Source organism: Bombus huntii, chromosome 5 (assembly GCF_024542735.1).
Source record: "Bombus huntii isolate Logan2020A chromosome 5, iyBomHunt1.1, whole genome shotgun sequence".
NCBI classification, from domain to species: Eukaryota; Metazoa; Arthropoda; class Insecta; order Hymenoptera; family Apidae; genus Bombus; species Bombus huntii.
In genome coordinates, this window is record NC_066242.1 from 11,625,147 (window position 1) to 11,769,325 (window position 144,179).

Below are 144,179 nucleotides of genomic sequence, written 5' to 3' on the forward strand. Positions count from 1 at the left end.
TATCCTCAAGAGAAATTCTTCGTGGCAATATCATATCGGTACATCCGTCAAAATTTCAATTAATTTCCTCGAAATAATCGCGCTGGCATTAAACTTCATTAGCATAAACAACAGTCGATACGTAATAACGTGGAACGATCTTGTTCGAGCTCTAAATGAAGTAGTATTTTAGTTATTCAAATGTTTATCGATATAAATGAAAAATAAAGAAAGTGAACGAAAATACATCTATTTCGCAAGAAATTGTTTATTACGTAATGGAAGATGAAAAATTAATGGAAAGTTATGTAAGAATTTATTTAATAATATCGTGAGATAATGATAAAGGCACCAGAAGACCTAATGTATCAGAAATCTGCAACCATTATCTGTGAGATTTTTTCTTATCGACTTACAAAGACAGAAAGAGAATCGTTTGTTTGCCTTGTTTTGCAATTTATTTGCATTCTTTATATCGAGTTTTCTTTCGTATCAGATCGAAATCGAAGATCATTTTGCAAACAATATTTCATTGCTTGAGCAAAGTATTAACCTCGATTCACGTAAGATACTAAAGTTCGAAATATTGAACGCTGATAGGGATATATTGCTGAAAACAGCGTCGATATGAAAGCTGTTGACAAAACGACGTTGACGAAGAAAATTTTGCAATGTCACCGAACTTATCCACAAGCAGTAAGATTATCACGGCAATTACTGCATTTTGATAATGTTAACCCCAATAATTGAATTTCATCATGGCGATAAATAAATGAAATTTCGAAATAGATCTGGAAATTCTCAAACAAAAAATCTATTCATCTCGATAAATTAATAGTTTCATGTTTCGAAATTATTCTCCAAGCACGAGTCAGTGTAGATTACTGGAGAACTCTTTGTTTTCTTGTAAATCAAGAGGCTTTCTTCATTAAACAATGTCTTTCATCGACGTGAAGAAGAACTTCGCAGTCAGTGGCCTGAAATTAGCGATTCATTTGTTGGGTTAATCACGTTTGATAAGACAGGCCAGTTGTTCTCGTTGGTCGATTAGCCTTGGCATTTAAGAATCTGAAACAAAATAAATTCGTAACAAACATTCAATTAAAGCTGATAGTGCACTGAAGGAAAAAGCAAAACGAAAAAAGATGAAAGTTCGTTTAAACCTTTAACCAGACTTCCCCTTGCTACTGCTTAATCACCCAATTAAGACTCGTGCATCGTTCAACATCATGTTTGCTTAATAAAGTTAAAATCTTTTTATTTTCTTGTTTTATTTATTTCCTTTTTTACGTCTGTTAATACAATAAGTACTCCCCCTTCAATTAAAATGTAGACAGAATAGAAGCGTACAAATGTCACTGAAAACAGGACTTCCTTTCAAAGAAAGTAACTTTTTTATCGTGATGTTACTTAAATATTAATTAACGTTAAAATTTTTCAAATAAACTTTGTATTAAAACACGAATTAATTTAAACAATTCCTTGGTGAAATTAAAAAATGATCATTCTCCTGAAACTATATATATAAATCTTGTCTGTGATCACGTTTGTTCGATGTAAATAAATATTTCTATAGCTTTATTTTCTTACATATCTTTCTTCTTTCTTCGAAAGTAAATTATCCTCGGAGATGGAAGACGAATGACCCCGTCAAATCTTTCGTGAATTCGAGTCCTCGACCCAGTCCTCGTCTTATCACCACTTAATTAACCAATTAGGAATGAAAAATACAATTACAGAAATAACTAATCGTTGCTAACGAAAAATAGATATTTATATGTTTCTCGCATCGTTCGCAATACAGAAGATGAATACGAGAGTTAAACCTACGGAAAATAGTATCTTCTTCGAGCCTTCAATCAGATTTCATCTTATTACCATTTAATTATCCAATTACTCGATCGTTACTCGCTAACAATAAAAGTAAGTACACAGTATTTTTCTCCGACTTTTTCCCTCTTATTATCCCTCCATTAATCCGAGTATAAAAGATGAATGACAGAGTTGAAGCTTTCACGAAGACCAAAGTGCGAGTTCGATCGTCGATCGCCTTAGGGTTCCTAACGCCTTCGTGTAATCCACGTATTACGTAAAGGTAAAATCGAGAGTTAATGTAATTCATTCGGACACGCCGGGTTATAAATTATAATCGTAGTTGATTTGATGTTGCGATATCTAAAAAACGATACGCGGCCGATTATGTAATTACTTGGCTGTGTTGAGGGTTATTTCGTGTACGAGCGTATCGTGTACAGTGTACACGCACCGTGGTTGATTATCGTGCTCGTTCTCGCGTGTGTCCCGTGGAATGTAGGAAATGCAAAACGACGGTAAAATATCGGCAAATATTTGTCTCTGTCAACGGCAACGTATTTACGAACAAATTAGTAACGAAATGAGAAAACAAGTTTAAACGAAAAACGATGCCGATTACGACGATGCGATTTATCATTGGAAAGCGAATAGACGCTTATTTTTAGATTTCAGAATGAATTGTTAAGTAGTGACAATTGGTATGCTTGTTAGAGGAAATTTCTTAGTCTTGCGGTAGCATTGGTCAAGTCGCTATTATAGAAAGTCAGTAACACGTATTGTAATATTTTTGAAAGCAGAGAATGGCGATACTTTTGAATCTACTACGAAACGTGTTTACAGCGTAATGAAAGAGATTACTCCATCGATATTATAATAAACGTTCCGAGACAGATCAAACTTTAACGAGCAAAATAAATTCACCTCTACGGTTTTTATCCGAGTTATTCAATCTTAAGATCGATATCGAAATATCTCGTGATTAATTTACTAAAATTCGACCGAAAGATGTTAGCGTGATTTATCGATCGATTCTATGATCAGGTGATTGTTTTTAATAATAAATTGTAACCGATGAAATGGACACGATGAAAATAAATTCTCACATAGGAAACTAATTACACACGAGTACAAACACGACATTAATTAGCCAAGACTCAGCCGATTTTACGTTAATTCCAGTGGAACTTGACAAAATTATCTTTTATTTTGACAAGTTTTGTGAATATCGTTGAAAGTGTCGAAACGAATCGCGCAAATTGATTGTCCTCGCGGGAAGTTCACCGATTTGGCTACCATAAAGCGTTATCTTTTCTGTTTAAAAGAGTATCGTACGATTTTATATTATTTCATTGCACAAGTTGTTCTCCTTTTCTCTCTTTCTCTGTTAATTTATTCAATCTTTATTCGTTCGATTCACCCGATAATTTGTTATGATAAAATTATATTTTTATATTGCTACTGATCTCTAAAATTAGCTAAAATTAGCCTATGGACACTTAAGGAACAGTACTTGACTACTAGAGAATAATATTTGGTAAGCATCATTAATGTAGCTGATTAAACATCGAAACTTGTTTGTCTTCGCCAGCTGCGCAAATAAAGGAAGAATAAAATTGGACATTCACGAGTCAAAACTATAAAACTCCATTAAAACGAGATTCTACTACATATATCGTAAGTAGTTCGATATATTTGGCTGTTATTGAATATGCAAGAAACATGCAAATATCGTATTTTATAGATTATGTTTTATTCAGAATACGTATCAATGCGTTACGTTACATTCCAGAGTAAAATATAGCCAATAGGATGGACTTTTTTATGCATTTTATATATCCTACACATGTACATTGTAATAAAACAAATTGCCTTCGTTTCAAATAAAAATGAAATATTAGCATAATGTGTAATATTATGGTAGACTAACGTTCCAATTTAAACTCTCTAATTCGTCGATAAAGAACAATAACACAAAAAAATGGAATTTCTGATTTAGTGCAGCTATATTACTCTACTAATCTATATTATTATATCTATGCAGCGATCTAGTAAAAAGAAAAGAAAATATGTCGTATACTACGTACGTTATGACAAACAAAATCTCTGTGTCCGTGTTAAATAGACCGTGGCTTTACATGCGTTTATCAGAAACTTAAAAAAATATAGAGAATGCATATAATAAATAAAAACATAGAAAATATCCAAGGCACAGTTACAAGCTTTACAATACTTAGCAAAATGAATGAAGTCTCTGCTTATTTGCATATTTAATAGATTCATAAAAATTTAACACGCGATAAAAATTAGCAATCTGGCGATAAAAAAAAAAAAAAAGAACGACAGAAATAAAACGAGGAACTATAAATTTATAAATTTCTCGTATCTATGATAATTCGAAAAAGTTACAAAATCTGAAACATAGTGTCCTGCACCGATTTCGCAACAGAGATTCAACCGGTTCCAGCTGGCAGTGATTCACAAGAGCAATCGGAGCCGTGTGGCAGATTTCTATTCGAAAAGCGACACGAGACGTCGATGTAGAAACGCGCGCTAATCCGAAGAGGCATGAGAACGTGCATGTAATTTCACCGCAGTCGCACGTGCGTGCATGTCATTCCCTCGGCCGTTCGAACGCATAAAGAGATCCTATTAATAGGTCGCATGCTCGATTGACGGAGCTCCCGTGTAATTTATACGCTGCACCGTGACAGTTATTAGGAACCGGCCTGGTGCAATAAGGAAACCGATCGAGCCGATAGCTACCGCTCGAAATTCCTCTACATCGAACGCACCCCCTTGTGAACTCGTACTCTTACGTAGTTACACACTTTAATTTTATTCTTCTGAAATTCGAGATTCTTTTGGAGAAGATAGAATATATAACGATATTGGAAGAAACGCGACTCTTTTATGAATTTTATACTCTACCTTCTTTCGTTGAAAATTTGCGATTCTTTAAAAAAGAAAAAAAAAGGATAGAATGCTTAACGGTATGAAAAAACGCAACTGTATGTTCTATGTAAACTGTATATTAAAAAATCCGCGATTCTTTTGGAGAGACGATATTTCACTGCATTTATCGAAAACCCAATCCCTTCGTAGTTTTCATACGTCGCTCTCTTGCGAAAATTTGCAATTTTCTTAGAGAAGATGGCACATTCTGTAGTACTGAAAGCACAACACCTGTGTCGATTTCATAGTGTTTCTTTTTCATCGAAAATTCCTGATATTTTGAACAAGGCAGGTAGATTCGCATTTTGGGAGAAATAGAAATTAAGGATTTCGATATCTTAGTATCATTAAATAGAGAAGAGCAGATAAGAGAAAATACGGGATGAATTTATTAAAAAATCGTTACAATTAAATATTGTTAAAAATGTTGTACTATCGAATTGAAAAACGAGGAACCTTTGCAAGTGGCGCAATAAGTAATTTAAAGGAAGAAGAAAAAAAGGAGGATGGAAATTTTCACACGAATCTCACTTTGTTTCCGTTAGGATTTGCTTTTGTGCTTTCACGTTTTGTTTACACTCGATTTTCACTTTATCGTGAGTTTAAGTCTCGTACGTGACGAAAATCGAGCAACTTTGTTAAACCTGATCGCGTTGTTGCCAGTAACTACATACTTTGAAAATATAGCACTAGGATCAGAAAATAGCAAAATTGAGAGAGATAAATTTAGGAACCTGATCGTTTTCTCTGATCGTAAATAATTTTGTCTGTAAAATGTAGATGTAATGCTGAAAAAAATGTTCAGTTTGCACCACGTGATCCATAAATAAAATTTCAATTTTATTCGAAGAAACACCCGAAATATTTCAGAACATATATATATTTTAGAAAAAATGTTTTAACGTCATCGAATAATTTAAATTGTTCTATATGATCGTTTCATGTAATTCTGGTACTAATAATAATACTAAAAAGTGCACACAATGAAAGGGTAAAACTAATAAAGACAAACCAGAAGCAACGATATCTCGATACATTGCATGCCTACCAACAGAATTCCGTTCTTCATTCCATCGAGATATAGATAGTACTATACTCGAATAAGAGCTTCGATCGGATTTGATCGATAACGATTGATAAATGATTTGTACCGATGCATGTAGCCTTTGACAGGCGATATGCATAATATATCATAGCTCATGAATCGCGTGCGTATATCGCGTGTGGTCTAATCGGCATTCGAATTCCTAGCTTTGCAAATTCGATTTCGGTCATTCGCCTGTGAGCCTCGCGAATCTAGTTTTATTTTACGTTCTGTTGGAAAAGGTCCTCCTTTTCTCTGCGAAAAATTATCCCAAGACTGCCAAAAAATGTTCAATACCGTCAATAAAAAGCTAACAAAATAATTTATGCTGATTGCACCAAAATATTTGAATAAAAGATTACTTGCTAAGACTAGCTTTTCTATCATTTAACATTTTGTTTATCAGTGCGTAACTTCTAAACTTAATAATACATACAAATATAACGTATATAGCAAGTTAGATTAATCATCTCGCGTTCTCTGTCCAACTACTCGTGTCATTTTCGTACGAAGAATCCTTCATGATTTATAATACACGAAACAAAGGTGGAAGGCCTTAACAAAACGCTAGTGCTTCCAAACTTACATCTCAGTAAATCGATAATGCATTAAAACACAATGTGCGCGATAAATATAATAATAATATCTATATCACACGATATTCATCCCATCCATCCCACATTCGTAAAAAAGAATCAAATAAAAAATCTGTGAAAACAATTATTCCAATTATTCCATTAAACCAACAATTTATCTTACGCGAAAAAGATATAAAAGACGCGTGAAAAAGGCTAATGTCCTCACACCTGACTCAATAACGCATCCAAACTCGAACACAATAAAAATACGACAATAATAGCAATGATAAACAATGTCTCATTTGCTTTCTAACTATCCAGCGCACGCTGCAGAAAACAAATAAAGAATGGGAAAAATAAATCTGAACTTGATCCAGTACGTTATAATCCCAACCGCAGGACTGCCGGTTCCTCCCTGCAGCCTCTTACATTACTTCAAACAACCATACCACGTGGATCAGCATACACGCGATCAAAGGTTGCGCTGCTCGAACAGCCAACTCGTGTCGTCGACGATATTAACGACCGTATGAATACGATTCAACCGTACATGCGACGAGCTCACGCAAAGAACATTCCAAACGAACCATCCACACCATAAAGACGGGATACTCCCTTAACGTGTACGCAGCCGTACCAAAGAAAAGCGTGGAAGAACAGAACGAGTCGTTTCACGATGACCTTTTCGATTCTTCTTCTTCTTTGTCTGTTTTCTTCTTTTTTATTTTTTTTTTTTTTTTTTTTTTTGTCTACCTTCGATTCTCGTAGATTTCAATATTGACGATCGGCTACAGTCCCTGCAACTATGAATCGCCGTATGGCGTAATGATCGTCGCACGATGTCACTGGCACGTCAATTATACTTGACCCACGTCCGACAATTTTTCTCGCGGTCGTATCTAACGCGAAATTACCGTGGAACGTGTCAACCGAGCTTCTTTCGCAATCCTCGTTCTCATTATGCGTTTACCTTTTACGGAGGAAAGTCTCGCCGCGTTCCTTTCTAAGGGATCTCTTCGTCCGTTTTCTCTCAGCTTCTTTTTGTTCTCCGGCCAGCTGAGAGCTGCGCGTCGTTTCTACGGGCTAGATAATGGGTGCACGGATACGGAGAGGCGTACGAGGTCGCGATCCTTTGAAGCGCTATTCTTTTTCCCTTTCCTCTGTTGCTCTCTCGCGGTTGCATAGCTGAAGCACGCAGATATTGCCAGCTGGCTTGTTATTCTTTTGTTGGAAAATCGCGTGGGGATTTTCTCGAGTGTGAAGTACGTAGGCGTCGAGTGAATTTCTCAAGTGGTAATCTTTCAGTGTGTCGACCACGGGAATATGGTATTAATTTGAACGATTGTTCGTTTGATCGTTTCCTTTCATTGGAAAATCGAGGAAATCGTCGATCATAGAAACATGGTATTCGATGAAATAAATCGTTACGTTGAGCAAGTATAGAGATATTATTGTTTCGTTGGAAACTTGGGAAAATTATGAGTTAGTCAACAGTCAGACAAAATAGTTAATGTTCGTTTCAAAAGATATGACGATATTCATTGATGTAATGGCTAGTTCTTTTTTCACTTCATAAGCGAATCTAAATGAAGAAGAAAAAGTAGTTGATATTTTGTTTCTGAAGAAAGGATAATATGTTACTTTATAACATCATTCAAGGGTGCATCTTTAAAAGCATTTTGTAATTCAATGACCAACGTTCGTCGTCAAGTGGCGCTATTCGCACATCTCTGACAGGCAATTGATTTGATCCCGATGAAAAAAGTCGATCAGACCAATACGCATGTTCCATTCTCGAGTCGTTTGATCGACTTGTTCTACATAAAGAGACTTCAGCTACAAAAGGTAGAGCAACTGGTCCATCGGGATCGTATTTCTTTTCTCTATAAGAAGAACTAATCAACTACTTGTTGCCAGATGTACAATGTTGCAAAAGTGTACATTATTGGAAACTGATTTTTTCATTTTTTTTTACAGAAATAACACGATTAAGAAATGTACATTTTTTAGAAAATCGATCTCAGAATTCGACCATTTAACAATTAATTTTTCTTCTTCTACGATTGTCTGTGCATTTCAGAGATGTTTAACAAAATATTGTCTATATCTGTACGTGTATAATATAAAGAAAATAATATAATTTTATCTAATTTCTTAAAAAAAAATCTACTTTCAAAGCGATTTTTCTGTATATCACAAGATTGGCAATTTTTTAAATATGTTTGCTTCTAGCAAATCGACGATACGAGTTTTCCAAAGTCTCACCGAGTATCTAATTTAACGATCTACCGTATTCCACGATCCCAAAATCATTTGCTTGCGACAAATTGCCAAATCTATCGATCGATCAAAAATTAAGATATACGCCACGCGAGACAAATCAAGATTCTAATTCGTAGTACTTGTTCTAATGCGTCTCTCGATCGACGATTTCCTTCTAATTCGCTCGGTATGCAGAGCAAAGCGCGTAGGCGGTGAATTCATCGCGAATCGGTCAATGCGTGTTAACACGCGACGCGACGAATAATTTCCAGTATCTAAGAAACTCGTTAGGCCGCCTAGAGAATATTTAACATGTCCCGTGCTCGTTCCAGCGAGGAAAATTGAAATCCTGAGAGCTGTTGGGTGACAGAGACTGGTGCTCGCGATTAGGTGAATCCGTGAGACCGAGAGCCATGTATCAAGCGTGGCGAGTAATTCGTAAATTTTAGCGAAGGAGAAATTTAATCGCGAGAAGGGAACTTTATGTACTTTAATTTTCTTGTTTATTTGCTCGATCGCCTATTACAGCGTTAAATTGTGAGACGTTGGAGCATTGAATCTTCACGATATCGACTATTCAGACACCACTATTTAGGTTTAAAGGATACTCTAATACCCTGTATCCTAGTTTGAAAGTTATTTGTTATCGGGGAATTTAATTCTTAAGATGTTAACTTGGAACATCGTTATTGCAACAATCCATTATGTAAGAACACAAAGTCCATTATACTTTAAAACATCACTCCATTCTTTTATATTTAACACTAACCTTATCAGGCCTGGTCGAATGACCGGTTCCAAAATTTCATTTAAAATTGCACGTTCATTGTTATTTCTTTTGTTCGTCTAACTTTAGGTAGATTCTTATATTAACAACAATTGAGAAATTGATTATTCAGACACTGTCTAAGAATTTACATAAAGTTAGAAACAGCGGAAACACTCTGGCCTGGTTATAATTCAGATCATAGGAAAGTAACGAATATCCACAGAATAAAACTTTCCAATCTTCTTATTTCTACCAAGTTACACTTAAAAATCATTGCATTCTAAAGTTTCACCTCCTACATTCTTCCCATCCCCTTCGCCGTGTCCCAATTATACTTCGAATTATGAGTCACTGCGACGTTAAATCCTCGCAATATGAACTCAGGACATCGCTATTCGCGTTAAGCTATAATTGACACGCTCGAACCCTAACACTCCACCCTAGAGTCAATTTTCAAACAATCGCAAGAGCTACAAACATACCTATATTTAAAACACCATTGGGTACGCGAGTTCCCTTTTTGGAGGCAATAAAAACCTACGAAAAGGCTCGCCGGGGTTCGAACGAACAATTACTTATTAATTCTGACGCACGAATAAGGGGAAGCGATGGTATGCAATCGTTTCGTATGAGTCGATGCACACACTATAACAATCAAGGTCCCGGACAGGCAAACGTCTAATTGCGAGAGCATAGTCCAACGTTAACCAGGAATGGAACTCGACCCGATCGGCAGGGCTGCCCAAGTGGACTCGAATAATTACCTCGTTGATTGCGAACTCGTGTTTACTGGCGATGTGGCAACTTCGATCGAGATAATCGCCACTTTCCGTTCGACAATGATTAAACGCATTAGAATTTCAAAAACTCACTTGCCTCGAATATTCTTGCCCGGACAGTGGATTAACTCTGCTGCGGTCCTCCAATATTTTATGTCTCCATATCGTTTTAGCTACGTGGGAAGAAATGTTTAAATGTTGCAAAGAAATAATTACAATATTCGATCGAGACGAGAAATCGTATACATCGAAATAGAATAGAAATTCCGTATTTTCTATGTAAGACATTTTTTAACGATAGAGGGTGCAGCAAGGTTGCGTGCAAGTTGAATAAAATTGGTCTTCGAACAAGTCTTTTGTATCTGGATTTTAATGGAAAGATGAAATTTTTATTGCACAGATTCTACCCATCGAATTAGGAGCAAAATTTTCAACATTTTTCTATGTTTCACGAGGCTTATTAATTATGAAAGTGATATACATATATGTACAGGTTTCATCGCTTTGTCTAGAAATTGTAGCTCGTACTCTTTCCAATATAATCAGTATCATGGATAATTTGTCAAATATCTCTGATCACCATATATAAAGGTAAAAGTTGAAACACTTATCATATGCTTAAGATGCTTATTCATGCTGTATGTTCATATTCTATTCAATACATATTCGCAGTAAATATCTTGCAATTTTTATATGAATTTTCATATTGCTTTTCAATTTTATCAATATCGTGTCTCGTTATAACCCTAATGAGATTTAAAAATATTTGATATAACAAACACACAATATATACGTACAAGATTCTTATGGTAAATATTAAAACACTTTTAACCACCGTATATTCACCTATATTATTAAAAACAAAAAAAATATATATATAAAATCGCGGTATATCAAGAAATTTATTCTCCCTTTTTACTTTACTTCTTGCAAGTATTCGTCCATTGCCCATTCAGTTATTCTCTATTTTTACTTAAGTTATTAATACGCTAAGACAGTTTCAATATATATCTACTGACCCATCCATTTCCTACAGCCCAAAAATATTTTACTTTACGTCAGTTTACGTAATGCTTTTCCTCCAGAAAGAATCGTAAATTCCAACCGGTCGAACGAAACAGCCTTTTCATCAGAAATCCACTAATCTACTAATCGCTTTCGACACGATTAACATCGCGTACACATCACGAATCACATCGCTCTATAATTTTTCCCTCCAGGGTCATTGTGAAACGCCTTCGAGGCGAATAACACGAAAAGAAACGTATCACGTTGGACCATGCGAGGCTTCGTTCATAAAAATGCGTATATACTGTATCCCAAGCAGATCGGCCGGTTTGGTTGGAGGTCGTCGCCATGCAGTCTACCCGTGTAAATACCATCGTTCAGATATCTCGAATCATTTGCATTTACTTCACTTTCCAACATCTCTCCTTTCATTTCTTTTTTTTTTCTTCTTCTTCTTCTTCTTCCCGCGTTTTCTCCCACGTCCATTCACGGAAACCAGTGTTCGAGGACAGGTGTTGTTTGATGAGGTTTATCGCGAAGACAAGCAATTACTCCAAGTATGGAAAAAGGGATAAGCGAAGTATTTTCAGAAGATGAGATGTTAATCGAGACTGTTTGATTTTTTGAAAGTTGCTTTTTAATTTTCTTCGAGAACGTCGTTGCTACATGGAACACTCCGCGTGAATTACTTTTTATTCGAACTGTTACTAGGTAGATGTTATTTCGAATCTCTTTCTATTACGAATGATTTTATAATTTGATAAATTTTTGTACGATTTTGTTCATATATATTATCATAGTTTTTCTATCGATAATTTAATAATTTGACAATTTCACAAATGATCCTCCACGTAAATATTATTTTGGTTTACTTGCCGATGACCTGTTTTTGTAGAAATTGAATCGAATCAAAGGGAAACGAACATACAGAAAAAAGCAAACGCGATGGAAAAAAAGTGTCGAACAAGGTGGTGTGCTCTGTTAAACATGTGATATCCGTATAAGCTAGCGTCCGCAGAAATACGAAACGTCACGTACGCACTTCTCGCGTGGTTCGCCCTCGTCAACATCGTCCACGAGGACATCGTTCGCCACGTGTGGTCGTCTCGTTTTTTCCGATTAACTTTCGTAATTTGGCCCAACAAGTAACTGTGGCTTTAGTTCGCTTTACAATAAAGCATTTTTTAAATAATTAACTGACTGACATTTATCACGCGAAGTTACGGAAGCTCGTAAAAATTGCTTGACATGTTTTGTGTCACAGCTATTGACGCACGAAGTTTATTACACAACGAACAGAATACCGATATTCAAATGTTAATTAATCTTGAACTAAATGTGAATTTTAACCAAATCCATTTAATTATCAATTTTATAATAAATAGATCTTTCTACGCGCTACTTTTATCATAACACTTTCTACGTTGATTTTATCCAAAGAAAATCGTAACTTTCAATCTACAGATATCAAGATATTAATCAACGATTCCAAAATATTTCACGCGGATTCTGGTTTGGCTTATCCCCTGTAAAGAACTTGGAATCGACCTAGACACCAGGATGTAAACGGACCAATTAATTTGCTAATCAAATCACGAGAAATGCGATACTTGATTCCTGTTTCAGCGAGAAAACAACACGATCCACAGATTTCGCTACTATGCAGCGAAGAAATTTAAATATTTCGTAATCAAGCGTTCCATTCAAATTACCTTTCATGGTTTGCTTCATTTGCATATCGGACAAGATTTTGAAATAGCTGGACAAGAGAATATTTTTAGAATCGCTTTGAAATCTGTATCAACTGCTGTAACAACCTGTAAACAACCCGATTATGAATAATACGAATCAGAGAATACAAATCTGTTGACAAATAATTTTTCTAAAGTGGAGAGTAAAGAAAGATTAATTTTGTGTTTGGCAATATAGATATATTATTTTAAAATAGTCATCTCGTTCGGAACAGATCGGTAGAATCTCCATTTTCCACGCCTGTTTACAGTATCGTTTGCAGTAAAAACGAAAAGTCATCGATTTATCATAAAATCGCGTAGCTATTTTCTTACTAGGCAAGGTCCATCTGACACGCTGAGTATGCACGCGTGGCTACGTGTAGCGAGGAACGTTCCTACAACGTTACACGCCTTCGTGCAAGCGTGCTTACACGCGCTGATGTGCAGTGCATTATGCACAAAAACTTGCACGTAGCACTAGAGATAATTCTGGAGACACCAACGGCATACTGTGCTGAAAAGCACTGTCTCTTCGTCAGCACTTAGGTGGCTAATTATCTGGAGACGGTAACGACGCGACCGCGACGACAGTTCGTTTAACGATAAGAGAATTTTAGGTGGGGAAACTTAAGTGCATCTGAGAAATATTGTATATTTAGCGATATACTAAGTCTTTCTTTTTTTTTCATTTAACGATAAAAGTGTTGGAGAATCAGAATATCGACAATGGTGGTTCGAATTTAATAACGAGATATTTGGTTTAGAATGCCAGTGACACGATTACTGAATAATTATAGCAACCGTTTAATCAGATAGATTATTATACAGATAGCTAATAGCTAGAGAACTAGAGTATTAAAAATTAGAATATTGGATTGACAAGTATTCGAAAGACAATGATACATTTAATGAGAACACTTCTTGTTTAGAATGTTACGTGAATGGCAATTTGAGAAGGTAATTTCATATTTAACGAAGGAAATTATTAATTCATAATAACAAATAAATGATTGCTAAATGTGGTTATCGATAAAAATTGAGAAATCGATAGTAGATAAATAATCATCTGTGTAATGGCGATAATTTGAAATTCTGAATATTAAATTATATTTAATGTACCATTTGTATTAATTTACAGAGTTTAAGCGAAACCTTTTAGGTTCGTGATACATACTAATCGAAGGCTATGAAAATAATAAAAATTTAACGAGTTCGTACAAAAAGAATTTAATTTTTTAATTCTAAACGCATTAACGCTTCTTTTCCATTTTTATTTTAATTTCAAGAGAAAGATTTCATATGCAAATCATTGATTATACTAAAAACTGTGTTTCTTCGCATCAGTATTTGATTATATCGCGTTTATACGAATACATATAATTTTACCGAATGAAAATCCGCAAACTACATATCTAAATTTGTAACTAATTGTTTATTGACTATAATAGCTAACTGAAGAACAAGTGGATCTTTGCTTCTGTGCATAGTGATTCAGCTGAAATTGTAGATGTCTGATGATCGATACAACTGACTCACCTGGCAGTATAAATCCTTGGTTATTGACTATAATGAATGACTCGAAACTAGCAGATCTACAGGTAGTGAATATATTGATCAAACGCGAAGACATAGCCTTGACTACTGGATAAAATTGTCCATGTAACAAGTGTAGACCTTGGTTACTAGATTTAGCGATACATCGTAAGATTACGGACCTAGAGTATACTATACACAATCGTAAGTTTCCAGCTAGTTGTTCTAAACCTCGACTTATTCGAAGAATAAAAATTTCTACATTTCAATAAACTATAAGTTGAATAGGAAATACCATACTCAGAGAAAAGTATATAATACTTACGTCGTACATAAATATTGTATGTGATATATACTTATGGTAAATAGACTACGGAAGTGTTTATGGATTTATAAGAAATTCCAACATAGAGAATACATATACACGATATGTGAAAATATGAGATAAGACCAAAGTACATGGTTACGTAAATATTTAGGGAGTAAAACAAATTTCATCCAGCTTCGTCAAATTAGCTTGCATCTTTTTTATTCGTGTTCGTAAAAATGTGAATTGATACGAATACTCGTAGTACGATAATAAATATAATGCAACGATGTATTGAAAATGTCGAGTTTAATGTACTTAAGAATCGAACGTACTTCGAATTTGCAAGAGCGAAAATTTGTATTATTTCTTACAATTGTTAAACTCAAGCGTTACAAACTCCAAATTATATTTGAAATTTTCCATCGATATATTTGTATCACGGCAACTAAATTATAATAAAAATGCAACATCGTAACGAAAATTCGGAACCTAACGAGTCTTCAAAATCGTCGATGGTGCAAGAAACGAATGGAAATTTCTATTTCTCCTTACCTTGATTATACGAATGAACAAATTTAAGACTCTCTAAACTCTGAGTAAACCATGTAATACTTCTGTATCGACCAAAAGAAAAAGAAAAAGAAAGAAAAGAAGGAAAACAGAGTCATGGAACACGCCCTCGTGTTGCGATTCCCGGCCAATTTTACGTTACCCTTACGTCACATTGCGTGCACGTGCTTTCTTTAAATAAATCCAGAGCGACGAATATGCAAATACAAGAGTCGACGAGTCAACGCTCGGCTTTCAGATCGTACCGGAAAGATATCATGCCAGAGTCCCGCTATCTCTAGTCATTAAACTCTTATCTGACGAATTAAAAGCAAGACACCAGCGAAGGATCGATAGCTACGAGCGGAGGAAATGGAAATGAAAATTGAAATGAAAACGAGAATTTTCACGAATCTTTTGATGCTGACGAGTTACGAGAAACGATTGCACGTATGCTATTTATAGGTCCGACTTTAACCTTAGAAATCCTGGAATATCTTTATTAAAAAAGAAAGAAGCTTCCTGATATTTCACCTTGTAGACTCGAAAGATCAAATAAAAACTTCTTTATTTATTTTAAGATTATCGGTACCTGTTCCCCTTTTCTGTACTTTTAACTTGTTTGAAATATGTTCAACAGACATACGAAGATTCTATCACCAGATGATACCTTTCGATTATCGTGTTGTAATGTAATCGTCGTCTTGAGGCAAAGGTAGGAAGCGACGTGCTTACATCGTAAATATTCAAACATCCGTGGTCTTATCTTACCGAGTTATCGCTGTGATTGTAAGTTCGTCTAGCCCGTGACGTCAAATCAGGTTATAGGAGCCTAAATACAACGGTCAATTTATCTGGCATGTGATTTCTTGCCACCTTAGAAGAAAAGTCGTGATTCTTCCAGCGTACATACACAGTTGCTTATAGAATCCTCTTATGAATATATTACGTGTGTTATATACGAAACATCTTGAAATTTCATTAGCACTGCGATGGGACTCGTCTAGCATAATCATGATATACGTAATCATATTCGTACGCGTATGACATAAATATTATAATCATATTGGTCCAATATTGGCCCAAATCATATTGGTATAATCATATAGTTAGAGTTCAATCTTATTGGTCTAGTTTAATATCAGAATAATACGTTCTTAAAAAGTTTCTATAAATATCGATATATCTCACGATCGATTATTCGTTGTTCATCCGACGAATACTTACGATTAGTAAAATTACTATTAAAATATTAGGTTGTCTGAAAAGTGTCCTTCTTTTACAACGACGCGTTTTTATACAAATATGAAACCCAATCCGTCGAACGTTGTGATCTTTATTTTGATAGAACAAAATTCGAAAAAATAATATAAAACGGAAAATGTGCATCCATTATTTCCTTATAGAAGAAAAGAAACTTTTCGGGCGACCTAATATTAATTAGCAAAATTACTGGATAAAAGACGCTCTGGCCCTTACGATAAATATTATTTAAATAACTTCCAAGTAAATACGGTAAAATTTCTCACAAAATAAACGAACTGCATGGTGATTCGTAACGTAAAGTCGTTCAAAACTTCCTGTATACCTGGACACAGCTCGTTTATCGAATTAACACGAGCCCTTTCGTTACTCATCCCGAAGGGACAATTTCACGCGTTTGATCCCGGCAGCAAGATGCGAAAGAAGCGTCGGGCAATCTCCTCGGCGCGGATCGTTTCGCGCTCGGGCATTAATTTCCGTTTCAATTAAGCGAGATACCGATCTCACGGGCGTAAATTACGATTCTCTGTTATCGTTCGCGATCGAAGATCAAGCGAACGCGGCGTTACCAACGAAGAAACCAATGACCAAGAACGAATACAGAAGACGAGAAGGAAGAAGACGAAGAAGAAGAAGAAAAGGATGAAAAGGAAGAAAGGCGCATCAAGTCGAAGAACGACACAGACAAATCGACAAGAGGGAAACCGAGAGGGTCGCGAAATAATCCATGGTCGGCGCAATTAGCGCTCGTTAATGATGGGTAGAGAACCCGACCTAGATCGGGACTCGGTGAAGAGATGCGGCGAGATAGCAGGCATCAGAGAAACTAATAAACTGCACGAAATTAGTGTTATACGCGGGGATCTGGTGGAACGATCGGCAATGAAGGTGTAGGCGAACGTTATGCTGCTTGCCGCTATCTGGCGAACCCGCGGGAATAATTATGCGTCTATACATGGGGATAGAGTCGTCGTTGGATCGTGTACATTCGTTACAGAACCACTTCGAAGATCTTCCATTCCTTTACCTGGGCTAGTGTAATGTGTATGTACGTTTTTAACTATGCCATCTATCGTGATTGTTTTTAGTACGGTGAACTTTTAAGGATCGATGGAATTCATAGTTAATTGAAAAGAGGTACACGCTGTAGGTTACAGTTACAAGTATTAGGTAGAAACTTTTAAGAAGAAGTAGTCTTCCCATAACGAAATTACTAAAAGAATTCTCACACTTCTATCTCCTGCAGCTACAAAATCATCAGCAAAGCCTAAACCATCAGTATTAAGAACCTTACCTGATCACTCTTCTCAAACACAAATCAAAGCTTCCAATTCATTTGAAACACGCGTCATCAGGCCATTCCACGTACAAAAATACTTGCCTGGAAACCTAGCAGTTCCTAGAATCGCGGCCGGTCACGTAAAAATATGAAATAAAAACACGCGAGAAAGAATGTTAAAAATCTCCTTTGCCACGAACTACAACATCCAATTAATTCCAAACTCGTATCATCAGACAATTCCACGTATAAAAATCTCTTCTGTCTTCTACGAAGCCTATAATTCCTCGAATATTTGCCATCGAAAGTGAGGAAAAGAAAGAAAGAAAAAAAGAAAAGGCGGGGAAAGAATCTCGAAAATCGCTCTTTAATAGAGTGACCTGGGAGGGGCGGGTGATCCTGATCTCTTTGGTGATTTTTCAATGGGTCTACCAGGAATGCTGACCACGATTCGCCGTAGTACCATCAGGTGCACGAAGCAAGCGAGATTCGAGCCAAGCGACTCGGTAAGTACTTAGGATGTAGGTGCAGGTTGGGTAGGAATATGAGTACGTACAAGCGGCTAACGCGAATAAAGGTTCATACTCGCAGCACGAGAGGATACAAGCACGTGTGTGGGTGTTGGTGTAGGTGTGGGTGCTTTGGAGCAGCGGCCTTACAAGGACGTCTGGACGTTCTAGCTTTCCCTGAGAGCCTCTGTTGCACACCTTGACTGAGACTAAACGTGTTAACGGATCTTTCACAACTCTGCCGTTTCTGCGTGACGATACGTCGAATTACGACTTGCACCGGTGTGCTCGTACGTCCATCGGGCTCGCTTCGATCCGACATCGATCCCCGCTCAAGCGTGTACAAACCGTATCCAATTTGTCACCGATAGCTACGTACAGATTTTACTGCTATTTTCTTACGAGCAGTTTCTTGGAATTGGTTTCACGTACGTTAATGAATCACGGTGTTACCTGTCCACTAATGCTATGTCTATTAATTATCTACTATCGAAGTGTTATATGTTATATTATATGTCATGGATGTTTTATTAGACTTTTGATATATAGGCTGTCAATAAGTGTAACTTGTTCCAACATGAAACTTCGTAATCCATTGGATTTTCTTCGTTTTATACTTATTGGCGAGTTACGGTGTTATCCGTCTACCGTTGATTTATGTACTGTATGTTCGATTAAATTTTTCTACAATAAATGTCGTTTTCAAAATAGACGGTTATTTTCTGAGGAATGTTTTAAAAACTATTTTTAATTGTACGTGGTGAATACGAAGCGGTGAGAGAAGTAACCTTCTAACTTGGAACTTTCGAATTAGTCCTAACGTGTATGCATACGTCTATCAGAATATTTATATCACTTCCACAAACACGTCATTACTTTATGAATATAATATTTCTTATCGTTTAGAAAAATTCCTGTCGATATTATAGACAGATTAATTGTCACACATCATAAGTGACACGCCATTCATCAATCAGTCCATTGCAAAACGACTGACCTTTCGAAGATCGATCGTACGCAAGCGTCGCAGTAAAAACTGAACATGACTCATTTAGTAACATGTTTCGTATTGAAAGAAATGTAAACGGTCTAGCAATAGTACATTAACCCTTTATAAATTACTTCTTCTTACACATCGTAACATTATACCAGCATCGAACTATTCATTTGTAGCTGTTGCTATTTCTTGAAATTAAAGTAAACAGGAAGAGATTGCAATATTTTTTCTCGGTAAAAAGTATTCTTATTATAAAGTGTAAGACAATTTTCAAGTAGAAAAGTTATATTAGAATATTTCATCCTTCGAGCGTGAAGGACTTACTGTTACAGAGTAATTATTTTTTTGTCTTCCAAGTTTTTTAGTCGATAAATATGAATAATTAGACGTATGTACAATGATATCAAAGATGCAATAATATAGCGTAAGTTGTGTTAACCTGCTAACTAGAGATCGCTTCTCGATGAAACTTCCTTTTGATCAGAAAAAAAAACAAACGAAGGTTCAACAAGAAGAAAACTGATTCCGAGTAGACCTTGCAAGTGTAAAAAAGCAGAAGTCCATAATCGTTGGTAATATACGTTTGAAAGGTAAAAACCGGAAATCTCAACAAATTAATCCATGGTAAACCTTGCAAACATAAACAGACCGAGGATCTCTAGAAATTTATTCATAGTAAACGTTACGAGTACAAGAAACGAACATACTTATAAACTGATTCATAGTAACGTATCAACGTAAAAACCTAAAGATCCTTTTACAATCAAATACTCTATGCCAGTTAACACAACAGAGTAACCCAAGCAAACAAACAGCTCCTACCTTCGTTGTTGAAGCTCTCGTCATCGAACACGATCTTGACAGTGGTCGAAGAAGAAGAAGACGAAGAAGAGGAAGAGGACTCGTTCGATCGTTCCACTAGGAAGCTCAAAGTCTTCTCCACAGTATCGAGGCTTCCATGTACATTTCTCTCTATCGTCTCTTGTTTCACTGTGCGCACACCAGTCCATAATATCACCAGAAATAGCACCAGAAACACGATGCTGATCACCGCGACGATGGTCGAGGTGCGATTCGAGATCCGCGACATATCTGCGGCTCCTCTGCCAGCCAGGCACATTTAACTTGCTTTATTATTCGCTATTCCTCGGCTCGTTAACCACCGAAAGATCCAAGTCAGAAGAAGTGAACTAAAGAGAGAGAGAGAGAGAGACAGAGAGAGATGCAGAGGGATAGAGAGAGAGAGAGAGAAAGGGAGGAAGGGAGAGAAAGAGAGAGAGAGGTAAGAAAAAGGATCCTGGCCCGATCCGTCCGGTTACACGCCAGCCGGTCGAGCAGTCAGTCGATCATTTTCGTGGCTTCGAGCTACGTGAAGACGAAGACGGAGGAGAAAGGAGGGATTATCGCGGCGGCACCAGGTCATTCGCCACTCTGCGCCACCCTCGAGCGCCCATAGAGTCCTTCCTCGCAGCCGGTGATCTCAAGGTTTCCCTTCGTTTCGCCTTCCTCCTCTCTTCGATCCTGTTTTTCCCTCGCGGAGAACCAGCCGGCTAAATCCAACCGGGATCCAACCGCGGAATGCCCATTAAGAGGCTCGACGATCTTCGATTCGCCGTGCACCGCCAGCTATCTACCACGACGTCGTTATCTTCCTCCTCGGATACTTCCTCGCTGGTTTACGCGCCAGGATCACGTCCTTGCCTTCGACATATGACCTGGTGAAACGAATTCCGGATCGTTAAGAAACGAGCATAGTAGAGGAGGAGATGGTTTCTCTAAGGGGTAATTTTTCCGATGGAGCTCTCGGAGAAGTGGTTGATGCGATGGATAGCGCGGCTTTATGGTCGCTCGCAGTCAGTGAGGGTCCGTGGGCAGTTCCGGTTTCATTCTGAGCTGAAAACAGAAGGAGTGACGATTTTAGATTTCGCTAGTGATAATTTTGTGTTATACGTGTGTGTGTGTTTTTTCATCGTTAAAGTGTCTGCTAAGACAGGTTTATTAGGGAGAAAGAGATGTAATTCGTTCTTTGCGTAGTTAGATTTCTTAAGGAGAGAATTCATTTGTAATATAATGCACCGTCGAGTTGTGACACGTGAAATATCCAATTTGCTAAATTTTTACATTGCTCGATATAATTCGTTAAAGAAAATCGGACAGATCATATGTTACAACTTAATATTTTCAACATATACATAATAACGAATTTCATTAATTCTGTCATTTCTTCCGAACTGAACGATTTGACTACACAGCTTTGTTTCAATTTATATGAAACAGAAACGATTACGATTTATTTTAACCTTCCTTACTCTGCGAGTAAGTAATATACGATATTATTTTACTTGAACTGGAAAATTAACAAATATACATTGCTTCAACAATAGATATCGCAGGATCGAAGAAACACACGCGGCTCGTTCAACGGTCAGTTAAATTGCAAGCCAGGTGATTAACTAACTAGAGGATAAAAGGGGAAACAAAAGAAAAGCACAAAGAAGAAAATCGCCTGGACATGGTGAAGACGAGAATGATTTCCATGATGAGGTCACCGGCACAGGAGATGATTTCTCCGTGTCGGGCAATTTAACCGTGCGAATCACCGTGAAACCGATTCGTGTCGCGTTAAACATTTACGACGCGCTGCGTCGTTTTCTTATCGCGCGACACGGAGACCACCGCGCAAATAAATTTCCGATCGTATCTTCGAGAAAGGAAGGGAAGCGAGAGAAGGATCAGCGATTAATCGACGCGTCGCTGATTGGATCGAGCAGCCGCGTTAATTCGGAAATAATTGACTCAAGCCACGCTTGATTGAGCTGAAAATCACCTCTCTTAGCTCTCTTTCAGACGATCAAACCGAGAAGGAATGGATTAAAGATTATTTGTCGTTTTGTCTGTGTCGAGTTAACGCCGTGAATGCGTATTCTGATTGTACGAAATTACAGGGAATAACTGCAAATCATATAAGTGGAAAGAAAAATGTTATTTTTGTTGTTTGCTCGAGGTGTGTGGCATATGAGGGAACAGAGAATGCGCGGGGAAATAGGATTTGGTGAAACCGAGAGAAAGCTCGGGAATTTCTTGAAAAATTTGCAGACTAGAAATATCGGGAGATTTTACGTTTAAGAGCTGGAAAGTGCGAGAGGCGAAGATTGTAGACGCGGACGACTAGAAAACTTGGAAATTGATAAACTAGAGAGTCTGGAGATGGAAAATTCGGAAATTTCAAAGTACGTGATCGTCGGGAAATTCGAGGGAAAGTTTGCGAATTATAAATTCTAGACGTGGAAAACTCGAAAGTAGAAAATTTGAAACGTTGAAGATTTCGCAGCCAGGAAATGCGAAAATTGAGGGACAACAAATTTTCAAGTAAATGAAAATTTGGGAATCTAAGAATTTGAGGTTTAGAATATACAAGAATCGAATATACAGAAGTTCAAATTTCGAGAGTTTGATAATCTAAAACTTACAAGATTCGAGAATTTGCAGATTCGAAAGTTGGAAAACTCCAAAATTTACAGAATTCGAGAATTGGAAAGTTGGAAAATTTATTAACTCGAAGGTCTAGAGATACAAAAATAAAACCTGGATATACCAAGGAAAACTTTTACTTTCTCATTCTACTATACCTAATGATATAAAACTTTTTCGCTCAAATGTGTCTACTGGAAGCAAGTTTTTTCCAAAACACTTTCCTCGTAAATCACATCGAAACGTTTCCGTGATTCGCTCTACATAATCATCCTGACCATTCGGGTAACGTAATCACCAGCATTAACACACTGTCACGTCCCGCGCTGCGCATGTACCGCAACGTAGACTAAAACTACCAATAGCGCGAGTGAGCGTTCCAATTTGAAATTTAAATAAATTTTAACAATTTGTATAGAAACCAAATTCGAGCCTCACAACCCCCACGGAATAATCCGTCACATGACGACCCCTCCACGGTAGACCTAAATATAAATAAGCCTAGCAACATAGAAGATAGAGATATAATTCCTTAGTACGGAGTAGTTAATTCCTCAGTTCTGTGTGATTAGTTCCTCAGTTCTTGGTGATTAATTCCTTGGTTCTTGGCGACCAGTTCCCCAATTCTTGGCAAGTAATTTCCTTGTTCATAGCGATTAATTGTCAATTTCTTTAGCTCTTAATTTCTCAGTTCCTTTGCCTTTTAATTCTTTAGTTCCTTAGTTTTTTCAGCTCTTAGTTCCTTTAGCTCTTAGTTTTTGTTCTCAGTTTTTAAGTTCTTTGGTTCTTTAGTTCTTTAGCTTTTAGTTCTTTGTTTCATTAGTTCCCAGTTCTTGTTAGTCTTGTTAATCGACGTGTTTGTATTTGTCAATTTGTAAATTATTGAAAATCTATCAAATTAAAATCTTGTAATTAATAAGAGTGAAAACGTATTGCGAACGATTGTAACTTCGAGTATTCGAAATTTCAACGACAATTCTGTCAATATCCAATTAAAATACGAATAAACATTTTTTTTGTGAAGAATATTTGTCTAATAATATAATAGGATTAAGCGAACATTTATTTTCACCAACTTTGATTCTCTCCCGTGCCAGTACTCCTGCGCGTAGCAGGTTAGCCGAAACGTGGAGTTTAATTGCCAATCGCATTAAACAACTGACAACACTACAATTTAATCTGAATTAAAAAATTAACGGCAACACAACCAAAACGAGCCAAACAAAACGTAACAACACAAACGGGTGTAACATCATTCAGCATAATGCTGCTGCCATAACTTCCTCACTTGAATCTACAAACACGTAACGGGAGCCTAAAATTCTAATTCCTCTTTTAGCTTTCAAAACCACAAGAAAGTGTTTGGTAAAAATAACGTCAAAATTATTTCTCACTTGGTGCGCGAACGAGGTCGTTTTCCGTTGAATCGCGATTGGCGGTACGGTTTCAAACGTGGTAGCCCTTGAGCTTTAATTTACGACGAGCAGCCACGAGGATCGCAGAAGCGAGCAGAGAAAAAAGGATCAAGCAATGAGAAACAGAGAAACAAAGATCTTACTCTGGCAAATTACCGATTTCAACCAACCCGAATTAAAAGTTTGAGGTTTTCATGATATACATATGGCTATGAAAAGTATTTGTAAAACATTGCATTTATTGTTACACTTCTATGCCGATTAATTAGATCTCATTGTAATATATTTCGTATCGTTCAGTGATAGTTTGATACTATCTATACTTTGTTTGATTTGATACTATACTTGAAAATTTGATACTATCGCAGTGAAATATAGAACTTAAGGGGGTGTCCTGAATTAGAATGTTCTAAAACAGCGTCTTTTTGTGATTTTTTTTAGAAGGGAAAGAAAGAAATGAAGTTATTGAATTTTGAGGTATGGTTTTATATATATTTAACGAATACAAAACAATTTTTTTTAAAGTAAAAGAAAATTATAACAGATTTCTAAGCCTATTTCATAGGCTGCAGTTTTCAATCGGCGGGAAAGATCCATCTCGTAACCCTTGACCGAAACAAAAAACCAAAAAAGGATTAAATTATCATATGTTTTTCTTCTCGATGAACTAAAATAAAAGGCAGAAAATAGTGTGAAATTAAAAATTTTGGCGAGTTTAAAGAAGAAATGTGTTTTATACAAAGAGAAAATAAACTTTAAGGTGCTACAACAATTATTTAAATAAACTTTTTGACGAACTTTTTTAGTTCTGTTTTAGAAATTCTAATTCAGGACACGCCCTTAATAAAAAAGAGTTTCGTTAAAAAATACTGTATTTGGTATTTACAAATATTTTTTTATTCTGACGGTTGAAATCTTCAAACTCCTATTCCTAATTCTAATTGTTCATCTGAATATTTAATTTAAATCCATTCTAATACACTTGTAGAATTCTCATTCAAAAATGAGATCTCGTTTTTCTTTTTTTTTTTTTTTCATTTCTTCGATGTTTATATCATGCAGTTGAATTAGACTTCTCGCAGTCTATCGGAAGCTAAGCGAGGATTTAGTTTGGTCTGTCGACGACCGGAAGCGAGTATCGGTAATTAGACCAAGTCAGACGGGGTATAAATAGCGCTCAACGATTTCTTTCATGCGTTTCATCGAACGGTTGTCCAAATCTACTGCTCGGCTCTGCTTAATTGTAAAACGGTCTGGTTTTTGTTTCTCGAGGATTTTAGTATTCGTCGATGGATTTGTAGGCTTGTCGCGATAAATTACTTTAGAATTCTAGAGTGTGATGGATTAATGTTTCGTATGACTTTATAGTCTAATTTCGTTCGTGGAAGAAGAAAGAATCGTATTTCGTACGTAGCGTTTGATTTACGAAACGTATCCACATAGAAGAAGATATTCATAAAAATCACAAACTCACAAAGAATATGAAATTTTCGAAGAAAAAGCATTTAAAAAAGCGTTCGAGAATCTTGCAGACTTAATTGTTTATAAGTTAAACAATCGGCGTATTTCGACAGAAAATTGTAATAAACGAGAATTGTTCGACTACAATTATTAAGATGTTCCATAAAATTACGTGAATCAAAAGTGAATTATAGTTTCGAGAAAATTAATGCGCGCATTAATCGCTATATCTATGTTTTATATAATTAACAAACTCTGAATTATATCCTACATAAATTAATGCATTAAATTGCAAAATATCAAGTAATTATCAATATATATGTGTGTGTGTGTGTGTGTGTATGTACTTCAGTACTTAGAAAATAATGTTACTCGTTAGCAAACACAATACCTTGAAACACAATATAGTCAGAACGTCGAACTTCCAATGAAACATAAGTTTTCACAGTACACACGGAGAATTAATAAATCTTGCGAGCATTCATTAGCATTTATCGTTCAAAGAAAACACCATCGATCAAGGATCCAAGAACGGATTATTCAAAGACGAACCGTGGACAGACCTAACAATCGCCAACTTAAAGCTTCAAGGACCTTTTCGTCGTGCCTCTAACTCAGGCCAATTCTACGCGATTCTAACGAACCTTCACAAACCAACCGACCACAGAGTTCCCTTTGCTGTGGTAGAAAATCGAACAACAACGAACGGTATAATAGCAATGAAAAGTGTATACTTCTGCGGTCTGCGTGCAACATAGTGGCTAACTACACTACCATTTAAAAGTATACAAAAGGCATTTGCATATATCTGATAAGATTTATTTCAATTGGAAAATTACAGATAAATCAAACTGCAATGATTTTATTATTTATGTGCGGTAGAATATCGTGACGCGATTAAATTGGTTTTTAAAAGACAATATATGGTAATAAAGCTGGTATACGCGACTATCAAACCTCCAGGGACTGCAGTTTTATTTCATTTTCTATTTAATTAATTCAACGTAATTAATTCAATTTCTGAGTTATTAATTAAATGAACATATCGAAGGTCAAGCAGTGAAACGGTGCGTAAAAATTAGGTAAAATGTAACATTGTTGGTCATTTTTTCTTCAAGATGCAAGCTACGTATTGGAGAATACGTTAAAAAAGTACACTACAGAAATCGAAGGTATGGAAAAAAGTGTCATAATTCAGAAGAAAAATAAAAACTAAACGAAACGAAGAAAACAAATCGAAGAACAAGGAAGAACGAAAATGTTGAGAAATTCGTGAATGTTCCACAAAGAATTTACGTTAAGGTACTTCATTTTACCGGCGATTTCGAAATAATCAGAAAAATATGAAAATTATGTATCTAATCTTACAATCGAACAAGATTATCTAAAACAGAGCAAACAGTACAATTTTGGTAACACAGAATTAATTAACGTCCCAATAAATTTTAAAAATTCCCTTTACATCCGATATGTAAAACGAACCATAATATTGTTCCCTGATAAAAAGATTGAAAATATGCTTTATCGTGTGTGTCTGCTGTAATTTTCTATTATTAATTCATCATTAATTTGCATAGTTTTTCGATGAAATTTAAATACTGTTGCGTACAAATGGATCAAAATGTCAAGATATTTGTAAAAGGTAGTTGACCACAGTCTGGTATCTTGGAGCAACATAAACGCGCACCACGGTAATGAAAGCTAGAGAGAAGCATTACAGAGGCGGTGTGCCGAGTCTGCGGCCAAGAGGAACGACGACGACGTCGCCGAGTGAAATATAAAAGCGGCGCTCGACGTCGGCTGCTGACCTCGCCAGTCACTTAAGGTCTGGGTCAAACTATTCTTGTCGCGTACCTTTCCTAGTCCGATCCATCGATCGATCAATCTTTGTCTGCGAATTTCTGTCTGCTGGCTAACGTGCTGACACATGAGTTAGTTTCTCGCGAACGCGTGCACGAGTCTCGATTAATATCGGATATTATACTTGCGAAATGTTTCACGCTAATTTTGTGGCTTTTTGGGATAATCGTGTTTTACATCTTGTTAGGTTTTTTCGCATTTTGAATCGGAGAAAAGAGAAGAAGATACGTTCGTGAACGTAAACGCGTGTCTATTTATGGCATTATGGTTAGTTAGAAATTATTATGATTATCCTGGAAGTAAAGTGAGCTTGAAATTATTCAAATAGTTTTCAAGTGATGTAGACAAGTTTAATGTGCAATGCAGATAAAATTAAGCACGAACGTAAGAAAATTTGAAGATTTGGTGGTGGTAGGAAAATGCGAGAATTTGGGAAGATTGGAAATTCAAAATATGGAACTCCTCGGAGTTGGGAAACTGCAAGGTAGGGAAGATCCAAAGTTAAAATATTTCTGGATCGAACAATTCGAATCTTAGAATTAAAGAATTGAGAAATTTGAAAGAAGAATGGAGACTTTGGCAATTCTGAAATGAAAATTCGTCAGCTTGAAAATTTCAAAGCTAGAAAATTCGATACAGAGCTAAATATCTTCGAACTTTCCCTAATTTAACTCTCGCTACGATAGTGACATAAAACAATAACGTAAAAATGAAAATCATTCATAACATATCGCAGAAATTAAGTAACAAATCCAATAATTTAATAGTTAAGAATTTTCTCTCAACTTCCCTTGTAATTTAAACGTATTCTTCTTCAAATGAAACTGATGACTTTTCATTGTTGTTAAAGTTCCTATTATTCGCGATCGATTCTGACAAGATATGAAAATTAGTAGAAAATATGAGACGAATATAGTTTCCTTATCGATTGAAAGATTGACCACATTCGGCGTATACCATTCGTATTCTCTTAACTGGAATTTACATAAAGGAATGTAGTGGAAGAATTTATGAGGATGTATCTGATGCCTGTAGTATTTTCAGTCAATCACTTATCCGCTTGTAACGCGATGCTTCTGCAATTTGCGCCAACTTGTATCGAGTCGTTGGACTTTCAAAGTTTATTCTTCAAAGTTCCGCATAACAGACACTGTTTCTTCCTTTATAAACTCGTCTGGAAGCGATCGCAATCGTTTATAGAATGTATTATTAGTTGTACATATCTGATCTTCATTAATATTCAACTAACAACTTCGATTTATGACTGTGACTTAATCAGCTTCCATCGATTATTGCCTGTGTATCGAGAATTATCGACACTTTGCATATGAGGATTTTATTGCGTGTACTTTCAATCATTCCACAAGATAATAGAAATTCTGTATGTTACACGATGCATGAACGTTTTTTTTTTTTTTTTCTTTTAAATAGTCTGACTACTGTATTCGAGAACTTGCGTTATTTGATTTAAAAAATTCGTATGTTCTCGTATTTTAATTTTTAACACACGAATATATCTGTACATATAAATTTTCTAGAACAATTTATGATGCAAATTTAGATTTTTACGAGCACAACTAAAAAAAAAAAAAAAGAAAGGAAGGCTCAAGGTAAATATTTGTTTTATTTACTAAATATTATGATAATCGTTACAATTTAAATATTTTACCTACTTTTGCACATTCTACGCATTCTGTGCATTATCGCATCTTTCAATTCCCCATAAATGTATAAAAATCCGCATTCCACTGATTTCATCGATAAAATACAAATTTCTTCCTCGGTCCGAATAAAATTCGATTCAGGAAGATGTTAATGGTTCGTGTAACAGTAGCAGCATCAAATACTGAGATTGAAAACGACTCGCTCGTTTATAATAGCTGTTTGCACGCCCATTTCTAAACGAAGCATAAGAAAATCGCTTAGGCAAATTCGCGAGTGAAGCGAGCCTCATAAATATCGGCGTCGCGCGAACACGCGCACACGTCACAACTTAAATCTTACACGCGCGGTCCACGGGCTTTCTTTTCGCGATCCGCTCGAGTATCATTCAATGTTCCCCAAACGACAGGCGTTCATTAAATTTCAATTCGCATGCCGTCGCCACGAATAAAATTCGAACGTGCCACGTCTGTTTTTCGCGATCCGCTGTCTGGAGTAAACACGGCCAGAATAATACTCCTAACCAGTGGAAAATTCAGGGAAATAATTTTCTTTCGAATTTACGACAAAGATGTTTTGGACAAACACATGATGTTGATCCTTAGAAATTCAGCGAAGAAATTTTGAGAAAATTACGTTTCCTTTTCTATGAAGATATCTTGATTAAAAATGCAAACTTATTGTTAGATCGTTACTAACGAAGAAATCGTTATTAGATCATTGTATTAGTAACAATGGAAGGATTACTATTATTAAACTATTATTATCTTATTTTTATTTTCATTATAATTAATAATTATTATTTTTATTTTATCGTCATACGTTATTTCCTATTAAATCCTATCGTAATTAGTATCTTCACTATAATCTTCAATTTGAATACCTTCGAGTTATTGGCAATGGTATTATTTATAATTAAAAGTGCGTAAGAATTTCTACAGCTAGCTACAAGCTACTTATCTCGATGCATACGAAATTTTCCATGGACATTGCGCCTCTTGATCATTCTCAATTGAAAGAAGCGCCCAACAGTCTGACCTTGAAGGAATTCTGACCTGGCACCGTTCGACATTTTCTCGAATAGTATGCAAAAAGGCGATCCTATCCAGTTACAAGACGAAACATCCCGTGATTGCAAAAGACAGTAACATAAAGCATACATCGTTGTGTCTACATTAGGATAAAAGAATATTTAACTAATCGTTAAAGAGAAAATAATTTATCAGTATCAAAAAATAAATAAATAAACAAGTAAATATAGAAAACATAGAATATGTAATTTCAATCTTGTGAAATTTCAGAGGCATAAAATTCATATTAAGAATTTCTCAGTTACTTTGTTTCTCTCTCTCTTTCTCTCTATCTCTTTTATTACAGTCTTGACTTAGTTTTAATAATTTTTAATTTCATAACATGTTTTCAAAGAAAATGTTAAAGATGGTAATAAACTTCCTCGAGTCTTTTGAAAGGAATGGCATAAGCATAGTTACAAGAAGAGATTATTTGAACATATAAATATTAATAGAAATTTTTTCCTTTCCTTTATGTGTCTACATAGTTGTGCGTCTGGAGTTACGTCTAGATGATTTAATCCAGTCAGTGTGCTATTTTTATACATCGCTGAATATTTACACAGGATGGACTGAGAAAAATGACTATTTTAAATATGTTCGAAATTACGGAAATAAGGACAATAAATTGTATTTGCTACCAAAAACGATTATTCATATAACTAACTTGAATTCGAAGATTTTTTAATACTAAAAAGATGGCGTTAACGACACGTATTACGAAATTATTTATAATCGTTTTAAATGTCAATTACGTGTATCTTTTTCTCAAGTGAAAAAAAAGATACATAAAAAGACAGTAACGCGCATCCTACGACAGTAGCGAGGAACTTTAAAAATAACCAAGACACCGGTCTGGACCTTAATACACAAGCTCTCTTAGATATCGTACTGTTCCCTTATCGTGCGTTAACCCTGGCGCCAGATTAAACTGTCATCAAGATCTGTGAATTATACTTCGATTTCAATTTTAATTCTAAGGACATTTTTTTGCTAATTAATCAACGACTATTTATTATTTATTATTATTACGACTATTTATTATATATATATATATGCAGTTGTCCATTTATGATAAACCTCTTACGGTTTACCATAACTTTGAAATTATATGCGGATACATTTCTCTTATCGTCGTAATTTAAAACAATAGTTAGATAGATAAGAAAATCATTTTCATTCGAATATGATTCATATTGTGATACGTATCTTGTAACTTCTATGTACACACCTTGATTGAAATTTTACTATAGCCTACGTATACGACGTATAGCTATTACGAGATATAATCAGAATAGTTAGGTCTCATTACGCTAACAGTGAAATATTAAGAAATTCTTCGTAACACACACGACATATCCGTAACAGTTTTCTATGGCAAACGTTGAAATACCTTCGCGAATCACCGTAAGTAGATTGAACCGGCAGAAATGTACAAGCGGAAAGGGGATGATTCTATGCAAAAAAAGAAGTCGAAAATATAGAATAAAAATTTTTTCTTTTAATTTTTTTTTTTTTTTAATTTTTCCATCGAGACAACGATCTACAGCGAGATCCGTTATAACGAGACGTGATAAAGTGCACGCGTACCGAGCGAAAATTCAAAGTCGATTTTCTCGAAAACAAAGCCTCAAACGAAAAATTTTTATTCTATATTTTCGACTTCTTTTTTCGCGTAGAATCGCCCCCTTTCCGCTTGTACCACCAGTTACCAACCACCCTGTATATTTATATTACATTACGTGTATATTCATATACTAAAAATACTGAATTAAACTAATTAAAATTTCAGTCAACTAACAAATAGACTTTAGATTTCTTTAAACGAAATTCTATTATATTTTATTATATTATAATTGAAATATATTTAACAAAAGAAATGGGATTGTAATAAGTGAAACTCAGGTAAAATTCCACCATGCAAAACCTGTAACATATCCAAATGGTGTCAGACTTTTGCACAGTGCTGTAGGATCGTTTGCAATGGAGGAAGAGGAAGGAACAGAAGGAACACCGATCACGAATCGTCTTGCTAGACGATATTAACGAATTCAGAACGGACACGTTCGGATCTTAGATCGGCGACAGAGTGTCACGTTACTTCGCAATGCTTCGGAATGCAAAATCGCGACGTTCGGACGAGTAGGTCTCGTTGCTTACGAAGGCCTCTCTCGTCGCGTAGTGTCGAAACACCATGATCCAACCTGAGGAATCGGAGAACCGGCACACAGTGCATCGAATTCGCACGCCGCTGCGTTTTCCAAGATTTTACGTGAAGTCATTTTTGCACTTTGCAACTTTTATATCTCGTACACACGTAGAAGAAAACACTAAGCGAAGTTTCACGAAAAGCGAAACTGGAAATTTGACCGTCGAAAATTTCATTCCACATTCGTGCATCCGATTAACAAATAATTATTATTAATTTATAATTAAGTTTTCCGATAAACGATTTTCCTCTTTTTTTAAATCTTCCTTCGATTCTATCAAATTCTCTTTTATCGGATCAACGAAAATATCGCGGCAGTTGAACTACAATTTCGGTAAATAAAATATTCGCAACATAGTAAACTGCTGTTTCTGAATAAAAATCGATATACATGTTCGTTGAAAAGATTGCATTTGTTTGTTCTAAATAAACATTAATCGCTGGTAAAATGAACGGTATAAGGAATAATTTCGTGACTTAGCGTATGTAGGATATTGCGAACTGAAAATAAATGTCTGGGAAAGAAGACTGGAATTGCAGTAACAGCAATGAATGAGAAGCAAAACAATCAAGAATTACCAGGAAGTGGAGATGGGCTTAAAGGACGGCGAAAACCAAAGCTGGTTTCAAAATAACTACGCTTATCCCGAATTTATTTGCCGCTGCTTGGCATATTTTTCCGTTTATCTTAAGAACATCCGCGCATAAATTCACGCGACCAACAGGTCGGAAGATAATCATTGCAGATAATGTTTTATCGATCGATCTTATAAGGGAACGTGAAAGACTTGTTATCCTTCGTTTTAGAAAAAATTTTCGAAGCACGGGACACGGTGTTACATTCGACGTGAAACAAATTACAGGAAAATTGAGTCGCCTATATGTAATTTATCGGCATTCATAAATATCACCGCTGGGCAAATTGTATTTTTTTAATCGAAGTTCCTGTTATAAATCACAACGCTCTTCCAATCGAATTTGTATCATTTACGGTACTCGTTGGTTCCACGTTGAAAATCTAATTAATAATCCGTTATACTCATAAGATAAAAGCTTCCATTAATTTGAGAATAATTTATTTAGCGAAACTGTGTATCGGGAAAATTAGAGAACTTGTTAACTTGTAATCTGTATTCTTATAGAACAGTCCGGAATTTCGTGACTCTTCTAAATTACTGAAACAATTTTAATAAAATTTTAACCGAATATTCTACTTGCAGCGTTTCTTTATAAATACTTTAGGGGTATAGCTATACGAAGAGTAAAAAAGGTTGAGAAACCAAGAAATGGTAATTTTTATTCTCCCAATGTAAGTATCATTATTCGTGTTTTTGATAAATTCAGTAAATCTTAGTAGGAAACGCAAGAAAATTTTGTCAAACTTGCGTTTCTACGTCCTAAAAACGGTAAAATTTGGACGTAAATGACGCAATAATTGTTCAACAATCGTAGCTTAAATTTTGTTACAATAATAGGACTTAAGTTTCAATGTAAAAATTTATTCACTTCTGACGAATATGAAGGAAATAATTTTATTTTTCTTGAATATCTTTTAAATACTAAAAAGAAGACAGTTTCCAGAGTATCGAAACGTTCGTAAAAGGCGATCGAAACTATTTTCAGAGAAACAGGAGGATTACTCATTGACAACTTGTTTATCGAGTGCAAGGAAAAAAGATAAAGAAACTGGAATGTGACAAAATGACACGTGATTTCTCTTTTGAAAACGCGGCGGCCAACTTCCGCTTGTTATTATCGATTTTTAATTAAGTTCGGTGCTCGATTATAAGAAGCCGCAAAGCTCGTTTAACCTTTATTTACGGCCTTCGATGTTCATGCATGAGAATGCAACTAATTTACAAGCAGTGTCGCCGAAACGAAAAGAAAATTTACGAGACGGAGAAAGAGAAATAATGATTTTTACGGAATGAACCTGTTCGTAAAACGACAGTATCAGCTATGATTTTCGTCTTTTTAAATAATTAATTTCCAATTCTTGAAACAACTCTTTCTAAATGCGTATACAAATTTATCTGAAGATAGGTCATTATGAAGTAAAAAACGAATGGAAATTCTACTATCTTGCGAATATCCTCTACTTTTATTCGATTTCTTTCGTGTGTTTGATCGAAGAAATATTAACCGATAAGTGTTGAAGTCAAATAAAAGAATATAAACTTGTAGGCCAGAAATATTTCTGGTAACATGATATTAATTGAAAAGATCTGCGATTATAAAAGATATTTAAAAACGTTTGAAGTATGGCAAAATAGATATTAGTCTTATGTTATTGATGTAACATTCGGAAAAAATATACAAAATTGCTTGAATTTATAAATAAAATAAGAGAAGAAACGAAAGAATCTTGCGCGTTATTCGTGTATTTATATATTCGTTAATCGTTTCATTAATTAAATAATTTTTATATCAGCAACGTGACATCAGTCGAAAAATATCGCAATTAATATGAAATGTAAAACGTTACACGACACAGGAAAAAAAAAACAAAAAATGAATCTTATTTTTATGTAATCTTTTTTTCATTTAGGAATATAAATAAATTCAAATTAATGCAATTAATATTTTAGTAGATAGGATTTTTTTAAATGACGACTGGAAAATTAGAGATTTACGTGATATATGTGATTTCGATGCAATTCTGTACTCGTGAAGAGAGATGTTATATCGTTCTGCTTCGCGTAACCTTTTCATAAAGTTCGTGTAACCTATGATAAACGAACTGATCTGATAAAACGTTTGTTTCGCTACTAGCGAAAAGTTAGAATTGGCGCCGAATAATCTGATGTTTACGAAGTTATTTTACAACTAATTTATTTGGATTCTCATAAATAATTCGACGATATGGTAACTCCGAGTGCTGTTAAAATCATTCGGTTCTTAAATATCTTATTTGAAGAGTGTACGTAAAACAAAAAGACTACAATTTTGCAATTGCAAGAAAATTATTTTTCTCTTTTAATAAATACAAGTTTAATTTAGAACAAAATTGATTAAAAGGTTTCGACTACAGATTAATGCGCTTTTTACATTAGATAATTGATGAAAAGTCAAAGGTATTTCATTATCCGAAAGAATTACTTGGGACGGATTTACTTGTTAAATAAGATTGCACAAAAATCATAAAATGCAGAGTAGAAAATTGAAAGTAATATTTTAATACGAATCACTATACTTTTTATCAAACTTTGTATATTGGGAGAGTAGCGGTATGTGTATCTGAATGAATAAAAATGGAAAAATTCTAATAAAAAAAATATCTGAAAGTAAGAAAAATAAAATTATAGATATTACGTTAAACAGAACTATGTTTGAATACGGAAAAATATTTTTCTATCGAATATTATTCGAACCTCCAACTACGACATACGCAGAAAATGACGAATATTTAAGGAAATAATTAAAATTCCGAATAGAAGCATTCGCAATATAATAAAATATAATCCAATACAAAGCAAAAATAAAATTAAGACGAAAGAAAAAGAAAGGATTATTTATTTGAACTTTAATTCAACTACTGGCGAAATTTGTCCAAACCAAAGAAACAGAGTTTCTCGAGTCACGATGTGCATGTAAAATTTTACTGAATGAGCGATAAATAGCTATCTGGCTCTCGTGTTTCGTATATCATCATTGACCTTTCCTTTAACGTGGCAGACAACTTGCGGCGTTGGCGAAATTTAGAAAAAAGCACACACAAGAAAATGAGAGTTTACAAAGACATCGTACGCACGACGAATACCAGCACGAAAATAACACGAACGAAAACAGACTTAACCCAACCATCTCGTTGAATGTCTCCCTTATTTTTTCGGGATACCACGAAGCGTCTAAATAAAAAGGAGAAAATAAGATCGATCGATTCGCGGGCAACCTTGGTCTCTAACATCTTGCAGGCATGATTCAGCGATAAAAATTCTATTACCCAATCCATGGGATTTAAATACTAACGAACGAGAGAACGTGAATACCTGGCGATAGATACTGAATTTGGTAGATAAGGCAATGAATAAATTAAATATTAGATATTAAATAATAGATAATTGATTCTTATTTCAGTGATTCATAGCAGTTTCGGTTAAATTTCTTAATTTTAGTTTATATTCGGTATTTTATATTATAGACACGACCAGTGACATTTAAGAAGTGTAATAACAATTAAAATTAAATGCATAAAATATAATTTGAAATTAAATTGCCTACATATCTCTAAAAAAAAAAAAAAACCTAAATTTAATCAAAATTATCGTAGTCGCCTGTAACTTAACAATATCAGCTGAGGGTTAAAAATTAAACATTGAATATTAAATGAATAAGTTCGTTGGAAGAAATCTGAAATGAAATAGATCGAATTTAAAGAAATGACTTAGATGTACGTTATGCAAAATATTGAATGAAACACTTTAAGAATGTTCTTCATTGTGCCTTAAATGCTATATGAGAATTTCTGCGGATTTCTACGTTGAATCGAGCTGCGTAAACATTGACTAAGCCAATTTCATCGTAATATTCACGTTGTGTGCTGAGAAACACGTGGAAAAAAATTCGCAACGGAAAGAGAAATTTTTGTATATTAAAATCGCTGCTTTAAAACGCAAATGCAAGTTACATACAAGTTTTCTAATTTTTTATCGATCATTTATTTATCTATGTTATCTTTCATTTCTGTCCATGTGCAATGAAACTGAATCTTTTCATAGAGAAAATTGCCTCGTTACTGGAAAATATAAAATTTTAACATTCCGAAAACAGAATAACTAAAACTTATTGTTCGCGCGTTTCATCACAGAAACACGATTATTTTCAGAGAGATAACTTAATCGGCATATTTATTAATTCCCGAATTTACCAAAATAACCGTGATATTTTATGATTCTTGAAAAAGAATTTTCTAAAAAGCTGTCATCCTTCTGGAATAACCGCTTTCGCTATCGAAGATTTAATCGTACAAATATCAAGCAATAAATTGTAATACATATGTAGTGTGAAAATGCCTTAGAATAGTCTACGTCGAGAAAAAAGAGACTAACATATATAACAGCTTACTTAAAGAAATTCAAATATTCGCGCTCTTAAATTTGCGCGCCAAAAGCGATACGACGCTTTGACTGTCAATGTCAATGGAACGAAGAAAATTTATGAACGCCTGAGCCTAGCGCGGTGTACTAAAAAGAAAGAAAAATATAAATATTACATAAGGTCGCGTCGTGATAACGAAGCCCCGAATCTAACCATTTCTTTGTGCGTATACTTTAACAACCATTCTTAAAAATCATTGACACGATTGCATACATAATTCGCGTCGATCAAGTTGCTCAATGTGTGAAACAATCCTCCACTTACCTCCTACTACGCGAAGAAATTATCATATCATGTAAAACGCTTTTACTTTTTCAATCTCCGTTTATCGACACTTTACATTTGTTTCCTTCAGCTGATACCACGACTGTTTAAAAACTCCGCCAATGGAATCTCACTCATTACCGAAGATATTGTCAACAAACAAATAATATACGATCCTTTCCACGAATTTCAACTGAATACGTTACACTTCACAATGATAAAAACGGCCATTAAACCTCGAAAACGCAATTTTGCAACGATACTACGTAACTCGAATAATTGAAGTTGATCGATAGCAATATCGCGACTTTTCACGCTACCGGCGACCAATTGGAGCATCTCCCTCCAAAATCTCATGAAGGAACCGCGAACTCTATCGTCAATGGCAGTTTTCACACCATTCGACTTTTCGAATAAAAATCACATCAGAACTTTTAAGTTTCTAGCTTAAGTTTTAATTTCAATTTTGTAATTTTGTAAATGCAACTAAAGAAATAGATTCTAAATAGAAATTTGTATCTCTTAGTTGATATTATAACCTACAATGTATTTACTGTGAATATTGCAATATTACTGTACTTTAGATATTTTATATATTTTTGCTTATTATATGTATTCTGTACATTCTTACATCTTTAATTTAATTCAAGAAACTCAAAATTACAGATTTCCCATAAACGCATAAACATCATAGTCCAAGGTTAACTTCTCTATCGTGTCAATCTATCACGAAAGAATCTCTGTAAACTACTATAAGGCATATACACAACGTATTACAGAAAGAGCCGGTATTATCGAGCGATCGACTGATCCACGTGTTTCTCGACGAGCACCTGCTATAGAAATGAACCTACCTTTGAATCCGCGATCGGTGTTCCAAGGATCGATATCGATTGCCCAGAACCACAGAATCTTCTCTGACACTTATCGACGTCGCACCGTGATAATTCAACGGGGAATTCGAAGGTAGTACAGGAAGAACCATGGACGAAAACGCGTGTGAAGAACGAAGCGGCAGATCGTGTGTCAAGGATGACGATGGATGAAGAAGTGGAGTGAAAACACGCGACACGAGCCGCTAGCACGCACTAACTGAACTGAAAGCGAACAGACCTCTGGTATCGGGCAGCTATCCCCACCACGCCTCGGTTCGGTTCCAATACAATTGTGCCCGTTTGTACGAGATTCAACATTTACATCGAATGTTGTTTTAGCCCATATCGATCATTTTTCTTCGTGGCAATAATTTTAAACAAATTTCACGACATGGGACTTTTTGATCGATAGATGCTTTTTCAGTGAATCATAGATGAAATGGGAATGAAATTAGAAAATTTCAACAAGTATAAAGGAATTTCTGAAAAAAATTAAGATTACGCTATAGAATCATAGTATATGACAAAAGATTAGTTACATGGAGATAATAATCATCATATAGGACTGGCACAACTAAGATCGGTATTATACATATGTATAGTGGCTACGAAAAGTACATACACACCCTTGGCACATACCCTTATTTTCCAATGAGACATTTCATTTTCATAGAATCATATTTCTTATAGTCATATGAAAATATTATTAAATAATATAAAATTGAATATATTCGGGTCCAGTTAATTAGTAAATGTTATATAATCTTTATATGGTGTGCCAATTATATTTTTTAAGTTTCATCTTTATGCTCCGATTAGATTATCATTTTGTATATATCACAACAATAATGTATTTTTAATAAACAGAAAAGCATAAGACTGAAACAAACTTAAATGTAGGTAAGAAAGAAAAGAAAAGGAAATTAGATGTGAAATATGATAATTTGATAAAGAAATCTCTAATTAGAATATTTATTAGGATAAGCTTATTTTTATTGGAAATGCTTAATTTTACTTCTAAAAATTCATGCTGTATTTGATGTAACACACACAACAGAATCGCTAAGTATAGATATAAGGATACAGAGATATAGAGATATACATAGAAATATAAAAATATGTTAATTGAAAACGGTTTTCAAGCTGTGGAACCGTTAAGCGATTTATTGTCGAGAAAGAACACCTATAACTGTTTAGCTTCTTTATATGTCAAATGTTACCACTATGCAGCAGAATAAAATCCTTGTTCTGTACATGGTAAATATATAGCAATCACCTGCAACAGGTGTATTACGATTTCCTTGCAGTCCTTGTTATAGTATTAAGTCGGAAATACGTACGTATAAGAAGTGAAACTTGCATAATGATTATGTACGATATATTTATTAATTACTTTAATAAAAGATATATATTCAGACAATATTTATATTTTGATACGAAGAAATAGAAGCTGCTATTATATTATATAATGCGCGAAGTAAGAGAGAAAAAGGTATGAAAATCGGCTGTAATGTTATAAGTAAAATGAGCCAAAAATTAGTAAGCCTATTAAAATAAATATAAAATAATAAAATATAAAAATGTCTAATAGTATGGATGAATATGCATAAATTATTCTTCTTACACATAGTAGTCTTGTTAATATGCTTATAACCAGGACACTTCATCAGAAACATTGTGAAGCAACAGAAAAGCGTGAAGGTCCGATCGAGTGGTGTTGAGATCGTTATCGAGTCGAAATGGATTAATATATCATGGATAATCGATCATCAGAGAAAAATATCATTTCTAATGTTAAACTTGTCTCTTTTCATTCTTTCAATTTTCCTGCATTTTAATGTTACTTAATTTATTTCATAGAAGATGATATCATATGTCAAATATTATATTACAGTTCTTGACATCTTTTTGTTGAAAATAAAATTTCATAGGTAACGAGTAAAATTTGTCTTCACAACAATAGGATCATTATTTTTTAAATATATTTATTATTTTAAATCACCCTATAATTACATTATTAAATATTATATAATATAAGAGGGATATATAACGTATTTCGTACAATTTACGAACGTCGTAAGAAAACATCAAATTTATTAACAATATCTTTATCAGTAAATGTAAGAAGTAACTTTCAAGATTTCGATTATCTTTGGCAATATTGCAAAATTTAAATAAATTACATATTTAATAAAGATATTTAATGCATAATTTTATTCGTATAAAATTTATCTAAAATCCAAAAATTCGTAAAATATTACAGTATATTAGAATAAAAATATCACAGGCTTAAATAGAATATTTAAATATTTAAAAATCTGTATTTAAAAGTTTGAATTTGAGTCTGTAAATTATTTTTATCGTAATCAAACAAAAATTCTGTATATTCTATACACTTTTTACAACCTACATACATGTATAATATATTCATATTTTGCCATATGCATCACAAATTTCATAATATAACTTAAAAATTAACGAATCGAGTTAACAACGATAGTATTTTTGCATATATTTCTAAGATCTTTTATGATCAAGTGCCAAAAAATCTTCAGTAAAATAATAGAAAATGTAACAATTTACTATTATCAGTAATATAGTATTACTTATGTCATTAATAATATATTAATATCCTATAATAAAATTTAATTCTGGCTTTTTTTTTATTTGATTCGTATGTATGTATATAAGTACATACATTGACTACATATGCAATCGTCTGTCGGACATGCATATATACATACTTTGTCAGGCTTCGTGCCTATCTGTACCGACACGCTTCTCTACTATACCGACTGTTAACTTTATCGTCCACTCTATAACCCGCCCTCTCAATGTGTTTGCCCGCAACATTAACTGGACACATTGAGTTTCTATACCTCGTCAGATAAGGAGCCCAGAGTAAAAATTGTAAAAGTTCTTTTTAAGAGAAAACTCTATTTTTCCGATAATAAACCTAATTCAAACATAATTAACGCTAATCAAAACCAGTCAAACTTGTTGTTAGTTAAGTCTACCAATAGTACGCACCAGTATAAAATAATTATATATGCTATATATATGTAAGGACATTCAATTCGCGTGGGAGCTCATTCTTTTGATCTGCGGTACCGTATAGATCGAAACAGAACTTTCATTTACTTATTAATAACTAGATTATAATAGTTACTCTATTCATTTATAACAATCTATTCTTAATCTAAAACAATTACTCCATTAATTTTTTACAATTATACTATTAATTTATAATAGTTACACCGTTTCACTATAATAGTACAGTTATTTTCATCATAAACTGACACTTGATAAAAATTAGCACAGTTCTAAGTCAAAAACTAGTACCACAGAAGCGTAAATTTAGCTTTAGCTTATAAAAATGACTGAAAGTATAAAAATCATTACTGTAATAAATTGTTGAAGGCGTCAATTTACAATAAAAATTAAAAAATTATTAAATTCGATTGTGTTATAACGGTAGAACCAACGTTCAAGATATCAAAAACCGTTACCAGTCGATTGACATTTCGGTGCAATGTCAAGTACATCTCAGTGGTTTATAAGAAACACGCTTCTCGCGCGCGAGCTCATTTGCCTTACACCACCCGAACCGTAAAGAACGAAGAACTGTTACGAATAAAATTATCAATTTATAACGTTTAAACTGTTAAAAAATAACATTTAACTGATTAATATATAACATTTAAACTATTAATAAACATTTAACCCATTAATATATAACATTAAAACTATTAATTAACAACATTTAAGGCATTAATTTATAACATTTAAACTATTAACTAACAACATTTAAGCATTAATTAGAAACATTAAAGCCATTAATTAACAACATTTAACCCATTAATATATAACATTAAAATTATTAATTAATAACATTTAAACCATTAATTTATAACATTTAAACTATTAAATAACAACATTTAACTCATTAATTTAAAGCATTTAAACTATTAAATAACAACATGTAGACTATAAACTAACAACATTTAAACTATTAATTTATAATATCTAAACTATTATTTTATACCATTTATGTCATTAATCAGCAACATGTAAACTATTAATTAACAACATTTAAACTATTATTTTATAACATTTAAACTATTTTTTTATAACATTTAAATCATTAATTAACAACATTTGGGCCATTAATTAACAATATTTAAGCCATTAATTAACACCATTTTAACTATTAATTAACAACATTTAAGCTATAAATTAATAACATTAAAGCTATAAATTTATAACATTTAAACCATTAATTTATAACATTTTCGTATTCTAATAACGAACATTCACAGTATACATTCTAATAACAAACAGTATAATTAGTGCAAACGATTGCATTGCATTTATTCGCAAGCATTTGTTCGCTATCGGAAAATATCTCAAAATTTTCAATTAATATTTTTTATACTTGTTCCAATTCCAATAATGTTTAAATTTAAAGAAAACAGCTGTATTTTTTAAATAAACGTTGGATAGGAAAAAGAAGAAAATTGTCGAAACGATGTTTCGTTCCTTTCCCACCTGGACAACACACCACCCACTCAGCCCTTAAACAACTTCATTTTCAGTTAATATTTGTGACCGCGCGCAATGCGGTTTGTAGAGTCAGTGTTTGCTACGAAATAGTTTCTTTTCAATATTTTAAAATCACGATAGTTTTAATTAAATTCGATCGAATAATCGCACGCGAAAGTAATAAAATTTTAGCAAAGAAATTCGTACGCTATATTGGAGTACTTGTTCGCGGATTATAATTTTAGCAGTCGCGGAAAAGTGGTCATATTTTATATATTTTTGAGCATTCGTTTTCGGTATTAGAGTCAGTGCATCTCTCAAGAGGATAAGAAAAAGCCTCTCCAGGAGCTGAAAGATGTAAGTAGTTTGATATATCGTATTTCAATTTCTCTTCTTTGTATTTTGTTTGAATTATTGTTATTTAGAAAATAAATGTGATCGAAGTGTTAAAGTGTTAATATTCAATTACAATAAAATTGTCTCTAATATGCATCGAAAATCACAGAATTCCCAATTCCTTCATTTCAAACTTTTATATCAGTTTCATTTTGCTACATACTTATTGCGGTTTATTGGAATTTCAGTCTTTATCGTTACTAAAGTTACAAATTAAATAATCTTCCATTTTTCATTATCTCCAAATTTCAAATAATCAGTTTGTTAATAAACTACATATATTAATATCTCCGAGTATTACTTTTTTAAAAATTATATCAAGCTAAAAATTGCTTCAATATAGTCCAGTCTACGTCATCCAAAACTGTTTGGTGATCTAGATAGGGCGAATACCCATCGCAGGGGCACCATAGGACACCGTGAGATCCGTGCGTTTTAGCCTTAATTAATCGTAAGATAAATATCTATATTAAGTGCATTGTGAACCCATTGTACAACAATACTTACCATCCTGGAACGAGAACTGAAAATCTTGTGTCCCTTGATATCCCCGCCTACCACACTTAAAAAATTATACCGGCGATTTATCGGTTCGCGATCGCTCAGTTCTTCCAAACTGTCGCATGACGTACTCGCTCCGCGTATTCTGGATATATGCGGGTCAACGTGCACTGGACAACTCATGGATTCGTAAGTCGCCCCAAGAACACCTCTGTCTTGGTGTTTGCTCGATGACTGCTCGACGTTTACGTCGGATCGCGGGAGTTGTCGTCACACTGGTGATGCATGCGTATCTGCAGTCCTGTCCGATTCGTACTTCGGTGCTCGGACAGGACCAGCAATTTCACGTCCTCCGTAATCCTGTTTGAGTGACTACGCGGGGGTGAACCTCACTGTTTAGTTGGAGCTTTGCCTTCATAATTCTGTTCAGCGGTCCCTCCCCGTGAGTGGACCCCACTGTTCAGTTGAGGCCTCTTGCCTTCGTAATCCTGTTCAGCGGTCCATCCCCGGGTTCCACATGTTCAGTTGGAGTGTGTTAAGTTGCTGGCCTATGTGCTGGATCCGCGGCTGAATTACCCGTGGATCACTAGCATCATCGGTGTAAGTTTCGAACGGCGAAACAGGAATCGAGTTACGGTCAATTCTTGGGCTTTCCGCTGAACTTCGGGGTTATCTCGTGTACGGGGGTACGTCGTGTAGGTTTGTTAGTTCTTTCGAGAGATCGCGATCTCGTTCGTTTCGGGCGCGGCGCGATTTTTTCCTTTATCATCTGATTCATCGGGCATTTTCTTGCTTTCCCATTTTTAAGGGATACTTATTGAGATCACGTTAGAGTTTATAACTTTTCAGTATCTTCAATATCTTACAGTGTCGCAAAAATAGAACGATAACTAGTTTAGTACAGCGACTCGTATGTCCCTTCTGCGAGACACGAAATGGTATATACAGTGTCAGTAGCTACATTTTCTTCCTTTCATTCCAAGTTAGATGAATGTGTGTTTGATACTGAATGATGCCAGTAGGAATGCGAATTATTGTACGATATTTGTACTGATCGATGTAATCGTTGTGTGGGAGATGGATGTTGTGTTACGTAGGCTAAAGATTCATGTAAGCGCTGCGTTGGAGATATGTGTTTCGCAGTTAGGCTACGAAACAACTATTTCCATACGCAGGCCCATGGTTAAGTAGAGTCAAAACTCGACATTCTGCCAACAGGTTGAATGTCGAGATCGAATGTGTAGTGTTACATAACCAATGGGCGGGTCTCGTGCGTAGTCACCTCCTCGTGGTGAGACCTGGTAATTGGCATCCTTTTCCAAAAATTAATCAGTTGATTAATCTTTGGAAAACGATGCCAAGCTAAGAACTACGCAACAGTCCAGTTTGGATCACCAAAAGCCTCTAAGAGAATTTTGGATGATCTAGACTGGACTGCACCGTGGGACATCGTTGGACACCGTGGGATATCGTCGGTCCAGTGTGGGTCACCAAATGCCGCGAAAAGAATTTTGGCTGATCTACACTGGACTGCAACGTGGGACATCGTCGGTCCAGTGTGGGTCACCAAATGCCGCCAAAAGAATTTTGGATGATCTACACTGGACTGCAACGTGGGACATCGTCGGTCCAGTGTGGGTCACCAAATGCCGCGAAAAGAATTTTGGATGATCTACACTGGATTGCAACGTGGGACATCGTCGGTCCAGTGTGGGTCACCAAATGCCGCCAAAAGAATTTTGGATGATCTACACTGGACTGCAACGTGGGACATCGTCGGTCCAGTGTGGGTCACCAAATGCCGCGAAAAGAATTTTGGTTGATCTACACTGGACTGCAACGTGGGACATCGTCGGTCCAGTGTGGGTCACCAAATGCCGCGAAAAGAATTTTGGTTGATCTACACTGGACTGCAACGTGGGACATCGTCGGTTCAGTGTCGGTCACCAAATGCCGCGAAAAGAATTTTGGTTGATCTACACTGGACTGCAACGTGGGACATCGTCGGTCCAGTGTGGGTCACCAAATGCCGCCAAAAGAATTTTGGATGATCTACACTGGACTGCAACGTGGGACATCGTCGGTCCAGTGTGGGTCACCAAATGCCGCGAAAAGAATTTTGGTTGATCTACACTGGACTGCAACGTGGGACATCGTCGGTCCAGTGTGGGTCACCAAATGCCGCGAAAAGAATTTTGGTTGATCTACACTGGACTGCAACGTGGGACATCGTCGGTTCAGTGTCGGTCACCAAATGCCGCGAAAAGAATTTTGGTTGATCTACACTGGACTGCAACGTGGGACATCGTCGGTCCAGTGTGGGTCACCAAATGCCGCCAAAAGAATTTTGGATGATCTACACTGGACTGCAACGTGGGACATCGTCGGTCCAGTGTGGGTCACCAAATGCCGCGAAAAGAATTTTGGATGATCTACACTGGACTGCAACGTGGGACATCGTCGGTCCAGTGTGGGTCACCAAATGCCGCGAAAAGAATTTTGGATGATCTACACTGGACTGCAACGTGGGACATCGTCGGTCCAGTGTGGGTCACCAACTGCCGCCAAAAGAATTTTGGATGATCTACACCGGACTGCAACGTGGGACATCGTCGGTCCAGTGTGGGTCACCAAATGCCGCGAAAAGAATTTTGGATGATCTACACTGGACTGTAACGTGGGACATCGTCGGTCCAGTGTGGGTCACCAAATGCCGCGAAAAGAATTTTGGCTGATCTAGACTGGACTGCAACGTGGGACATCGTCGGTCCAGTGTTGGTCACCAAATGCCGCGAAAAGAGTTTTGGATGATCTACACTGGACTGCAACGTTGGACGTCGTGGGACACCGTGGGACACCGTGGAACACCGTGGGATATGTCTTGGCTATGTCGAATCCATTCTGAGCCCATTCTGTACAATGATACTAATCTGACTTGGAACGAAATATAAAAATCTATTCTTTTTTTCCACTGAATCTTGCGGTTATTTTGTGCACAGGAGTGTGTCGCGTGAGTCCATTGATCTTCTGAAAGATCCCGATGTATGAAATCATTCTCTTATTTCAAACCAATTTTGAACGAATTATCTTATTGTTTCAAATTGAGTTATAACGTTATAAACTTGCAAATTAGTAACAGGTAGATTCAAATACCTCGAAACAAGGTTTCGCGCGCGTTTGCACAGTATTCTTTAAATATATTTAGTGGCGAACTTTTGAATTCTTGCAAATATTTTCCATTATTTAAAACACGCGACTGTAGTGTATTATTGGAATGTATATTTCGTATTCTAATAACGAAAATTCACAGAATATATTCTAATTGTGAACAATATTATTCTTGCAAACGATTGCATTGCATTCACGTTATTCATGAGCATTTGTTTGCTATCGAAAAATATCTCACAATTTTCAACTAAATAATATTTTTCAAACTTGTTCCAATTTCTTAATAATAATCTTTAAGCGTAAAAAAATAGCAGTATTTTCTAAATAAACGTTCGATAGGAAAAAGAAGAAAATTGTCGAAACGACGTTTCGCTTCTTCCTCAAACACCCCCCCCCCCCCCCGCCCTTAAACAACCGCCATCTCCACCACTGGATCCTGCCTGATGTTAGTCTCCCTGATGATATTCGCTGGGGTGGCACAGCATTCATGGTACGTCCCCTGTTTCTCCGCATCGAACGGTGAGTCGCATGCATTTTTGTTCCTCCGGTCACTCAATCATGTCGTAGGATGAAAGGTCCGAATCGGCACGGGTGACCGGTTGTATTACGTAGAATTTTGTTGCGAGTATAGTGACCGCGGGTATTTCTTATACCCGTGAGTAGTAACATTCTTTTTTTAAATTTATTAGTTTAGGATAGGTCTTCTTGCACAGCGCGATTATAATAATTAGTTTAAATACATACACTTGAGAATATATTCGTGTTCTTTATAAATATGCATGTTAATATTCCGTATAAATATTTGCAAATGGCAAATATGTACACGAATATACCTGTTTAACATAAACATACTTGATATTAAGCAATGAATTAATCGTGACAATATCAAACATGAGTCATAAAATATGAGTCAAAATTCATTTTTTCCCGTACAAGAATGTGTGAAATTTTACGTGCAAGAAGACACTTCGCGACAGGCAGATTTTTGAATCAAAGCAATAATTTTGAACACTGCTTCTGCACTTTCGAGTATGTGCTTTGATAAAGAGATCGCCTGAGATTATTTCTTTCTTAGTAATATATTTGAAGTCAATTATTTCATTTGATCGAGTCACAGTCTTTTTCAATTAACGCTACCTTTTTTGCAATATTAAAGTTTTGTTCTGATTTATTAAATTAATAAAGTAGAGTTACTTAGTTACTATTAAATTAATAAAGTAGATTTAATCAGAAACGAAGTAGTAAAATATAAAATCAAAGAACGTTAGTCCGTTAAATAAAAATTACACAAACTAATCATCTTTTTAGATCAGGATTTTCAGGTTTAACCCTTTCCGTGCCCATTGTCAGGATCTCATTCACGTGCCCAGGTGCTACTTGAATGGGAGAGAGACACTGGGCACGATGATCTAGAATTAAGTAATGTAATAATTTGTCAGCGACTGACGATGTGTTAGTGTACCGTGCACGACGTACTTTCCACGTTATGTGTGTGTGTTGCTAGGCCGTGGAATTGCGTCGCTTCCTCTTATTCGTTAAAACTTCAAATATTAAAAATATCGAGATATATATCGATTCAATTTACGTCTCGATACAATCACAATTTGTGATAATATCATCCACGCGATTAAGTGTAACCACGCTTTTAATATTGCCATAAATTACAATTATAATTCCAAGTTTACTTACATTTATTTTAACGATATCATTTCCTCAGACGTGTTTTATCACGTTTTACGCAATGGTCACTAGCCTTCGTCAGTCGATTTCAGGAAAACGGTACGTACCTTAGAGTGTGCATGCTGTGTGTTAAGCTCGGGTGTCGGAGGCGTCCCGGGACGTCCTCTCTAGTGTAGGACCTTTGCGCCCGAGCGTTTGTGTGAGAACCGTGGAGCGAGTGTGTTGGTGTGCCTGTTTTGCTATTTTTTAAATTTAGCGCTAGGTAGGATAGGTAGTATACTTTCTGGTGTGTCTGTTAATTATAAGTAGGTAGGGCCGGGCAGGTTGGCACAGTCTCTGGTCGGGTAGGCGCGTTTTCGTGTGACCAACCTGTTTCTGGAAATCTAATTTGAAAAATCGACGACGAAACTGGCACGAGTAGAGCATGCACTCGTCTCTGGTTTTGCCTTCTGATTTTTCGAATTTCGCGGTCGCGGTCGCGAATGGGTCGAAACGAACGTTTATTGCTCGAGCACGCACATGCGAGTGGGCAACGATCACTGCTGTGATCGTTGGTCAGTCCATGTGCACTTCAATCAGCTTCCGCGGTTTATATTTTTATTTTACCTTGGTAAGTTTTTTTTTTTGTTTGCGATTTAGAAGTCTCGAGCTTAGATGTAAGTTTCAGCGGGCATTGCGCCCGAAGAAAGAAGAGGCTATAAGCCGAAGAGGCCCGGCAAACTGCCACTCAAGAGGGCAACTACTAATGGCTCCCCATCCTCTGGGTCATCCAGAGCATGGGAAGTCATTATTGTTACTACTTTGTCACTATGCTCGCTTTCAGTATTTGTAGTCGTAGTAGTAGTAGTAGTAGTAGTCTTTGCTTTTTGGCCGATGTATATATCGGTCCATCGTCCCATTGGGCAAATCGCGATTTTTCTTATTAGTGTTGCGACAAATTAATTACGGGTTGTATTAGAGTTGCGAAATAACATCGCGGCTATTAATTAGTGTGGCGAGAAAATGATTACGGTTTGAATTAGAGTTGCGATAAAATGATAATCGCGTTTGCTTTAGAGTTGCGAATTACGATATCGCGATTGTCTTTTGCAATTTTTATTATGAATTTTTATAATTTCTTATAGAACTATACGTATCAGAATTTATCTTGTTTTCTATTGTTTGGAATTACATTATAAAAATGTTAGTTTTCAATTAATTTATTAGTATTGCAAGTAGCAATACCAGAATATTTGAAGTAGCTTTTTCATATAGTAAATAGTAATTTTCATTGAATTCACTGTAAAAATTAGCGTTGCGATAATGAATGATCGCGTTTTGTTAAGTAGAGTTGCGTTTACAAAATGCCCAAACCCCCCGACTGCATTGGTCGGACACTGTTCCTGGATCACACGATACAGCTGCAAGAGTTGTACAAGTGTGATCGTTCATCGGCAACCTCCTAAATGGTTGCACTGCGATATGTCAGCCCCCCACTCGCGATTTTTCTTATTAGTGTTGCGATAAATTAATTACGGGTTGTATTAGAGTTGCGAGATGACATCGCGGCTTTTTATTAGTGTGACGAGAAAATGATTACGGTTTGAGTTAGAGTTGCGATAAAATGATAATCGCGTTTGCTTTAGAGTTGCGAATTACGATATCGCGATTGTCTTTTACCATTTTTATTATGAATTTTTATAATTTCTTGTAGAACTATACGTATCAGAATTTATCTTGTTTTCTATTGTTTAAAATTAGATTATAAATATGTTAATTTTTAATTAATTTTATAGTATTGCAAGTAGCAATACCAGAATATTTAAAGTAGCTTTTTTATATAGTAAATAGTAATTTTTATTAAATTCACTATAAGAGTTAGCGTTGCGATATTGTTCCATCGCGAGTTCTGCTTATTTTTCCTTTTAGCGTTGCGATAATAAATGATCGCGTTTTGTTAAGTAGTGTTGCGTTCACAAACTGCCCTAACCCCCCGACTGCAATTGTCGGACACTGTTCCTGGATCACACGTTCAGCTGCAAGAGCTGTGCAATTGTGATCGTTCATCAGCAACCTCTTAAATGGTTGCACTTCGATCTCTCGCTATTAGTGTTGCGCATTGCTAAAATACGAGTGCGTAGATTTATGCTTATTAGTGTTGCGTATCAAACATCGGGAATTTTCAGGCTTAATTTTTTTTTTTTTTTTAATGGTAGATTATTGATATTGCAGATATAACGAAGCACTCATCGCGGTTTGATTTTGAAAATTTTCTGCTTCATAAATATTAGTAGTAAATTAGTGTTGCGAAACAAGAATATTCAGTTCCACTCTCGGCGTGTTGATCGGGTTTATATAGAGTGGAAGACGATTGAATTTTAGTAGCCCTTCTGGCTACTGCTTTGTTTCCTTTTCAGCGCCCCCTATTACCACGTTTATTACTGAAAATACTGCTATAAGACATGTTTCTTGGTCAGCGTTAACGTTACCATAACTACTAAAATACAAAACTTCATTACGAATGTATATTATATATAGATTTACATATATGAAACTGTGAGCGATTTCATGCACAACAAAGTATTATAATGAAATATCGTAATGTTGCTATGAAGGCTTAAAATATTTTTTAAAATTTAATTCATTGCAATTGGAATCAGCGCTGGTGATTGTTCGTTCTTAGAACCATGACTTTTAACATTTTTTCGACCGCGATATTTTCAATCTTTTAACAGTAAAATAGAATTTTATAAATATTCGAATTTCATATTGAATTTTTAATTCAGATTAAATTCAATTACTTAAAATTCTTGTTTTCAACGTAACCCTAGTTTCGATTAAAAAGATACAAATGATTCTCTATATTTGCAAAAATTTAATCAACAGTAATTTGATCTATAATTAACCATTATTAGTAGTTTATTTTTCATGTATAAAATGTTCTCATTTTAAAGATACCAGTTTCTTTCATATACCACATCAAGTAAAGGAGTTTGTTTCAAATTTATCAATTAGCAGAAAGTAGATTTCAATTACATACATGAACATTTCATAGCATATTAAATATGTATGCTAGATACCGAAATGATTTTTCTTCCATTGCCTGATTGTTCAGGCTTCTTCCCGTTTCCCCATTTTTAAAAGAAGCATATTGCGGTAACGTTGGTTTATATAACTTTTCGATAATTTCATAAGTTTAGTACAATGAGTCGAATGTCTCTTTTGCAAGACTCTAAATTGTATATGCAGTGTCAATAGTTTCATTTCCATTCTTTCGTTCCAAATTAGACAAATGTATCATTGTTACCGAATGGTGCCAGTACGGTTGCGAATTATAGTACAATGTTTGTACTGATGGATGTAATCGTTTTCGCAGATTAATCAGTTGCTTAACTTTTGGAAAACCACTATATCGATAAGTACAAACATTGCACAATAATTCAATACCAAGCTAAGAACCAAGCTATTACAGTCCAGTTTGGATTACGAAAAGCCACGAAGAGAATTTTGAATAATCTAAACTGGACTGCAACGTGGGACGCCGTTGGACACCGTGGGACGCCGTTGGACACCGTGAGACGCCGTTGGACACCGTGGGACGCCGCTAGACACCGTGGGACGCCGTTGGACGACGTTGGACACCGTTGGACACCGTTGGACACCGTTGGACACCGTTGGACACCGTTGGACACCGTTGGACATCGTTGGACACCGTTGGACACCGTTGGACAACGTTGGACAACGTTGGACACCGTTGGACAACGTTGGACGACGTTGGACGACGTTGGACGACGTTGGACGACGTTGGACGACGTTGGACGACGTTGGACGACGTTGGACGACGTTGGACATCGTGGGACGCCGTGGGACATCGTGGGACACCGTGGGATGCGTACGTTTCAGTCTTAATTAATCGTAAGGTAGATACCTATGTTAAGTGCATTGTGAGCTCATTCTGTACAACGACATTTATCCACCTTAGAACGAAAAAAAGAAAAATCTCGTCTCCCTTCACTCGCTTACCACACAGTACTTATTGTACTCGCGATTTATCGGTTCGCGATCACTCAGTTCTTTCAAACCGTAGCGTGACGTACTCGCTCGCGCGTATACCGCGTACGTGCGGGTCAACGTGCACTGGACAACTCTTTGGATTCGTAAGTCGCCCCAAGGACACCTCTGTCTATGTGACTGCTCGACGACTGCTCGACGTTCGCATCGGATCGCGGGAGTTGTCGTCGCGCCGGTGATGCTAGCGAATCTGTTGGGGATTCAGTCGTAGATCTGCAGTCCTGTCCGATTGGTACTTTGGTACTCGGTCAGGGATCTGCAATTTCACGTCCTCCGTAATTCTGTTCGGGCCCGCGGGAGTGGACCCCACTGTTCAGTTGAGGTCAATGCCTTCGTAATCCTGTTCAGCGGTCCCTCCCCGTGAGTGGACCCCACTGTTCAGTTGAGGCCTCTTGCCTTCGTAATCCTGTTCAGCGGTCCATCCCCGGGTTCCACATGTTCAGTTGGAGTGTGTTAAGTTGCTGGCCTATGTGCTGGATCCACGGCTGAATTACCCGTGGATCACTAGCATCGCCGGTCGGCGCCATCGACCGCGACTCGTGTAAGTTTCGAACGGCGAAACAGGAATCGAGTTACGGTCAATTCTTGGGCTTTCCGCTGAACCTCGGGGTTATCTCGTGTACGGGGGTACGTCGCGTAGGTTTGTTAGTTCTTTCGAGAGATCGCGATCTCGTTCGTTTCGGGCGCGCCGCGATTTTTTCCTTTATCATCTGATTCATCGGGCATTTTCTTGTTTTCCCATTTTTAAGGGAAACTTATTGAGATCACGTTAGAGTTTATAACTTTTCAGTATCTTCAATATCTTACAGTGTCGCAAAAATTGAACGTTAACTAGTTTAGTACAGCGTCTCGTATGTCCCTTCTGCAAGACACGAAATGGTATATACAGTGTCAGTAGATACATTTTCTTCTTTTCATTTCAAGTTAGATAAATGTGTGTTTGATACCGAATGATGCCAGTAGGGATGCGAATTATTGTACGATATTTGTACTGATCGATGTAATCGTTGTGTGGGAGATAGCTGGTGTGTTATGTATGTTGTTTTACCTTTGTAAAGATTTATGTAAGCGCTGCGTTCGAGATATGTGTTTCGCAGTTAGGCTACGAAACAACTATCTCTTTACGCAGGCCCATGATCAAGTAGAGTCAGAACTCGACATTCTTGTCAATAGGTTGAATGTCGAGACCGATGCATAATGTTAAATAACTCATGGGCGGGTCTCGTGCGTAGTCACCTCCTCGTGGTGAGACCTGGTAATTGGCATCCTTTTCCAAAAATTAATCAGTTGATTAATCTTTGGAAAACGATACCAAGCCAAGAACTACGCAACAGTCCAGTTTGGATCACCAAAAGCCTCTAAGAGAATTCTGTTCAAACTAAGTGATAGTCGAAAACTAGTATTAAAGAAGTGTGAATTTAGTCTTAGTTTGCAGAAACTATTAAAATGATAAAAGTGAATATCGTATTAAATCTTTAAAGATGCCAATTTACGATAAAAATTAAGAAATCGTTCAATTTGTTTTTGTTATAATGGAAAAACCGTCCCCTGCTATGTGAAAATATCGTTACCGTTTGATTAACAAACCGGCATCTTGTCAAGGTATATAAGGAACACGGAAGTCGCGCGCGAGCTCTTTTGTGTCTGAAATTCCGGAGAGTGAACATCGAAGAAGAATTTAAATATAAGGTAAATAAAAAAAGAATCAAATAACAACATTGCAACCAGTAATTTATAACGTCTAAACCATTAATTTACAACACTTAAGCTATTAATTTATAACATTTATGCTATTAATTTATAACATTTAAACTATTAATTTATAACATTTAAGCAATTATTTATAACATTTATGCTATTAATTTATAACATTTAAGCTATTAATTTACAACATCTAAGCCATTAATTTACAACATTTAAACTGTTATTCTATTAATTTAAGTCATTAATTTATAACATTTAAGGAATTATTTTATAACGTCAAAACTATTAATTTATAACATTTATGCTATTGATTTGTAATATTTAAGCTATTAATTTATAACATTTATGCTATTGATTTGTAACATTTAAGCTATTAATTTACAACATTTAAGCTATTAATTTACAACGTCTAGGCCATTAATTTACAACATTTAAATTGTTATTGTATACATTTATGCTATTAATTTATAACATTTAAGCTATTAATTTTTAACGTCTAGACCATTAATTTGTAACTTTTAAACTGTTATTTTATACATTTAGCCATTAATTTATAACATTTAAACCATTAATTTATATCACCTGAGCCATTAATTTATAACATTTAAGCCATTAATCTAAAACAATTACTCCATTAATTCTTAACAGTTATACCAATAATTTATAACCACATTCTGCCATTAATTCAAAGTAATTACGCTCTTAATTTATAGCAGTTGTACCGTTAATCGGTTGTAACTCTACATTCATTCATTTAAATCAATACCATCAATTCCTAGTGAGTGAATTAATGATTTATTTTGTTTCATTTTATTAACGAAATCTATCAAGTCTTTGATGTACTATTTTATTTCTATATAGCATTATTTTTTAATTTTAAATACAGTATTTAATTTCTCATTTCGCTATTTCGTATAAAACCTGTGGTAACACAGAGTGTAATCTTAAGATGTAATTTTCCATGTCTGCTCAAAACTAAGGAAACAACACTATATTCATGGAATCAAGGAAGCGAGTGCAATTTAACCGAAGGCAACCACATCTTATCTGTAGCTGGACATGAGTCAGAGGACATTTCAAATCATGTTGTTGTTTTGCCTCGGAGTATCAAGACCGTTAGATTACAAGCAATGTAAGAACAAATAAACTCCGGGCAAAACAATATCGCCGCTACAATGTCGCTTTATTATAAAATAATTTTACATCTCTGCTCCCAATGCTTAAAAACTTTATGTAAATGGGACCCGAGCGTAGTTACCTCCTCGTGGTGGGTCCCGGTAATTGGTATCGTTTCCCAAATAATAATACACCAAGTACTATTTTGAATATTAGTATTATTATTTGAGAAACGATATCAAGCTAAAAACTACTTGAACATAGTCTGGTCTAGATCATCCAAAATAGTTTTGGTGATCTAGACCGGACTAAGACACCCCCGCGGGGGCGCCGTGGGACATCGTGGGACATCGTGGGACATCGCGGGACACCGTGGGATGCGAGCGTTTTAGCCTTAATTAATCTTAAGATAGATACCTATGTTATGTGCATTGTAAGCTCATTCTGTACAAAGATACTTATCTATCTTGCAACGAAAAATAAAAATCTCGTCTCTCGTGATACCCTCGCTTACCACATTGGAAAAATTGTTCCCACGATTTATCGGTTCACGGTCGCTCAGTTCTTTCAAACCGTAGCGTGACGTACTCGCTCGCGCGTATTCCGGGTACGTGCGGGTCAACGTGCACTGGCCAACTCTTTGGATTCGTAAGTCGCCCCAAGCACACCTCTGTCTTGATGACTACTCGACGACTGCTCGTCGTTTGCCTCGAATCACGGGAGTTGTCATCGCACTGGTGATGTCTGCGATCCGCAATACTGTCCGATTGGTACTTCGGTACTCGGACAGAGACCTGCATTTCACGTCCTCCGTAATCCTGTTCAAGTGACGAACCCGCGGGGGTGGACCCCACTGTTCAGTTGGGGCCTTGCCTTCGTAATCCTGTTCAGCGGTCCCTCCCCGGGCCTTCATTTGTTCAGTTGGAGTGTGTTAAATTGCAGGCCTATTTGCTGGATCGCTAGTATCATCGGTAGGTGCCATCGACCGTGATGAGATCCAGACGACGTGACAGGAATCGGGCGAAGGTCAATGCTTGGGCTTTCCGCTGAACCTTAGGGTTATCCGGTGCACGGGGGTACGTCACGTAGGTTTGTGAGTTCTTTCGAGAGATCGTGATTTCGTTCGTTCCGGGCGCGCCGCGGTTTTTCTTTCATCGTCTGATTGTTTGGGCTCCTTTTCCGTAGTAGCCTCATATTGTTTCTTTCGTTCCAAGTTAGACAAATATGTCTTTGATACGGAATGTTGCGGATAGGGTTGCGAATTATTGTACGATGTTTGTACTGATCGATATAAGCGTTGTATGGGAGATGAATATTGCGTTGCGTGAGAGATAGATATTGCGTCGTTTTACGTTTGTGAAGATTCGTGTAACTGCTGCGTAGGAGATAGGTGTTTCGCGGTTAGGCTACGAAATAACTATCTCTTTACGCAGGCCCATGAAGTAGAGTCAGAACTCGACATTCTTGCCAGTAGGCTGAATGTCGAGACCGATGCGTAATGTTAAAAAACTCATGGGCGGGTCTCGTGCGTAGTCACCTCCTCGTGGTGAGACCTGGTAATTGGCATCCTTTTCCAAAAATTAATCAGTTGATTAATCTTTGGAAAACGATGCCAAGCTAAGAACTACGCAACAGTCCAGTTTGAATCTCCAAATGCCGCCAAAAGAATTTTGGATGATCTAGACTGGACTGCACCGTGGGACATCGTTGGACACCGTGGGACATCGTTGGACACCGTGGGACATCGTCGGTCCAGTGTGGGTCACCAAATGCCGCCAAAAGAATTTTGGATGATCTACACTGGACTGCAACGTGGGACATCGTCGGTCCAGTGTGGGTCACCAAATGCCGCCAAAAGAATTTTGGATGATCTACACTGGACTGCAACGTGGGACATCGTCGGTCCAGTGTGGGTCACCAAATGCCGCCAAAAGAATTTTGGATGATCTATACTGGACTGCAACGTGGGACATCGTCGGTCCAGTGTGGGTCACCAAATGCCGCCAAAAGAATTTTGGATGATCTAGACTGGACTGCACCGTGGGACACCGTGGGATACCGTCGGTCTAGTTTGGGTCTCCAAAAGCCACCAACAGAATTTTGGATGATCTAGACTGGACTGCAACGTGGGACATCGTTGGACAGCGTTGAACACCGTTGGACGTCGTTGGACATCGTTGGACACCGTTGGACATCGTTGGACATCGTTGGACATCGTTGGACGTCGTTGGACGTCGTTGGACATCGTTGGACACCGTTGGACATCGTTGGACATCGTTGGACATCGTTGGACGCCGTGGGACACCGTGGGACACCGTGGGATATGTCTTGGCTATGTCGAATCCATTCTGAGCCCATTCTGTACAATGATACTTATCTGACTTGGAACGAAATATAAAAATCTATTCTTTTTTTCCACTGAATCTTGCGGTTATTTTGTGCACAGGAGTGTGTCGCGCGAGTTCATTGATTCTTCTGAAAGATCCCGATGTATGAAATCATTCTCTTATTTCAAACCAATTTTTAACGAATTATCTTATTGTTTCAAATTGAGTTATAACGTCATAAACTTGCAAATTAGTAACAGGTAGATTCAAATACCTCGAAACAAGGTTTCGCGCGCGTTTGCACAGTATTCTTTAAATATATTTAGTGACGAACTTTTGAATTCTTGCAAATATTTTCCATTATTTAAAACACGCGACTGTAGTGTATTATTGGAATGTATATTTCGTATTCTAATAACGAAAATTCACAGTATATATTATAATTGCCAACAATATTATTCTTGCAAACGATTGCATTGCATTCACGTTATTCATGAGCATTTGTTTGCTATCGAAAAATATCTCACAATTTTCAACTAAATAATATTTTTCAAACTTGTTCCAATTTCTTAATAATAATCTGTAAGCGTAAAAAAATAGCAGTATTTTCTAAATAAACGTTCGATAGGAAAAAGAAGAAAATTGTCGAAACGACGTTTCTCTTCTTCCTCAAACACCCCCCCCCCCCTAAAACAACCGCCATTTCCACCACTGGACTTTACACGGTTCCTGCCTGATGTTATTCTCCCTGATGATATTCGCTGGGGTGGCGCAGCATCCATGGTACGTCCTCTGTTTCTCCGCATCGAACGGTGAGTCGCATGCATTTTTGTTCCTCCGGTCACTCAATCATGTCGTAGGATGAAAGGTCCGAATCGGCACGGGTGACCGGTTGTATTACGTAGAATTTTGTTGCGAGTATAGTGACCGCGGGTATTTCTTATACCCGTGAGTAGTAACATCCTTTTTTTAAATTTATTAGTTTAGGATAGGTTTTCTTGCACAGCGCCATTATAATAATTAGTTTAAATACATACACTTGAGAATATATTCGTGTTCTTTATAAATATGCATGTTAATATTCCGTATAAATATTTGCAAATGGCAAATATGTACACGAATATACCTGTTTAACATAAACATACTTGATTTTAAGCAATGAATTAATCGTGACAATATCAAGTCACGTTCGTTTATTTCATTTTGGTTAGAATTTAAAATATGAGTCAAAATTCATTTTTTCCCGTACAAGAATATGTGAAATTTTACGTGCAAGAAGACACTTCGTGGCAGGCAGATTTTTGAATCAAAGCAATAATTTTAAACACTGCTTCTGCACTTTCGAGTATGTGCTTTGATAAAGAGATCGCCTGAGAATATTTCTTTCATAGTAATATATTTAGAGTCAATTATTCCATATGATCGAGTCTCAGTCTTTTTCAATTAACGCTACCTTTTTTGCAATATTAAAGTTTTGTTCTGATTTATTAAATTAATAAAGTAGAGTTACTTGATTACTATTAAATTAATAAAGTAAATTTAATCAGATACAAAGTAGTAAAATATAAAATCAAAGAACGTTAGTCCGTTAATTAAAAATTGCACAAACTAATCATCTTTTTAGATCAGGATTTTCAGGTTTAACCCTTTCCGTGCCCATTGTCAGGATCTCATTCACGTGCCCAGGTGCTACTTGAATGGGAGAGAGACATTGGGCACGATGATCTAGAATTAAGTAATGTAATAATTTGTCAGCGACTGACGATGTGTTAGTGTACCGTGCACGACGTATTTTCCACGTTATGTGTGTGTGTTGCTAGGCCGTGGAATTGCGTCGCTTCCTCTTATTCGTTAAAACTTCAAATATTAAAAATATCGAGATATATATCGATTCAATTTACGTCTCGATACAATCACAATTTGTGATAATATCATCCACGCGATTAAGTGTAACCACGCTTTTAATATTGCCATAAATTACAATTATAATTCCAAGTTTACTTACATTTATTTTAACGATATCATTTCCTCAGACGTGTTTTATCACGTTTTACGCAATGGTCACTAGCCTTCGTCAGTCGATTTCAGGAAAACGGTACGTACCTTAGAGTGCGCATGCTGTGTGTTAAGCTCGGGTGTCGGAGGCGTCCCGGGACGTGCTCTCTAGTGTAGGACCTTTGCGCCCGAGCGTTTGTGTGAGAACCGTGGAGCGAGTGTGTTGGTGTGCCTGTTTTGCTATTTTTTAAATATAGCGCTAGGTAGGATAGGTAGTATACTTTCTGGTGTGTCTGTTAATTATAAGTAGGTAGGGCCGGGCAGGTTGGCACAGTCTCTGGTCGGGTAGGCGCGTTTTCGCGTGACCAACCTGTTTCTGGAAATCTAATTTGAAAAATCGACGGTGAAACTGGCACGAGTAGAGCATGCACTCGTCTCTGGTTTTGCCTATCGATTTTTCGAATTTCGCGGTCGCGGTCGCGAATGGGTCGAAACGAACGTTTATTGCTCGAGCACGCACATGCGAGTGGGCAACGATCACTGCTGTGATCGTTGGTCAGTCCATGTGCACTTCAATCAGCTACCGCGGTTTATATTTTTATTTTACCTTGGTAAGTTTTTTTTTTTGTTTGCGATTTAGAAGTCTCGAGCTTAGATGTAAGTTTCAGCGGGCATTGCGCCCGAAGAAAGAAGAGGCTATAAGCCGAAGAGGCCCGGCAAACTGCCACTCAAGAGGGCAACTACTAATGGCTCCCCATCCTCTGGGTCATCCAGAGCATGGGAAGTCATTATTGTTACTACTTTGTCACTATGCTCGCTTTCAGTATTTGTAGTCGTAGTAGTAGTAGTAGTAGTAGTAGTCTTTGCTTTTTGGCCGATGTATATATCGGTCCATCGTCCCATTGGGCAAATCGCGATGTTTCTTATTAGTGTTGCGACAAATTAATTACGGGTTGTATTAGAGTTGCGAAATAACATCGCGGCTATTAATTAGTGTGGCGAGAAAATGATTACGGTTTGAATTAGAGTTGCGATAAAATGATAATCGCGTTTGCTTTAGAGTTGCGAATTACGATATCGCGATTGTCTTTTGCAATTTTTATTATGAATTTTTATAATTTCTTATAGAACTATACGTATCAGAATTTATCTTGTTTTCTATTGTTTGAAATTACATTATAAAAATGTTAGTTTTCAATTAATTTATTAGTATTGCAAGTAGCAATACCAGAATATTTGAAGTAGCTTTTTCATATAGTAAATAGTAATTTTCATTGAATTCATTGTAAAAATTAGCGTTGCGATAATGAATGATCGCGTTTTGTTAAGTAGAGTTGCGTTCACAAACTGCCCTAACCCCCCGACTGCAATTGTCGGACACTGTTCCTGGATCACACGTTCAGCTGCAAGAGCTGTGCAATTGTGATCGTTCATCAGCAACCTCTTAAATGGTTGCACTTCGATCTCTCGCTATTAGTGTTGCGTATTGCTAAAATACGAGTGCGTAGATTTATACTTATTAGTGTTGCGTATCAAATATCGGGAATTTTCAGGCTTAATTTTTTTTTTTTTTTTTAATGGTAGATTATTGATATTGCAGATATAACGAAGCACTCATCGCGGTTTGATTTTGAAAATTTTCTGCTTCATAAATATTAGTAGTAAATTAGTGTTGCGAAACAAGAATATTCAGTTCCACTCTCGGCGTGTTGATCGGGTTTATATAGAGTGGAAGACGATTGAATTTTAGTAGCCCTTCTGGCTACTGCTTTGTTTCCTTTTCAGCGCCCCCTATTACCACGTTTATTACTGAAAATACTGCTATAAGACATGTTTCTTGGTCAGCGTTAACGTTACCATAACTACTAAAATACAAAACTTTATTACGAATGTATATTATATATAGATTTACATATATGAAACTGTGAGCGATTTCATGCACAACAAAGTATTATAATGAAATATCGTAATGTTGCTATGAAGGCTTAAAATATTTTTTAAAATTTAATTCATTGCAATTGGAATCAGCGCTGGTGATTGTTCGTTCTTAGAACCATGATTTTAACATTTTTTCGACCGCGATATTTTCAATCTTTTAACAGTAATATAGAATTTTATAAATATTCGAATTTCATATTGAATTTTTAATTCAGATTAAATTCAATTACTTAAAATTCTTGTTTTCAACGTAACCCTAGTTTCGATTAAAAAGATACAAATGATTCTCTATATTTGCAAAAATTTAATCAACAGTAATTTGATCTATAATTAACCATTATTAGTAGTTTATTTTTCATGTATAAAATGTTCTCATTTTAAAGATACCAGTTTCTTTCATATACCACATCAAGTAAAGGAGTTTGTTTCAAATTTATTCAATTAGCAGAAAGTAGATTTCAATTACATACATGAACATTTCATAGCATATTAAATATGTATGCTAGATACCGAAATGATTTTTCTTCCATTGCCTGATTGTTCAGGCTTCTTCCCGTTTCCCCATTTTTAAAAGAAGCATATTGCGGTAACGTTGGTTTATATAACTTTTCGATAATTTCATAAGTTTAGTACAATGAGTCGAATGTCTCTTTTGCAAGACTCTAAATTGTATATGCAGTGTCAATAGTTTCATTTCCATTCTTTCGTTCCAAGTTAGACAAATGTATCATTGTTACCGAATGTTGCCAGTACGGTTGCGAATTATAGTACAATGTTTGTACTGATGGATGTAATCGTTTTCGCAGATTAATCAGTTGCTTAACTTTTGGAAAACCACTACATCGATAAGTACAAACATTGCACAATAATTCAATACCAAGCTACGAACCAAGCTATTACAGTCCAGTTTGGATTACGAAAAGCGACGAAGAGAATTTTGAATAATCTAAACTGGACTGCAACGTGGGACGCCGTTGGACACCGTGGGACGCCGTTGGACACCGTGAGACGCCGTTGGACACCGTGGGACGCCGCTAGACACCGTGGGACGCCGTTGGACGACGTTGGACATCGTTGAACACCGTTGAACACCGTTGGACACCGTTGGACACCGTTGGACACCGTTGGACACCGTTGGACACCGTTGGACACCGTTGGACACCGTTGGACAACGTTGGACACCGTTGGACAACGTTGGACGCCGTGGGACATCGTTGGACGCCGTGGGACATCGTTGGACACCGTTGGACACCGTTGGACACCGTTGGACGTCGTTGGACGCCGTTGGACAACGTTGGACGCCGTTGGACAACGTTGGACAACGTTGGACATCGTTGGACGCCGTGGGACATCGTTGGACAACGTTGGACACCGTTGGACGCCGTGGGACATCGTCGGTCCAGTGTGGGTCACCAAATGCCGCGAAAAGAATTTTGGATGATCTATACTGGACTGCAACGTGGGACATCGTCGGTCCAGTGTGGGTCACCAAATGCCGCGAAAAGAATTTTGGATGATCTACACTGGGCTGCAATGTGGGACATCGTCGGTCCAGTGTGGGTCACCAAATGCCGCCAAAAGAATTTTGGATGATCTATACTGGACTGCAACGTGGGACATCGTCGGTCCAGTGTGGGTCACCAAATGCCGCGAAAAGAATTTTGGATGATCTATACTGGACTGCAACGTGGGACATCGTCGGTCCAGTGTGGGTCACCAAATGCCGCGAAAAGAATTTTGGATGATCTACACTGGGCTACAACGTGGGACATCGTCGGTCCAGTGTGGGTCACCAAATGCCGCCAAAAGAATTTTGGATGATCTATACTGGACTGCAACGTGGGACATCGTCGGTCCAGTGTGGGTCTCCAAAAGCCACCAACAGAATTTTGGATGATCTAGACTGGACTGCAACGTGGGACGCCGTTGGACACCGTGAGACGCCGTTGGACTCCGTGGGACGCCGTTGGACGACGTTAGACATCGTTGGACACCGCTGGACACCGTTGGACTCCGTTGGACACCGTTGGACGACGTTGGACGACGTTGGACGACGTTGGACACCGTTGGACACCGTTGGACACCGTTGGACAACGTTGGACAACGTTGGACAACGTGGGACGGCGTGGGCATCGTGGGACACCGTTGGACGCCGTGGGACACCGTTGGACGCCGTGGGACACCGTTGGACGCCGTGGGACACCGTGGGATGCGTACGTTTCAGTCTTAATTAATCGTAAGGCAGATACCTATGTTAAGTGCAGTGTGAGCTCATTCTGTACAACGACATTTATCCACCTTAGAACGAAAAAAAGAAAAATCTCGTCTCCCTTCACTCGCTTTCCACACAGTACTTATTGTACTCGCGATTTATCGGTTCGCGATCACTCAGTTCTTTCAAACCGTAGCGTGACGTACTCGCTCGCGCGTATACCGCGTACGTGCGGGTCAACGTGCACTGGACAACTCTTTGGATTCGTAAGTCGCCCCAAGGACACCTCTGTCTATGTGACTGCTCGACGACTGCTCGACGTTCGCATCAGATCGCGGGAGTTGTCGTCGCGCCGGTGATGCTAGCGAATCTGTTGGGGATTCAGTCGTGGATCTGCAGTCCTGTCCGATTGGTACTTTGGTACTCGGTCAGGGATCTGCAATTTCACGTCCTCCGTAATTCTGTTCGGGCCCGCGGGAGTGGACCCCACTGTTCAGTTGAGGTCAATGCCTTCGTAATCCTGTTCAGCGGTCCCTCCCCGTGAGTGGACCCCACTGTTCAGTTGAGGCCTCTTGCCTTCGTAATCCTGTTCAGCGGTCCATCCCCGGGTTCCACATGTTCAGTTGGAGTGTGTTAAGTTGCTGGCCTATGTGCTGGATCCACGGCTGAATTACCCGTGGATCACTAGCATCGCCGGTCGGCGCCATCGACCGCGACTCGTGTAAGTTTCGAACGGCGAAACAGGAATCGAGTTACGGTCAATTCTTGGGCTTTCCGCTGAACCTCGGGGTTATCTCGTGTACGGGGGTACGTCGCGTAGGTTTGTTAGTTCTTTCGAGAGATCGCGATCTCGTTCGTTACGGGCGCGCCGCGATTTTTTCCTTTATCATCTGATTCATCGGGCATTTTCTTGTTTTCCCATTTTTAAGGGAAACCTATTGAGATCACGTTAGAGTTTATAACTTTTCAGTATCTTCAATATCTTATAGTGTCGCAAAAGTAGAACGTTAAGCAGTTTAGTACAGCGACTCGTATGTCCCTTCTGCAAGACACGAAATGGTATATACAGTATCAGTAGCTACATTTTCTTCTTTTCATTCCAAGTTAGATAAATGAGTGTTTGATACCGAATGATGCCAGTAGGGATGCGAATTATTGTATGATATTTGTACTGATCGAGGTAATCTTTGTGTGGGAGATAGATTGTGTGTTATGTATGTTGTTTCACGTTTGTAAGGATTTATGTAAGCGCTGCGTTCGAGATATGTGTTTCGCAGTTAGGCTACGAAACAACTATCTCTTTACGCAGGCCCATGAAGTAGAGTCAGAACTCGACATTCTTGCCAGTAGGTTGAATGTCGAGACCGATGCGTAATGTTAAAAAACTCATGGGCGGGTCTCGTGCGTAGTCACCTCCTCGTGGTGAGACCTGGTAATTGGCATCCTTTTCCAAAAATTAATCAGTTGATTAATCTTTGGAAAACGATGCCAAGCTAAGAACTACGCAACAGTCCAGTTTGGATCTCCAAATGCCGCCAAAAGAATTTTGGATGATCTAGACTGGACTGCACCGTGGGACATCGTTGGACACCGTGGGATACCGTCGGTCCAGTTTGGGTCTCCAAAAGCCACCAACAGAATTTTGGATGATCTAGACTGGACTGCAACGTGGGAAATCGTTGGACAGCGTTGGACACCGTTGGACGTCGTTGGACATCGTTGGACACCGTTGGACATCGTTGGACACCGTTGGACATCGTTGGACGTCGTTGGACGTCGTTGGACAACGTTGGACACCGTTGGACAACGTTGGACATCGTTGGACAGCGTTGGACATCGTTGGACGCCGTGGGGCATCGTTGGACATCGTTGGACAACGTTGGACACCGTTGTACAACGTTGGACGCCGTTGTACAACGTTGGACACCGTTGTACAACGTTGGACACCGTTGTACAACGTTGGACACCGTTGTACAACGTTGGACACCGTTGTACAAAGATGGACACCGTTGTACAACGTTGGACACTGTTGGACACTGTTGGACACCGTTGGACAACGTTAGAGTGGGTCTCCGTTCGCAGCACCTCCTCGTGGTGAGACCTGTGCGATCGTATTGTTTGATATATCATTACTAATTGCATTGTTATATGCGATACAATTACGAAGTGTATAACAAATAATACGAGCTAATGGCTGCAATCGCGATTTTAGCTTTGTTTTTTACGTGCTTTTAGTAAAGTAAAAAATTGCCTAAAAAACGTAATTTCATTAATTTTATTAACATTAATAAAATTAGTACATTCTATGTGTAACAAGTCTTTTAAAACTATTACTTATTCTACATTTACAATGTAATAAAATTCAGTAACAAAATTGGTAGTATTTATTCTCTAGTTAGTCTAGTTCATCAAAATATTTCTATGGAACAATATTCCACTGACGTTGTACATCTGGTTCTGCAATCTGTAACATAAAATATATAAATATTAATTATTGTTTTTCCCGTATAAATTAAACAACTATAAGTACAAAATTCTCAATGAGTTTATATCAAATATTTTTATACAAAAAATGCAATTCACCTTTGAAGTAAGTTCATCAACACATGCTAGTCGAATACGGGCAGCAGTTGCAGGTGCATCTAATTGGAAGTAATTTTTGAGACCATATTCCTGACGAGCAGATTTAATAGCTTCTCTTATTGCGAAAAACACGGAAGATGCTAAAAATAGTGGTGGTTCTCCTACAGCCTAAAATAACAGTAATTGTTTAGAAATCTATAAGGATTAGGAACGAACAAATAATAAGAAACGAATGACACTATGAACACAAACTCACAGGAACACAGTTTGATTCTCAATACTTGTTTTGAAATTGAAACTACATTACTTTACAAGAAACCTTAACTACAAATGCGAATGCGGATATGAGCGTGTGTACCCATTATCGCGATTAAGTGAAATAATAAGTTGCAAAGTTCAGTGCCAAACGCGGCGAAGGAATTCGTTTAGTTTACGGATAACAATACTCGACTCGAATATCCAGAAATTGAATTGATCACTCTGCGAGCATAGTGGATTTGAAATTCTAAACACGCAGCGGTCCAAATCATCTTCATCGAGAATGATATTGAAGTTCAACTTGAAAAAATAATTTTCGTCGAATCCTTGATGGGCAGACAATGAAAATACCGTTAATGGAGCGCTGTTGTTGACCACAGCAGAAATTGCCGACCACGGTAGGCGACTGAAGATGAATAACAGAATAGAAAAAGAGATAAGACAAGCTAAACCTGCTAAACGGCTGGGACATTGCCAACAATTTGGGAAATTCGAAAAATGACCAATACCTTGTCATTCTTAACAGTAACAATAACAATAAAAAATGAGAAATGATAAATATAAATCAAATTCTTGGTTTCTCTTAAGAATATATTACCTTGGATGAGTAAACAGCACGAGGATTTGAGGCACCTTTCAATAAGGATACATTAAATATTTTGGGAATATCTGTAAAGCCAGGTAGCTTATATGCACCTGGACCTCTAGTAGCAAGGACTCCAGTTCTGAGAAATACCATTTCTTCTAGCGTAAGAAGACCATATCCTTGAGCAAAAGCTCCTTCAATTTGTCCTATGTCAATTGCAGGATTTATGCTTTCTCCTAAATCCATTACAATATCAGTTTGCAATACCTATATACAAATATCAATATTTAGATATTAGTAATTTATAGTTATATTGAAGTACATTTTAACATGTACAATTCCCTTTTGATATCTATAAGTATCTTGAAATATATTTACTTGATGGTCTCCAGTCAGGCAATCAATTTCTACTTCAGAACACGCAACACCATATGTAAAATAATTAAATGGGTTTCCTGTGTTAGTTTCGAATGAGTATCCTATATCAGGAGTCTTATAAAAACCAGTAGCGGAAAGGCTAATTCTTTCAAAATAAGCTGTTTTTATCCACTCTTCCCATGTTCCATTTGGGTTCTTATCTGTCACTGGTTTTAGTCGTTTCATAATTTCGTTACAAGCATACTGAAATTTTTTTACAACGTTTAAAATCATTGTTTAATTGCAAGTATATTATATTACTCGTATTGCAAAGATCGAAATTTGAGTGAGGAAAAGCAATAAAAAGCAAGTATGTATATAGATTATAAGTAATGAGTAATAGATTATCATAATATCAAAATTTTAAATAAGAGTAAAAGAATAGAAGAAATAAGCAAAAAACGTTGGAAGTAAATTGAAAGAAAACAAATCATTTTTACTTACCATAATAGCCATACCATTCAAATCTGAAGCAGCACTAGCTGCTGTAGCAGATGTATTTGGTACTTTATCGGTAGCAGTTTCCATTATATGTATTTTATCTGGTTTCAATTTCAGTGATCTGCTTGCTACCTAAATATTAAATAGAAAATGGAGAAGCTATAATATGTAGTGTGTTGAAAATAAATATCATATAATATATTATGATACACATTACTTGTAATGTCAGTAATAATATTAATAAAAATATAAATAAAATTTTTAAATATGAAATGATTAGAAACTACTAAATTTGTGAAGAGTATATAACAAATGAGAATGATAATTTAAGTGAAATCAAAATAGAAAAATAAATAAAATTTACTTGTATCATTTTTGTATGTAAACCTTGTCCCATTTCAACACCACCATGACTAATTAATACAGAACCATCTGTATAAACATGTACAAGTGCCCCTGCTTGATTTAAAAACAGTGCAGTGAAAGAAATACCAAATTTGGTTGGAACTATTGCCAATCCCTTTTTCTTGTACCTATTTTCTCTATTGGAATAGTATTTATTAGAGTCAATACTTTGTATCATTGAAACTTCAAAGTACAATCATGATTGTACAATAAATAAAACTATAGCATTTTTTAAGAAAGTTATAGAATATAAAAAAGAAAAGAATAATGGAAATAAATTAAATGAGAAATATAAAATAAAAATGAAACATAGAAAAAGTATTTTACTAAAACAGTATTTAGAAATACATACCTGTTATACTTTTGGACTTGTACAAGCCGTTCATTGTAATTTGAAGATAAAAGACACTCTTCCCAGCAACGTTGCAATGTACAATTAATAAGCTTTTGATTATAATGAGTGGTATCTCCTTCCTTGTATAAATTTAACTCTGCAACCTGTTAAGATTATTTATTTAGTGATTTAAAATTGTATGCTTTTATATATAGTATTAAATTGTGATCATACCTCAGCAGGGTCTTTAGTTAAATATTCTGCAATATGTCTGATCATTGTTTCGGCTAAAAACATTCCTTGTGGACCTCCAAAACCACGGAACGCTGTATTTGACGGTATATTAGTTTTACACATAAAACCATACACATCAGCTGCTGGTATTTTATACGAATTTTCAAAATGGAACATAGCACGTTCTACAATCTAACAAATAGATATATATATATATATATGAATACAATCTAACATTTTATAAACAAAATATTCTGGAACTATTAATATACATATTAACATACTGACGAAGAAAGATCGCGGGAGTAACCCGCGTTGTTGTAAATATAAACTTGCGCTCCTTTAATCGCACCATTATCGTCAAATCCAACTTTATATTTTAATAAAAACGGATGTCTTCCACCAGTTATCATAATATCTTCGTCTCTATCAAACATACAGCGTACTGGTTTTCTTAATCTGTAAAGGTAAATTATCATAATGCAAATCCTTCTGTTAATCCAATTTAAAGATAACTTCGTTTTGCCACATTTTGTGTTTTATTACTTTATTGCGTGCAAATATAATTACTTGTATGCAGCAAAAACAACTGGTAAAGCAAGTATCGCAGGGCGAGACTCTTTTCCTCCAAAACCACCACCTAATCTTTTCACTTTAACCACAACCTTATTAGCTTGAATATTTAAAACTTCTGAAATGTATTTCTGAATCTCTGAAGGATGTTGTGTTGAACAATATACTTCTAATTCGTCTTCTTCCTTGGGAATTACCAAAGTTGCGTTTGTCTCGAGGTAAAAATGCTCTTGCCCTCCTATTCGAACTTCCCCTTCGAGAATATGCTTCGATTCGGCGAAAGCCTTTTCTACATCTCCCTTTTTTATACGTTTTGGTGTTTGCTCGAAAAAGGAACGATGTTTAATAGCGTCCTACAATTATTTAAGATTACTTCTTTAAAACATCAAAACTTATTCTTTAAGATAAAAAATTAATTCAAAATTTAAAGTTATATATTCTGGCTATGTACTTTTATTATACCTCTATAGAAATGATCACTGGTTGTAAATCCTCATACTCGACTTCAACCATTCTGGCAGCCTTTTGTGCAATAGCTTGATTAACAGCTATGACTGCTCCAATTACTTGACCGTGACTTGTCACCTTAAGGAACATATTCACTTTTCACTTATTCTGAGATTAATTGTAATTCAATTATATTAAATCATATGTTATGTAAAACTCTTTCTATATAAATATATCTTCTCTGAATAAAAGATTGACTTTTTTTTCTAAACATTCCAAAAATTCTTACTTTGTCCGAAATAAACACTTGTTCATCCTGAACTATAGGACCATAAAATCGTTGCTTTTCGGGTAAATCTTTCCCACTATAAAAGGCAACTACTCCTTCTAACAACAATGCTTTAGTTGCATCGATTTTCAAAATTTTTGCATGAGCTCTGGTAGATAAAACTACAGCTAAATAAAGCTCGTCAGAGAATTTTGGCATATCATCGCAATATATCGCTTCTCCTGTTGCTTGTTTAAATGCACTGGCATGAACAACTGTTCTCCCAACGAAATCATTTACCTCCTGATCCTTTGGAACCTATCACAAAATACACAAAATATTAATATACAAAATTATATACTTTCAAGAAAAATTGTATAAAACAGTGTGTCAAATTAGACTAAGTAACAGGTACCACTTGATAATATTGTGAACTCCTTGGTTCTTTAGTATGGAATCCTTCTGCAGCACTTTCAATTTCTTTTGGCAAACATACTTGGAGCTTTTTAGCTATGTGTAAAAATCCTTTAAAGAATAGGCTGTAAAAGTCAAAAGTGTTATATACAAATAACGTCTCTTTCAAGGACTTGAAGAAAAAATTATTGAAGTATAAATATATATATGTATACCTTAAAGTTAAAGATTTACGATACTTGACCATTCCACCTGGAACACTATCTGGTAAAACTAGTTCGTTTAATAATGAATCGTAAACAGTTTCTAGAAGATCTGTGTTCCATTTTCTAAAACAATTCTACATTAATATTTTCTTTATAAGAGATATGGTTAAAAAATAAATATTGCATAATTTTATAAAATACCTTCCAACCATAATGTCGCAAGTGTTTCTAGCTAAAACTGTTGTTGGAGCCATTCCACCAAAAGCCAGATGTGCTTGACTAACAATGTCACTTTCTGGTTCAAAGAATATATTTAATGCCATATTAACGATAGCAATGTCATCATCTCGCCTTCTTGCTTGTTTATAGGCAACAAAATATTGATTCTATGAAATAGGAAAATATAGTACTGTAAACTATTTATTAATAAATAGTATAATATTGTTTTGTTATCTTCAAAATTTTATGTACTTTTTCAGAAAACGGTATTTGAATTGAAAGTAAGATCTCTTCTGGTGAAACAACATTTTGTCTATAGCCCTTAAAAAAAGTATGATCCATTGGAATAAGCCTAACTCCATTCTTCATACTCGAAACATTCAGTTTTATTCCAGCTGCCATAAAAATTGGATTTAGATCTGATATGGGACTTCCTGTCATTATATTTCCACCAACAGCCTATAGAAAAATAAAAAAGCTTCTTAGCTCAAAAGTTACATTTCACAGCAAAAAATTTATAGATCATTTCGAAGAATAAAAATATTATAGTAGATCAATAGATAGACTAATAGGATGTATATATAAAAATTATAATAGACCAAATTACTTACAGCAACATTTCTGATTTGTTTCCCAGCAAACCAATGAAGCATATTAATTATTTCAGTAAAAATTCTTGTTTGGTATTCTGTAGTAATAATAAAACATAATCTATAATATATCCACAAAGTTATTACTCTAAATATCTTACAGTACAAAATTTAAAATATAATATAGGAGCATCTACCAGGTTTTATGGCAATTTGGTTTCGTAAGGCTTTCTCCATCTCAACAAGTGTGACACTAGCACCTACATTCAGTAATTTTGGATATTCTTCTATAACATGCATTTCTTTAATTAAAGTAGGCTGTATAAGAACTGGATAGGATAAGTACTTGAATTTAACTTCAACCCCTGAAAGTATGTACAATTAGTTTAGTATTCTCACTCAGCTTATTTTTCCAACTATATTAAAAAGATATACAAATTTAAATAATCTTTTAAATAAGTAAGTAAATTTTACCTATCTCTGTGTTTCCTACAACAATTTTTGCATTTGGATATTGATTTTTTAATTGCAATAACTCAGTAAGAGTTTTTGGTCTGTACCATGTGACATCTTTTCCTTTTATTATTAAGTATTCCTCATCTAGGTGCTTAGAAATCTAGAAAAAGTTTATTTAATTTATTGAAACGAAAAAGAGATATTAGTCATACATTGGATGTCCAAACTGATTAATTTAAAAGATATTAATATTGAATAAATAATTTACGTGTAACTTGGGTGGAAATATAATTTCTTGAGAAGGATCGTACAGACAGAATTCTTTCGTATCAAAAACTTCTGTAGGTTCTGCTATTGGTATCTTTTTACAACAATTTTCTCCCATAGGACATTCTCCATTTGTTAAAGATTTTTCATTACTTTTTGACATTAATTGCATTGTTTCCCATTCTTCTGTAAAGGTTCTATAAGCCTCTATGATAGGGCGATACCCAGTACATCTGCATAAATTTCCTACAAACACACTGTCAATTAAAAATGATAAAATAATAATGATATGAATAATAAAGCAAAAAATTTAAATAAATCAGTAAAATACATATAATAATTTTATGTACAGAAATATGAAATAAATCTGAGAATCTTCTTTAAAATTACAATTAGTCCTTTGCACTCGGAGCTATTTAGGACGTTACCTACCAATTTGGCGCTACTTTGTCACAAAAATGTGAACCTAGGAATCGTCATATTATATACATAGTATAGCTTTGGCACCAAGTAATGTATTGTAATGATATTTGATTTATATGAATTTTTAGATATTGAGGGACATATCTTTTGCAAAAAAGTAAAAATTGAAACTTCTAATTGTAAATTACGAAATCATAAAACTAATATTTATATTATTACTATTTATATTTATTATACAATATTTATATTTATATATTGCTATGTTAGAAAGCTGATATTAAATGATCATCAACGTGAGACGATTATATAAAATAAACAAGACATAGTCCATCCACAAAATTTTCCAGGCGCTATCTTTCTTCTTCAGAATATTGTTCACTTCTGTAAGTACCATTTAAATAAAAGAACATGTTGTCTGCAACAATTATTTTTCATGTTCATTAATTTCTTCTTTCAAAAGTATATAAATTCAATTACTATTATATACAACTTGACGCGGTTTATTTTACCTAGTTCTTGCCAATTTTATTTTTCCTTCTACGAAATTTTTTTTCAACTTCAGTCACGAATTCTTCGAGTCTTCGATCGTTCAACACACTGCAGATAATAAATTTAACAGCTCTGCAAAATAACAGCACAATATTAAGGAAAAATTAAATGATAAATTAATTTCGTAAAAAGACAAGTGGCAATATAGAAGACTGTATAAAAGTTAATCAATAAGAAGTATTTTCTCTGGAAAAGGAAAAAAAGAAACAACATGTTATTGTTACTGATGATATACACACGAATTGAACAAAAAAGTAAAGCATTAAAATATTCGAAAAAGATTTAATATCAGCAGCTTTCTAACTATTACCAAATATAACAATTAAATCAGAGGATGTCACAGATCTTGTCTGTTAATTATCCATTCTTAAAATCATTCTTAAGTTCTCTCAAATGCTCAGATTTTATACATACAATTAGAAAACACATAACAGAATATCAAGAAAGCAAGAGAAAAGAAAAGAAAAGAAAAGAAAAGAAAAGAAAAGAAAAGAAAAGAAAAGAAAAGAAAAGAAAAGAAAAGAAAAAGAAGTGTAGTTTTGAATCATAATATAAGTAATATAACTAATTTTTATTTAACTGTCCAACAACATACGAGATGTATTAATAAAATTTCAAGAATAACGTTAATAAAGTAGCAAAACTGTAAACATGTAGTATCTCTCTATTGGTTTGATTTGTCTCGCTATAACTTCTTTTTATTCTCACGAATAAAAGGAGTTATAAATAGAACACATATTCGATTAATTGAGGCACACTCGTGAGATGAATTAAGGACAAAATAAATCGATGGCAAGTTTGTCGATGGTATTTACTTGAATCAAACAAAGTCCAATTTTAACTTTGTCTTTGACACCAAATTTCAAGACTGGGGATTATTGGATACAAATTGCTTGTGATATTTTAATGTTATGAGATTTAAATTACCTATAACTTGCCGATAACATTATAAGCCAAAGGATTGAGATAGATATCGAAATACGAATACCAATGGTATTATAAAATGCGTGTATACAATTTCGAAGGGACTATTTTGAAGGCAATATTCCTATAAACATTCTACTTCATTTATCTTATTTTCGAAACTTGAAATTACTACATTTCGTATGCAGCAACGTTGCATAAATGATCATAATTTTACCTTGAAAGGCAATTTCAAGATCCTTCATGGTTGGTTTAGGAGTGTTTCGTAGCAATGCGTACATAGACATCACAATCCCAGGTGTGCAAAAACCGCATTGTGACCCGTGTGCTTTTGCTATGCGCTCTTGAACCGGATGAAGTTTCGTTTTAACACTTCCAATACCTTCGACAGTGGTAACCGCTAGACCATGCATAGCACAAACTGGAGTCAAGCACGCGTTTACTGCTAAATGTCTGTTTGTTAAATATTAAGCGGTCAAGGAAAAAATTATCCCTCGGTTTTATTTATGTATATATCATTATATACAACTTTTTAATTTTGAAGAAGTTTCTTTTTTCATTCGAATATTTATTCATGATACCAGAATACTTTGGCACGTTGATTTTTGTATTAAGAAATACTTAAGTCTCGAATGGATATAAAAATATGATTTTGGAATTGGAAATTTAACAGCAGCAGTATGCGCATCATTACTTTCAATGATCTATCATCATCCAGTTACTTATTATTTGCGATTCTATTCTGGAAAATAGGTCATCCCATAAGTAAGTGTCTTATATTACTTTACTGGATAAATTATGTATTATGTTGTGTGTATTATGCTTCGCTGATGTGTTTATAGAAGTTTCGCCTTTTGTTTCTTGAGAGTTTAAGACTATTTTCTCGACTGTCTCATTCCAGCAGTACCCTCTGGAAAATTAAGGCAATTAGGTCGGTATTCTTCTACTTTAAGTTATAAAATGAGCATCGGAGATTACCATTTGCGGCATTGTATGCTATACGAATTTTAAAAAAAGCAATACATTTAATGTACTATAGTACAATGAACATGTCCTATATATGAGAAAATGTCAAAGATACTTCACTGATTCTTTTCACTGGTTAAAAATTCAACAATAGTGAGCAAATAAAATTAGCACTGAATGAGTTGCTTAATACAAAAATTGAAGAACTTGTTGAAAATGCAATTAAGATTAGTTAGTTGAAAAATGGAAAAGAATCATAGAAAGCCACGGTCAGTACATCAATGATTAAAGATAAATGTGAATATTAATTTTCTTTTAGTTTTAGTTAATAGTTCTTTAGTGTTAGAAAAAAAAACGATATTATTTATGCGATGATCTAATATATGTATATTTTGAAGAAAATGATTTCAAAGATATTGTAAAGGATACGTGATAATTTCTGTTGCACGGTCCAATTTTGATATCATTACAGTGCATGCTCCACAACCACCTTCTGCACAACCCAGTTTCGTGCCGGTTAAGTTTACTAAATTATTTGAGTTAAGAATTTTCTTTTAAAAGTATTTTTATTTATGTCTCAACATTTCTAATACTTTTATAAATGTTTTTCATCTTTCTACTTCTACTTCTCACCGTATTTTATATATTTAGTATTCGACATTATCGTTCGGCTATTTTTACTATCTTTTAGCAACATTTTTGTCAATTTTTAATATCTTATATTTATTTTAAAACTTCATAGTGTCAAACATTTTTAGTCAAGAAATATTTAATCTTGTATTGGATAAAATACAAATTTCTATCAGCTATTCTGCGTCTAAAGCAACATTAAAAACAATATAATATTGCCAAAAGAAGAAAATAAATTTCTGTCTTTATTAAAATTTATTACCCGATATATTTTATATACAAACTAATTTATTTCAAGTTTATTTTTAATGAACTCTAATTCCAATTTCTGCATTATTTCGCCAATATCATCTTTCAGATACAGAAAGGATACATTTATTTCTCAAATACCATAGTAAAGTCCATTGTGGATCGACATTGTCATCTACCACCTATAATATCAATATTTATAATGTAAAATGAAAAATCGCGCGCACGCGCGTAGAAATTATATTTCTTTAAAACTTCGTCAAATATTGCTGTGATTAAAAAAAAAGTACAATGAAAAATGTCACGATCAAAAACATTACACAGCTATAAATGTTACATATAAAGTAATCAAGAGATAGTGGTCTTTATAAATATATTTTTTTATATATTTATATATATTTTTCACAATACATATTTTATTACATATTACATATTTATTTTAAAGATTGAATACAAAGAAATAGAATTTAATTTTCAGCTATATAAAAAAGTTATATATATATAATTAATTAATTATATCATAAATAATTAATAGCATCACATAAAAATTATACTCATCAAATTCAATATGTATATATACTATATACCAGAATTCTGAGTCAGCAGAAAATTGTTCATTTCATTTTAAGTAAACAATTTTAGAAGTGAACTTGAAATAAATACATAGATAGAATATACATAAACAAGTAGAATAAAAAGAATAGAATAGGTTTTAGAGTACATAGAAATACATTCTTAGCAGTTTATTTAAGTGTAACATTCATCAAGGAGCTTTTTAATTTTAATATTAATAATTTAGTTGAAGGAAAATATATATTCTTAAAATAAGATATATTGTATAAGAATATACCATATAAGATTATATCATATAAGAATGTACTCTAAATATAGTTGTCACATTTCTCTCACATGCATACTTATTAAGATGCTATATATAAAATATGTATATACCTCCTTGCCATTCACATAAAACACCAAAGTATGTGAAACTCTATCATGTCCTACATTATTTGATGTGACAAGTACAGATTGAGCAATGGTTTTCTCATCCTGAACCATTTTTGCTTATTATAAATCTCAATGAAACCTGTGAAAGAAATTCTCAAAATTATTTATTCACTAGTATAATATAGTAATATTATTATATACCTCTATAACTATGCTTGACGATAAAAAAATCAAGTATTCTTATTTTCTTGTTTTTCCAGAATATGAAAATGTACACAAATTTCTATATATGTTCAATATAATCTGACTCCATCTTATTATTATTGGGCCATATGTATTATTGTTGTTGAGAGATGATAAAATAATATACTTTGTACATTTCATTATCAGAAAGAGATATAAAAATGTCTTTTATAAGAAATTTATCTTTTGACAACATATATCTTGTACTTTTTTGTAATATTTGTTATCAAAAAATATATTTCTCTTTACACAAAAAATTATCAGATATTGATTTCCAAAATTTTTTTTTATCAAATACATTTATTTCAAATACATACATCTACAATAATATTTATACTATTATTTTTAACGCATAATACTTTTGCAATACATGTTGCTTAAGGAAATTATGATAAGATTGACCTACATGCCTCCCATGGACCTCCAATAGACCTCCAATAGAAAATAATAAAAAGAAAAACACTTAAGTAAAACTTGAAGTTTATGATAGAGGAATTCATGTAAAATGAGACATTTATAAAAGAATTTATATTATCTTAAATCAATCTATATACACTTATTAAAGTATATTTATTAAAACAATATACAATTAGTAATAACAAAATAATAATGATATCTAGATATAATAGAAAAAAACTTAAATTACAATATCAAATTGTTTCCTTAAGCTCTTCAAATGACAACATTCTAGACGTAATATTAAGGTAAATTTTACATTTAATTCTTTGTTATTTGAACGATAATTTTATCACCTGTTGCATTCACGTTATAAAAAAGAAACTGACATTTGTGGCAAAATTAAATTTTTCATCAAAATCGTCAAAATTGTATTTACTATTTTGTATAGTTTAACATATTAAAAGTTCACAGCACGATACATACAGCAAATATGCATTCAAAGGAAGGCACTATTATTAAATTATTTTAGAAAGTAGTATTGCTGAGATACTATAGTTAAATTATTTTATAAAATAGAAATAAATTAAAAATGATTATATGTGTACATGTACGTAATGATTATAAATATAGAAAAGTTACCTTTTTTTTGAATTAAAACTTTTAGCTTGTTGAGGAACTCGTACAGAACTGCTCAAACAACAGTGAACGACTGGCCAGTAGGTTATCATCGAGTAAGATATGTCTTGCGTATGTGTGGGTTGCGTTTTATTAGAAAGTCACAATACACGAATAAAGCAATTTGTCCCTACCACATCTTATCCCTCAGCAAACCGCTTCTCTCTTAGGATTGACATTATTGTGTATACATTCCTTTACATTCTTTTGCAATTACAAATTGAACTACAGTTAATCAAGTATGAGAAAAATGCTTCTTAAATTAATTAAACTTTTTTTTCTACACTAATATAATATAGTACAGGATTAAGCACAATAAAATGTTTGCATTATGATATTGATGAAAAGTTTATACAAATATTTATATAAAAGTCTATATAAGTATTTTATATAAGCGAAGTAGGAGATTCTTTGATGATTATTTGAATCATTGTATGTGTTCGATTTGAAAAAACGATTACACAATTTTTTTAAGAATTTCAGAAGAATTCTGATCTTTGTGGAGATATACAATTTATATAGTATAACACGATAATTCTAGAAGATTGGTAATATGATAACAATATTACCACAATATTACAATGGTATTAATTATACATGTATTGTATATGTATTACTAAAGGTGTGTTAATCAACTGATAACATTTTCATCTGATATATGAGCTTTTATTTTTACTTTGCTTATACGTATATACCTAATTATATTTTATTTATATGCAGCAAACAAATAAATGAATTTTATTTAACAGAAAGTAATAAATGATAACAAAGCTTACCAACGCTGAGTCATTCTGTAGAAATTTTTAAACACATTTGAAAAATAATTTTATTTTTATTGATAATGTCATTTTTATTATTAGTAGTATTATTTCACAATTAAACATATAATTTTAATATGTCTTTTCCAGAAATATATTCCTACTGTATTCAAATATATTAATTACTTAGTTTCATAACAAGTAGCGCTAGTATCGCAGGTATTCATTATTAACAGAATTGCGCATCTACCTTCTATTAGATTGTGGAATCAGCTGAACTTCTGAAACTCTTAACAATATTTTATGTTTACTTTGTTTAGTGAAAAATGTCTTTTCTTAAAGAAAATCATAGTGTACTGGTGGTCCTAGATAGCGAAATTTCCAATAATGACATAATAGACTTTATCAGTGGAATTAAAAAACATCTTAGCAATGCCGAACAGCTGACAACTATATCAACGAAAGAGCTGCAAAAATGTAAGTAATTAAGTACTGTCGTATGTATAAAGTAGATTCATAAACATATGTATTCATATATTCTAAACCACTAAAAAAAAAAAATAGATTTTCAGTATGTGCTTTTTAGTCAATTTTATATATAAAAAGTGTTTCATCATTACGCACTAAATTTAATGTTTTCCTTCTCAGGTATTAATTCTTCCTATGATGCAATTATCTCCATCTTTAAACAATCATGTCCGAATCTTAAAATGCTTTTAGAAGAATCTTTGCGAATGTTGAAACCTGGAGCAACATTGATTATTTATGAGTCACTCCAAGAAAAAGAAAATGCACATTCTCTTTACGATGAAAGGATATCCAACTTAAAATTAATTGGTTTTAAAGTAAAAGTACAAGAAAGTTTAGATACAAAACAATTAAAAGATCTTCTACTTAATATATATAATAGTACAGATAATATTTGTGAAGTAGTAGCAGAAAAACGTTCATTTGAAGTAAGTGATACTTTCCTGTTTTTCATAAATCAATGTAGTTTTGATTAGACATACTCTTTATTTTCACCTGTATTATATTTATATAGATTGGTTCTAGTGTAACACTTAATTTTGGTGAAAAAAAATCTAATGTATGGAAACTAGATAGTGCTGTTGATGAAGAATTAATTGATGAAGATAATCTTTTAGATGAAAGTGACATTGTCAAACCTGTAACTAATTTGAGAGGTAAGTTGAACACTTTATTCATATACAAATTGTAGTCAAGTACTTTTATTCATATATAAATTTTGGTTGAATACTTCTATTCATATACAAATTTTAGTATGTAGCACAACAGGTAAACGAAAAGCATGCAAAGATTGTTCTTGTGGATTAGCTGAAGAATTAAGTGGGAAAACTGCACCTGAAGGAACTGCAAAATCTTCATGTGGAAATGTAAGTAATTTGTTATACATCTCCATATTGGTCCTCTAAAAAAATTTGACTAAATAGTAATATACATGTACTTTTCAGTGCTATCTTGGTGATGCATTTCGATGTGCTAGTTGTCCGTATCTTGGTATGCCTGCATTTAAACCTGGTGAAAAAGTAGTTTTATTTGAAAGTCAGTTAAAAGCAGACTAGTGAAATATTTGTGAGTTACACACATATTCTATTTTTATGTTAATTTTTTGCATGTAATTATCATAATAATAATTCTTAATATTGTTAATCCTTGTTTTCCACTTTAACATTTCTATTCAAAATACAGGAGTTTTTTCCTTACTTATCTTTTCTACAACTGGAAAAATAGTGTAGTATACATATAGAAACTTAAAAGGATGTAGTATAAAAGTTATGCAATAAAAATATAAAACATATCTATTACTCTTAATCATTTATTACATTTTTATTTGTATACAATAGCGATCAACATGTTAATTATAATAGAATGATACAAATTATTTAGAATCTCGAATAATTTAGATGAAGTAAATTCCGTTATAAAAACAATAAAATAATTTAAGTACTGCATAATATTATGATACGAAACGATATGTGACATATCAACAAAATCATATTTTTCTATTACTGGAAGACAATAAAAAATAAAGATGGTAATTTCGCTATATACAAATTATTCTATAATTTATGAGGGAATATAAGCCCTTCACTATAAATCCACTAACCCTCCTCTGGGGTTGAGTGCTCGAGAAAGGACTACATTCCAAATGTAATATTTAATATATATATATCTTTGTATCATTCTATTTAAACATATTTTGGAGTCTAACAAATACAAATATGTTGTATAAAATTGTCTACTAAACTTTTCAAAAACTTATCACGCCATTGCAAAGTATGATGGTTTTTAAATTATATTAGCATCGTGTACAGGAACAAAATAAATCGCCATATTTTTAATTTGCCTCTACAACAGGAACATTATTCCGTAGCATAAAATATAGAAGTACATATCGGGGAAAAAAACGTATGTTGTTTAAAATGTTAACTCGTTTATACCATGATAATAAATGGTATATTTTATGTCCTTAAATGAGTTTAAATCAGGACATAGCTGCGCAATATTTTTGCATTGTAAAAGCTACTGCCATGCTACAATTGCCTTTCTGTTTTATCTACTTATTTAATATAGCTTCATTTGGTGCAAAAAAGATATTTTATTATTACTAGTATTATTATCATATATATGACGTTCTATAAACTTAATCTTTAATATTACCTCGAAATAATGTTTAGAAATTATACTATTACAGTTAGTGTTGATAATGTTATGTAGAACTTTGGTATAAATTTAAGTTTATGTTTTAAGTAGCTATACATCGTAAAAAGTTAGCTACCATTTGCTGTGAACAATTGTATAGTTTAAGTACGAAGAGAGCGATAGAAAGTACAATTTGGTATTTCGTTATTGGAAGCAATAGAACGGAAAACATAACATGACAGTTTCAAACAGATTCCTTCATTGTTTTACCATATTTCGCATAAGTTACTTTCACTTAAGTATATAACCATTTGTACTCTATTTCCAAAACCAAGAGATTACACAGAATCCTTCAGTCTGCAAACGAAGTTCAACACATTTGTTGTACTTTCTATGGATGTAAACGTCCACAATTTACATTATAATAATTTTATTATTATTTGAGAATGTAAATGAATTTCTTTTGAAGAATCATGTGCACAAACTTGCACAAATGTTTAAGATAACTCTATATAATTTTTATACAAACAAACAAGTGTAATCGTTCAAAAAACAAAATCACTCATACTAATTTTAAAATAATCTTTAAAAAATTAAGTTTTTTAAAACTATCCAAATAATATTTTTGTATTTCATAGAATGTATAAGGCAGTTAAAGAAGTCATTTGGTATTTCATATTGTTTTTTCTAAAAGCTAACATTCTCTTTTTTTAGTAAAACAATATGTAATTTTTGTTAATGTAGACATCCCTCTTTTATCTGCAAATGTACAAAATGAAAACGAACATAGATGAATTAAAAAAATTCTCGATTTAATAATTTAATGCTTAAAACTTAAACTCGATGACGATCTTGATTAGAAACGTTCATTTTTCTTTTTCATAAACATAATGCAGTTCATTACAATAATTTTGTAATGAAAATTAAAATTTTCTTTAGAATTGTACTCACAATCAGTGGTACATTGAGCAATCATTAAGCCTAGCAATTAAGGCATGTTTCATGTACCCTTTCGGTTGCACTCAGGATTAATTTACAGAGCTAGTTATTTTGAGATATAATTTGTTATTACTGAAACAGCTTCAAAACAAAAAGTCGAGCAGAAAATAGAAACGAATGACGAATAAATCAGAGAACCAAGAAATATTGAACAAAGCACTATATAAAACTTTTATAAATTTGATGTGTATATAAATACACATATGTATATGTATACATATATCTATGTATTTATACACCAAGGCAGTTAAAAAATGCCATAGGACTTAAGATTTCTTGTTCTCTTATGAAAAATATATAATTACATATCTTTAAAAAAAATTGATAACCTTTTAATAACTAGATGAAATAATCTTTATATGAACACAGCCCTACATATTATATGATGTAATAAAAATTAAGAGTCCTCGAAAAGACCTTTGGCTTTCTTTTTTCTGACTTTATCATTGTCATGGTGTTCCCGTACATCTTGTAAGCATCGTTATTAATCATAACAATAATACTACAGCATTCTGCGGTATGTACAGACGTGCAGTTCCGCGAAGTTAAACTTTTGACGGATTTCCTGATAAGTCCATAAAATCTTTGCCAATTGACACGTCCAAATATTAGTTTATGCTACCACGAATTCTCCTCCATATTATCGAGTAAAGAATTCTTCTCCTCTTTCTTAGAAACATTAGCTCCCGACGCTGCCACACATAATTTTGGTTCGAAACATGGCTGTAAAAAATTAAAGTTTAAATGATGTGTACTCGATTAAGCTCGCTTCGAGATTTTGATGATATCAAGTATGATAAAGACGATGATCTCTGATAAACCATAAAAAATAAAATTAAAAGAAAACATTATATATCAAAGATGAAAAAAAGAATTTAAGAATTAATTTATATGTGAATAAATTATACATAAGAGTTTATATGAAATACTGTGAGTTGCATTCATTAATGTTCAGTACTGTAGTATTTTCATAATAAAGCATTAATTTCTTTTCCATGCTGTTATTCTATAGAAAGGTTACTATTAATTCGAAATGATTTTTATATTTGAAAATTGTTTATTTGTTTAAAATTGTTTAATGTTTTGATAATACAAGGTGTTTCGAACTCATAGTCATTAATTTACTGAATGTTTACTTCATACTGCAGCACCTATTTTGTAATAGAGTATCGCATAATGATTATAAGTTTGTCGTAATGAATTTTATGTATACACTGAAGATCATGAAAGAAACGTACAATGTGTAACAATTTATATAAATTCATGCATAGCGGCATATTAATCAGAACATAAGCAAAAGGTATCATAAAACAATATTTATTGCAATAGCATTGAAGTTAGTAAAAGATAAATGTGCAACTGATTTTAATTACTTAAATATTAAGTGTCTCAAATTAATTAAGCATCAACTTTAATACATAATAACAAGCATTGTTAATCTAAAATTAGAGAGCAGCAATATTACAATCTCTTTATTACACAATCTACTTTATTAAGATTCTTGTTTGAATTTTTTCTTTAAGCCCTTAACTGATTCTTTTTCCCCGAATATGTATGTAGCTGCACTACGTATCTTACGTATCTTTCAATTTATTGCACACGTATGCCCATATTTAGCATGCACATAAATAATGTTTATATTTTAGCTGGTCGATCACTCACAGTTTCACAGATATTCATGTTGCAGCAGTTCTCTATGGTTATTTCACACTGATTGTCCGGCAATTGTGGCCGAGATGTGAGTGGTGTCACACCACCTTTACTGACGACGAAACGCTTTTTGATGCGTGGCCGTTTTCGGAATTTATTTACATAAAAACTAAGTACGGCTATTACAAGAATAAGTACACCAACAACTGCACCGAAAATTGGTAGCCACGTACTATATTCATTTTCCTCTTTAGCTATCACCATTTGTGCAAAGCGATTCTTTTCGGGACACCTGTTAACAGAAAATAACGAGAATTATAAGTTTTATATTCTTTAAAGTTTAATTGTATTAAATTGGTTAGAAATAATCTCATTCGAATATTAACTCTTTAGCGACATATGTTTGTAGTAGCTTCATCCGTGAAGAAACTATACGAACAAATGCGTGAATGCGATATTTCAGAAAAGATACCGTTCTGTTAATTGGACAAGTTATTTATACAAAAACGAATCTTATACACAATAATAACATGACACATGCTACTGTCTATCAGCAAAATGTCAGCAGTCGGGTCATTTATTTATTTATTATTTGTCGTCGAAATTGTTAAAAACTTCTGCTATGAAATAAACAATTATTTTAATTGAAGCTGATAGGCTAGGAATTCAGAAGTGATTGAAGTCGAAGTAAGGAGGTCGCAGAAATTCTTCAGGTCCTCATAAAATCACGAAGTTAAGAATTTCTCAAAAGCAATGTACCTGCAGTGAGCGGTAACGATGCTAGTAGGAACTCGTTCTGTTGCACAAATTATGTCACAAAGTTCAGCAGTATTGCCTAAAATCTCGCAACGAGATCCTTGGGAATATTTACATTTACAAACTGGTTTTTCATCTTGGACGGAACATTGACCGTCATGCAAGCAGTAGTCTTTGCAGACGTCTGTTTCACATCTTGGTCCAATAAATGCGTTATTGCACTTACATGTGGGTAATCCGTCACTATTTATACTACAATTGCCTCGGAAGCAGTAATTGTGACAAAGATTTATTTCGCAATACGGTCCAGTGAATCTGAAATAGTTGAATTTGTACTTAGTTTGTATTCTACGAATTCAAGATTGAATAACATATTTTTGAGATATTCAAATTAAGTACATATCTAGCATCAGATACTTACCCAAGCCTGCACTGGCACGTTCCTTCCTTCTCACCCACATGACCATCATTTAGGCAGTGTTTGGACGTCTCTGTGGTCAGTTCCGATTCCTCTGTGCTGGTTATCAAATTATTATACGACCTTTCGTCAAGCGACAAGTTCGTCGGGTTAGTATTCTGTGTTGTATTCGTATTCACCGGGCATTCTACTTTGCCAACGTTATCACGGGTTACGATCCCAGCTGGATCGGCGTCGTGAGTTGATTGGTAGGAGCGAAACATCCTTGGCTCGTCAAATTTAGTGTCTTTTGGTATTGTCCAAACAGCTCTGTGCACCAGATCGGACCAATATATCGAGTTATGATCTAACGCCAGGTACACTGGTTGATGACGCTTAGGGTGAACCAATAGTTCACGCTCGGAACCATCGAGATTGCTGCGCTCGATTTTTATTCTTAGGCCTTCTGCATCGTCGATCCAATATAGCTTCTTGTTACTGTGATCTATAGCGACAGCCAGTGGCTCGTATAAATCCTCTTTGATCACTGTTACTCGATTGCTTCCGTCTAGATTCGACCTCTCGATACTTGGATTTGTATTATTACTATTTACCCAGTATATGTGACTGGAAACAACGTACAATTATAAGACATTCAAGTTTCATTTTATATCGCGTGTTATTTTATCTTTTTTTTTTTTCTTTTTTTTTCCTAATCCCGTTCGGTGAAGATATTTTTATTCTCTTTTATTTGACGCGAATTTCTAAACGGAACTAGACCGGTCGAGATTGCACGTTGTCGTGAATGGGCACGGCAGCGTTCTAGGTAGGACATAAATGGCACACCTGTTACATACATCCAGAGCGATACCGCGTGGGCTCTGGTACGTTAAATTGTGGAGGATCGTTGGTTCTTCCGGTAGTCCATCTTCTGATACGTGCATCTTCATGATCACTCCTTGCAAAGCGTCGCTCCAAAATAGGGTTCGACTCTTTATATCAAAGGCAAGCGCAAGAATGTAACTTTTGCTTTGTTCTACGGATAATAAAGAACATCATTTGTTATATATACTTTCTTTCGAAAGACGAAGTTTATATTTAAATGTAAAGGTACACTTATTTTTCTATTGATTGTATGGTTGAATTTCGAACGTAAGAAATTGTAGTATAAGGTGAAAATTACTTTTTTCTTTTCTAAGTAAAATACAACTTCTCTGGAGATATTCCTTACTCTTTTTAAATAGATAACAAAAAGAAGGTAACAGAAGATACATTTGAACCAGTTTGGTTTTATGTATCAGACGTGTTCTAACTTTATTTCTCAATGCATTGAAGTAGCATTGAAAAACTACAAATTTATAATTGTAAAATCTTATATTCAAGGCATTAAGTTAAGAAAAATTCCATGTTATCTTTAATGAATTCATCTAAATGATATTCAGTTCGTTTTTCAAACTAGTACCGTCATCATTTACTTCAACATTGCCTTTTGGTCTTTTATTATTCATGAATTCTCCCTTTGTGACGAATAAAAAACACATGGATGCACCCAAAGGATAAAAGGGCATTTCCTTTGTTCTTTACGGAAAATGGTAGTTTTACATTGTGGGCTGTTTCTTTAAGAACGACTATAATAAATTGAAAGACAAAATCTTGAGTGGTGCCGTTATCCTTTCCAAAAGTCTTAGAGATGCGTATCTTTGAAAACCTACCATCATCTTGAGAAAAAAAAGTTTGCTCGGTTTCTAAGCAAATTATTTCTTTGTATATTGATACATTTTATTTATTTAATCTTTCCTAAAGAAGTTTAATAAATAGTCAGTTGGAAATTACTAATATATACTATTAATTACTAATTACTAATACATATATGTATATAGGAATAGGATATATATAGGAATATATAGGAAAAAAGAAATAATAATAATGATACAGATAAAAGTAATTATAGAGTAAACGTATAGAAAGATTAATGCTAAAATAAATTTCTAATATCATAAGTTCATATCCTACTGAAAATATTTAAAAATACTTTTCTACGAAATGAAAAAGCTATCATTCAAGATAACTCATGCAATAGATCATGCAATTTGCAGGATTAAGGAATGAATAGTATTTTAAAATTTATATTATCTAATTAAGATTCTTTATTAAAATCCTAATTATCTATATGATTAATGTAAAATATGACAATGATTTCTTTATTCCCACAACGAAACTCTTACTTGGATCGCATTACGTATAAGATAATACATGGATGATAAGTAATCCCGTTATACGTTTCTCTTCCATTATAAATGTAATAATTCGATTTTGCACGAGGCATTTATCATTTTATTTTAAGAACTGTAAATTATTGTCAAATGCTAATTGAATATTTTTTAATACTCTATTATATGCTTTGTACGTTTTTTTAGACAGCAAAACGAAAGACGTTAAGCTGTTAGTGTAATAAATACAAATTATCTTAATGAATTTTTCTCTGATAAAATATTTCATAAAAAGTGATATTGACATGAATATTTATACTATATGGAAGTTTATCAGCTAAATTGATATTTGAAATGTATCTACTGAATAAGATTAATAATAAATTAATATTTCTTAGTTTCAAAGAAGTTTCAATTCGCTCTTGTTATTCATATTTTGGTCCATTTTGAGTAACATTGGGGTAATTTAAATTTCGCAATTTCTCAATACCAAGTAGGTGCATACGTAAGATAAACTCTATCTATCTTTATACATTACACAAATACAATTGTAATAATATTCAGAAATAAGTTGAAAGTAACTCAGAAGTATATAAAGTAAAACGAAATTTAATGTACTTACTTTTAAGTAACGGTTTCAACGTGAAATTCTTGTCCTCCAGGTCATTACTGAATATGGTTATGTTCTTGTTACTCACATCGCTAAAATACATTGTTCTAGTGATATCATCGTAGGCCACCCCCGATAAAGTCACAGCTTCCGCTAACTTTGCCTGTCCGATTAGCGTTTGATTTTGTGCGAGAAATTCAACTTCACGCCCTATCGCGATCGCTATATCTGCAAACCAAAAAATATCTGAACTTAGTAGAATATTTTCTCAAATTGTTTAAATATTTAAGCAGGTAAATTGCATTTCATTGAAATTGCACTGCAACCATTCAATGAAATTGTCATGTTTAATCAATTATCAATGTATGAATTTAATTATTCATGCATTCATTATATACATTCCTATGCGTTTGTCCTATGTAAGGACATAGTGATTATAGTATAGTAATTTAAGTATCATAAGATTTGTGTAAAAATAGAAGATTTATCTATTTTTAATATTTCAAAAGATACGATAATTGTTTCAAAGACAACAATGTACAGTTTCAAGGATGTAAATATCGTAACACGACAAGATATATTCTATTATATATTTCCTAGAAATTAAAAAAAATCTAACTTTTCAAATGACTGCCTAGAAAATATCTAGAAACTAACATTGTTTATCTGATTTATGGGATACTGTAAATTACTAGAAAAAATATCTGCATATACTCTAAAGTTCTGTTTACTAATCAATTATCATTGATTATTACCTAGAACTTGAAAATATCGTATAGTGTTAGTTTAAAGATACTTTAGAAAGTTAAGTTTTCTTATCTGCTCATTTTTGTTAATACCATGGCACCTATGATAGCTTTATCGTTATCTTTCGCCTGTTTATAAGGGGTGCAATTATATTTATCTTAATAATTTATGATACACGAGACATTTGCTACCGACGAAGATAATTATTGAAAAATTAATCCTGGACGGTTTATAGCTTCAACGAATATTAAGCTGTACTACGGAATAGATGTTGCTTGAATTTGCAATTTTTCTGATCACTTATTTCTCGAGAAATATTATCTCTCTAAACTTAACACATTCGTAGTTGTTAATTTTACTTAAATATTAAATTGAGCCGCGCGGTTTTACACTTAAGAAATATTTGAAAAATTTAATTTCAAATATTACGCCATGTCGCTTATGATTACAAATGGAAGTAGACACAAGAAATTTATTTTTTCCTTGAGTCACAGTAACGCGTTAGCTGTCGTTAACGTGTTAATAATTAAAGGGACCACGGCAGAAAAGAGGAATGGGTTTAACGTTTTTCCGTACGTTCCTGTGCCTGCTCTTTATCACTGGCTATGTCGCCAATTTGAATTACAATTTTCATAGCAGTTATAAGAAATTGAGGTGTACAAGGTATTTTTCATTTTTTGTGTACAGTTTAGTGTATTCTATATTACCAAAAATTATAAACAAAAGTTGAAACCGATGTAGAATAAAATGAAGAATAAAATGTTTCATTTTGATATAATATCTATGAGAAAATATGAAGTTGTGACATTATACATATATTGAAAAATAAATTTATTTTAATAAGTTTTCAGAGAAATGTTAAAACTTGACATTTCTCCTTTTTCTCGTGGACCTGAACCTTCTAATTATTTCCAATTGTTTCTAACTGTTTAATAACGATCATACAAATCATATATTTACAGTTATTATATAACAATATAATAAAAATTATACAATAAATTATATCTATAATAATTATACAGATATCTATAATAAATAATTTTCTATTATAGATTTATATATATAAATTCTTTTCTTGCCTAGTTTGGAAATATCTTTATACTGTTATATCTAGATCAAATAAAGATTAGTACTCGATAACAGTGATAGTAGTAACTTGAGTAAAGTATACTTGGATAAATATTGGCGAAAGTATAAATGAATTCGTATAACTAACTCTGCTATGTTCTCTCGGTAATTTCCGATCCGATTACATTTTTCTAACATTAACGCAGTTTGAACAAAATATGGAAAAAGTCTTATGGGTATGCATGATTTCTCGTTTCAATTTTATGTCACATATCTTCTTAAAATATTACAAATCCTTGTTGTTTACTAAGACGAGAGCAGAATCGAAGTATAACAATGCAAAGATCGTAACGGTTAAATTTATTATATCAGGGCGCAAGTTGAGTAGCAATCGTCTCGATTTCACAAACTAAAGATAACGTCCGTGCATCGTACTTATCATTCGTATATTTGCATTAAGATATCGGTTAATTAAGACTTTTTAACCCTGACTCCTGCGACCATGTTCATTTCTCTGAAAATATTATAAATATAACAATTATTTCTTATAATTCCAAACAATTTAAGTTTACGACGAGTCTAACGAAGATAAAGGAAAAACAATAATTACAATTTTTCAAATATCGAAACTGCAGTTCTGTTGGCCAAAACAATTTAAAACTTTATCATGCATTCTTATTTGAAAATATGTTAACAATACAAGATATGGACAAAAATTGAACTCGTCGCCTTCAGTATAACGTAGTGTCAATACTCGGTACATATGTATATGTACATATCTGTTTATTGTCATATAATGTTTATTCAAATATATAATGTTTATTCAAAAGATCTTCCTCAATTCACGTAATTGCGATCAATCATTTACGCCATTACTCCTCGACATTCGTGTCTCTTTACTATTATACAGTTGTTCTAGAAATTAGTATTACGTCAAGGGAAATTGCAAAATTATCAATTTTGAATATAAATAATATAATACAAAAGATAATATCAGTATGACTCTTTATAATGCTACGTATATTTTGTTTGATTTTATTTTATGTCAACACTATAAACATTTACAAGCAGTAGTTCCCAGATCTTAGATTGAAATAAAAGATTATAATAAATAATAATCTTTTTCTCATAAGTAAACAAAATTGTGTAGTCAAGGCGAATTAATAGTGATATATTATAATTTGAAAAAGCTTGTATTTAAATTTCTATGATACTACAAATGTATATATATATATAGTTGATTATATCGAGGTTATAATTTAACCTACAAATTGGCGGCATCGAATGATGCTCTTCAAGACCGTATATAGAACTTTATTAGAGGATATATAAATTTTCTATACATAAGGAAATATGGAAGGAAAAATACTAAAGTTTAAAGTTCAAAGTTGAGCCAATTTGCTCAGAGCTTAATAAAGTTTGTAATTTTTATCTATTCTCGCATGTGTCAAGTATTTTGTGTAATATATATATAATTCTTTCATCAAGTACACGTGCTTTCAGTTACGCATATGTTTTGTGACGCTGCGCGCGCAACTACTATACATTTAAAAGGCCGCGCCAGAAATTTAATGTAGAAAGTTTGACACTATATCTCGAAGTTAAATGTTTTGTCACAAAACAGTAAAGGAATTTTTTGTTCCTCTTGTTATGTACATTATGTACATTTCAATGTATCGTATGATTCTTTTAATATTATAACTTCAACGTTTCTAATGTTGATAATTAATTATGAATCACCTTTATTGTAAAGTACTATTTAAATATGAAAAAATGCAACTAAAATTAAATGAAATATAACCTAAAGCAAAATATTTAATATTCTAGTAATCTTTCCATTAAAAAAAGAAGAAGATAAGAGAAAGAAAAAAAGCAACTTGTCGTTTTGTACAGAAATGTAAGCGTCTGATAAAACTTTAATTTCTGTTACAGAAATTTCCCAATGTCTAAATTTTTGTTTGTATATTATTTGCTTTAGATATCGAAAACTCAAAAACACATATGATAATTATACATTGCACACCGTATCAGCTCTAATTATAAGTAAGAAAGTAATGCGACAAACTGTCCGGGAAATACGACAAGCGATTAAAACTTATTTAAAAACTTGGTATCGATAAATGAGATCTAAAGTCGAAGATCATTGAATTTTTTCTTCATTGTCAATTGACCTAGCAAAGAGGAAATGGAAGTGCGCAATGCCTTCGAAATATCGAATAAACTGTTGACGTTCTTGCAATACATTTGTGTGCTCGCGCGTACGAATATGTTAAGTAACTTCGACTTGATATCGTAGTAGCAACGTTGACGGAATCATGTACGCATGAACATAGATTTTGTTTATGCAAAAGTAAATAACAAGATGAGAACGTTTATATGTAGTAGTTGTAAGATTTACTATAGTAAATATTGTTTATTAGATACTTTTACTATATGGCAATAGTTTCTCCGAATTTTAATGTAAATATTTAATTAACGTATTTCAAAGTTTATATTTTTTACATACAATTTTGGCATACAGATGAATAGAAATATATATATTCACGAAATATAAATAGTTGTAAAAAAATATTACGAATGTATATTCGCAAAAATATCATAGCAATACTGTTGACTGTTTACCTGTGGCTTTTTCAAATTTTATTCATAAATTTTAATGTGAAAATGGAAAAACTAGAATGATAAATATTGATAATAATATCTTACATAACTTTGACATACATATGTGTAGAAATGTGGTTATAAAGGATAAATATTATAAATGTATATGCACATGCAAAAATGTTATAATAATATATATTTCAAATGTTATAATAATACATATATATATTTATTTAAATTTTTATAAGGAAAAATTTATTCCATTATTTTCAACGGTTCTAAAACATAGTTTTAATATATTGTTATAATATTTTTTGCCAAATACATTTCTAACTATTTTTATTTTTCTCATTTATCAATTTTTTACTTTTTATCAAATTAAATAATAATATCACATTTCCTTTTTACCGATTTAATCTATTGTATAACATGAAAACTGATCTATCAAATTAGTGACGCGGTAAAGGTATGCGTAGAAAAGATTGATGATGAAAGTAAAAAATGATATGTAAAGCTAAGTCATCTTTTACTATTATTATTCCCACTTTCGAGTTTTTTTTTCATAAATTATCTCGAGTGTTACATTTCGCTGTCCCATATACACAACTCGGAACGTTTTACATCGCCTGCTTCGCGATCGCGATATGAAAATGTAGCTTATTCAGTTTTACTGCGCTCGAAACGTTCTCGTCATGCTTATTTCTAATAAACACGTACTCGTAAATCTTATTAATGAGATGAAATACGTGTAATAAAAAATGCCACACGTGTTCGTTACACTTGTTGTGTCAACTTATCAAAAGTTTAGATACGATCGAAAACTGATCAACGTATTTTTTATTAAACTAGTCTATTATGCTGTACGGATACACATTTTACATAATCATATACATGGTGTGTAAGAAATAGTAAAGCATTATTCTTTTCTATGCTATCAGTTACGAAAAAGTCACTAACGGAACTACATAGTATCGTAAACACTCTATATAACAAGAGATCCTTGAATAAAGGAATAATCAAGTTGAAGATGTTAGCAAACTGGGAATAAGAAATTAATTCGTCTTGTTTACTTCACAGACTAGTCAAGTTCCAGCACTGCTAATATAGTTTCATTTTAAATATAATACATAGTATCGTAAAAATATTAAAATTACTGTTATACTATATATCGATGCATTGATAAAGACAGTCTTGTACAATGTAAACTTTCCATGCGATCGTAGGATTAAACAAACCGATCAATCTTATCAGTTTCGCTTGTTACGTAACCGAAATTTCACACTTCATCGTATACGCATAATTCGGTTCACAGTTTGTATAATACGCGGATCGGTTATTGAGTCTAGTAGTAGGATGCACGGCGTAGTGGGGCAGATTTTCTAGACGCGCTCGCGAGAACGTGCGAGAAATACCAAAGAATTCGAAGAATTTGTGACATCGCCTATCATTCAAAAAATTTTTGTGACATAATTTGCGCGATTACCGGTTATTTTTAGGTTTCCATGCCACATGCTTTTCTTTCGATATTAGTCAAGCACCGAATAGTCAAAGTAGGTGAAATAGGTCCCCGCCAATGCACTTATCGTCATGAATGTATGATTTCAAATTTCGCCGGTAGTCGACAGTTTCTAGCGGCGTTACCAAACCATGGTAATTTAATATGGTTCTCTATTCGTCATTCCATTAGATTTTCAATAAATCGTCTGTTCATTCGTTACACATCGATTCCCGTGTGTGTGTACAAATATACATTACATACACACTAACTGACTGGAATTCTACTTTCCTAGCTGGCCGTATCAGGTTTTAGGGGTGACTTTGTAAGATGAATCACGTATTGTATATGTAAAATAAATAAATATATGCAATATTTACACGTGATACGACTCGTACTTAATGGAATAGAGAGGTATTCGTGATTTTTTAGATACATACCTCCCTTGATAACTGGCCATGGATCGAGGCTTTACTCGGTCAGTTAACAAGGCGCATTGCTCTGTACACGGAACATAGTCTACAACTTGACATTCATTACGTAAACAGGTATAAGGACAAGTACCGTTTCGATTGGTTTCCGTGTGAATATGAATCGTGAAAGTTTGACGAAGAGTTTCGAGACAAATCAAACGTCGGTTTCATTCACCTTTACAACCGTATTTCGATGTTCTGCATGGTAAAACAGTCTGGGAGAAGTGGCGTACGTGACCACTGAAACCGCGTGAATGGAGACAGCGTTCGCGCGACCCGCAACGCGGTGTTACTTATACCGTGTGTACTACGTTAAATTGCTGTTAGTCCAAATTTTCGTCACATAAAATTATTAAACAAATGCTTATTCTACTTACCCCAGGATCTGGCGTGAATGTTAATCGCGAAAATTCCAAGTACTATCGTTAATATAACAGCCAAGTTTTCACGGGATGTCATGATGTGGGTTCATTTGTCAGTCGCCTAGTTAGCCTGGAAATATCGATAAGACACGAGTGACGAGTATAAATATCACGTAGATACACCGTAGTTCTAATTTCTTTTTGTCTTCTTGAATAGAAGGAGGTGACGAACGACACAGCACATCCTTACTTTACGGCGGCTATGCGCAAACTAAGAACTCGTGACTTCGATATGAAGGTAAAAACGAGGAGACCAGTGGCGTAGCATGTCGCTTCTGCGGACAGGCTTCTCAAATGTCATTAAAAATGCTGTCGCCTTAATTCGAGTAATTAAGCAGCGTTAATGGAAACGTTTAAGCAGATGTTATTATTATGCGTGTTGGACAAATTATATGTATATTATATTCATTTGCAATTGCAGTTTGTTCAAAATTTTTAACATCTTATTTTTCGATATTATTTGGAAATATCTTATAGAAATTTTATTTGGTATAGTTTAATAATAGTGTTAGAGTACTTACACGTTAAATTTTTTGGTTGATGATTAAATTATTTTAAAAAATTCACCGGGAATATAACATAAAACATAACATATCTGTAACAGTATTAGATGGATTTGTACATCCTTTTTGTTAATAAAAATTGTTATTAATTATATAATATCATTTTATACGTATTAAAATATTTTTAATCTCGTTTAAGAATACTTTTCTGATGCAATGAGCAACCTGTCCAATTGCAAAGCCAGACTTGTATATCTTATTTATCGCACTTCGTAAAATATTGCATTTAAATTCATTTAACCTTCAACATGAGGGAGATAAATCATAGTAAAGAACTTTCAGTAGTGTTAAGATTGTTAAGTTTATGAAGCTTCGTATTTACGTCAGAAAATAACAGCAAATATTGAAAACTTTTGCATACCACATATATATATATATATCTGATATTTATTTATAAGAAATAAAAATTATAATTTTTTCAATTTTTAATTCATAATTCTTTATTTTAATGAGTTTCCTTTTATATAAATCGTACAAACATTCATCTTGTTTTATTGTTTAAAAATAAACAAATTGTATTTTCTTCAAAATTATCGCAATAAATAATATAACGCAAATATATTTTGTAAAATTCTTAGTAGTTGTTTAGTAATTTTTAACATTCAATGTGCATGATTGATTCAAAGAACTAAATTGAATAAAATTAATGAATATCTAATTAAAATTTGCAATATGTACAAAAGATACTAAAGTTACATAAACTTCATTGTTTATTATTTATCTTATATTTTTATCCAGGAAGTGAATACAAAAAGTATACTTCCTTCTAGAAAAGATTCAATTTTTGCGCGCAAATTTACAGTACCATCTATCGTCACTAGGATAAGATACATATATGTGTACATAATTCAAACTTCACATCCCTATCGAATCTGTTTTGTTTATGACCCACCACCTCGCGGGAACATTCGTTTTTAATTGTATTAAAATCAAATGGAAATAAATTGAATAAATTCAGTACAATGCTCGACATTGAATTGTATTCAACATTTCGCTTGCATTGATCTTATATGAAATAATTAACATTTATTTAATCCCTTGTAATTAATAAACAGTATATTTTCCTGCTAATAATATGCCAACAAGAAAATACAAAATCTGATTGTATAAATACTTTGTAATGCACTAGGATAATATAGTCCACTCTTATACACAACTGCACCACCATCAATCCGATTCTTTTGTAATATTAAACGATGAATTGTAAAAGAGAACAATGAAGAAAATGGTCGGCATTTATCGACCTATCCCAAACAGTAATTACATATTACCACGCAATGACATGGTAATTTTTAATTTTCCGTCTTCCTCGCGCAACAGTAGCTGGCAACAGCCAACCATAGATGGAGAGGTATCACGAACGCCACGACATCATTTGCAGTTGCGCCACCCCGCAATGAAGGTTGTCACGAAGTATAAAAACAGCGTACCCATCGATATGTCCTCTCAGTCGATATCCAAATTGTGGGAAAAAAAGGAATAATCTAATTGATATATATACAACTATAATTCGTTATCAGAAAAATCAACATTTGAAAAGTAGCTTCTCGCTTTCGGATAGTGAAAACACTAGGGGATGAAATAGAAGAGTGTAGATTCGGCGTGGAAAAGCGCGCATGAAGCGGGAAATGTTCTCTGTGGCCCCGAAGCGACGACGCCACGTACTAGATGGTATATTATTGATCAATAAGAGAGGCTAACATGGGTGACCCGTGCCGGCAGAGGCAGCTGTTACTTCCTCCGTATTTTTACGTGACGCGCGTGTACCGCGAGAAACCGATCTTCGGACAGTATCTAGACAAGTTCTCGGCGTTTTCCCTGCGTGTTTGGGACAAAGTGGACCGTGTTCCTGGACAGGAAGTACCGACCGTACGTGAAACGTGCCAGCCTCATACTCCTGTGGAAATACACGAATCGAAGGAGACAGAGGGAGTAACGGAAGAGTAACGGCCAGCCAGGATAGCTGAAGAGGCACAAGATAGGTCGCGGGGGTGAAAGGGGAATAGGGTAGTGGGAGTGAACGGAGAGAGACAGACGGAGAAGGAGCGAACGAGTGGGAGAGCAACGGGAAGAAAGCGCGACAGAAGAGGAATCGCAGAAACAGAGGGAGAAAGAGACGTGTGAGCGACATGTGTCTGTGTTGAGAATTCCATCCACGATAGTACGGCGGCCGAGGGTGCGCCGAGAGAGAAGATCGGTAGCATTCTCCTCTCCTATATCCGATACTTTCTCGTCGCCTACACGGGACTATCGATGCAGACCTTACGGAAGAAAAACAGTCCGTGCAAGTGTGAGTAAAAAAAAAAGTAAGAAAAGAAAGGGAGAGAAAAAGAAAATAAAAGCCACCCCCGTAAACGAATTTACGCAAGTTTCTCGTGGATACCACTAAACTCGTGCGGTATTGACGTCGTCCTGTGTATCTGGTGTATACATTGTGATATACGTATCGGCGAGTTATGTGGCCTCTGATAGTCTCAGCCTGTTTCGTGGGATCTTCGACGTTCTCGTAAGAATTACGTTGTGTGATATCACCCTGTAGATCGGTCAAAGGGAGCTTTGGAATATGGCTTCCCTATTCTGTAAGAGGGAGAAAGATGACGGTTGCTCGATTTGGGCCACACAGATTAATTTCGTACATGAATAACGTAGAATGTATTGAATAAATACGTGAACCGCACAGTTCCGAAGGAGCTGATGGAATGCTGGGTGCTTTTGTTGGGGACGACACTGTTAATTTTGTGGTTTTCGCGCGAGCTTTCATTACAGACTTATAATTTACCGACCGTGGTAACGTAGTTTGTTGATTTGTTTGTTTGTACGTGGCACCGCTAACAGATGGCAGCACCACATATTTCGGACACCTCATATTAAGGATTATACTACTTCTGACAATTAGTTCTACGTGGCAACAATTTTGATCCTTCGCTTTAAATTCATTGAGTTTGAACATTCCAGATTCAAAAGATAAGTGAATTGAATTAAACATGTATACTCAGGATATATTTATTGAAAATTTCAATGCGAAATCGAAATATAAGTTGAATGTACATAAAAATAAAGAGATTAGATAAAGATGAGTTACTCTTAAACGTGACTTTTATATTTGCTCGTTTTTATCTTTTAGTTAATAATGTTCTGTTCGAGTTAATATAGACATGTCCTATGCATATAAGTAAGAACGGAAATATAATAGATATAGAGTGTAACCGATAAATCACGTTTCCTTAAAGTAAAACTTGTTTTAGATAATTGTGGCTGACAATAGACAAGCTGTGACGTAATGTTTGGAAAAAGGGAATATGTGAAATATTATCTAGTAAGAGTATCGTACATACAAATACCAATTTAATTAGAGAAAAATGTTATAAATATTACATTGTTAATACATATTATTAAGATTATTGTTCATATAGTATACTATTATGTTAAATTTTGTATTAATATGACTGTAATGACCGTTTATAAGAATTTTTCAAAATTGTTACATAACATTCGAATACATGTAAGTTCTTATACTTTTCAATGCCATGATTTTAGCAAATAAACAATGCTGAGTAACTATGTGCAATATGTGACTAACGAATTTTTCGAGTAAACGTCATCTTAATAACGTATGAGACTTATTAAAAGTTACTTAATAATCTATCTAAGAATTTCGGTAATTAAAATTAACGAAGATTTTGGAGAGTAACTCGGTAATTTTGGAAGTTCTGTGTACACACACACATACACACGCCAGTAAAAGCACAGAATTTACTAGAAATTTTAGTTTACGTCCAACATGTTCGCACTTGATGCACATTCTGAATTGTCTGGTGACAACTTAATAGAAGATTGAACGTACTAACTCAAATTATTATTTCTGATCTATGAAGTACTTTACCACTGAAATTACCACGTCAAGCAGTTTCCTGCGATATTTCTGTATCGACAAAACAATCGACGATGTTCTTGTGACACGTAAATCCGAAATATCTTCTTTGTGACGAGAGAAATTAAATTTCTATGGATCTGTTATTGGTTTATTTTAGCGTTCAATTTCGACCATAATTGAATCTCGAAGAATATCATGTACAAAAGTAGAAGTTTGTTTACAGCGTATTAATTATTAGTTAAAGTATTATACCTATCACTTCGAAAATGAAGAAACTTGAAGTTTTGTCATCAGCACTGTGTCATGCTCCGTTTTTCTCATCCAATATACTATAGCGAGCCATTATTTTGTTTATAATACAATTATTTCCTGTACAGGGTGGTTGGTAACTGGTGGTACAAGCGGAAAGGGGGTGATTCTACGCGAAAAAAGAAGTCGAAAATATAGAATAAAAATTTAAAAATTTAAGAATGTAAAAAATTAAAAAAATAACGTCAATCGAGACAACGATCTACAGTGAGATCTGTTATAACGAGACGTGATAAAGTGCACGCGTACCGAGCGAAAATTCAAAGTCGATTTTCTCGGAAACAAAGCCTCAAACGAAAAATTGTTATTCTATATTTTCGACTTCTTTTTTCACGTAGAATCACCCCCTTTTCGCTTGTACCTCCAGTTACCAACCACCCTGTATACGCGTACCGAGCGAAAATTCAAAGTCGATTTTCTCGGAAACAAAGCCTCAAACGAAAAATTTTTATTCTATATTTTCGACTTCTTTTTTCGCGTAGAATCACCCCCTTTCCGCTTGTACCTCCAGTTACCAACCACCCTGTATACGCGTACCGAGCGAAAATTCAAAGTCGATTTTCTCGGAAACAAAGCCTCAAATGAAAAATTTTTATTCTATATTTTCGACTTCTTTTTTCGCGTAGAATCACCCCCTTTCCGCTTGTACCTCCAGTTACCAACCACCCTGTATACGCGTACCGAGCGAAAATTCAAAGTCGATTTTCTCGGAAACAAAGCCTCAAATGAAAAATTTTTATTCTATATTTTCGACTTCTTTTTTCGCGTAGAATCATCCCCTTTTCGCTTGTACCTCCAGTTACCAACCACCCTGTATACGCGTACCGAGCGAAAATTCAAAGTCGATTTTCTCGGAAACAAAGCCTCAAACGAAAAATTGTTATTCTATATTTTCGACTTCTTTTTTCGCGTAGAATCACTCCCTTTCCGCTTGTACCTCCAGTTACCAACCACCCTGTATACGCGTACCGAGCGAAAATTCAAAGTCGATTTTCTCGGAAACAAAGCCTCAAACGAAAAATTGTTATTCTATATTTTCGACTTCTTTTTTCACGTAGAATCACCCCCTTTCTGCTTGTACCACCAGTTACCAACCACCCTATATAATATAATTTGGCTTAGAAAATGAAATACAGGGGAAACTTCATGTAGTTCAACATATCTCGAGAAACGAAAAAGAAGACTGAAAATTTGAACTAAGGAGAGCAGTTAGTTATTCACAAAGATAGAGAATCGTTCGAGCAGTGGCACAATTTTAATCCGTTATAACTCTGTATGAATTAAAAATTATCCTACCTATGTCTTAAGCTATTTCTTGGTCAAAATATTCATCAGGCAATGATTTATGTTTTATTCTAATATTTTTTTTCTTGTTGCTTTATTTTAATTGTCTGTAAGAAATGTCTTTAAAAATTCCTCGTAACGTCTTATAAAAGATCATTCGAATAATAGTTATCACTATATATCCTCTAATTTCTAATTCCACCTCTAGTACTAAATTTATTATAGTAGAATCTGATTAATTAGTATATAAACACAAGAATAAACGTAGCCACTGTAGGTACCTTATCGATTCGTCATTATTCTTTCCACCAATACCATCGCGTAGTATAATTGTCACTGCGGTAGACTAATTAATTAGTGTATAAATACAACAATATATACAGCGTACAAATAGTTTTATACCCTTAAGATGCATCTTAACGATCTATATTATTCCCTCGACCATTACTTTTACTTGCTACGTATCACGTACGACAGTCGTGACAGCGATAAACTAATTAATTAGTATACAAATACGATAATAGATGCAGCGGTGTACAAATATTTTCGTAGTTACCGTATGAGTCTTATCGATCTATGATGCTATTCCTTCGATAAATATTTTCACGTACCATGACGCGGCATAGTTGTGACAGCGATAGACTAATTAATTAGTATACAAATGCCATAATAGATATAGCGGTGTACAAATATTTTTGTAGTTACCGTGTGCGCCTTATCGATCTACGATGCCACTCGTTCGATCAATATTTTGACGTACTATCACGTAGTATAGTTGTGACAGTGTTAGGCTAAATAGGCAGCGTGCATCGACTAAAACCAAGGACTGGAACGGGATACAAAGGGCGTACAAAGGTGACCGCATTGAGGGGGTGGGAAGGGCATGAATTGGTTATCCGGATAGAAGCTCGAGTATCGACAGTTGGCGTTCTCCACTCGAGTCGCACGAGTACGTTCAAACAAATGCGCCGGTGTGCCTAGTGGCCATTAAAGTCGCGAGGGGTCGTGCAAAGTGTGCGTTAAAGAAGCTGTACGCGTTCATGTTAGAATGGGGTGTGCACGGACATTTCGATAAATTGTCTGTAGAAAGGCAAATCGAGGAGGTACGAGTGGCCAGAGATTAAGACTCGCGAGGGGATGCCTGCTTGATGATTGAAAGAGAGAATTTTCTATATGATGGTCGAGATGACTGTAGGGTAGCGATGGTGTATGTTTAATAGCAATTGAAAGCTGCCGAAAGCAGTTGTTTATTCGTTGGTGAAATGATAAAGCGATAGAGAATATATCAGGATATTTGAGAATTTTATGAGATGAGAACGTATCTTATGAAATGAAACGAAGTATCAAAATTTATAAGAACGTTGTCGACTTTGATGTTCTAGTTTCTGAATTTGATCGTTGCTATCGTTCGTAGTCGAAAACATTTTACGTTTTTTTTTTTTTCTTTTTTGCAGAATAAGATGCATTTTTATATCTCGTTCTTAATACACCACTACCTGAAGGATGTAGTTTGAGACAGATAGAAATAAAACGACAAGTTTCGAGAGCTCTGACATCCAGTTTTATAAAGCAAGATTACTCCACGATTAGAATTGAATCCAATAATTTGATATTTCGAAGCAAAGTGCCGAAATATCAGATAATTTAAAGATCACGACGAAAACGGACGAGAACGCGATTCCTCTCGTCTAATTTCGAATTAATCGTCAACGTTTTATTCTTAAATTCGTCAGCAACTGGCTGTATTATATAGGCATAACGAGATCAATTTTCCAGCGGATAGAGGATAGAAGAACCGTGCAACGACTAACAAAGTAACGCGAAATCTGTCGCGGTTGGTGCTCGTTTTAATATCCCTGCGTGCGGTCTGGTTGAAGCCGGGACCAAGTTGAATACCGTACGACGTGATTCTATCGAATTATCGAACTCGAAACAGCGGGGATTCGAAACGATCCGTTGGCAATGGTTTCAAGCCTCTTCAACTTAATATCGATCGACCACACGATCAGTTCGCCCGGCGAAAGCATCAAACGAGAATCCTTTCGAGTATCCTTCGGATAAGCAATTTATTTCTCCTTCCTGTTACTCGCCTCTCCTTTCCTACGAATAATAATTCGATCTTCGAATCTTCGTTCATCAACATCGGTAGATGAAACATTATTTAATAATTCTCGAGTGTGTAGGGAATTGCATAGGGTTGAAACACTGAGTAGTACTACTTGTAATGAGAGCAGCAATTCTACTTTTGCGAATGATTTACGAAATCGTTTAGAAGGAAGTAGCGATTTAGATTCCTCGATAGACTTGTTGGTAATTTACCGATTTAGATTCTCTTCCTACTCTTATCGATATTTATATTAATTAAAACTTTTTTTTCTATTTAATTTAGGATCGTTCGAAACGCTATTACTACTTATAGAGGGATAAGTATTTTCACTTTCGAAAATAAGCGAAAGCTTGTGGATTTTTCATTGGACGAATGAAGCTCTTATATAAGTTGTCCCTTTTTCTCTATCGAAATTTACAAACTCGTTTCAATATTTCCTCTTTCATCGAGGTTAAAGTTCAAATATAGAATAGGTATTATTAGTATTTTTACCTTTCGGAGGAAGTATTTCTGTTTTCAGGGAAATAATTAGCGAAATCTATTGCAAGCAATATTTTTCAACGGATGAATAAATAACGCTCTTACGATTGAATTCTTTCTCCTCATGGAAATTTTATTCAATGGAACTTTTTCATTTACTCGGCTTGGAGTTGAAATGCCGAGTATTACTACTTATTATTCGAAAAATATTCCTGCTTGTTATTCGAGAAATAGTTCCACTCTTTTAAATCGTAGCAGAGATTTATTACGAATGCTGTCCAATTTTTTTTCTTCATTTCTTAATTGGAAAAAACATTTATTTGTTGAAACGATATAAATAATGTCGTTTGTGCTTGTTTCGCAGTCAAGAACGAACCAACCCGATTTCTTGGGGAGGGTGTGTCGTTCAAGGCGAAGCTGATTGGCATATTGGAAGTATCGGAAGCACGCGGGGACCGGATGTGCCAAGCAGCTTTGGCGGATCTGAAGATGGCGATTCGAGCTGCCGGTGAACACAAACAACGAATCGCCGTTCAGGTCAGCATCGATGGATTACGCTTGCGGGACGAGAAGTCTGGGGTAATGACTCTCAAAAATGACAACCATAACAAATTTCATAATAAAATAAATATCCGATAAGAAATGATAAAAGTAAAATATTAATTTTTTAGAGAGAAATATTCGTCAAGGATTACATTTTTCAAAGATTGAATATCACATTTTTTTTTTTTTTAAGTAACCAAATCTTTTAGCAGTGTTTTATTCAATTAAAATAAAATATTTTTTACATTTTAGTAATAAAATATCTTTTTAGTTACTTTTGTGTATATGTACATAAAATGGATAGTTTTTTTACATGATCAAAATTTGTTTGTTCCAGGACTGTCTGTATCACCATCCTGTACATAAGATATCTTTCATCGCGCAGGACATGAGCGATTCGAGGGCCTTTGGATATATTTTTGGGTCACCAGACACGGGTCATCGTTTCTTTGGCATCAAGACAGATAAGGCAGCAAGTCAAGTAAGTTTTTCACAGTTTTCATCGATTGCATCTTATCCTCTATCGCGCTAATCAGAAAGATTATGAGATCTAAATATCGATCGTGAAAAGTTGATTTTGCTATTCCTCGTTCGCTCGTTGGTAAGATCAATAGATTGTAATTTGTGTATAATTCTTATCTTAATTTAATGTTTGAATAATAACTTTTATAAATGAAGTATAATAAGAGAATGGGAAACAGGTAAAATAAAATTTAGAAAAAGTGACAATTTGGTGTATTACTCTTAAATCGTACTATCTCTTAAATGGTTAATTTAACGAAATTTATGAATTTTTACACGTACGATTAATCACTATAAGTTCCTATCACGTTATAAACGTATTTTAATGCTACATTTCCTACTAGATTTTATAATTAACAATATTATATTCATATCTCTCCTACAAGCAGAATTACAATTTTATTCTACTTATATCCTAATACCTTTGAAATATTTGCACTAATTATCTGCTAATGTACCTTATCGATTACTTTACCAACGAGTAATATCAAATTACTCGACTAGAAATAGTTAACTTTATGTAGCCAATCAAAATGAAATTAATCAACAATTTTCTACGATCATTAAATTCGCTCTCCGGGAATCCTCAATTGCCGAGTTCAAGCTACTAAGAACAACGATGACTAAACGCTAACGTCTACGCTACGATAATTCGTGTTTATACCTCACACAACGCACGTTCGTCGAAAGTTTAAAAAATTAACAATAATTAGCGAGCCACAGTCGACATAAAGAAACCGTTTAGTCTGTGTGATCGATAAAAAGCGAGAGGCGATGAACGCAAGAACAGCCCGGTATTATATCGTCACCGGCACGGATATTGCCTTTGAGAAACAACAAAAGAACAAGGTTGGTACGCGTTGATTCGATAGGAGAGCCGTTCGTGCGCGAGTACGATCCTTAAACGTGGGTCTACAACCGTGTCATTTATCGTGAACGATTCGCTTTGCCGAGGCAAGGGGATCTAAAATGATATTTGTCCAATCCGGAGAAGCAATATCGACCTCGGTAGCTCCGGTAATTCCGCAGGGGTATGTAAATAATTGCATTATAGGATTCAGTCTGCCGCCCTAACGATACACCGCGGGAGATTGTTGTTCGATTATACGCGATTCCCTTCGTACTCGTTCAAAGAGATTGCAATTTCTTCGTGGCCCTCGTCTCTCTCTCTCTCTCTTTTTTTCATTTTTCCTCTTTTCTCTATTCCATTTTGCAATACGCCTCTTTTCACGCAGCTGGATGGGGATATATTTTTAAAATTTAATAGATATACAGGGTGGTTGGTAACTGGTGGTACAAGCGGAAAGGGGGTGGTTCTACGCGAAAAAAGAAGTCGAGAATATAGAATAAAAATTTTTCATTTGAGGCTTTGTTTTCGAGAAAATCGACTTTGAATTTTCGCTTGGTACGCGTATACAGGGTGGTTGGTAACTGGAGGTACAAGCGGAAAGGGGGTGATTCTACGCGAAAAAAGAAGTCGAAAATATAGAATAACAATTTTTCGTTTGAGGCTTTGTTTTTGAGAAAATCGACTTTGAATTTTCGCTCGGTACGCGTGCACTTTATCACGTCTCGTTATAACAGATCTCACTGTAGATCGTTGTCTCGATTGACGTTATTTTTTTAATTTTTTACATTCTTAAATTTTTTAATTTTTATTCTATATTTTCGACTTCTTTTTTCGCGTAGAATCACCCCCTTTCCGCTTGTACCATCAGTTACCAACCACCCTGTATTTTTGAAACAGAGGAAAGATTCAAAGGACTAAGCTGAATAGTACTATTGGGTTGGCAACTAAGTGATTGCGGATTTTGTCATTAGGTGGTAACGACAAAATCCGCAATCACTTAGTTGCCAATCCAATATATGAGCGATTCACAGGTCAACTCCATTCACTGAAATTGATGCTTGTATATGAATTGATGTCTACACAATCACATCAATTTTCTCCATTTTTGCTTTGTGCAGCAAACCGATTTGACAGATACGTGTATTAACACTGGAACGATTAGGATAGTTAGAAAAGAAGAAGGAAGAGGAAACTTCAATTGCATTAATGGAATTTTTGGGAATTTGAATGATTTTTTTGAAAGTACATGGATGAAAGTATATTTGTTTGAATTGGGTATCTTTACACGTACCTTTCATTTGCATCTCTTTGATATAAGTTCCATTACTTACTTTGATCGTCGGTAGTTCTGGCGTTATTTTCTTATATCTACAAGCTTAGCCGTACCCTCCCCAAGGATTTTAATAAGAGCGTTCAGAAGGTCTTTCACTATACTTCAAACATTTCTACGCTCGAATATCAATGTTATTTGAAACGTCACTGTGGTTTCCCGATATTTCCAACAAGATGCGATTTTCTTTCGTGAACACCGTGAGTGTTCTTCATTCTTTAATAAGCAAGAGCCTGTGGAATTCCATTTTTAAATTTCGTAAAAGAATTAATTTTTAATTGGGCTACAACGAAAATAGCAAAAGCTTTCGATGGATATCGCTACACGTAGTATACGCAGCTTCGCCTATTTTACTTGATTTTACGTAAGAAAAGGTCAAAGTAGTAGTCTAATTACGTATATTTTAGTGTTTAAAATATCGTGCTCGTAGTAATATTATTAGAACATTGTATGACGTTTACACGAAATTTCACCGATTAGAATGTTTTGCAATTAAACGGATTAAAGGTTATCGATAGATGTAAGAGAGCGAGAGAGAGAGAGAGAGAGAGAGGATGTGGCTGACCAAGTGTCTAGACTGTAAGAGAGAGGAACACGTAATAGAAGGGGAATAGGCCATAAGTGACTGCGGACCGTACATAGTCAGGCGCGTTTAGTATATCGGTAGAACACAGGAAGTAACTCTCAACTGTCCATTATTTGGGAGCGTGTTTGAATCGGAAGGTATTTCTAAAGTAATAAGAATTTGCGTTTGACATTTTTATATCGTGTCTCTGTTTTAGTTTTCGGTTGAAGTAAAACTGTTTTCTTTTATTAGCAACCTGGTTATTATTCTTGTACCTGGTTATATTAATGAAATACTTCAAGTTCCTGCATTGTAAAAGCATTTTTACTTAAAAATTTTATTGCAGGTGGTAATCGCGATGCGAGACTTGTTTCAAGTGGTGTTCGAGTTAAAAAAGAAGGAGATCGAGCTAACGAAGCAGCACTTAGAGCAGAACGCTATAAACGTTATTAAATTTCATACCACTGGCATCTTTGTCGAACCTACCCCTGACACTAAAGTAATTGTCATTTCCTTTTTAACTATATTTGTATTTCCACGGTCTTTTCAATAACAGTCGCTAGTTTTAAATGTTTAATTTATTATTTAATTTATTATATTTTAATTGAATTTATTATACGGTGATGTGCGAAAGTTTCGGGCCACTTCCTTGCTTATGTATATTTCGAGTATCTAAATAAGCTATAACCAATATTTGGTATAGCAAACGAACAGGATAACAAATTAATATTGTTATGCTGTTATATAATATTAAAGTTGTGTATAGTATATGATTATATTCTGATGCTAAAGTTAAAATTCTTTAAAATGTCACTTTTGAAATATAAAGTGAAAAACTGATCTGGCTGGAAATTTATGCACCCCCACTTTGTAACATGTAAAATATACAATTTTAGAACAATTTCATTATTAAATATTTAATATTGTTAAATCGTTTTGTGACAGGGTGCAGCAGGATCAGAGTCCTCTCTTCTTCGGGTAAGGAATGCTAATTCGGAGGCTGATAAGTCAACTGATAAACGAAACGAGCCTCAAAGTGGCGTTATTAGGGATTTATTAGATATACAATTCGAATTGGACTCTCTGCAGCAAGGTATCCATCACATGGACAAAATTACCCCTGAAAATCCACCACCTTCCGCTGACGATCTCTTTGAAACCGATCCATTCGGTGATTCTTTCGCGAATATGAAGGTATGTAAAAAATTAGTCAGCTTTAATATCTAGAATGCTCTTAATTTTTAGATTATTTCGTTAAAATAATATGTTTTGTTTAAAACATTCTTTGTGTATTTTTGTAGCTCGAAGATACTGTACGAGCAATTCTACCACCACCACCATCATCCTCTAAAAGAGGCCACCTAGAGCGACAACAAACGGTTCCAGGCACCCAATCGTCGATTACGTCGAGTCCAGCGACCACTCTGACTAGCAAGACCCCTCCACTTCAAAGTACAATTCAGTGGTTCGACGAAGAAACCGAGAATCTCTTTAGTGACAGTGAGCTCACCAGCTCGGCTAAAAATACGCCGGTTAAAAAGGAAGTGGAAGAGGTAAATATTTATTATATATACATTAATATTATAGTGGTCTTAGAGAGAATAAATTATTTCGAATATTTTAACTCAGACTGTAACTAATATAATTATTGTGTAAGTTCTCTAAGTTAAAACTGTTCATTTTTTGAAAACATTAAGGAGACAGGTTGCTCTATTACTATATGATCGGTCACAATTATCGATTTTGATTCATGAAGTCTTTCCAAACTGTCTATCAACTCTCTGTCATTTTATTTAAGTTTTTAATTAAATACTTTGTATTTGATAATTGTTACAGACCCAAGCCAAGAGCCCACAAATAGACGTGTTCACGGAGTTGGACCCGCTAGGAACCGGTTTAATAAAACCTTACGTAGACAAGAAGGACTTCTTCCAGCACCTGAAGAATCCTCCCAAGAAAGTGTTAAAAGATTTAGTGTCTACTAATTCGGCAGACACGTTCCCAACGAACTTTAACGTTCTCTCAGAACCCATAGAGTCAGTGAAACCACGAAACGACATAGTTCCCAAAGAAAATCAATTCGAGGACACAAACTTTGCGAATTTCGATCGATTCGACGAAAACGAGGCGATTCAATCAGTTTTCACGCGCAGTGATTCGTCCAGAAAATCGGATATGACGCCTAGAACGACTCATCATCAACCCCTTTCTGTGTCTTTGCCTCCTGAAGACTCTTCTACCTCGAAATCCTCTGCAATCTCGACTATTCCCACTTCCGTAGGCGTTTCTCTGCTCGGTAGAATAGACAAAGACTCCACAGAATCTGCGCATGGCTTGGTAAAGCTTCCCAGTCCCATAAAAACTACGCGCCAGAAAGAATTTGATATTGATATCACCGGCAGCAAAGTACCATCTATGGACAAACCGTTCCCAGTAGATTTCTCGACAGTCAGCGATTCACCAGCATCTCCACTAAAGTCTTGTCCCTCCGATGCCAATTCCAGACTATCCACTTCGTCTGCGGAACTGGAACTCGTACCTGAACCTCCTCCTCGAGGAATCGCTAACATTCTAATCAACCCTCCTCCTCTGCCACCGAAGAAGCAGGGCGTCAGGGGTGTTGTAAAGCCTCCTCCAAGGCCGCCGCACACAGATACATACTTCCACTACGATTTCCCTGAAAGGGAGCCCGTGGCGACAAGCGACAGGAATATGAGTCCGTCGAGGGACGCGAAGAGTCAATCAGATGACAATTTCAGTCCGCCCGTTCAGTTGTCTAGCAAATCGGATTTGATAAGCGTGATGACCACGTCGGCGTTCGAGGACTCGTTTAGTTCTATGGTACCCACCACGAATTTGTCCTCGTTTTTCACTTCCACTTCCAGTTCGACGACTGGACCCAAAAAGACGAAACCTTCGTTGGATATCACTCTAAGCCAATTAACGTCTGCCAATTTAGATGAATTGGCGAGCAGTTTAGGGATGACTGTAAAGGAGTTGACTAGTCTAACTCTTCAGCAGTTGACTGAGTGCTTGGCCACTCTCTCAGCCAAGGAAGCTGCTGCCAGCGATAGCGAGGAACCAGTTCCTATAAAGCAAGAGCAAGTCAGTGCTATGCAAGCACAACCCGTATCTAGCATGGTGCAACCGAAGCCGTTCAACGAGCCACAGCTTTTTACTAAAACGAACATCGACCAGGAGACCAAGCAGGATGCTACTTACGATAAGTACGCTGTTTTTAGAGAACTGTTGGAGCTGGAACAGATGGAGAAGAACGAAGAGAACGTCATGAAAGAATTCGCGGAGGAAGAGGAAGTGACAAAAGAGGAGTTTGAATTAGTTAGTCAGCATCAAGAAACTAGCGAAGAGATCAGATCAGAAACTTTGGCTACTCTGGTGAATCTAACGGTGAAACTTCCGCCTAGTAACGAGGATCTGACTAAGGAAGAACAAATTGAGGCAAAGTCTGAAGACACGACTGAACTTTCTTCGAGATTGACATTTGAAAAGATTCAGTCAATTGAACTAGAAAGTAAAACAGAACCAGTGACAGAGCCTGAAGTACCGACAGATTTATTGACGAAACAAGAAGAAGAGGAATCTGACAAAACGAAAGCTATAATCGACATTGAGGAGAGAACAGAAGAACCCGAGCCTATTGACAAACCTAGCGAATCCAACGAGGATTCTGATAAACCAGAAACAAAAGAAACAACTACAGAAGAGGGTAATGGGCCCTTGATTGAAGTAAATAAAGTTGAGGTAAAGTCTTCTGTATCTATTTCCAGCGACAAATACGCGGCTTTACGTGAGATTATAGGCGAACCAGAACCACCAGTCAAACAACTTGACGAAGACATACCGAATTCCACTAGAATGTCACCTGTGATTCAATTATCGACCCAGCAAAAGACTTCAGCCGAAGTGGAGTTGTTAAATCTATTTTCTGACACGCCCCCACCTTCCAGTCCTAAAAAGCAGTCTAAAAATGAGGAAGACTCGAGTTCTATGGGGATGGATATTTTTGAAGAGATTAAAATGTTAAGCAGCAGTGGACACGCACCAAAAACCAAGTCTCTAATTCCTGAAGACATCCTCTGCCCATTTACAGAATTAAAACCAGAAAGAGACGAAAGTAAAGATGATAGCAGCTGGACGAAGTTCGATACAGGTCTCTTCGTTTCAGATAGACCCCCTTCTGACTGTCCTCCTTCGATTAGTAGAACTTCGCCGTGGTCTCCTGATGGAAAAGAGTTCCAGAGAGAAGCGTCTTTCAAAGGAAGCATGTACCAACAATCAGGCGACAGTGATAATGAGTGGAAAGACGAGGAAGAGAGCGAAGAGAGCAATGGAAGGGTACGAGATGGCAGATTTAGATGTAGCCACTATCCAAGATTCGATGCTCCTTTCGGCGATAGGAGCTTCTACGAGGAAACAGGTGGTCCGGGGGGCAAACGAGACAGAGGCTTCCGGGATAAGATGATGGAGAAGCCTCGCGATTCTGCGTGGATCAAGAATTCCGGACACAGGCCTCGTGACTCTTCTCCGTGGCACGATGAGAGTCAATGGGAGAAAGAGCCCAAGCATTATCCTCATAGAAAGATGCAGTATAAGGACGAAGAAGAACACTATGAGGGTCATTGGAAATGCAGATCGAAGCCTCAACGTTGGAATTGGCCACACGAGCATGGACCCTTTTATGACGAGGAAAGAAAAAGGAAAATGATGCTGTGGAAGGAAGATAGGTTTGGCAGCCAAGAAAGTATGGGATACGACGATGACGATAGGTGGTCCAGAAGGAAATATGAGAGAAGACGATGGGATGAGGATGCCAGATTTTGGAGTAGGAGATCAACGGGTCCACCAGATTCTGACTATCCTAGTAGAGAAAGCTACTATTACTATAGAGAAAGCAGGGAACGACCACACGATTATCCTTCAGCTTGGAACGAAGACTATGGTTCCGATAGACCAGGAGACGATTCCCCAAGGTATAATCAATCAGGTAGAAAGCGACACTGGCCGAAGAGGCCAAATAGTGCAAACGAGGGACGCAACACTGACATGGTCTACCCTGAATCCCGAGGAAAATTCGGCACCTCCAGGTCCGAGTGCAATGATAATGACTCTGATCCATATGTAAGATCTTCGCAACGTTCCAGGAGTCGTCAAAGTTATTGGGGTAGCGATCAGGAGTATGACAGCTGGGCGGATAGACCGTATTGGTCCGAGGAACTAGATACCAAGAGTGAGAGTCTTCATCGAAAGAGAATACCCAGGCACAAACCTCGCCAGCCTCACACAAAGACCCAAAGTCCATTTGAGGATGATTTTGCCCAAACTGTAGAACACGTGGACCCCACTACCGTGGAATCTCTGGCTACAGCGGAGCCACGAATTCGTTCTGAAGGCAGTGAACGGAAACCATCACCACAGAGTCCTTCGTTTACGACGAGGTATCCGAAGGCTCCCAGGAGAGCGATGGGTATGGACGAGGTCTACAGCAAAAGATCTAGTTACTTCGAAGATGATTTACCCTTCGCGGCTACTGGCATGGGCGATTCGCCGGATAGACAAAGGCTTCCTTCTGACCAAAAAGCCACGCCTGAAGAGCTTCCTTGTGAATCCAAAGATGCTCATCAGACGACTGATGATTTTGTATCAGGGGACGGCAGCCGTGATTCTTTCTTCAATGGGCACTTGAGATACGACGACGATGCGTTCGCTTTTAAGTCAGAAATGGAAGACAACGTCTCTGAACATAGAGCGACCACTTTACCTTTGAAGAATCATGGTCGACAAGGAAAGTACTCTGCTGGAAGTAATAATAATAATAATAACAATAAGTCGAGGAACGATCAGCATATTAGGAAGTCAGAATCGGTGAATATATTTGTCAGGGAGAACGATCCGTTCGGGGATGACGATTTCTTCGATTGATGGGTCGTTAGAGAGGTGTTTTACCTTAATAAGCACGGTGCTGGACATTTCGATGAGGTTTCATGCGTCAGTTCCGGGTTTTCGGAGATGGTGCCGGGGTGATTCGACGAGGTGCGTTTATTTTATCTGTACAAGAACGTACCGGGCTTTGAGCTGTCATTGCTCTATTTAGTCCTCGAGTTAGAGGTGGACTGTTATCGCGTACCATCTATGTTTTTTTTTTTTTTTTCGGTTGGGTTTAGACTATCATGGAGGCAGTAAGCGTTGGTTGATGAAGATTATTAAGCGATAATAGGACTTGAATATGACGTTCCGTTGTTTAAAATTGTGGAGAGCTTAGTAAAGGTTGAATTCGAGTACTCGTGATGAGGTGATAAAGTAAGGGTTAGCAAATGATTTTTGCGTTTACCTTTTTTCATTTTTTGGATATTTATATCTTAGAAAGATTAAGAGAAAATTATTTTAGGTTTCAATTGAGAAATTTTTTGTAACTCCAATCGATTGTAGATGATAATAGGGATCACGTGTGTTAGTCAATGACATTGAATAAATTCTACTCGCTATTTATTAATTTCTAATCCCATACTAAAAAGAAGTGCCGGATCAAGAGGTGACCCAGCTAGCAACTTAACATGAAACCTCTTTTTCTTTATTGCATCAACAATAAAACATACATTCATACAAAAATAAAAAATACATTCCAAGTAAAAATATTTCTATCACGTCGTATCCATCCAGAAAGTTTCTAAATGCGTATAGAGAAAATTTATTTCTTAGAATTCCAAAATCGTATCCTTCGACTTTGAAGTTCAAATTCGTTTGAAAATTAATATATTGAAAAGTTATTTTTAAACGATTAATACTTATTGCCTCCATTATAACTGACAATATGTTGTTTAGTTGAGATTTATTATTATATAGTGCGAATGTGAACTAGAAATGATTGAAAGTGACATAAACGCGTTCTTTTATGGTTGATCCACTATTAGGTCCATCGGTGAAGAGGATTCGTCTTAACGTATCGATAGCGAGATATCGATGGGGTACGAGCAACGTACCGACTGCTAGTCATTGTTTTAATAAATTTGTACATAATGTTATATCGGCGTTAGCGCTAAATTGATTCGTCGATCGGGGTCTGTATATGTGCGGTACAGTTTGTATGGCCAATTGTTCGCCGTAATCTTGACGCGTGCTTTCAATTCCTGATCATCGGTCCATAGAGTGTAATTATGCTTAGGTTCGAAGCAAAGTGGGATGCTCCGTAAAGTTTATGTTAAACGTTAATTTACAATATTTTTATTTAGTCGACGTGAAATTATGCATTTTCAGATATTCCATGATCGAATGGTAATTTTCATCGTAGATGACTCACGACAGTCTCAGTTAATTTACTTCATTTTTATAGAGTGTTTTATCTTAATTTGTATTCTGCATTTGAAGTGATATCAAGTCTATCACATGATAAAATACATAATTTTAACAATGAAACAGAGACTGCTGTGATTCAATGACGTTTATGAGACTGACATTTATAATGATTAATAATTTGATCGTAAGACGAATATTAATATCTTAATAAGACGGGAATTGAACGTTTTTTGGACAAAGACTATCATCTCGTTTTGCGTGCCAGCGAAATTATATTAATCCTGTTAATCGAATTTGCGTCACGTTTAATGAAAGAATTAGGTAACCAAGCTTTTCTTCGTTTCATGAGTTAATTAATTTTTTTTATGCTAGTAAATGAAACATTCTGTTTTATTTATATTTTTATAAAATCTTTCAAAATTTTCTTATGAGCATTCCACTTTTTTTTTACAACTGATTGTGATATTCAATCACGTTTTTGTTTTGTTCGTTTCATACGATCACGATGCTAGTCATGTCCGAGTGAGTTAGGGTTATTATATAGAGAATATAGGTTTGATCGTCAATAGTTATTGCAATTGAAATGGTTAGACATCTTTCAATTTGTATTTTGTTCTTTTGCGTTTCTCCTTAAAGCAAAATTTAACTAATTATTTTGGTTCACACACTTTCATGCTCTGTACTCGAAACTTTTTTTGCTATAGCGAATTAATAATTATATCCTTTTCGATACAAGTAAAACAAAAGACTTTTTTATTAAATTCTAAGAATACGTTTCAATATTATTCGTGTATATATTTTATTTACCTGTATTCCAATGTTATTAATAATTTATCTGAACATTTTATTTATACTTTTATACATTTTACAAAGTATCCATGTTCAAAGAAACTATATGTTCTATAATTAATGGCTATAATAAAATTTATAATAATATTTTCGTGAATTACATTCGTTTTTGGGTTACATCATTTCAAAACTACAACAGTATTGAAAGACATTTTCAGAAAATATCGAAGTAATTTTTCGAAAAAATGCCTAACAATTTCAGATGCAATAGCTTCAACAATGAACGCCTGAGAGGATCTCATTCGATAGTTAGATTATTCGGAACGTTGGAGAATGAAAATGTGACTTTTATACGTTTTTTGACTGGAACGATCATCGTTCGTAGGTCGAATCGATACCTTATTAAGGACAAAGTAGATTCGATGATCGATTGTCGATCGAAGACGAAAAAATGGGGAAAAAGGAGAAAAGGTGAAATGAAGAAAATCTCCGTCAGTCTAGATAGTTTACAATTGCAATTTATTTACAACAAATAGAATCAATCTTAAATGATCTTTTATTTATTGTTTATTTGCAATAGAAAAATTGTATATGTACTTTTATATTTTATATTTATTTCAGTTATTTATACGTAGATAGATGTTGATAATTTGCGGTGAATGCATTTAACGCTTGAAACGACGAATTATTCATTATTTATTTAATTTATTAATGGAACCTTGGATCTGTTTAAGGATATAAATTATAGTCAGAGTTTTACTGACGATAATATAGCTTGCATGCAATTCCACTCACCGAATATGAAACGATGAATTTCTGTTTGATCATTTGTCTACCTCGTGAAGAATTCAAACGTGAAAAGATGACAAATTTATTTTAATTTACACAAATATGTTTATCGATATAACGATACTTATTAAAATGAATGGGACAAATCGTGTGAACTTGTAATTAAAAGTGTGACATGCATATTGCAATTAACCAAAGCTAAAGATTTTTTTACGTAGCATTCGCAACGTTATTCGCTTTATTAAAGCAAACGGAGAACCGTCAGTGGCAATAATTGTGTTAATGCGTAGATTGTAATAACGTGATTTTGAATTTTGAATTATAACGCGGCTTAATTGAATGAAAAAACAAAAAAAAAAAATTAATGTTCGACGTTATTAACTATTAACCCTTGTGTGAGCAACCGGGTAGTCATTTTTATAATTCTTTAAATAAATTTCCATGTTCTTATGAAGATATCACAAAATATCATTATTATTCGAAATAGACTTTCAAAAAAATGTTGCTTATATATTTCTATGTCTAACACTTTTTGTTTGAAGAATTATAAAAATTCGTAAAATTTTTATTTCACTGAATCGACGTAAAATTGATAAAAGATCTCTTAAATATCAAAGCTTCGAATCTATTTCTACACTTGTGCTAAACATAAGCGCTATTAACGAAGAATTACTTTACCAAATTTTCATTCGTAAATCATCTTAGTTGCGATCTATCTTACATGGACATTCGAGTATTCTGAATTATTGGACAAGCGTGTATTACAAGCAGACCACGAATGTTTATGCGAATTTATATTTCTATGAACGTAACTAAAGAAACGAAATCCAGGTGGAAATTTCTTTCACGCTTAGAATATCACACTAAATACTTCGAATATAACACGGTCTACTTGTAAGTTTAATGCTTTGGCTACTCTTTTGTAAATTTAATTAGTTTGTTTCAAAAACGAAAATCGAAGCAACGTCTAAATAATAAATTTTTGGATTAATTTCTTGATACTTCTATAAGAACATACGGTATCCTGTTGTAAAGAAAATGTGAGAATGAATGCCTGATAAATCACACAAGGATTAAAAGACGAGAAAAGGAGAGAAACCACTGTAAAACACAAGGAATATATACCTCCAATGTGTTGCATTGCACGCAACTTCACCACTAACATCGTTTCAATTACCATGAAATTTCTACACCCACGAGAATAAGAATTCGTACTTTCTTCGATAATAATAGTAACATCTGTGCAATATATCACGAACACTGAAAACGCTATTCAGGGATTTTAGCTAACAAAGTACTTAAGCAAATATGTAAAACCTTTTTGCACGGTGAAAAGGTGTGAATGATTTGCTACAAGGAAAAAGACTACGATTTTACATGAACGTAGTTAATACATTATACAAGATAACATTTAAAATGAAAGACAAGGAAGAAGGGAAAAAATTTACGACGAAGATAAAACTATACCAAACGCTTGATTTTTACGATAAGAGAGGAATTATTTGAAACTTGTAATTGAATAGAGCAAGTGAGTGATATATATATATATATATATATATATATATATATATATATATATATATATATATATATATATATATATATATATATATTTCTGTCTGGACGTGTAAGTGATTAGCGAAAACGGAAAGTTCCATAAGCAGGACGAAGGACACGAATAATAAGCGTAAATAGTGTAACAATTATGAAATGCAAAGAAAGGGGAATAAGAAACTAATTTGTCGACGTTTAGAACACAGTACTCCGCATCGCTATAATAAAATACGATAATACATTGGTGACTTTATGTATGCGCTATTAATCGTGGGATATTGTCATGTTTTTAATACGACCAGATATCGCGATGACGATTTATTCCGTGCATTATTGTCAGTCTCCCGGTGAACACGAGTCGCAGTACCACACTAAAACGAACGGAACCGTTCGAATAAATTTTCACTTTAAAAATGTTGGAACAGAATAAATTTCTTTTGGAAGAAACCTACTATGACTCTTTGATCGTTTGCATGCGACACATTCGTATTCCATCTTCGTTTCTGGGAAGGCTAGTTCTAGTAAGTATAGTTTCGTGCTATTATTTTATTTTTTTTTTTTTTTTTTTTTTTTTGGTGATTTGTGAATTATTTCCTGACGTTATTTGTATCAAGTGGTGTAAAATTTCTTGATAGCGTGGTATGTATAACACTCCTTTCAGAAAAATGATCGATAAAATAATTTTGAAACGGTATACGTATACGTATAGGCAATCTTTGTATTTAGATGCACAGTGAATATTAAATTTTTCTAGCGATAACGATAACGGTAATGAAATTTAAGATGTCATTTTTATTATCTTCGTATTGTATGAGAAATTATGTTTTGAAATTTACGAGGTATATTTTATCTTTCCTTTTTATACGTGAAATTATATTGAACTAATGCAAAACCTGTATTAAATCAACTTCGATTTCTTAAATCCCATAGTATATTACAGAAAAACGTTTCGCAAAAATATACGAAATTAATAAACAGCGGAACGATATCTTACCAATTCTTGTAGAAATACGATTGAGAATATACGCTGAAGAGAAACACGAAAAAAGGGGAGAAATTCTAGCATTTTTTATGTTCACTATTAACGTTCAATTTAAACTAAAATAGAATTCTCGATCGAAATGAAATTTTTGATTCACTAAAAGATCTCGACTACTCGTAAAATCTCTATGAAACTACCATCCCGTCTGTCGTTACAGCGTTGAAATAACTAAAATCCAAACTCAGGACGACGAAACGAGAGAACATTAAAAAACAACGATTTGTTGGCGAGTTAAATCGATACCGGTGGACTCGTGCCATCGTAAACACTGTAAAAACCTGCAGGATCTCGAAGACCTCCACCACGGGGTTTCTCTTTGTTGCGATCGGCAGCGGTGGTGGCTGCGGAGGCGCCTCCTCCGCCCCTATCGCATCGAAACGGGTGGAGATCCCTCGGTTAGCGTGCTCCCCGTTCCTTGATTTGGCCGAGCACAATGCACAATAAAAGAGCATTAGATCGTCGGCTTTGTCGAGCGGTTGCACGACTTCTCGTAACAATGGCGTGGCCCCCACTCGGCCCGAGCACTCGAAACACCTGGCAAACAAGGAAACAATGCGCACGAGCCGCACTTCGACGGGATTTCGCGCATTTGGGGTGCGCGCATGCTAACAAATTATCACTCCCTCTGTCACTTTTCGTTCTCTTTATCTCTCTCTTTTTCTTTCTCTCTGCCGATTTTCTTTCTTCTTTTCTCTTCGCGTTTTTCACGCACCCTCACATGCTACCAACCACTGCCACCTTCGTGCACACCGCCGCGAAATACTTTTCTTGCTCGCGATTACGCAGCAACATCGTGTCAATCACAGATTTGACGATGACCGCCATCAACGTGACGCGATGATACAGACTGTTGGCAAGAATATACAGTAGAACGTCGTTTATTCGAACAGGTTGGCAGACGAGGCAGTTGAGACGATAGAAGTTGAGAGTTAACTTGCTTGTACGAAGCAAGTGCGGATGAACGAGTATCTACTGTTCCAATTTTCACTTCATTGGTATTATGTTCTTAAATTCGTCAATAGCTTGCTGATCTAGCAGTACGATTTTAACTTTTGATTCATCGATATATCAGATTCGAAGACGAATTGTATTTTTCAATTTCTGATTTGTTCATTCAACAAATTTGTTCAATTTGTAATTCAACGATGGACAGCGGACTTTTATTGAAATTCGTATTTTCGTAAATCTAATTAAACGGATGGAATTTCGGTAGAAATTTAGTTTCTCCGCAGAATATTAGAATAAGCGCAATACATCTTAGACAATTCGTCTATTTTCGCGTAATACGTACAATTTGTGCGTTTTTGTTACTTTGAATTTCCCACAAACGCACACAAACTTGCAGTCCATTTCTAATCCACCAATTTCCCCACAAATTTTAACACATCGGTGTAATTGTAATTTTCAATTCGTTAATATTGCATCCATTTTCAATTCGACATAAACTATTTAAACTTAATTTAATTTTCCATCTACCAACATTTCCTCGACTCTTAACTCGCAATTATTGCTTGTGCTATTATTTTCATCCGATTCTTCCTCTCATGCTACTAATTCTTAATCAAAGAGGAACGTTTTCCATACAAATGGAAAAAAAAAGGAAAAAGAAAAGAAAAGAAGGGAAGAGTAAAGTGCATTCCCTTTGACATAATACTAGCCGTTGACCTATCGTTGTAAAACATCGAGCGGAAGGTGACGCAACGAGGGCGAGAAAAAAGGGAAGAAAGAAGAAAATCAACCCGCATGTGCTCGGACGCACTTGAAAACGAAAAGTACTTTTGGACCAAGAGCGATATGGAGGCGGTATACGTCGGAGAACGTGAAGAGTGTACCGAGGGTGCGTGAACTATGAAATGCACCGGCTATACACGTTCCCTCTTTCGACAAATGTAGCTCTGAAAAGCTACGAGAAATGTTTATAATTGGGATCGTTGGCCCGTTGCGCTCTCTTTTCTTGATACCCAGTCGTGTACAATCGCATGCACGCGAATAACGTTGGCATATTTTATGCCATACTATCCGAATGTGTATTATGACGATTTTAAAGGATTGATATATTTTTGAAAAATTTGTTTCGCATAGGTGTTGTGAACAGCTTCTAACTTGAGAGATGAAAATGAAAAGATGCGAAGAACATTATCACCCGGAAATATCTGGATATATTGGCAGATTTGTAAAAGGGGTATATACGAATTTTACCGAATTTACAAAATAACGAGAGAGACCAAAAGAAAATAAACCCTGTCTTTAGACGTGTGCGTTATTTTCGTATCGCTTTGCTACAAACGTACGGTCCTTCAGATGTTCCGTTTCATTTATTAAATCACTTATTATTGTAACAATTAATTTGATGTAATATTTTCTCTGTCAAGATGTTTTTACAATTGAAAAACATGAAAATGTAGTTTTAAAAATTCTCCACTAGATTGTGAGAAGGGATGGGAAATTCAGACTCATCTTAGAAACGAGTTAATAACGAATTAATCACTAAAAAGCATTGATTATCTCGCGTAATCAATAGATCGTGAAACAAACCTTCTTTCATACAGCCAAATCGTTTATCCCCGGGAAAAAAGTCAGAATCGTCGTTTCTTCGAAAATATTCTTCGATGTAAAATATCTTCAAAAGCGGGAATTTTAAAAGAAGCTTCAGTTCGTCGAGGTGCAACGCGACACTACATTAATAACAATTTCATTTCGCGCGGGATTGAAAGCAAGAGGACTGGGCGAAGGTGCTCGAAGCTTCGGTCACGAGAGCACAGAGCGGCTGAAATTTGAAATTCAATCGCATGCAAATTTCTCCGACGAGGGAAGACACTTACGGCTAACCGGCGAACAAGATCGAGGATTCGTCGCTTAGCGTGCTGTAAACACTCGTCCCTTTTTACCAGGCTTATGAAATATTGATAGGCCTCCATTTGGTGTGCACGAGCGCGCGCGCGCCAGTGAAACGAGCGTCGCCTCGATGACGTTAACAATGTCGCCGGTTCAAGAGTAAAAACGACACGGCGGAAACGCGTTGGAATTTCAAAACAGATCGCCTCGCTCCAGCTTCGAATTATCGCGAGTCTAGAGAAATTATGCGATGGAAAAATGGTAATGCAGAATTAGCGATTTTGAATATTTTTTCTTTTTTTTTTTTTTTCAAGAATGTGTAATAATTTAGCACGGAGGAGATATAGATTTAGATTTTAATTGGACCGAAATTTGATTTAAGATGATATTTTTTAGGAGTTTTTAGCATATCTATAGAGTTTGTCTGTCGTTTTTGAGAAATTTGAAATACAAAAAATTAGATTATTAAATATTATTATTGTTAGCGTAATTAAACCATTTGAGGAAGATGTATATTTTTTGCGGTAGGACTAAAGTAAGTTGCTATACATTTTTGAGTATCGTTACATGTTCTTCAAGTATCTATGAATCATTTCATCGCTCTCCTAATAGAGTTTAAGATACAAGAAGTCGAGTTTCTCTTTTGAAATATTTTTATAAAGAAATCGCGTTTACGAATGCGTACAATTTTTCAGTCATTTGTAATTAATTCTGACTATCGTCTAATATAAAAAAAACTAATGACATATAAAGTCAAGGATCAAAATACGAAAGATATATAGCGGATCTAAAAATTCTTCCTTAGTTTTTAGAAGCATCCTTTGTATTCTATAATTTTTATCGCGTTATACAATGATTCTTTTAATTCGGTTCACATCTTTCCTTCGACTTAACCACTGTTCACAGTTGAAAGGCTCGCGCGAGACTGATCTTGCTTGGCGGACGTTTGGCAAGGCGCAAAACAGAAGTCTCGATAGTGGATATCACTGAACGTAAGAAAATTGCCAATCGGTAGATTAGCTCGCTAGGCATCATCACTCATTGCATTTCTGTGGGCTCGAAGCGCGATAAAGAAGGTGAGATTTCGTATATAATTAGATAAGGATCGATCGGATCGTTATAATCAGCTAATTTACACTTTGGAAGCAATCGCGTTTATGGCACGCTCGCCTATTGAGAGTACAATGGACAATAAATTGCTGAAAGGAATTGTTCTAAGGGTTAAAGTAAGCCTTTTAACTGCGAAAACGTGTTTTATAAAATTAACAGAGATCCAAGTTTTTGTTCCTTGGAACGGAACAATCACGTTTTTACAAATTCATTATTTGGTCCATAATGTTAATACTTTTTAAGGACATAAATATATGTATATTTCTATGATCACTTTATACCCTTATATTGCTTTTCCCGAAATTCACATTTTGTTGTCGAACCTTATTATTGTATTATTATTACCGTTCTGTTTCCTCAGTCTCCTGTTTTCCATTATTATCTCCGCCTTCCCATTTAATTTATTTTCGTATTCAAAGTTAAATATCAAACAAAATATAGCTATATTTTATCTTCAACTTTCAATTGCTTTTTCCCTTATTCGTGATAATAATATGTTGTTGTTTATCATTTTACGGGTCTCGGAAACATTCTTACTCACACACACACACACATAATACATATATCGAAATATTTAAATATTATTTTTTGTACACGTTTGATGATTATTCTCCTTTCAGTTGTTGTTAACATGCAACGTATGTTTTAGTTTACAGAAGAAATATTACTAACATTTATCCAGCTAATATTGCAAAGGATTATAGTAATTAAGGGATATCAAACACATGCGTGAGAAAAAGGTTTTAATTTCTTCAGGAATGGATTTACTAAGGTCAGATAAAGATGATTACCCGATATCTCTCAGTCATATATTACATAAGTTACATTTATGAATAACAAATAAATAATATTTTTAGATTGCTGAGAAATTATAAATCACGAATTAATATTAAAACTCTACTTATTATGTTTCCCAAATATAACGTACCTAGGCTCTTACGATTAAAGTTATATGATGAAAATAGATAAGCTAGTCGTAATAATAGCTGTATTTTTACTTCAACAAAATGACAATTAATTGCACTAACCGAAATTGCATGTTTGGTAGTTCTAATATCAAACACAAAGCAAACGCACATGCAAGCAGGTATTTGTAAGTAGCCCGAGTCTATAATATAAAATTCAGAAATACGCCGATAGATTTCTAATGAACCGAACTGTCTCGAAGAAACAAAGTTAGTAATCCTCTTAAACAGAAGCACGAGTGCCGCCATTATAGCCCAAGACTGTTTACACGATCAAACGTTCGCTTAAATGGCGTGCTCCTCCTCCGCTTCGGTGGAATCGCTGGTCGTTCCGCTCTTACCCCAGAAACGTTCCTCTGCAACGTTCCTCCTAACGAGCGTCCAAGGAAATTGTATACGAAACACGTGGTCGGTCTATCTGTGTAAAACCCGGCAGCAGAAGGAGAGAATATTCCGGGATTACGGTTGCCTTCCACAGAGAGAAAATCCGTGGTTCTTTCGCCGAGAGGAAGCTTCAGTTTGCCGTTTCTGAATCGCGTAGGTAAATGGCTGTTCTCTTTAACCGCATACACGAGGCTCTTACGATCAAAAAGGGGGGGGGAGACACGACGAGGGAGGAGACAAAAAAAGAAAGAAAGAGGAAGACAAGAAAAGAAGAAAGGAAGACGCAAGAAGAAAGTAAGAAGTAGAAAGACAGAGTTGTAAGCGGCCACGTCGAAGGTGGAGGGAGAAGAAGAAGGAAAGAGGAAAAGTGATAGAGGGAGGAAAGGAAGAACGAAGGAGGCTTGTCGCGAAACAGAGAGAGGATCAGAGGATCGTAGGAGTGGTGTTCTCGAGGTGGTAAGCACGACGAGGTAAAAAGGAACGACGTTGGAGGAGAGGAGGTTGGGGTGGAAAAAAGGCAGAGAGTTACTGGCGGGAAAAACGGTGTCTTGGAAAAGGTGCAAAGCCGACAGTATTCTTTGTAGCGGGGGATATTCGCCTTCTGTGCCGAAGACCTCTCGCACTTCTTTACCTTTTCCAACCCCTGCTCCACTCTCCACTACCACTAGCATCAAATCCAAGACCCACCACCTTCTTTTCTTCCTTCTTCTTGTGCACCAACCAACTTGTCCCCCTTCCACCGTTCTTTCTTCTTCTCCTCTTCCTCCTTATTCGCTTCTTCCACTTCTTCTCTTCGTCCTTCTCTCGCCTTCGACTCGATTTCTCACTTTCTTGCCTTGATCGTCTCTCCTTCGTCTTCGGTGCACAACGATTACAGCGCAACTACCGTAGCGTCGAAGCCAGTAGTCTTCCCTTCTCTGCTAGTAGTAGTAGCAGCTTACTTCTCCGCCCATGCTGGATCCCTTACTCGACAGCCTCTTGTGCCACGAGATATTTACCAACATCCAAGATGGCGGCATAATCTTGCCGGCTTTTCGTCGAAAGTCGACGAGTCATCCAACGCAGCCAGTCCCTTTTTTTTTGCCCATAAACACTTTCATCGGTCTCGTTTCACTGACTCCGCCCTGGCTGCTCGCCCTGTTCATCCCCTTTCACCGTTCCTTTTCCTTTCACTCCACGTTCCTTCGTTTCTTCCTTCTTGCTCGGTGGTCTCTGACGGATCCTTCGGCCCTTTCGAGTTTCCTCCACTCGCGATTCTTTTGCGAGATCGATCATAACACGCGTCCTGCACGTCGATTATCTCTTCCGCGCGTCTACGTAATCTTGCGAATTTTGAAAGACATTGGACGTTGATAGGCATACGGATATCCGGTGTCGTCGAGGTTTGAGGAGATCGACGTCGGTTTGAAGTTGGTTGTGATAGGTTCCGGGATCCGATGGTTGCTTTGTCAAGCACGAATGTTTTGGATGCTTTAGATTTCTATATTCCGATTAGACGACGTAGTAATTATTTTCCTTGGACTATAGACCGTCCATAAATAATCATCGGAATAAACAATCCGATAAACAATCGTCCGAATCATAAATAATTTCGATTCCTTATGTCACACGAAATGCACAATTGTTCTACGTCATTGAAAAAACACTCGCAATAGACGTATCAAACGTAACTGCAAAACAATTTACGAAATTTGCAAAACGTTATATCAAGTACGAAGATCAACCTTCGAAGATCAAGAAGGGACAAAAACAATACACTATAAATCTATCGCCAAGAGGAATTTCTCGAGGATTGTATATAAAAAATTGGATGAAAAATCAGAGACTTAACTGGAAGAAAAAAATCTTCACGGACGATGTTGGCATTCGAAGGGTTAACCAACGAAATCATTTAACCAGGCAGCCTTTTTTCTCCTCGTACTGAGCATAGTGTATGAGTAAGAAAAGAGGCAGGAGGCAAAGCGTGCAATAAGTCGAAGGGACACCCTCGACAGATTTACCGGAAGGAGATCGAGAGGGAAGAAATCAGGAGAGGTAAATACGCGTGGCGAGAGAGTCCATGGATAAGAAGCAATCGAATCGAATAGTGGAACTCGTGGAATCCGCAATCCGTCGCGAAGTGAATGGCGAAACGCCTAAGGGTTTCTATGGTTGGGTATGCCCGCCGTCTGTTCCTCTGTCCATCGACCTAACCTAACCTACCCGGAACTTGAGATTAATGTGGTAATCGCTGAATCAGCGAAAGACACGGCAGGCGACAGTGAAAAGGAAGAGGGATCTTCCTCTTCCTTGTGACTTCCATATGTTTCTCCTTGAACGAGCAATCGAGGGAATATTGCTGGACGATAAACAAACGAGGAACACGAAGGTATATACAGTGGCTGGGAAAATTATCGGCACACCGTTTTATGTATTACGGCACGTCTTAATTAATAGATTACGGATTTTTATGGGTTTGTAGAAAATTTGTAAATGCAAAATTGCACAAAGTACACACAATATGGACAAATATATAACATATTTAAAGTGTTATTAATATATATGTTACCTGGTAGATAAAATAATTTTCTACCGAGGTCTTAATTGTATTGTGAGAGATGCAGTCTATCAGTTAATTAGATCTAAATACAGGCATACCATACAGGTGCTAGGTGTTTACTGGAAAATTGTATATTCGTATAAGTTGTATATTTGTATAAGTTTAAATTAATCAACTGGGCACAACTTTCGTTTATTGCTCATTGATGACTCGTTATTTTCTCAAGTCAAACGTCATTATATTGGGTTAGTCTCCTGGCTATATATCATTCTTCGAAATCATCATTTCATGCATAACTTCCTATATTCAGTTTGTACTTGAAAATGGTTTTAAAGGTGAAGAAACTGTGTTAATTCTATAAGGTATGCCTGAAAATATACTACTCCTTTCTACTTATTACTCGATGCTTCATATATTCTTGCGGTTAAAACCTCTGAATATGAAGAAAGCGTTAGAAAGTACTAGGAATTCCATTCACTCGTTTTCATTAAAAACCTTTCAATTTTATCAGATATTTCGTTAATTTCGTTTAATATTCGTAAATTAGAATATCATTCGCTATAAGTCACGTATGCTGGAAAATATAATTGTAAAATGCACAGTACTATACAACACAGCGCATTCTTACCTACCATACAACGATAAAACACGTAATATGAATAAATGAAAACCCAAGGTTACAAAATTAGAATACGATCGCTTAAGAAACTCAGCCTTATTATATTTCAAAAATTCCTTTCCCATAAAACACGAACTTCCTTACCACACTTACCGTCAACAGCATACTCTACCGCACCTACCGCTTCACCGAAATAATCCAAGAAAACGTAGTTCCAATAACCACGATCATCCGAAGAGCATCACTCGAGAAACCATCATAAACCCCATTGTGCAAGAAGCGAGCGTAGGATATCCATGTTGCTTGATCGATGCGACTAAAAACGATCGTTGTAAATAATACGCGACTCTTAGAAGAAGCAGTAATAACAGGATAGATTTCGATACAACGGATAGGTATATACGGGTGCGTGCATCGTGCAAATAAATACTCGGCCAAGGGATGCAGAAAGGAAAGAAGGGTTGAAGCTGTGCCAGTCACGGAAGAACCTCGCTGCTACGTGGAGTAAGTGCAATAATACCAGATTATTTGCATCGCAAAGCCGTGCGTATGGGTAAACACAATATTCGCTCTCTGCTCGGCTCTGTGAACCGATAGTGCGCTCAGGTAGATACGCATCTGTCTATATCGTTCTCCATGTCTCTCTGTCTCACCCCATTTCGACTCCCTTTCACTCTCTTCGTTCCACCAATAGACTCATCGTTCTCTCTTCTGTTCACCTTCTCTTCGGTCCCTTCCTCTCTTTCTCACCTTTATCGTGTTTCGTGTCTATCATCGTGTTCCTCTGTCTCACTTACTCGATCCTCGTCTCTGTTTCTCGTGATCTGTTTCGTGTGCCGTCTTCGTTCCTCTCTCTATGTACCACCGCGGCGTAATACAGATTCTATTTGAGCTGCCTGAGGGAAGTTAACTCGTGATGCGTGCAGCTCGGCTCGCTCTGTTGGCGATACTACGGATCCCATCGTTCTCCATTTCGAGGCTGCAAATCCAAGAACCTAACCGGGATCTCGCGACCTGCACGGCTACTCCTATTAGGCTCGCTATCGTTCGATTTTGTTGAAACGTCGCGTCTAAAGAATTTCTTTCTTTTATTTCCGATTTGTGATAGTTGGCGAGGTTTTCAGGTTTTATTGATCGAGCGAGAAATTCATAGGTTATCGTGATTTTTACGTTGTATGTGGTAGTATTGTAGTATTTATGAGGAGCTATGTGACTCGTAGATCGCGTTGTATCGCACAAAGGAATTTGCTTCTAGTACTACGTTATTATTTTAGACACTGCTTCAGTCAAAGTTTTATAGCATTGGTAACAAAGAAGTTACTGAAGTAATGTATAATACTGTTAATACTGATTTCAAATACTAATCGGGTCCTCCTTTTTACAAAACTCCCGAAAAAGGATAATTTCCATTTAGATGCTAATTGGAGTTACAAATCTCACTTTGTTTCATTTACCACTGTTGTCAATACTATTTGAAACTTTATTTCAAACTAATTAACACCATATTTCCATTCTCTTCTCAGTTCTACCATCGAAATGACCCAAAGCTTTTTATAATATTGCACTAATCCTGTTTCAAATTTTACGTCGGCTATGCCTCTATATAATCTCCACCCCCCAAAACTAACTACCATTTATCTCTTAATTCCATTAATAAAATATTCCAAAACCGAACACCATCGTTCTACTGCTTCAAACATTATTTCATACTAATTCTCGCGAAATCCTCTAAAAAAGAATAACTTTTATCCTTACTTGAATTCCATCGATAAAATATTCGAAATCTCTCCGCCATTGTAACACCATACCGATGTTGCATATGTCAAGATATTTCTCATGGAACCTCTGCAAAATTCAACTAAAAACAAATCCATCCGTTTCTCAATCCCACTAACGAAATATTCTCAATTGCTGATTCACATCCAAACTCCACCAATAAAATATTCCAAAAGTCGCTTCTACGCTGTCACATCAATCGAACCTTTCTCATGATTTACTTAAATCAAACCTCTACAAAATTTCAAAAAGCATTTCACCCTTCCTCGAACTCACCGACAAAATATCCAAATCCTTTACCAGACATTCACCCCATAACCCTCGCGCATAAGAACCAAAGGCAACACGTCTACACTGCGGAAGTTGCAGGTGAGCGAGAACATTTGAAAACGGGTATCGATACCTCTAGAGAGAGAGAAAGAGAGAGAGAGAGAGATGGGGGAGGGAGAATCTGTACAGGCAGGTTCTATTAGTACGTAACGCCTGGTCCTTTTGCCGTGCCGCTCAAAGCAAAGCAGCCCCCGGAGTGTTACAATTTCGCCCTCTCTCTACCCCTCCAGGTCCGCCTCGAAAGTCCCTTTATCTATCCCGCTATTTTCCTAACTCCGACGTCCCCTCCGGGGGTTTCTCCTCGTTCGTGGTGACGACAACGATTCCTCTTCTCTCCTGAAGGAGGATGTGGAGGGAGCGCGCCGGATCCGCCGGAATACCGGTCGTTGGAGGGGTGGTAGAGCCGGAGCACTACCGCCACCCCTTCATCCCCTTTTTACGAGAGGTTGAAATGCCCGCCCATTGGTCCGCCCATGTAGGACCAAAGCAGTCACTTCGAATCAATTCGACCTACGATTTCGCCTCGTAGACGGTCCTACACGGCGCTGGCACACTCGCAACCGCGCATCATAAGCTTCGACCGCATTTCGTACACCTAACCTCGTCAAACGTGATTTATCGCGTAGAAACGCTCGCTCATGGACTCTCTCGATAATCGACACCTAGTGCGGCTACTGTGTCCTCCGGCAATTGACGATTGAAATTTATTCGAACAGTTGGAAGAATCGTTGTTGTTTTCCACTTTCCTTGTGATTTATTTTCATTTTCTTTTTTCGTCGTGTCGGATTTGAACCGAGAGTGATCCTGTAACGAGAGATTGGTTACATCGAACAAGAGAGAAGTGACTTGTTGTTGGAAACTGATAGATTAGGGAGATCGTAGTATTTTAGGGAAAGTCGAAGCGTGCTCGATGAGGGGGCATGAGGGGCAATCGTGATGGTTAGCGAATAGATCGTTAGCGATAAAGTGGAGTGCGTCACTGGCAGCCGTCATCCTTGAGATAGAGTGAGTGGGTGACACGGAGAAGAAGAGTAAAAAGAAAAATGCTCGTTATCGTTGTGGAAACAAACTATTAGCGTAAGATAACAATTCGTACGGAGCTCGTGTGTGTGACAGTTGCCTCGCGAAAACATGTCGAAAGAGAAATGCTCGCGCGATTTCGTTCAGTGCTTTTGAACATCGACGGACAACCTACATTTATACCTCGTTAAAAAATTTAAGAAGAACAAACGAAAGAATATTTCAAGAGAGCGCAGGAAGTACACATTAGCGCGTACAAATATTCACGAAAGCGATCCCTCGTCGGTGAAATAAGACAAGAACACCATGAGCACGAACAACAACGAGTATCTTCACCTATTTCCAAAGAACCAGAGAAACTAAAGTTTCCAAAAAAAAAAGACAGAAAAAAATAGGCTTAAATGTGCCCATGAAGCGATCACGATGGAACCGCGTGGGATGATGATGTCGAATCTGTCGTGCGACGGCTGCGCGGACAGCGACCGCGACTCTGACAGCAGCAGCATGATCGTGGACCCGGTGAGTCTGGACAAAAACGACCTGTCACCGTCCCAGTCATCGTCCAGCCCAATCATCTCGAGTTCTCCAGTCCCGCCAACCACCGCGTCCTCCAGAAACCGTGGTGGAAGTCGCAGCAAGAAGAACTACTCGATGATGTCGGCCAACAGTCAACAAAAGAACAACTCGTCCGGCCAAGCATCGTCCTATAGCAACGACAAGATGTCCTCGTCTTTGATCAAGCCACCTTATTCTTACATAGCTCTCATTACAATGGCGATTCTTCAGTCGCCACAAAAGAAACTGACATTGAGTGGAATCTGCGAGTTCATCATGTCACGGTTCCCTTATTACCACGACAAGTTCCCGGCCTGGCAAAACTCTATCAGACACAATCTGTCCCTGAACGATTGTTTCATCAAGATACCACGTGAGCCAGGAAATCCTGGAAAAGGGAATTACTGGACCCTAGACCCATTGGCCGAGGACATGTTCGACAATGGGAGCTTCTTGCGTCGCAGAAAGAGGTACAAGAGGCCTCCGCCGCATTATGTGCTCCGAGACAGGGCGATTATGGCGACCTTTGCCATTTGCGGCGATCGAGGACCTTGCCCTGGCGGCGGCGGTGGTCATCCCGGTGCTCTGACCTATCCAAGCGCCGCGTATCTGTCTCCGCCACCCGGTCTGCCCCTGCTCGACTTCTCCCCGTCGACCTTGGAAGCTCTGAAGCTTGGCGGCTTCCTGGAACCGCCTCCACCACTGTACAAACCGGTACCGATCACGGCTCCGCCGATCAGACAAATCGACCCTGCGCCAACGAGGACCACCACGATACCGAGCAGCCATCCGCCGGCTGACAAGAAGAGGAACTTCAGTATTGACGCTCTGATCGGTAAACAGGCGGCAAACGATCAGAATTGTGGCGGGCTGTTGGATCTCAGCCCGTCGGAGCATAGGGAGATCAGGAGTCAGGCGTCGGCTTTCTCTCCTCTCGTTTAGAGGATTTGTTTGATCGAGTTTTTCGAGATTCTTTCTGACTGGCACTCTGCATTGGCCGGATCTCCGTTAAAATCTCGGTTTTTCTTGGAGATTCCGGTTTTCGGAGAAGATTGCAGTTTTTTCAAGGGAACTTCAGTGGACAGGCAAGGAGAGACGGTGGAGAATGTTTTCGACATTCGTGATGGATTTTGGGTGACGAAGAAGCGGTTACAGACTGTAAAGGTGAATGGAAGGGAAGAGGAAAATTTATAGAAAAGAACATTGGAGGAGCAAAGAATTTTTCACTTCCGCGTTATTATCAGAAATCAAAAGTATAATATGTGGAAGAACAGTGATACGTACTATGAAGAGTGATAAAATAGCTAGATACCAAAAGAAGAGAAGCGACGGAACCAAAGATTTCAACTTCGACAAGCACTTGTGTAAAAAAGAACAAGAAAAAAAGAAGAGAGAGAGAGAGAGAGAGAGAAGAACGAACGGACAAAAGAACGAGTCGAGATAATTGTAAAAAGGTGTAGTGCAATAGTGTAGTGGTTTAAGTACGAGAAAAGATCCCCTTTGGTCGTGTCGAAACGATTCTTAGCGACTGTACGGCGTCGTCACGAACAATCGATTCCTCGCGAATCGAACTTCATAATTTTCCATCCTCTCTGTTTCAACCCCGTTTATTTTCACATATTTTTTCTTTCCTCCGTGCTCTATTCTTAGCCGGAGGCTTCTTAAACGATAGATTAATATCTCGGCACTGTAAATATACACACGTACACACGTATACACACGTATGCAAACGAACAGACACATGCACACGCACATCCTCGAACAAATCTTTGCTCAGCTTTCTATTGTTTGCGCGAGTGTGAGAGAAAAAGAGAGAATGCGCGAGTGAAAGGGTAGGAGAGGGTGGCAGAGAGCGATAGAGAGGGGAGGTCAGTTCTCTTCATCGGATTTAATGTAAAGCTCGGGCCGGGTTTTCGGTCAAGTAGACGTTTTAGTGTACATAGCGTTGTACGAAAAAAATAAAAAGAAATACACACACATATAGGGGATGCTCGCGTTCCGTACTACGAAACATATTCGTGTACCTTTGATTCTCGTGTTCGATCCTCGATACGGGAGGTTTTCATAGCGAAAACGCGTGCAACGATTCGCAAAGATCGAGCCTTATCGAGTTTTATTGTCTTACGAAACTGCACATCTTTAACCGGCGTGCGAGTAACGCGAGCTTTGAAACACAAATCCTTTCGTTTCTCTGGTTTATTAGGAAACGATTTACGCGGAGAAACATTGGACTAATCGACTTGATACACTGTTCGAAACATTAGATTGGCAAACTAATGGTCGATTCGTGTCTGTATTGGTTATTTTTGTTTATTCGGCCAAGAACAATTCGTTGTCAGTTATATGCAAGTTTTTTTTTTTTAGTAATTTACTGCCTCGTTTACATCTTAGAAAACATCGGAGCGCTTTGAAAAATGTAAATTATCTGGAAGCAAAATTTTGCGACGAAGATTTTCGAAAAGCTCGAAAATGTAGAAATACGTGGCAATAAATTCGAGGAATGGATAAAAAAATAATAAAATGTTAGTTTTTAATTCAATTGGATTCTTTGGAATTATTTGCAACGTACAAGAATGGATACCATTGTTCATATTGGAATTATCTCAATATTATTCTTATTGTGAAAGACTTGCACCGATAAATTTTTATTTAAAGATACACGAACATAATGGCATGCTATTCTAAGAAGTGTAATCCTCATCGCGATAGAGGAACAATAATCATTGCCATAGTTACGTAATGAACACAGACACATTTCAATCCATTTATTTGCCATTTATTGCACAGCAACCTAACAATTAGAAGATTGGCGATATTTTGAGAGCTGCTTCATCGTTTGATGAGGTTTTTAGCGGTTTCACGAGATTAAACGTTACATTACGAAATCTTTGTTTTTCTCTTTTATAATTAACTCTTTTTTCCGAGCAGTGTATGAAGCAGACATTGATGTAAGATCATAATGGTCCGAATTCTTTAAAATTTCTTTAGAAATTAAATGCTACTGTACAAATGTTTATTCCAAAGAATTAATTATTTATATAAAATCGAAGATACAGACGGAGGAGATCGAAGGAAAATCGAAGATTTCGGCGAAGTGAACTTTCCAATTTCAAATATATCAACGCCAGAAAGTTGTCAGATACACTGCAAAATCAATTACGACTTAAGAAACATGTTTCCGAAAGTACCATTACGCAATCTATTGGGAAATTAATAAACAAATCAAATTGCCAATATCACAAGTGTAATTCGCACAATTTCTCAACCGAAATTCTTTTCTATTCGCCGTACTAAGAAACAAGTCACATAAAGAATACTTTATACTGTAGGAAATTATAATTGAGGGGTTGAAATCGCAAATGACTCGTAAACGTTAGAAGATTTTCCATAGAAAAAATATTCGCTTCTATTAATTTTACCATTTGCACAATTCATCACGCCTGGACATTATAGACTTTCAGCGTTTATCAATTTAATAAATTTAGAAAAAGAATAAATTGCGTATCAGGAATTGTTTTTCATTAGTTACATTTTATTTGTATTACAAATTCGTCTACGCTATTCTTCTATCTTTTAAAAACGATTGATTTACGATCACAGCTCTAGAAGCTACAATAAACTATTTTAATACCGATAACTTTCCTCTTCTTATTCTACGTGAGATTTATATTTCCTCTTAATAGAAAAATCGACTTGGACCTTTTGTTGGTACTAACGTCATTTGTCGTTTCAATTCCTCGAATAGAGGTTTTAATTGCGCAATGACACACAGCGAAGAGAAATATTTCTTTGGAAATTTTTCTCGTTCGCTGTTCGATGAAAGATTTTCCATAACAGATTTTCAAAAGAAGACAATTACGCGCAAATAATAGGAGAAAGGAAGGAAGAAATGCGAAACGACAGTTCGACGGAAATTCGTCGACGATTTTTAATACAGAAACAGCGTGTTTGAGTCTGTTTTCGAGCGTTTTTAAGCGTGCATAAGACGCATGTGCAGGGATCCACGGGAAAAGAGAATGGAATAATTTACAATTAATCCCTGCAAAGATACGCATCCATGACGATTACGTATGTGTTGGTCTACGCGTGTATATACCAGCCACTAGTGAATTTTCCTCGAACGTGTACGATGACGATTGTCAGATAAGAATTATTGCAGGAGAACGTAACAGCGCAGCGTAACATTTGTGCAACGAATCCGGTCGCATTTGTATTTCGTTGATCGAAAAGCAGGTTAAGTATGTTTAGGAATTTCGTTAATTAAATACCAACTGGATTTTTATCCAACGACGCTATAGTTTGGTTCTTACAATTGTTTAGAAATATTCTAACGAATAAAAGTATCGAACGATATGTACAAATTGCTAGTCTGCTTTTATTAACGCGTCCCGTGTCGCGGAGAATAGATAATTTGTAATTAGAAAGTTTGGAAATTCTATAATTTAATTAATTAATTTCAAGGAGTAAATTGAAAAACTTGATATTTAATGTAATATTGAAGATAATATAATGGGGAATAACATCGAAAAGAATTTAGAAGTATTGGAAGATACTTCATGGTATCTAAGAATGGCATTCAAAATCGCTCAAAGAGATCTAAAAATACTATTCGACATTATCCTATGAAGGTTTTCAGGGATACGATAGCAAACGATATTTTGCAAGCATTGAAAAAGTATTCAAGAATAATATTCAAAGTTATTCAAGAGCATCAAATAAAACATACTATTTGAAAACGTTGAAAAATGAAGGATATCCGAGAATATACAGAAACATTTAACAATTATATTCAATGATACTGTTCAATGATACGAAAAAATAGTGTTAGGAAGCATTGAAAACCTTTGAAGAATAATATTTAAAAATACTCAAAATCATTCAATTATGAATATACAATATCGTGAAGCACTCAAAGATATTCAAGGAGAATATTCAAAGTACTCGTCGAATAACAAAGATATTACTTTATCGGTATGCTTCGTATCTTCGCCTGCTTTTCTGCGTTTCATTTCAAGATCAAACCCCGTAGAATACTCTTCTCCGGTGAATGAAAATGGAATACGTGTGACCCGCATGGCACGTGACGCGTTAAACCAGAAGCAACAACGAGACGTTCGTTCGTTTTCTATTCGTTTCAAGGCTCCTTATTTTCGTTATCGTTCTCGTTTATGTAGATCTGATTACACGGCCGATTCGTGCGTGTTTTCAAGTCGTGTGAACGATGCACGTCGTGATAACGAAAATCATTGTTCTAATAGCGAAGCTGGCGACTCGTTCGGGAAAAATAAATCTCCGACACATCGACATCCAAAGAATGATCCAACAACGTAAAATAGAGAAAAGCCGATCTTCTGCAACAAATATTTTCGAAATGTGAAATAGTTTCTACCGATATATATTGAAAATTATCTGCGTAATTTGTGATACATGACGCTTCATTATCTTATTCATAGATTTTCTTTGTCAGGAGAATTGTCGCTTCTAAATTTGTTCCAGCGTTAGATTAAAATTCTGACTTTAATCTGACGCATCCGCAACATAAAATTCTTCACATCGATGCTGGAAAAATGTCTGATCGAGAACGTGTTCCATTGGTAATGCATTAGCCCTCTATAACCGACATGTTTGCTTAGCAGATTGACAAATTCTTAATTGATTTCTGATTTCGATCAGAAAATTTGGAAGTAGCGTACAGTCGAATAGCGACGTGAAATGTTCGTTTTCATCAAATAAAACATCGTCATTCTCTATTGTATTCTTCATGTCGAAGACTGGTGATACTGGAAGAAATTTTGGAAAATCAACGACACAGATTGATAATATAATTTAACTAACCCCTGAATGGGGAAAGACGAGTAGATTCGTCAAGATTACCGATTTCTTCGACATAGTAATTTCTACGTTCAAACGTTCTTTATCCATCTACGTACCGTTTTAGAAACAAATTATGTCATGTGTATATTTACGAGGACTGAGACCGACCAAATTTCAATTGATTTTCTCTATTGTTACAGAAGTAATAATATATAGAAGACATGATAGGCATAATTATAGAAATTTCTAATTAACACTAGAACTACCACATCAGTCAAATCGACTGGTTTTACAATTTTATTTTAATATTCCTACTTCATGTTATATTTTTTCCCCGGAATAATGTAATGACTTTTGCAACGATAACGAAAAGAATAATATAATGAATTTTATTTTGTTTTTTATGTATTCAGACTGAAAATAATTTTGTATCAAGGCTACTTATACCAATACCAGTGAAAATGACTGGTACTTGTCAAAGTGTAAAAGGGTCCTGCAATCTGTTTATCGAACCCCAATTAACCAGTTTCCTCGTTTTCTACAATTTGCCACACGTTCTTTAAATTTTTACCGCGTATCATTCAATATGATGATATCGGTTATCAGGAAAATTCACAGCACTCAAAATGACTGGTTCTACAATTTTATAAAAGTGTGAACCCTCCTTTAGGTCGATCATGGTTCCAGATGGATTAACAATACCAAAAATGTACTACATGACATGGAATTGCTTCTGTAAGAAAGTAATAAATCATTAACTATAAAAATATTCTATTATTATGTATTTTTTAAAAACCAGTCATTTTGATTGTTTTTGATACCAGTAGCTTCATGTTAATTACCGGTAGTTCTAGTGTTAAGAGACGATTCGATTAACAGGTTGATATCGTGTAAATACAACTTTGGCCAGAGAACGACTAGGTCCAAATACAAATGGAAAAATGAATTACATTTCGTGAAAATTCGTTTTGCTATTGCGAAGAGAATAGGCAGAAGAGCTTCTGTAAAATTATTTCACGCAAAAGTACATGGAATTGTACGTAGCTGGTATTATAGGTGAAGGATGATAGATACAGCGTTTGAGAATCTAGGTGAAGAATCTGAAACATTGAAACGGATCTTTTACATGTTACAGCAGAATGATAAATAGAATAGAAATTCGAAAACACAAGTGCACGAGTACGCATGATCCGAGTGTCTCGGTGTTATAGAGGGTTAAGCATTCTGCGAGCAGAGGAGCAGACATTTCACGAGATTTCATAGATTCCGTTCGATCTGTGTCAGTTAAAAGAAGGGAAAGATCGATAGAGCCGAGGAAAACACCGATTCTAAACCGTATTGTCGACGTTTGGGTACAAAACGATTTACTCGATAGTCTTTTATACTTGGACAAATTCACAGCCGATCGATCTAGAGTTGTAGAGATTTTTAATGTTAAGTTAAATGTATCATATAAATAGTCGATCGCGAGTGTTATTCATTTCTTTTTCCTCTCGTGTAAAAACAAGACGAAACAAGATGAAAAGAAATGGAGACGAGAGTAAGAAAATGAAAGAAAGAAGTGACAGTTTCGAGAACGATTCAGAATTATTATTCGAACGCTGTATATTTTACTAATCTTGTCGATTCTGAACTGTCGTGTGTTAAGGTATTGTGACGAAAGTAAAGCGGTACGTCTGTTTGTTCCTTTACTAAAATAAGTACCGATGCTATAATGTATGTTTAGTTATAGGTTGCCGTTACCACTTGTCTCTGTAGATTTAGTAAGTATTATACGTGTCAAGATGATAGATTTATAATAACATGTAATAATGTCAACAATAAAGTACTGTTAAGTATAAAAGAAATCGTATCCGCTTCATTCTTCGTTCTTGTGGAATAACGTCTTTGAGAGGTGGAAGGCTACTGTATAAATCGATTTACGAACATTTATAATCTGTTCCATTTCGAAAAAAAAAGCTATCGGATTTAAAAAGTTTCATTACGAAAATGTGTTAGAGTCGATTGTATCATTAAAATGTTCATCGTAAGGTTAATGAATTTCGAGCAAATTACGGAATTCTTTTTTATTGGAATAATATTGCGTTACGATGTTGTTTATAAAATTTCACGAGAAATTAGGAATTCGATGGGAAAATACTTTGGGGTTAATATTTACGTAGATAATTCGATGTTGGTTCGATTTATGGTTTAGTAAAAAAAAAAAAAAAAAAGAAAAAGAATGGTAAAAATATTGTATTTTGTTGGATGTTCTCGTTACAAATGTTTCACTGTATTGTGTTTAATATCAGCCAAGTTTCTTGAATTAGAGATTTCCCTATTTTCCTTTAACAACAAGGACATCAAATATTATTACGTTAATTTGCCTTTTGACGAACTAACAATTAGTCTAATAGGGCGATATTGCTTAAATGAAACAAAATTAACCTTCTGTATTCTACTGGCACCGTTACGGTAACATTGATAACGTGAGAATTGCTTCTCGCATTCTTCTCGCTGATATAAAATGGAAAAGCAAAAGAGACGTACCATAGAAATAAATTTTAAACAATAAAAATAACAACGTATAAAGAAATTTATAAACGTTTATTACATTTTTTCTTGCGATGCAAACTTTTTTAATTTAAAAAACTTCACTGGATTTGTTGGTCTATTATATCTACCATTGAAATTTTCAAGGCAGAAGGTTAAAAAGATAATTATTTGAATGAAATGAAAGACGCGAACTAGTAATAAAAGAACTGAGAAATGAAAATCGACGAAATATACAATGAAGATATACATACTACTTTTTTGCTTAGATAATGTTTTAAAATAATTTTTTTTTAATAGTTTGTATGGTGATATCGAAATAAGAAAGGACAATGAAACGAGGAAAATGTGGGAACATAGCGGAGTAAATAAATGAGAAGAGAATTTAGAGGACAGACGTTTAATGTTAAAAAACATGGAAAGATATTTAAAGATAATATTTTACATTGATTAGATTTTTATGTGCCTAAAAAGTGAAAAATATTTTTAACACACTTTCACTGTTTGTATTGTATCCGAGAGAATTCTTTTTAATTTGAAAATTAAAACACACGTTGTCACACACTTCGGACGACTACTACTATATTTTATCTTCCAAATTTTACTGGTATTCATTATTGAAGAATTCCGTATGGAATGTCACATATTTACAATATTTACTCATAAAAGTAAGCCGATATTTTACGCTTCCAATAAGGTAAAAAATTTATAAAATTCTGCTTCAGCGATTTATATATCCAAGTTTAAACACTAAGATTAATATCTTTGCTAAAAGATGATTCCCAGTTACATCAGTTGAAAAAGTAGACAAAAAATCAATCAATCGTACAATAAAATCTACCATATAATATTATCTTTCTCTTTATCAGGTTCATAAATTTAATTGAAACCTATGCTATCCTTTACTTAACGATCAACACTGGAAAAAATCAATGAAAATTCCACCAATCGTCTAAGCTAACTTACAATTACCTAACTCAACTAAATTCGCGCACCGAAACCTGCGTTAAAACATAATTTTGTTACATCCATTTACCGACATGATTTGAAGTTTCACAAATAACTTTATAATAAAATCGATACAGTATCGATTGAAACCACCATCCGGTACCAAGCTCCCAAATCCAATTACAGTTTCCGAATCAATCAATTCTACAATAAAATCTATCATATAATATCATTTCCTTTGATCAGGTTCACCAATTTGTAATAAAAACCTCTGCTATCCCTTTTTCCATGTCAATTTGAAGATAGACAAAAGATGGAGTAATTTTCCAGTGAAACTCATCAGCCACCAATCCGACCGATAAAATCATCCCGTATATGCCAGATTCCCACGTGTGACCGAAGAAATTTTGGAAAGAAAAGACTCATCCAGAACTCATCTCCCGTCGCAGCAGGTACCGTCGCTCGATCGATTCTCTATTAGTGAGTGCCGTGTCGTGTAACGAATCTCTTTCCCATCGGCCTAATTGTCGACTACTGGCACGTTATTTACTCGAACGAGCGTGGAATAATGAAAGGGAACGTATCGTCTCCTCCATTTCTGTGTACGATGAGAGATCGGCGATGATCCAAGCGACACACCTCCGAACGCCACGTATCCGTGGCGACAATGCAAACCGAAACAAACACTTGGCGGCACGTGACCGCCACGTGTCGGCCAGGATATATTACATTCCGAATACACACACACTTGACGAACGATTAAAGGGGTGTACACGGCCGAGGAACCACGATCGTGACAACGATGAACACGCCGCCGGCCCTTTTCTTCTTCCTACTTCGACCGATGAGAGCCACCGATACCTCGGATACTCGAGTTTCAAACCTACGTAAACGGTAACATTCTCTGTGCTGAAGTTTGGATCGGCTTGGAGTTTGAAGTAGTCGATGAACGGCGGGAGATTGTACGAAGTTTGGGACCTTCAAGTATTTTCTTCATTTTTCGGAGAATTTTTTTTCTCGTTCGTAGACTTTTTCATAGGTTTGACGATGTTTGAGTATTCTTTTATTTCTTGGTGAGATTTCTCTTCATTTTATGATCTTTGGGTTTGACGACGTTTGAGTATTGTTTATGGTTGTTTGATTTAGTCTTTGATGTATTTTCTTCTCGTTTCTGGCACATATGACGATGTTTAAGTTTTATACTATTTACCTTTACTATTTACTAAAATTTATATAACGAAGATATTTCGCGAATGAGTAATAACACGTAAATTCTAGGCACTACTATTATCTAATTCTGCATTCAAAAAATGCTTGTGTATGCATTTGAAATAATGTACTAACAAAGATTGGAATAATCCATCATTATCAGTTGCACTAAACAAACATTTTCAAGGCATAGCTTGCCTGCATTATATCAATCTAATCATTAAACGTGATAACAGTCTTCAATGGTAAACAGTATACGTATATCGGTAAAATTGAAATAAAAACATCCTATGCAAATTCTCTGACTATACGTAATATATTAGCCAAATGGTACCGTAAAAAGTAACATTTATTAAATTAGACCAAACAAATAACGCTAATATAAAACTCTTAATAAAATATAATATCTCCTACCGTCACTACCTAATGAATTATAAATTGAAATATATTAAACAGAAGTAAATTAAATCTAAATAGAAACATCCTATCAATTCTATAAAATTGATAAATTATTATCATGAATTATTGTTCAAGTAGTACCACGAAAAATAACATTCACTAAATTATAACGACAATATACCGTGTAGTATGGAAATTTTCCAAAATATAATATCGTTCTACCTCGACCCTGAATTTAAAACGTCACCGTACGATTTATGATGCGTTATCGTTCACGGTTCGGTGTTTATCTATGTGCAACAAGGTAGAGATAGTGCAACAATAATTGTCTGCTCGATCGACGTTAGTGTCGGCGAGGCAACGCGTACGGCGGGTTCTATAAATGTTCACGTCGTATCACGAGGAATGAATGCTCATGAACGAAGGAGTAGGCGGAGGAAAAGAAAGAAATAACTTTCCATCGGGTAAAAGGCGCTAGTTTGTGCTCCTCACGTATGACTTTATTTCTTCTGGATGTTTCTATGAATACACCAGGAAAATCTTTTCCTACGTACGGCCATTGTCAACCATTTTATCTACTATTTCATAACTATCGTGCCTCCTCTGTTTACCATCGAGTTTAATTATTTAAGAAATTTATTACGATATTTATCGCAGAAGGAATAATTGTTGTTTGAATATCGTTGTTAGATTGTTTAGTAGCGAAGATAATTTTTATGAAAAAGGAAAAGAAAAGAATTGGAGAGCAGGATAATCGTAAGAAAAAATGCAATATGATACGATGTTAAGGGAATTGTTATGCATCGAAGTCTATAGTTAACATTGAGCAATAAAAATAAATTGTATGATTTCAAATTAGAATTTTTCGACGCTTGCCATCGACTGCCAAATTATAAACGATTGCATAAAGAGAGAAAATTTTCAAAACAGAAATCGCAGAGCAAGAGAGTACGCGAGGAAAGTCCGTATTAAGCTTAAAACTCACAAAAACGGATGCCTGCGACAAAATTGTCGAAGAAAATAAGATAAAGAAATGAGAAAATGATTCAGTAGATGAAACAACGAAACAAGGAAAAAATATCGCGCAGAAAAAGACTAGAGGTTGAAAAGAGAAAGAACAGTACTAAATACATGGAAAATGCTGAAAATGAGATCCTACGATAAAATTGCCGAAGAATGGAAAGAGGAAAGGAAATCAGAAAATGATCGAAAGTTAAAACGAGGAGAAAATTATCGTGTGGAAAGAGGCTGGAGGTTAGAGCAGAG

General features: G+C 35.3%; 6 protein-coding genes across 8 annotated transcripts in view; 3 read left to right on the plus strand and 3 right to left on the minus strand.

Moving 5' to 3' along the window:
* The window catches only part of LOC126865647 (A disintegrin and metalloproteinase with thrombospondin motifs 9), a 177,568-nt gene extending 138,586 nt beyond the window's left edge, over positions 1-38,982 (minus strand). Inside the window, exons 1-2 of the mRNA XM_050618424.1 lie at positions 38,763-38,982; positions 20,222-21,292 (exon numbers count right to left, since the gene is read on the minus strand). Of these exons, the coding sequence (XP_050474381.1) occupies positions 20,222-20,519 (298 nt within the window). The 5' untranslated portion in view covers positions 20,520-21,292; positions 38,763-38,982. The remainder of the gene's footprint in view (positions 1-20,221; positions 21,293-38,762) is intronic.
* A 27,691-nt stretch (positions 38,983-66,673) lies between these two features.
* Positions 66,674-79,235, minus strand: LOC126865650 (xanthine dehydrogenase). 2 transcript variants are annotated; one of them, XM_050618431.1, is made up of 25 exons: positions 79,081-79,235; positions 77,803-77,938; positions 76,976-77,033; positions 76,402-76,498; positions 75,224-75,459; positions 73,112-73,356; positions 72,862-73,003; positions 72,585-72,752; positions 72,409-72,485; positions 72,050-72,256; positions 71,780-71,964; positions 71,588-71,701; positions 71,374-71,497; positions 70,980-71,276; positions 70,706-70,828; positions 70,241-70,596; positions 69,955-70,129; positions 69,671-69,862; positions 69,455-69,600; positions 69,062-69,239; positions 68,701-68,829; positions 68,218-68,460; positions 67,852-68,106; positions 66,996-67,163; positions 66,674-66,876 (listed from the first exon to the last, which is right to left on the minus strand). In XM_050618431.1, exons 2-25 carry the CDS (start codon positions 77,908-77,910, stop codon positions 66,832-66,834), a joined length of 4,068 nt encoding a protein of 1,355 aa, XP_050474388.1. In that variant the 5' UTR covers positions 77,911-77,938; positions 79,081-79,235; the 3' UTR covers positions 66,674-66,831. The 2 variants fall into 2 exon arrangements, with proteins under 2 accessions (XP_050474388.1, XP_050474389.1); XM_050618432.1 differs by lacking the exons at positions 76,976-77,033; positions 77,803-77,938; positions 79,081-79,235 and adding an exon at positions 75,588-76,002.
* An 862-nt stretch (positions 79,236-80,097) lies between these two features.
* On the plus strand, positions 80,098-81,693 carry LOC126865659 (anamorsin homolog). The gene is made up of 5 exons (XM_050618447.1): positions 80,098-80,351; positions 80,523-80,830; positions 80,917-81,058; positions 81,156-81,268; positions 81,347-81,693. The coding sequence occupies exons 1-5, from the start codon at positions 80,201-80,203 to the stop codon at positions 81,455-81,457; spliced, it is 825 nt and encodes a 274-aa protein (XP_050474404.1). The 5' UTR covers positions 80,098-80,200; the 3' UTR covers positions 81,458-81,693.
* Positions 81,694-81,695: 2 nt separating this feature from the next.
* Positions 81,696-96,189, minus strand: LOC126865653 (protein cueball). Its single transcript, XM_050618439.1, has 7 exons — positions 95,922-96,189; positions 89,173-89,388; positions 87,187-87,376; positions 86,365-86,967; positions 85,947-86,258; positions 85,200-85,479; positions 81,696-84,260 (listed from the first exon to the last, which is right to left on the minus strand). Exons 1-7 carry the CDS (start codon positions 96,001-96,003, stop codon positions 84,156-84,158), a joined length of 1,788 nt encoding a protein of 595 aa, XP_050474396.1. The 5' UTR covers positions 96,004-96,189; the 3' UTR covers positions 81,696-84,155.
* Positions 96,190-97,141: 952 nt separating this feature from the next.
* LOC126865648 (protein disabled) lies at positions 97,142-119,287 on the plus strand. Of its 2 annotated transcripts, none has more exons than XM_050618426.1 (7): positions 97,142-99,035; positions 104,948-105,162; positions 105,464-105,607; positions 108,740-108,892; positions 109,339-109,587; positions 109,695-109,946; positions 110,230-119,287. In XM_050618426.1, exons 2-7 carry the CDS (start codon positions 105,043-105,045, stop codon positions 114,331-114,333), a joined length of 5,022 nt encoding a protein of 1,673 aa, XP_050474383.1. In that variant the 5' UTR covers positions 97,142-99,035; positions 104,948-105,042; the 3' UTR covers positions 114,334-119,287. The 2 variants fall into 2 exon arrangements, with proteins under 2 accessions (XP_050474383.1, XP_050474382.1); XM_050618425.1 differs by having other exon boundaries at positions 97,142-98,819.
* Positions 119,288-130,757: 11,470 nt separating this feature from the next.
* Positions 130,758-136,810, plus strand: LOC126865656 (forkhead box protein D3-like). The gene has a single exon (XM_050618443.1). It carries the CDS (start codon positions 131,880-131,882, stop codon positions 132,951-132,953), a length of 1,074 nt encoding a protein of 357 aa, XP_050474400.1. The 5' UTR covers positions 130,758-131,879; the 3' UTR covers positions 132,954-136,810.
* Positions 136,811-144,179: the final 7,369 nt, after the last annotated feature.

Bases quoted from the DNA above. Each gene is read 5' to 3' on its own strand.
- LOC126865650 (XM_050618431.1), bottom strand. From the start codon at position 77,910: ATGGTTCAGGATGAGAAAACCATTGCTCAATCTGTACTTGTCACATCA. The intron at 77,034-77,802 runs GTATATACATAT...TTGATATTATAG, and splicing joins TTTATGTGAATGGCAAGGAG to GTGGTAGATGACAATGTCGA. The intron at 68,830-69,061 runs GTAAATTTTATT...TTTAATATTTAG, and splicing joins TACATACAAAAATGATACAA to GTAGCAAGCAGATCACTGAA.
- LOC126865659 (XM_050618447.1), top strand. From the start codon at position 80,201: ATGTCTTTTCTTAAAGAAAATCATAGTGTACTGGTGGTCCTAGATAGC. The intron at 80,831-80,916 runs GTAAGTGATACT...ATATTTATATAG, and splicing joins CAGAAAAACGTTCATTTGAA to ATTGGTTCTAGTGTAACACT. The intron at 81,269-81,346 runs GTAAGTAATTTG...TGTACTTTTCAG, and splicing joins CAAAATCTTCATGTGGAAAT to TGCTATCTTGGTGATGCATT.
- LOC126865653 (XM_050618439.1), bottom strand. From the start codon at position 96,003: ATGACATCCCGTGAAAACTTGGCTGTTATATTAACGATAGTACTTGGA. The intron at 85,480-85,946 runs GTACATTGCTTT...TTCTGTTAACAG, and splicing joins ATCGTTACCGCTCACTGCAG to GTGTCCCGAAAAGAATCGCT. The intron at 84,261-85,199 runs GTGAGTGATCGA...AATTTTTTACAG, and splicing joins ACATGAATATCTGTGAAACT to CCATGTTTCGAACCAAAATT.
- LOC126865648 (XM_050618425.1), top strand. From the start codon at position 98,783: ATGCAGACCTTACGGAAGAAAAACAGTCCGTGCAAGT. The intron at 98,820-104,947 runs GTGAGTAAAAAA...CTTGTTTCGCAG, and splicing joins GAAAAACAGTCCGTGCAAGT to TCAAGAACGAACCAACCCGA. The intron at 109,588-109,694 runs GTATGTAAAAAA...GTATTTTTGTAG, and splicing joins ATTCTTTCGCGAATATGAAG to CTCGAAGATACTGTACGAGC.
- LOC126865656 (XM_050618443.1), top strand. From the start codon at position 131,880: ATGGAACCGCGTGGGATGATGATGTCGAATCTGTCGTGCGACGGCTGC.